Genomic DNA, 144,179 nt, shown 5'->3' with positions numbered 1-144,179 from the left:
ACATTTCTGCAGAGTAAGCTCAAGGAGTAAATAATGAGCACAACCCAAACCCGCTGCTTCCTTATCTGCACCCAACCCGGACCCAGTGCAGGGTCGGCCTCTATTTTTGGGACCTGAATGTAATGCAGTGACATCACACTGACAAAGGGGCAGAATACTGCATTGTTGATGCCAATAAAGGTCATGGATCTGGCCAGGGCTGCCATTAGAAATCACGGGGCCCCGCACAACAAATTTTTTGGGGCCCCCTGGGCCCGCCCACCCGAGCCCCACCCAAGATCCCGCCCACTCCACACCACAGTTAAAAGACCACACAGACATCAGCGCTAACAAAGGTAACCCCTCGGCCCCACACAAGTTATAAAAAGCTATTGATGGTCAGGGCCCCCTTATAATTTTAAAAAAAATAACTGTGGTCGCCAGGGCCCCCCATAAAAAATTTTTTTTTTAAAAAAATTGGTGGTCAGGGCCCCCCTACAAGTTAAAAAAAAACATTGACGCCAGGGCCCCCATAAAAAAATTTTTAAAAAAACATTGGTGCCAGGCCCCCCCCCTTACAAGTAAAAAAAAAAATGGGCCCCCAGAGAATATTTTTAAAAAAACATTGGTGGCAGGGGCCTATAGAGTATTAAAATAATACAGTGGTGGCCAGGGGATTAAAAAAAAAAAAGCACACACACATTGGTCAACTTCGCCTCCTTTCGTGACTTCGGGTCTTTTCACCGCTTAGGGACTTCGGCTTTGGCTATTTTCGTGGCTTCGGGTCTTTTCACCGCTTCGGAACTTCGGCTTTGGCTATTTTTGTGGCTTCAGGTATTTTTGCCTCTTCGGGACTTCGACTTTGGCTATTTTCGTGGCTTTGGGTCTTTTCACCGATTCCGGACTTTGGATTTGGCTATTTTTGTGGCTTCGGGTCTTTTTGCCGCTTCGGGACTTTGGCTTCAGCTATTTTTGTGGCTTTGTGTCTTTTTGACGATTCGGGATTTCGGCTATTCGGACTTTCGGGACTTCGGAAGAGCAGCACAGCTTTGGCACAGTCAAGGAGGACCCCCCTCCCCTTCAGAAACTGCAGCACAGCCGGGCCCCCCTTCAGGAGCGGGCCTTGTACCCCCTGTGCCTCCCTGATGGTGGCCCTGGATCTGGCCGACCTGAACCCACACCAGGGGTATTGGTTCCATAAATTTCATGGGGTTTTTGGCCAGTTCTCCACTTTAGGGTATCCCCCCAACTCAGGTTCTTCCCTGTCCAGCAGAGTATAGTATAATACTTAAGGGGTTGTCCACCTTTAAATTAACCATTAGTATGATGTAGAGAGGGATATTCTGAGCCACTTTGCAATTGGTTTTCATTTTTTATTCTTTGTGGTTTTTGAGTTATTTAGCTTTTTATTCAGCAGCTCTCCAGTTTGCAATTTGAGCAATGTGGTTGCTAGGGTCCAAATTACCATATCAACCATCAGTGGCGTAACCATACACCTAAGGGCCCCGGTACAAAAATTTGTAACTGGGCCCCCCCACACCCATGTTGTGGGCAGGTAACATCAATTACTGATCTAATGTCATACAACTGAATTTAACAAGTTATTTTTAATTACTGAAACTGGTATACCTTTTTATGGCAAAGTATAACACAACTAAAATTTAATTTTTATAACTCTGTAATAGTATGTGAAAATAATCTGGCGCAGACCACAGTGATAACAAATCATGGAAACAAGAGACATTTTGTGAACATCTTTAGTGGTGGGCCAGATAGTACTTCTCAGTTACTTTTATGATAAAATAGAACTAAACGTTTTTACAACTCGCCCAGTACTTACAATACGAAATAAACTGGGGGTGGGGGAATAAGGGTATGTAAAATTGAGGCTTCACTGTATATGGTGTTCTTGTATAGAGAGCAAATATTATTACACATATTAATTTCATGTATAATACCAAAAACAATAGGAGCAAAGCAGACTAGGGCACAGGGCCACAACTATGTATACAGACATACAAACGCATAGCAGGATGGCACAATTGCACTGTTACACATTAATGGCAAGGAAAGGGTTAAACACCACAAGGCAGTGCAATAAATGTGATTGAGGTCTCACATTCTTTCTACACTGATAGTATGGGGGGGGGGAATCTGCGGTGCACAGTACAGGAATCACCATCCAGGAAATCAGGGCTGTAGACCATGTTCCCTGTGCAACTTTGTTGAACATTGTAGAAATGTGTGCACAGCACCATGGAATGCATATAAAAATAAATATATTTCACTAATTACTCTATTTTTAATGTTTATGGACTTCAACTGGACAGACAGAACATGTACAAATTCATAGTATATGTAAACATAGAGTGGATTCTGTATGGTAAATACAGTAGCACAGGGGAATGCCAATGCTGGCATTCACTTATGGGATCTCTCTTTACAGACTATGAGCAAACTTAGGGACTGTTCCTGCTGAATTGTGCTTAGTACAGGGAATACCTATGCTGCCATAGTTTTATGGTATCTCTCTGTACAGACTATGAGCAAACTTAGGGACTGTTCCTGCTGAATTGTGCTTAGTACAGGGGATACCTATGCTGCCATAGTTTTATGGTATCTCTCTGTACAGACTATGAGCAAACTTAGGGACTGTTCCTGCTGAATTGTGCTTAGTACAGGGAATACCTATGCTGCCATAGTTTTATGGGATCTCTCTGTACAGACTATGAGCAAACTTAGGGACTGTTCCTGCTGAATTGTCCTTAGTACAGAGGAATACCTATGCTGCCATAGTTTTATGGTATCTCTCTGTACAGACTATGAGCAAACTTAGGGACTGTTCCTGCTGAATTGTGCTTAGTACAGAGGAATACCTATGCTGCCATAGTTTTATGGGATCTCTGTACAGACTATGAGCAAACTTAGGGACTGTTCCTGCTGAATTGTGCTTAGTACAGGGAATACCTATGCTGCCATAGTTTTATGGGATCTCTCTGACAGACTATGAGCAAACTTAGGAGACTGTTCCTGCTGAATTGTGCTTAGTACAGGGAATACCTATGCTGCCATAGTTTTATGGGATCTCTCCGTACAGACTATGAGCAAACTAGGGGGCAGTTTCTGTTGAATTGACTAATGACAGCAAGGAAAGAGTTAATGTTGTGACTATAGGGAACAGTGCAACTAGTCAGATCCCTACAACAGTCTTGATAAGGGTAGTGACAATGCTATCTAAATAAATAGTTCAAGCTAGTAAAAAAAACAAAAAAAACAAAGTCCTTACCAGGCAGTAAATTAGCTTTGCTGAGGCCTGAGACAGTGGGGGATGGGGGGGATCTGAAAAGTAGCCACTAGCCAGCCACCAAGCCACCGACTTGTCTTTAGCAAGTCCAGAGCCCATCTTCAAAAATAATTTTTTCCCTCCTTCATGAAAAGGAGTCTGTGAGGGCTGGAAATTCAGATCAGTCAGTGGCAGAAAGTCTGTCATTTGATTGATGCGGCACTCGGCTCTTCTGCTGTTCTTGCTCTCCCCCCTGCAGCCTGGACACCGGAAGAGCAGAAGCAGGAGAGATCGGAGCCAGACCAGCAAACTGCTGTGTGCGCTCAAAAAAGAACTTTGTGCGTGTCAGGTAACATTGGTGGGGGAAACGATTACAAACTAGCTGGTCCTGGCTGCTGCTGCTGACTGCTGTGGAGTACAGGAATCTGACCATCCACAATCCTGCCTGTCAGCCGAGTCCTGACCTGGACGCATCAACTTAAACTAGCGGCGCCTATTTCCCTGCCTACCATTGGATGTCGGGTAGTTGATGATACGCAGCGCACGTACTAGCTCCAACCCGCACCCCTTAGCTGCAAGGCAGTTCAGTCGATTTAAAAAAAAACAACAACTTATTTTGGCTGTTTATTTTCTTCCCAGGACACGGGCCCCTTCAGGGGTGCAGGGGCCAGGGGCCCCGGTGCGGTCGCACCGTTTGCACCCCTGATAGTTACGCCACTGTCAACCATGCAATGATTTGAATAAGAGACTGGAATATAAACTGGACGATAGATGAGAAATAAAAAGTAGCAATAGCGAAACATTTGTAGCCTTATAGAACATTTGTTTCTTAGATTGGGGTCAGCGACCCCCATTTGAAAGCCAGAAAGATTAAGAAAAAGAAGGCAAATAATTCAAAAATGAAGGCCAAATGAAAAGATGCTTAGCCTCAAAATTAGGGTCAAAATTCCCCTAGCAACCAGGCACTGGTTTGAATGAGAGACTGGAATATGAATAGGAAAGGGCCTGAATATAAAGATGAGTAATAACAATCCATTTGCCCTACAGAGCATTTGTTTTTAGACTGGGTAAGTGACCCCCCCCCCATTTGAAAGCTGGGAAAAGTCAGAAGAAAAAGGCAAAAAATGAAAAAAAACTATAAAAAAATAAATAATGAAGACCAATTGAAAAGTTGCTTGGAATTGGTCATTCTAAAACCAACTGAAAGTTAAAGTAAAGGTGAACCAGCCCATGTTTACTAACATTGGAGATAAGTATCTGGAGAGAATTCTGGAGATGTTGCCCAATAGCAAACAATCAGATTTTTCCTTTTCTTTTCTAATTTATAGGCGGCTGTTTAAATGTAATTTCTCCAGATATTTGTTTCTAATGATTGTAAACAGAGTGACTCCGGCTGAAAATTACTTTCGTTTTCTGAACAAGCCCCTCCTCGCCCGCGCCCTTTATACTCTCATAAATAAACCCCCAGCGATATCTATTTATGGCTGCGTCCTCCCCACTAGGAGTTTGTTTGCGCGAACTACATCTCCCCAGCATGCCGCGCGCCATTATCTGCCTCACTGCCGTACAAGTGCATGCTGGGGCTTGTAGTTTTCTTTGGACGGGCAGCGAATCCGCCATTCATTGCCCTTAACAGCTACACTGCGATTGGCTGAGCGGCTTGTGCTGCTGTTCCTGGAAGGGCAAGGACTAGGCAGGGGTAGTGCCAGGCTGTGGGCAGCGGGTAGGGGATGCAGTTAGTACAAGTCATATTCTGCTTATGCTGAGGTCACAGTGCAGGGCCAGAGGCTGGGATTAGGTATCAGCTGACTGCAGCTCTAAAAGGGGCAGTTACAGGCTTTATATAGTCCCAGTAGGGTGACACTTTCTGTTTCCTTAGGGTGCTCTGCTATGTAGTGTGACTTGCCAGGCTTCAGTTAGAGGCAGTGCCAGGTAGACTGTGAGTTTAGGGGGAATTCTTGCCATGTGGGTTTTCAGCATGAGGTTCTGTTGCACTTTGGCCAAAGTCGCTGGGAGATGTCAATCAAGACAATTGGCAGGGGGCGCAGGGCACAGGAGATTCACTGCTTCGTCCATACAGGTGAGTATTCACATCGGCTCACCTTTGCCGGTGGCTAAACCCGAACAATGTGGGCAGGGCAGATAGCATTGGGGGCGGAGCAGTAATCTTGATGACATCAGAGACAGGCACAATGATGTCATGGAGCTATGATGCTGGGTCAGGGTTATTACATCACTTATATGCAAATGACTGGATTTCTGTCCACTTTTCACAATGTTATAAACGGGACAGAAAGTTTGGAACGGACAGCCCTTTGACAAACGGATGAAACCCACACGGCTGGAAACCCTACCTCTATCTATTGTGCCCGACGAGTAAGACCAGATACTTTAACTACAGCTATGGGATCTCTTATACAGAAATCAGTTATCCAGAAAGCACTGAAATACAGCAATTTAGAAAAACAATTTCTTATTTTTGATTGATTTCCTTATTTCTGTTTCTTTAATAACAAGAAATTAACTGCACTTCATAATAACTACGGTGAGTGATCTTGGTATTTAATTGGTTTTCGTTTGGCCAGATTAATGTTCGGGCTTCACAAGGCTGAAAACCGAACAGTAAGTTGAGACCCGAATAGGCCTTAGAAAAACCGAACTGTTCGGGTCAAAACCGAACAGGTGGCAACCAGGGCTGGAACTAGGGGTAGGCAGAGTAGGCACGTGTCTAGGGCGCAAAGCTGGGGGGGCACCAGGCACGTACCTGCTCTCTCGCCTACCCCATGTCCGGCCCAGTATCTCCCCGGCTGCTGCCGGAAGTTCAGTGTGTAAATGCGCTTCTGCACAGTTTCCGTCTCTCCCCAGCCACTGCTGAAATTTCTGTGCGGAAATGCGCTTCTGCGCATGCACGCATGATCGCAGTTTTGCGCATGCGTGCTTCGAATGTAGTTTGCAATCGAGCATGTTATCAGCCGGCGCCGTGGCTGGCCAGGTTACTTAGGGAGCCTGGCCGGGTTGGCTCGGCTCTGGTGGCAACCCTAGCTCCATGTGACTGTAAGGTGTAACTGTATCACTAGGACAAATGCCAATTGTCTATGACAGGGGTCCACAACTGCCGGGCCAGAACTTGAGAACAGCACAGGCAAATCGGCCGGTGGTGCGCCAAATTGGACGACGGCGCGCCCAAATCGGACGCCGGTGCTCCTAAATCGGATGCCGACCCTCTCCAACCCCTCCACCCGGTCCATGGAAAAAAATTTGGCTCTTTTTTGGTCACCAGGCCAAAAAAGTTTGGGGACCCTTGGTCTAGGAGACAAAACTTTTGTATGTGTGTAGTTGCTTGGCAACCATACACTGCAGTCAGTTGAATGATAAACAGAGACTGCTTGGTTCTCTCTCCCCTCATCTATCTAGTTGGGTCACTGTGTAGTTCGGGGGGAAAGATTTCACATGAAATTTAGTGATTCTGCCCAATGCTAAGTGACTTTAGAATCAGATGGCCATTCACACAAGTGGGTATGGGAAGCTGTACTGTTGTACCCTTGTGTGTGTGTGTGATGGTCACAGGTACAGTTATGGGACCTGTTATCCAGAACGCTGGGGTATTGCGCATAACGTGTCTGTATTTTGGATCACCTTACACGAAGTCTACTAAAAAAAATGATTTAACCCAATAGGATTGTTTTGCCTCTAATAAGGCTTGATTATATGTTAGTACAAACTACTGTTTTATTATTACAGAGAAATAGGAAATATGTTTTAAAATTTTGATTTATTTGATTGCAATGGAGTCTATTGGAGATGACCTTCCCCTAATTGTGAGCTTTCTGGATAACGAGTTTCCTGATAATGGACCCCATACCTTTAGTACTGATTCCCCTGACACTGTCTTCCCTTACTATACACACATTTAAAACTCCCAACACAGTTGTGCCTTAATATTCACACTGAAACCCCCTTCACATGACCCTTACCCAGTCCCTAGGCCATAGGAACTAATCAGAGATTTAATTTACCTGCAAAAAAAACACGGAATGGTTGCTATGGGTTACTGCAGTGGTGCAGTCTTGCCCTGCCTTTGCTCAAAGGTAAGATTTGGGGTGAGTGCTTATTTGTGCCCTGGGTACCCCTGGAACTATAGCAGGGTGACTGTTACCCCAATGTTTCTATATATCTCTGTAACCTTGTTATGAGCTAAGGGGGCCCAGCCTGAAGGTCAGTTAGGGGGAGATTTGGGGTGAGTGCTTATTTGTGCCCTGGGTACCCCTGGAACTATAGCAGGGTGACTGTTACCCCAATGTTTCTATATATCTGTAACCTTGTTATGAGCTAAGGGGGCCCAGTCTGAAGGTCAGTTAGGGGGAGATTTGGGGTGAGTGTTTATTTGTACCCTGGGTACCCCTGGAACTATAGCAGGGTGACTGTTACCCCAATGTTTCTATATATCTGTAACCTTGTTATGAGCTAAGGGGGCCCAGTCTGAAGGTCAGTTAGGGGGAGATTTGGGGTGAGTGTTTATTTGTGCCCTGGGTACCCCTTGAACTATAGCAGGGTGACTGTTACCCCAATGTTTCTATGTAACCTGTTATGAGCTAAGGGGGCCCAGTCTGAAGGTCAGTTAGGGGGAGATTTGGGGTGAGTGTTTATTTGTACCCTGGGTACCCCTGGAACTATAGCAGGGTGACACCCCAATGTTTCTATATATCTTTAACCTTGTTATGAGCTAAGGGGGCTCAGTCTGAAGGTCAGTTAGGGGGAGATTTGGGGTGAGTGCTTATTTGTACCCTGGGTACCCCTGGAACTATAGCAGGATGACTGTTACCCCAATGTTTCTATATATCTGTAACCTTGTTATGAGCTAAGGGGGCCCAGTCTAAAGGCCAGTTAGAGGGAGATTCGGGGTGAGTGTTTATTTGTGTCCTGGGTACCCCTGGAACTATAGCAGGGTGACACCCCAATGTTTCTATATATCTGTAACCTTGTTATGAGCTAAGGGGGCCCAGCTTGAAGGTCAGTTAGAGGGAGATTCGGGGTGATTACAGTGATATTGTTCTTCTGTTTAACCCCCTCTCAGCCAACTCCAAGTTTTGGCCTCCTGTTTGATATCGATGGGGTCATTGTGAGGGGAAAAAACCCCATCCCAGGGGCGGCCGAGGCCTTCAAGAAGCTGGTGGGCAGAGACGGGCGAATGACGGTGCCTGTGGTTTTTGTGACTAATGCGGGGAATTGCGTGCGCCAAACCAGGGCGATGGAGCTGACCAAAGTGTTGGGTGTTGAGGTAAGTAAGGGGTTAAGCTGGGCATCCCTGACCAAAGACCCCAAACAACTTTGCTCCTAATTGTTCAGGACCTGTTGGCATGTACAAGTACTTTCTTGGTTCCCTATGAGATACGTTCCGGAACCCCCATGTGGTTCCACATGCACTTGCAAACTAGTGTGTGGGAACATACAACTTCTATGTTCTGTAGTGCACTTCCATCATCAACTCCTTGGAATGTGTTGGGTTGGGAATAAGGAAGGATGGGGCCCAATGGCCTGTACAGAATCCTGCATTGTAACCTTATGTCTCTCTCTTGCCAGGTGTTACCAGAGCAAGTCATTCTCTCTCATAGTCCCTTGCGCATGTTTCAGCAATTCCACGACAAATGCGTCCTGATGTCTGGCCAGGGGCCCGTGGATGAGATAGCCCGGGAGTATCCTTAACTTCAAGCCAACTGGCAACCTTTGATGCAGAACTGCAAAGCTCACAATTTCTGTTATTTGCATACAATTGCTGATAAAGTTTAATGAGATCTCTCTGTACAGACTATGAGCAAACTTAGGGGACTGTTCCTGCTGAATTGTGCTTAGTACAGGGAATACCTATGCTGCCATAGTTTTATGGGATCTCTCTGTACAGACTATGAGCAAACTTAGGGGACTGTTCCTGCTGAATTGTACTTAGTATAGGGGAATACCTATGCTGTCATAGTTTTATGGGATCTCTCTGTACAAACTATGAGCAAACTTAGGGACTGTTCCTGCTGAATTGTGCTTAGTACAGGGAATACCTATGCTGCCATAGTTTTATGGGATCTCTCTGTACAGACTATGAGCAAACTTAGGGGACTGTTCCTGCTGAATTGTGCTTAGTACAGGGAATACCTATGCTGCCAAAGTTTTATGGGATCTCTCTATACAGACTATGAGCAAACTTAGGGGACTGTTCCTGCTGAATTGTGCTTAGTATAGGGGAATACCTATGCTGCCATAGTTTTATGGGATCTCTCTGTACAGACTATGAGCAAACTTAGGGGACTGTTCCTGCTGAATTGTGCTTAGTAAAGGGAATACCTATGCTGCCAAAGTTTTATGGGATCTCTCTATACAGACTATGAGCAAACTTAGGGGACTGTTCCTGCTGAATTGTGCTTAGTACAGGGGAATACCTATGCTGCCATAGTTTTATGGGATCTCTCTGTACAGACTATGAGCAAACTTAGGGGACTGTTCCTGCTGAATTGTGCTTAGTACAGGGGAATACCTATGCTGCCATAGTTTTATGGGATCTCTCTGTACAGACTATGAGCAAACTTAGGGACTGTTCCTGCTGAATTGTGCTTAGTACAGGTGAATACCTATGCTGCCATAGTTTTATGGGATCTCTCTGTACAGGTTTTGCTTTTTCATGTTCTTACATTGAGTTGACCTTTACTCGCTTTGTGCAACCAGGGCTTCCAAAATGTTGTTACCATTAATGACCTGCGAATGGCGTACCCTTTGCTCGATATGGTGGATCACAATCGCAGACCTAAAAATCCAGTAAGTACAAGTAAAGGGGAACTGAGCAGACTGTGACCAATATTTCTGTAGAGGATAACCGAAATAATGGGGGGGGGGATTCCTGTTCAATAAAAGATGCCAACTTAACCCCTTCAGACCAAGTTGATACCTTATTGGCCCATGAGAGATCCTCAGAAGCACCTGCATAACTGATATCAGGCCATACCTGTCTTGGGTTCCTACGGTTTGGTCCATAAATCTTTGGACAAAACAACTTTTTTTTCTAATTTTAGTTCTGTACATTACCACAATGAATTTTAAATGAAACAATTCAGATGCAGTTGAACTGCAGACTTTCAGCTTTAATTCAGTGGGTTGAACACAAAGATTGCATAGAAAAGCCTTTTTTTTTTAACACAATCACTTCATTTTAGGGGCACAAAAGTAATTGGACAATTGACTCAAAGGCTATTTCATGGGCAGGTGGGGGCAATTCCTTTGTTATGTCATTATCAATGAAGCAGATAAAAGCCCTGGAGTTGATTTGAGGGGGGGGGTGTATGTGGAATAGACAACATGAGGACAAAGGAACTCTCCGTGCAGGTGAAACAAGCCATCCTTAAGCTGCAAAAAACAGAAAAAACCCACCCGAGAAATTGTTACATTAGGAGTGGCAAAATCTACAGTTTGGTAAATCCTGAGAAAGAAAGAAAGCACTGGTGAACTCAGCAACGCAAAAAGACCTGGACGTCCACAGTGGTGGATGATCTCAGAATCATTTCCACGGTGAAGAGAAACCCCTTGCCAAACAAGTGAACAACACTCTCCAGGAGGTAGAGTCTCCATATCCAAGTCTACCATAAAGAGAAGACTGCGTGAAAGTAAATACAGAGGGTGCAGTGCAAGGTGCAAGCCACTCATAAGCATCAAGAATACAAAGGCTACATTGGACTAAAAAAAACATCTAAAAAAGCCAGCACAGTTCTGGAAAAACATTCTTTGGACAGATGAAACCAAGATCAAGCTCTAGCAGAATGATGGCAAGAAAAAAGTCTGGAGAAGGTGTGGAACAGCTGATGATACAAAGCATAGCACATGATGTATAAAAGATTTGGGAGGCAGTGGGATGGCTTGGGCTGCATGGGACACTAGTGTTTATCCATCATGTGACACAGGACAGAAGCACAAGAATGAATTGTGAGCTCTTCATCCATCATGTGACACAGGACAGAAGCACAAGAATGAATTGTGAGCTCTTCAGAGACACTGTCTGCTCAAATCCAGCTAAATGCAGTCACATTGATTGGGAGACGTTTCATAATGACCCAAAACATACAGCCAATGAAACCCAGGAGTTTATTAAAGCAATGAAGTGGAATATTCTTGAATGGCCAAGTCACCTGATCTGAACCCAATTGAGCTGCATTTCACTTGTTGAAGACTAAACTTGGGACAGAAAGGCCCACAAACAATCAGCAAGTGAAAGCGGCTGCAGTAAAGGCCTGGCAGAGCATTAAACAGGAGCAAACCCAGAATCTGGTGATGTCCATGAGTTCAACACTTCAGGCTGTCATTGCCAGCAAAGGGTTTTCAACCAAGTATTAGACCCGAACATTTTATTTTCAGTTTTTTAATTTGTCCAATTACTTATGAGTCCCTGAAATGAAGTGATTGTGTTAAAAAAAAAAGGCTTTTCTATGCAATCTTTGTGTTCAACCCACTGAATTAAAGCTGAAAGTCTGCAGTTCAACTGCATCTGAGTTGTTTCATTTAAAATTCATTGTGGTAAAATGAGAAAAATGTTGTCTCTGTCCAAATTGTGGACTTAACTGTATAGCTGTGGGATAAGTGGGGTCCAGCCAGATGTAAGTGGGTACCACGACACATATATGTTCTAAATTCTCCTTTATCTATCCCAGCCTCCTGTGATCCAGAACTTTCCAGCAATAGAAGGTGAGTTCTACTGTTTGGTTCTGTTGGGTGCAGCACCGCCTGCTTACTCTGGCTTAGGTCAAGATGGGGGAAATCTGAGCATCTTAATCTCAGTTTTTATTGTAGAAGGTCCTAATTTGGGGTTATTTTAATTCAGTCTCATGACAAAGATCTGAGGTGCTGCTTGCAATGTTCAGCAGAGGATAACAGAAATATTGGGGGGGTGGTATTCCTATACAATAAAATCTGCCAACTCAACCCCTCCAGACCAAGTTACCATCTTATTGGCCCATGTATGGGGCCCTCAGATGCATCTGTATAACTACACATCTCAAGAGTTGTATTTCCACTATATGGCACATGTGTGTGATACATTAACCCTGGGTATTCAGTTACAGTAAGTACTATGCCTCATTAGGGTCGCCTTGTAAGGCTTTGGGCTTTAACATAGTATAATGTTAATGGGTCCCCAGTCAATTCCAGTTGCCTGTTGTTGTTTCTCAGCTGTGATCCTATTGGGTGAGCCTGTGCGGTGGGAGACCAGCCTGCAGCTAATCCTGGATATACTACTGAGCAACGGGCGCCCAACGGCATGGCTTCCCCAGGTCCCGTACCCACATATCCCTGTCCTTGCCTGTAACATGGACCTGCAATGCATGGCCGAAGCTAAGAACCCCAGGTGAGGAAAGCCAACTAGTCAGCCCTGTTACATAAAAAAGAATCCGCACCACTGGTGCATTATGGGTAGCATGGGAATCATAGTAATTGCTCAACACCAGGGAGGTGGACACTGCCAGCAAGAACCCCATTGTACTCAGTTTTGCCTCTTTTGGGGCCCCTACAGCTGTTTTACCCCCGACGGTGGCCCTATAGTTCTCCTTGCATACTATGTATCTCCCAGTACAACTCTACTTGTCCCATTCAGGTTTGGGCACGGCACGTTCCTGGTCTGCCTGGAGACTCTCTATCACAAACTTACTGGGCGGGAGCTGAGGTACGAGGCGCTCATTGGGAAACCCAGTATGGTGACGTATAGTTTTGCAGAGCACCTTATTCTGGAGCAAGCAAAGAAGAGGGGATGGGATGCACCAATCCGCACACTGTACGCTATTGGGTGAGTTTTTTTTACCAGGGGGAGTTGTGATAGGCCATTCTGCAGCCAGTCAGAATGTTACAGAGTTTGAAAGGTAACAGCTACCTGCAGCAAATCAGAGAAATAGAATGTTTAAAGGGTCACAGCTACCTGCAGCCAGTCAGAGAAATAGAATGTTTGAAGTCACAACTACCTGCAGCCAAAATAGAATGTTTGAAGTGTCACAGTTACCTGCAGCCAATCAGAGAATTAGAATGTTTGAAGTGTCACAGCTACCTGCAGCCAGTCAGAGAAATAGAATGTTTGAAGAGTCACAATTACCTACAGCCAATCAGAGAATGAGAATGTTTGAAGTTTCACAGCTACTGTACCTGCAGCCAATCAGAGAATTAGAATGTTTGAAGGGTCACAGCTACCTACAGCCAATCAGAGAAATAGAATGTTTGAAGGGTCACAGCTACCTGCAGCCAATCAGAGAAATAGAATGTTTGAAGTGTCACAGCTACCTGCAGCCAATCAGAGAATTATAATGTTTAAAGGGTCACAGCTACCTACAGCCAATCAGAGAAGTAGAATGTTTGAAGGGTCACAGTTACCTGCAGCCAATCAGAGAAATAGAATGTTTGAAGGGTCACAGCTACCTGCAGCCAATCAGAGAAATAGAATGTTTGAAGGGTCACAGTTACCTGCAGCCAATCAGAGAAATAGAATGTTGGAAGGGTCACAGTTACCTGCAGCCAATCAGAGAAATAGAATGTTTGAAGGGTCACAGTTACCTGCAGCCAATCAGAGAAATAGAATGTTGGAAGGGTCACAGTTACCTGCAGCCAATCAGAGAAATAGAATGTTTGAAGGGTCACAGTTACCTGCAGCCAATCAGAGAAATAGAATGTTGGAAGTGTAACAGCTACCTGCAGCCAATCAGAGAATTGGAATGTTGGAAGTGCACAGCTACCTGTAGACAATCAGAGAAATAGAATGTTTGAAGGGTAGGGTTGCCACCTTTTCTAGAAAAAAAAACCGGCCTTCCTATATATTTATCTTTTTTCCCTATTAATAACATTGAGATCAACCATAATTTTTACCGGCCAGCTACCTACAGCCAATAAGAGAATAAGAATGTTTAAAGGGTCACAGCTGCCTACAGCCAATCAGAGAATTAGAATGTTTGAAGGGTCACAGCTACCTACAGCCAATCAGAGAATTAAAATATTTGAAGGGTCACAGCTACCTACAGCCAATCAGAGAATTACAATGTATGAAAGGTTACCGCTACCTGCAGCAAATCAGAGAAATAGAATGCTTGAAGGGTTACAGCTACCTGTAGACAATCAGAGAAATACAATGTTTAAAGGGTCATAGTTACTGTACCTGCAGCCAATCAGAGAAATGGAATATTTGAAGGGTCACAGCTACCTGCAGCCAGTTGGAAATTAGAATGTTTGAAACAATAGAGCTATCTGCAGTCAATCAGAGTCATATAATTTTAAATATTTTCAATGGAACTCAGTGTTTTTCTTTACCTATTTCTTTCCCCTCTTAGGGACAATCCAATGGCAGACATCTACGGGGCCAATCTCTACAATCACTTCCTAACGAGCAACCGGGGGAAGTCCGAGGATGGGCTGCCCCACAGCTGCCGGTCTATCCTGGTGTGCACTGGGGTGTACGGCAATCAGGGGGAGGTGCCAACGGACACACGGGAGAGCGTGACCCAGACCGTCTTCCATGGGCACCGAGACTTCCGACTAGACCCCACCTTGGTGGAGGCATCGCACATTGTGAAAGACGTGGAACATGCTGTGAATTTGGTGCTGAGGGAAGAGGGTTGGGTCTCAGAGAGTGAAGGATTAGAGAGTGCGAGTGAATGAAGCAGGGGGGTCTGAAGGGAATGAAAGGGAACAGAAGGGAATGAACGGTATTAGAATGGGGGAGGGGAAATCCACAATATTTGTTTGGATGATATAAGAAGAGATCAATGGTAACAGAACAGGAGGAATAGTACTATTTTACTGGTTTTAGCATGAATAGAGGGACATTCTCCCTGGGGCCCTAAGAAGGGCCAATTTTACAGAAAATGTATGGGTTTAATAATATAATTCAGTATGGTTATTGTTAAATGTTTAAGCATTTAGTTCCCAGGGGTCCAGCTTGCAGCCTATCCACTGTCCTTGAACTAGAACTTCCTGCACCCTGGCAGTCGAAAGCGATCGAGGGTTCTGGGAGTTGTAGGTCACCAACAGCTGGAAGGCAAGTGAAAAGGGTGAAGTATAGGTACAAGATGGCTGTCTGGCAAAAGAAAAACTGAACAACACATGTTATTCTTCCTGTCTCAGGGGAACCACCGTCTGTAACTGGGTTACACCAGAAGCCCAAAGTGCCTTTGTTCTGGTGTGAAACAATAAAATACGCGTTGTCATCTCCATAACTGAGCAGATCCTGCTTTACTGAAGGGTAAAATACAACACAACAGTAAATACGCAACTTTAACTCCTAGGTGGAGGCTTAAAGGGGTTGTTCACCTTTGAGATAACTTTTAGTAGGATGCGGAGAATGATATTCTGAGACAAATTGCAATTGGTTTTCATTTTTTATTATTTAAGGTTTTTGAGTTATTTCGATTTTTATTCAGCAACTCTGCAATTAGCATTTTAAGCAATCTGGTTGCTAGTGTGCAAAGTCCCCCGGCAACCATGCATTGATTTGAATAAGAGACTGGAATATGAACAGGAGAAGCCTGAATAGAAAGATGAGTAATAAAAAGTAGCAAAAACAATACATTTGTTACCACAAATAATAAAAAAATGAAAATAAATTGCAAATTGTCTCAGAATATCCCTCTCTACATCATACTGAAAGTTAACGCAAAGGTTGTTCGCCTTTGAGTTAACTTTTAGTATGATGTAGAGAGGGATATTCTGAGACAATTTGCAATTTATTTTCAATTTTTATTATTTGTGGTTTTCGAGTTATTTAGCTTTGTATTCGGTAGTGCCAACCATCTGGTTGCTAGGGTCCAAATTACCCTAGCAACCATGCATTGGTTTGAATAAGAGACCTGAATATAAAGATGAGAAATAAAAAGTAGCAATAACAATACATTTGTGGCCTTACAGAGCCTTTGTTTTTAGATGGGGTCAGTGACCCCCATTTGAAAGCTGGGAAAAGTCAGAAGAAAAAGGCAAGTAATTAAAAAAAACTATAAAAAATAAATAATGAAGACTAATTGAAAAGTTGTTTAGAATATGTCATTCTATAACATACTAAAACTTAACATAAAGGTGAACCACCCTTTTAATTTGTTTTGTGGGTTTCGGTTTTCTTGAATGTCTTAGACTGACCCATCAGCCTTTTCTTATTTCCACCAGAGCTACTTGCATAAGTATAGTATGGGACCTGTTATCCAGAATGCTCAGGACCTGGGGTTTTCCAGATAACGGATCTTTCCATAATTTGGATCTTCATACCTTAAGTCGACTAGGAAATCATGTAAATATTAAATAAACCCAATAGGCTGATTTTGCCTCCAATAAGGATAATTATATCTAAGTTGGGATCAATAATACCGTTTTATTATTACTATGAGAGATGGCCTTTCCGTAATTCGGAGCTTTCTGGATAATGGGTCCTGTACTTACTGTGTCTAGTGATTGTGAGCATAGTGGGACCAATTAGATAATGAACTTGGAGTGGCCCTCAGTTTCCATGTGTTGCCACTGGAGCAAAGTTGCTACGAATCAGCCGGCCCCTCTCAACCAAACAGCAGCAGTGGAGCAAGAATTTTTAGGGGCAGATCAATCACCAAACATGTCATTGGTAAAGGGGAACTTCTCAACTTCCACACTCCACCTGCAAAAACAAATAAGGGTCCCCAGCCAACATAGTCCCTCAAAGGAAGAACAAAGAATGTTCTGTAATTAAAGGTGGCCATACACTATTAAATCTGCTAGTTTGGCGGATCTTGATCCGATATGCCCACTAATGGCTGGGCGATATTGGGTGAATCCGAAACGTTTCTGCCCTTGGATTACAATGCTACGAATGGGCAACGAAGGGCCGCATCAACTAGCTGATACGGTCCTGGATCGTGGAAAAAAATCAGACTTGACCGATCGATATCCGGCCTGATATTGATCAGGAGGACCTATAGGAAACCCCCACAGGGGCAGATAAGATGCCGAATTGGTCTAAAGAGCCGATATTGGCAGCTTTAATCTGCCCGTGTATGGCCACTTTAACAGTGTTCCAATAGTGATGTGCGGGTCGAGTTTTCCTCCCAACGTAAGCCTGGCCCACTCCGTCCCCTCTATTTAAAGACCTGCGTCCGCCCTGTAGTGATGTCACAGTCCTGTAGTGATGTCACAAAAGGGGGAAGGTGCAAGTCTATAAATTGACGTGCTGGAAGCCGGCAGTGTGATGTTGCAGGCGGGGAGATCAAAAGCGAGTGCTCAACCCACAACTGCCCGTAACCCGAAGATTTTTTGTGGGCAGCTGGCCCGAACCCGCCGGCCCTCACATCACTAGTTCCAACCGAAGGTACACTATCAGAGAGACATTTCTGAACCACCAATAGAAGGAGACTAAAGTGCTTAATATACCCTGATCCAAAGTCCCAATGCTCCATCACTACAGCAAAAAACTGTCTCCTATACAACTATGATGCTCCATGATATCATCTGCCTGATGCCCAGTCTCTGCCCCATCTTGCCAAGTACTACTTGTTTCCCAGAGCTTCTCAACTCTGACTCTCTAATGCTCAGTTCACCTTTTAATTCTATAATGCCATATAAACTGTAGGTCTTACCCTAATTCTCCCAGGTAACTCAGCCCATGCCTCCATGGGTGTCAACAAAGAATTTTCCAGGGAGGGAAGTCAATATGTTTTGTCACTGCTGCTGGGACCAGTCCCTCCCTCTGTCCCTTAGGCTGGCAGAGTCATCCTCCCTGGTTCTGTTGTTAAAGGGATACTGTCATGGGAAAAAAATTTTTTCAAAATGAATCAGTTAATAGTGCTGCACCAGCAGAATTCTGCACTGAAATCCATTTCTCAAAAGAGCAAACAGATTTTTTTATATTCAATTTTGAAATCTGACATTGGGCTAGACATTTTGTCAATTTCCCAGCTGCCCCAAGTCATGTGACTTGTGCTCTGATAAACTTCAATCACTCTTTACTGCTGTACTGCAAGTTGGAGTGATATAACCCCCCCTCCCTTTTTCCCCCCAGCAGCCAAACAAAAGAACAATGGGAAGGTAACCAGATAGCAGCTCCCTAACACAAGATAACGGCTGCCTGGTAGATCTAAAAACAACACTCAATAGTAAAAACCCATGTCCCACTGAGACACATTCAGTTACATTGAGAAGGAAAAACAGCAGCCTGCCAGAAAGCATTTCTCTCCTAAAGTGCAGGCACACGTCACATGACCAGGGGCAGCTGGGAAATTGACAATATGTCTAGCTCCATGTCAGATTTCAAAAATGAATATAAAAAAATCTGTTTGCTCTTTTGATAAATGGATTTCAGTGCAGAATTCTGCTGGAGCAGCACTATTAACTGATTCATTTTGAAAAAATGTTTTTTCCCATGACAGTATCCCTTTAAGTAATGGCTTGAAGTCCCTCAACTTTCCAGAGAATCTTTGCCCCACTCACTATGGAAAGCAGAGGGACATCAAGTTCCAGAATCCATCACTTCACAATGGACTAGGAGGAGGGGCTGTTTGCATTATAGTCACACTGTGAGCCTAAGGGCTGCTGGGAAACACGGCTTCCTTCCAATCAGTGGAACAAGATCCTTTTATATTTATTTCTGGAAAATGGAAGAAAAGTTGCAGAACCAGATTTTACCTGGCCCCACAGCATTATTTTTCAGGCCCCCAAAATTAGGGGATGCACCGAATCCACTATTTTGGATTCGGCCGAAGCCCCAAATCCTTTGTGAAAGATTCAACCGAACCAAATCCTAATTTGCATATGCGAATTAGGGATGGTAAAGGAACAAGAGCTTAGACGTCCTTGTTTTGTTACAAAAAGTCACGCCCTCCCCGTCCCTAATTTGCATATGCAAATTAGGATTTGGTTCGGCCAGGAAGAAGGATTCAGCCGAATCCTGCTGAAAAAGGCAGAATCCCGAACTGAATCCTGGATTCGGTGCATCCCTACCCAAAATGTTTAGCGGTTGACTTGTTTTACCAATATTTATTGAAAGTGTATATGAATTAGGTCCTCCTGGGCCCCCTGCAGCCGCAGGGTCTGCTTCCTCTATAGTTACGCCCCTGGTGCAGGTAAAAAGAATCGGCACATACAGAGAGCACCTTCTTCGATGTTTCAGCTCTGCCCGTGTCCTTCCTTAAGTAGCTCTCCTTTGCTCTCACAAGACAAATGCTAAACTTTTGGAGGATGGAGAATCTGGCGCTGAAACTCCACACTCAGCGCCCTGTTATTGGAAGAATTGCGAGAGTTGTGGATAATACAGTGGGAAAGATACTGGATTTTTTCCTTTATTGTTAACTTTACCTTGAACAAAACTTGCTTCCCCTTTAAAGGGGAGGTTCACCTTTAAGACACGTTTTAGCATGTTATAGAATGGCCAATTATAAGCAACTTTTTAATTGGTCTTCATGGTTTATTTTTTATAGTTATTTAATTTTTCTTCTGACCCTTTCCAGCTTTCAAATGGGGGTCATGGACCCCATCTAAAAAAAACCCAAAACAAATGCTCTGTAAGGCTACAAGTTTATTAGTATTGCTGCTATTTATTACTCATCTTTCTATTCAGGCCTCTCCTATTCCAGTCTCTTATTCAAATCAATGTATGGTTGCTATGGTCATTTAGGCCCTAGCAACCAGACTGCTGAAATTGTAAAACTGGGCAGCTGCTGAATAAAAAGCTAAATAACTCAAATAAAAACCAATTGTAAAATATTGTAGGGTTATTATAAGTTACAGAGGATTTGCAAAAGGGGGTACTTTATCTATTATAATACACAAGTTTCAGTGAGTCATGGGACAGAAATGACATCACTAAGATCGGAATAAAACCAATGACATCACTAAGCACCATTTATAAGTATATATATATATATATAATAAGGGATAATAATATCCTGTAAATTATATCTTTATAATTGGTGCTTAGTGATGTCATCTCTGTACCCCTGTTGTACATTATGAAGGCATTAGTCACTTCAGAGTTCAATGACCTGTATAAAAGCCTTTGGCCTTGTATATACTCATCAAGCTCCTGTGTGATTTATAATATCCCTATCTAATAGGGGGTACATTATTCATGATGTATAAACTGTGTGTAGAAATGCACCCCCAGTTGTAAAATATGAGGATATCAGAAGTCACCGTATAGTTCCAAGACCTGTATAAAATCACTTGACTGTTGACCATTATAGGATCATGAAACTCAGGGGTGAATTATAATTTTACAGTAGGGGGTGGATTATTGATTTTTGCTGAGCTACAACTCTCAGAATGAAGTGATTCCAGGAAACATGCGCTTTCTTTAAAATAAATACTGACGAAATACAGAGGGGCTCAGATTAGTATTTGGTGGGTTCCTTTGTCACACCCCCCACCCCCATGCTAAACAATAATGCACACGCACACAAACATGCAAGCAGTCTCTCACTCACACCTACACAAGCACACTCACCTTCTCTCTCGCACATACAAAAGGCACACTCACCCTCTCTCCCACATACACAAGCACCCCCCCCACCTTCCACTCCTCTCTCCCACATACACAAGCACACTCACCCTCTCTCCACCCTCTCTCCCACAACACAAGCACACTCACCCTCTCTCCACATACACAAGCACACTCACCCTCTCTCCCACATACACAAGCACACTCACCCTCTCTCCCACATACAACAAGCACACTCACCCTCTCTCCCACATACACAAGCACACTCACCCTCTCTCCCACATAACAAGCACACTCAACCCTCTCTCCCACATACACAAGCACACTCACCCTCTCTCCCACATACACAAGCACACTCACCCTCTCTCCCACATACACAAGCACACTCACCCTCTCTCCACATACACAAGCACACTCACCTCTCTCCCACATACACAAGCACACTCACCCTACTCTCCCACATACACAAGCACACTCACCCTCTCTCCCACATTACACAAGCCACTCACCCTCTCTCTCCACATACACAAGCACACTCACCCTCTCTCTCGCACATACACAAGCACACTCACCCCTCATCTCTCGCACATACACAAGCCACTCACCCCTCCTCTCTCCACCTACACAAGGCCCCACCCCTCACCCTCACCTCTCTCTCGCACATACACAAGCACCACTCACCCTCTCTCTCACCTACACAAGCACACTCACCTCTCTCTCGCACTACACAAGCACTCACCCTCACACGCACACTCACCCTCTCTCTCACCACACAAGCACACTCACCCTCTCTTCGCACACCTACACAAGCCTCACCCTCTGCTCTCGCACATACACAGTCACACTCACCTCTCTCGGCACATAACACAAGCACACTCACCCTCTCTCGGCCAACATACACAAGCACACTCACCATCAGTCTCTCTCGACATCAACAAGCTCACTCTCCCTAAGTCTCCTCATTTACCAGGAGTCACATAGCACCCTCAGTCTCAGAACATGCACCCTGGAGTCTTCTCACAGTGACGACAGAGGAGTTAGCCATTACCTCGCAGAGAAGGCAGCAGAGCCATTTCTCACTCAGTCCCTCACACACACACACAGCATCATGTGACCAACTGCTGCCAGATCGTGAGCTGATACGTTATGAGGAAGGAATCAGTAATTACTGGAGGTCATTAGACACCAATATGGGGACCAGGGGCAATGGTTCTTGCCTTAGGCTCCCCTTCCCATGAACACCTATGTCTCCTGCTTCCCCCCATGGCTCGCTCCATCCTCATCCCACTCCGCCCACCCCAAACCTCCCATTCCCGCCAGGCAGGAGGCGGTGCTGATGGCTCTGTAGCTGCTGGAGGAGATCGCTTCGTCGCTCGCTTCTGGCTAACCTTTATGCGGCATTGAGAAGCGAGCGCGGTCACTGGATTTGTTCGGCCAAAGCAGCCACCGCAGGGGGACGCCGCAGCCGGTTGTCAGGTGCCTCCATCTCGCATGGCTTCTTTAGTCGCTTCAGTGCAGATATATCCCAGGGAGTCCAGACCACAGCAGCCGATGTCTGGGGAGGCTGTCAGGCAGGGTCAATACATCACGCGACCCCTCCAAGTGCAAGTAGAACATCCATTATGGAGTCGATATCCTACCCACGGTCAGACCTACCTGCAAGTAAATTCAATTGCGCTGCCATTGGAACTCTCCCCTGGATGGATCCAATACCTAGTGGTCATAAAGTGACCCGGTTAATGCGCAAGTGCCATCCAGCGTCTCTTCCTCTGAGGAACATCTAAAAGCCTGCAGGACGCACCTAGCAGTCCGCTTTCCTTGGGCGGGGGGTCGACACCTTCCTTGGCTTGGACATCATGCTTCCAACCCTGGAAGTCCTCTTCTGCACCTACGGTTTTCAGAACCCTCCGGTCCTCAATTTTCACGTCCGTAACGGACGCTATCAACATTCCAAATGAGTCACATCTGCCCTGGCAGAACTCCAGTATCCGCTCATTTGCAAGACTGATGTTAGTGGGACCACAAAAATCCACCCATGTGAGGCAGGTCCAATCTAGCCTCGACTGCACCTCCCACATAAGCATCAATATCTAAAACTGAACTCAAAGGTGAAACAGACCCCTTTAAGGAAAAATTTTTTTGGTACGCACAGAAGGCCATCCAAGTGAGTCCACCAAACCCTAGCCTGGACTGCGCCTCCAAGGCCATGGCCTTTGAGTTAAGACTCTACCCCTACTCGATCTAACAAGCAACCATCTCTATATGGACCCTCATCAGCCTCAGTTGGAGCCACACTTTACTCTAAAATGGACTGTGAATGTGTGTGAGTCTCAACTAACTCTGATAGGAATCATGCAGACCGCTGTGGTAGAACCAGAAGCCATGGAATCTGCGGGTCATGGCCAAGTCTGACTGGACCCCCAGTTAACAGTCACATTCCCCAGCTACTCTTCAGCAACCATCCAAATAGCTAACATTCAAGCATATCCAGAGAGCCCACAGATGTCCTCCCATATAGGTCCCCTGGTCTGGCTACCCATTACCCATTACCTGATTGCTGGTACAGACTATACTGGTGCTCTTGGATGATGCCACTGACCTAGTAGTGGTAGCTGTGATGGGGTATATTTTACTTCCAAAAAAAGCAGAGGTCAAAGAAGCTAGATCAGGTTCACTTAAATGACCCGTCTGGATATGGGCAAGTGAAACCACACAGGAAGGGTCCAATTTTGCTTACAGCCACCTGGCTTGGTCTTAATTTACTCAATTTGCATTTACTCCAAAAGTGGCTGCTATACTTTGCAACTCCCCATACTAGAACCAGATTGAAGCTGGAGTTCCCACTTGGGTGCACTGGGTTCAGGACTCACTGTGTTCGTCTCTCTGTAGCCGATTACTATGGACAGCTAGTCCGTTCCTGTCAGTTGCTGATCCTCGAGGCTGGCCTGCACCCAAAAGAAGCACTGGATACTTTTGTGGCTGTTCCTGTTGGAACCTACTCGACAGCTATGCCCTGTTGGAGCTCATGTTGGAAGATAAAGCCCTTGGGCCACTACTTCTCCGTCTTTTTCCTCCCCCCCTGACTTTAAATGCGTTATCGCGCTACTTGTGGTATATTTTGTGGCTTTAGTCTCTCGCGAGTGCTTTGGGCTATTTTGAGCTGGACGCCTGTATGCCAGCCGACTCTAGGCTGCTGCCGGCTTTTTTTTGCGTTTTCTTTTTGGTACTCTTGTTGACGGCTTCCTCTTCTGCCCTAAAGCGGTGCTATTTTTCAGTGTTGGGTCCAAGCTGTCAAAGCCTATCTCAGTTTGGTCATGCTAAAAAACTAATGCTTCTTCTTGGGCTGCCCATTGGCTGAAGTGGTCGGAGCTGTGGCTGTCTTATAAAGATCCCCAGGGTCCTGATGCATTCCTGAACCGGCCTAAGCTATCCCACAGTCACACTCCCTTCCCAGGACTATTATACCACTGTTACTATAGACACCATCTCTCCCTACTATTACCGGCTATCCACAGTCAACTTTCCTTCCAGATTACTAATTATCTCACTGTACTATTCAGGCAACCATCTCTCCCTACTATACTGCTGATCCCACGTCACACTCCCTGCTCCAGAGGATATTATCCACTGTTAATTAGACACCATCCTCCTTATATACCCTGCTATCCCACAGTCACACTCCTTCCAGATGACTATTATCCACTGTACTTGGCACCATCTTCTCCCTACTATACTTGCTAAATCCCACAGTCACACTCCCTTCCCAGAGACTATTAATCCCACTGTTACTATAAGGCACCATTCTCTCCCTACTATTACCTGCTATCCCACACTCACACTTCCCTTCCCAGAGACTATTATCCCACTGTTACTGAGGCACCATCTCTTCCCTACTCTATTACCTGCTATCCACAGTACACTTCCTTCCCAGAGACTATTATCCACTGTACTATAAGGACCATCTCTCGGGCCTACTTACCTGCTATCCCACGTCCACCACTCCCTTCCCAGAGACTATTAGTACCACTTTTACTATAGGACACCATCTCTCCCTACTATACTGCTTCCCACAGTTCACACTCCCTCCCAGGGACTATTATCTCACTGTTACTTATAGGCATCATCCTCCCTTACTATACCTGCTATCCCCGTCACACTCCCTTCCAGGACTATTATCCACTGTTTTACTTATAGGCACAGTCTCTCTCTACTATTACCTGCTATCTCACAGTCACACTCCCTTTACCCAGAGACTATTATCCACTGTTACTATAGACACCATCTCTCCCTACTATTACCTTGCTATCCCACAGTCACACTCCCTTCCGAGACTATTATAACCACTGTTACTATAGACACCATCTCTCCTACTATACCTGCTATCCCACAGTCACACTTTGCCCTTCCAGAGACTATTATCCATCTGTTACTATTAGACACCATCTCTCCCTACTATACCTGCTATTCCCACAGTCACTCTCTCCCTTCCATGAGCTATTATCCCACTGTTACTATAGACAACCATCTCTCCCTACTATACTGCTATATCACAGTCACACTCCTTCCCAGAGATATTATCCACTTTACTATAGCCACCAACTCTCCCCCCCCATACTATTACCTCGCTATTCCCACAGTCACACTCCCTTCCCAGAGACTATTATCCCACTGTTACTGTAGCACTCATTCTTCCCTACTATACCTGCTATCCCACAGTCACACTTGCCTTCCAGAGACTATTATCCACTGTTACTATAGGCACCATCTTCTCCCTACTATACCTGCTATCCCCACAGTCACACTCCCTTCCCAGAGACTATTATCCTGTATACTATAGTACACCTTCTCCTCCCTACCTATACTGCGTTATCCCACAGTCACACTCCCTTCCCTGAGGAATGTCTGGGGTTTATAATGCGTTTAAAGAGGACTCACAAAAATTCTGTATGTTTCCATGATAGGTTACAGCGCTTTGTCGAAGGAGGGAAAAGAAACTACAGAAATATGGCAGAAGAAATGGGACAAGTTCATAAAAGAGTTTCTGGCCAATGAACTGGAAGAAAGGAGCTGTAGGGTTGGTGTGTGCGAGTGCTTTTTGCTTTCAGGGGTTAGGGCACTTAATCATCATTTGGGTTAATTGAGAGACCAGCGGGTCTGGAAACATTTTCATATAAAAAAGGGAAGCGGTATTATAAATTCCCAGCATTCCTCATATAAAGATAAGGACATTTTTACCCACACTGCCATCTGCATAGACCATCACAGCTATTCTGAGCCCTCCTATAAGCACCTAAATCCTTGTTTCCCTTCTGAATCCAGAGTTTAAGGGAAACTAAAGTCTCAAATAGAATAAGTGTTAGAATGCTGTATTTTGTATACTTAAACATAAACATGTGAACTTACTGCACCACAAGCCTAATAAACAAATGATTTATGCTTTCAAAGTTAGCCACAGGTGGTCACCGTCTTGTTAACTTTGTTATACATCTGCAAAGACCCAAATGACTTGTGCACTATGCTCAGTGTGGTCTGGGCTGGCTTAGGGATCGTCATGAAATGATCAAAACCGCACAAGTCAAATAATATCTCCCCAGAAGCCGATACACAAAGACTGATTAATAATCCAGATATACAGTACTGCACTGGGTCCCTGTGTTTGTCAGTTAATCTAATGGTGGATTTTATAGTTTTTGTCATTGTTTAATACAACTTCTCCAGCTCTGCAGGAAACCAGTGGCTGCAGCAAAATAATCCTCCAAATAGAATCCCAGTTTAATCTGTTTAAATCTGGCTCCATGATCTTTGTCCCTGCAGCTGGAGTTGGAAACAGTAAAGGGGATGTAAAGGCAAAAAGAAAATCCAATACTAAATCTCTACACAGTCGCCGAGTGCCTCTATAGGGGAAACAAAGCTGCTTGAGTTCTGCATGGCTGGGAAGTAAGGCGGGGGGGCTCCCCCTGCTGTTCATAAGTATGATTGTTTCCCTGCAGAGGCAGTTAGGGACCGTCTGACAATTCCTATCGCACAGCAGTAAACGAAGGGAGAATTTCTCACTGCATACAGTCAGGTTTCTTAATAAAAACAGTACAGATTTTTAATTAAAGTATATTGGAGATAGGTTTCTTTTTCATTTAAGAAAGTAAAAATGGGATTTTATTTTTTTTGCCTTTACATGCCCTTTAAGTGCATGTGCCATATAAGAATGAAAATGCCTTGAGTCAGATGCTAGAAAAGGAGAAATATAAGGACTCATTTCTGGTTATGGTGACATTACTACATACACTAGGAACTTGTGCCTATGCTGCATTTATATTATTTATATTTATATAAAAGGTGGTGGAGTTGGCATATTGCACTTTGCAATTCTTTAATAAATGAGCTCTCTACACTTGTACAGAGAAGAAGAAGCACTTAAAATAGTGGAATTAGGAATTAACATCCCCAAATGAGCCGTAGAGGATGAGAGACAAGGGAATATTGCCTTATTTTACCTTATGCAATGAGTCCATTTAGCCTTTATTTGATATAACCTTCCCCTATTTATGGGTAGGGTCCATCTGTGGTTCCTCACTAACACCAAGTATTTTAATGACCTAACACCATAAACAATTCCATACACCATTACAAATTAGACTTCGGGTTTGGTCCAGAATTCGGCAGAATCCTTCATGAAAGATTTGGGATTTGACCGCATCCCAAAATATTGGATTCTATTTCATGGTGGATCTGGTTTCCTGCACATGGGTATAACAGAGTCTAGATGTACTTGTAAGTTGGACTTGCTGATTTGGAAACATTTTCGTCCTCATCCGTGCCAGTTCCCTGGATAAAGGAAAGCCTTGATAGGCAGGGAGTGGTGTGTTTACTAATTCCGTGGCGGCTTATATGAAGATACAGATCAATGCTGATTTATTACACATTGGGTAGTGTATAAATAAATATTTACTGGCGCCATGTTCTGCCAACATAGGATTCAGCTGTTAGAATAATGCCCACAAACATTTGCACTATGTAAGTAGAAAGATAACATGCATAAACCTTGCACAGTGCTTGTGATCTCCTGCATACAGTCACCTGGGGGAGTTGTGCCAAGGCCGAACCCAGTAGCGATCCTAGAGGGGGGCGGGCCCTGGTGCGTGACGCGCAGCCGGGCCCCGCCCCCCTCCGTACAGCCGCATTTGGCCGCATTTGTTAGTGGAGCACGGACTGCCGGGGGGCCCTGGCCCGCTCGCACCCCCTGCTCCCCCGGTAGTTCCGCCACTGCCCGAGCCTTTCTCAAAACGCAGTTTTGTATTAGGGCGACTACTGAAATCCATTTTCTACACAGATTCCTTTATAGTTTCTCAGGGCCAAATCCATATATAATACCCCAGAGCATATACCAGGATAAATATGGTGGCAATTCCATGTTTCTAGGCTGTAAGCTCTTCTGTGCAGGGACCTCTTCACTTTTTGTATTGGTTACTTATTGCTATGTATGTAATTCTGTATGTTCTTTGTATAAACCCATATATTTTACAGCGTTGTAGAATATGTTCACGCTCTAACATACATGTTAATAATAATAATGTATAATACCCCAGAACACACATCAGGATAAATACTGGGCCAATTACATGTTTAATACCCCAGAACACATATCAGGATAAATACAGGACTAATTCCATGTATAATACCCCAGAACATACATCAGGATAAATACAGGACCAATTCCATGTATAATACCACAGAACAGACAGCAGGATAAATATAGGGCCAATTCCATGTATAATACCCCAGAACACACATCAGGATAAATACTGGGCCAATTACATGTTTAATACCCCAGAACACACATCAGGATAAATACAGGACTAATTCCATGTATAATACCCCAGAACATACATCAGGATAAATACAGGACCAATTCCATGTAAAATACCCCAGAACAGACAGCAGGATAAATATAGGGCCAATTCCATGTATAATACCCCAGAACACACAGCAGGATAAATACAGGACCAATTCCATGTATAATATCCCAGAACACACAGCAGGATAAATATAGGGCCAATTCCATGTATAATACCCCAGAACACACAGCAGGATAAATACAGCGCCAATTCCACGTATAATACCCCAGAACACACAGCAGGATAAATATAGGGCCAATTCCATGTATAATACCCCAGAACACACATCAGGATAAATACAGGACCAATTCCATGTATAATACCCCAGAACACACAGCAGGATAAATACAGGACCAATTCCATGTATAATACCCCAGAACACACAGCAGATAAATACAGTGGCAATTCCATGTATAATACCCCAGAACACACAACAGATAAATACAGTGCCAATTCCATGTATAATACCCCAGAACACACAGCAGGATAAATACAGGACCAATTCCATGTATAATACCCCAGAACACACAGCAGATAAATACAGGGCCAATTCCATGTATAATGGATCCTTTGTGAAAGATTTCAGCCGAATACTGAACCGAATTTTAATTTGCATATGCAAATTAGGGGCAGGAAAGGAAAAAGAGGAAAAATTCTTCTTTTGTGATGAGAAGTCATGTGATTTCCTACCCACCCCTAATTTACATATTCAAATTAGGATTCGGGTTCGGCCAGGCACAAGGATTCGGCTGAATCCGAATCCTGCTGAAAAAGGTTGAATCCTGGCCGAATCCCGAACCGAATCCTGGATTCGATGCATCCCTACAATAAATACTCAAGCCATACCTTGCGGTTTAAAGCGTTAGTTCACCTTTAAAATAACTTGTAGTATCATTTAGACAATGTCCCTCTAAGTATTCCTTTTTTAAATTATTATGTGAGTTTTCTCTATTATTTTCTCTTTAATAAAAAGGAAATATACGTATGAGCTCAAATCTAGGTTGAGATCCGTAAATGTGATGCATCTGGTACGATGACGGAAGCAGAGATTAATAAACTGCTGCAAATTGAACCCAAAGTGAATATATTGTACAGAAGCAAATGCAAATAGTTTAATTTATCTTGGGTTGGTGAGTTGGTGGGATTCCTGTCTTTTTTTTTTTAATGTTGTTTGCCTCAGATTTGTGTTTTTTTATATAGTAGAATAAAATGTGGTGTATGATCCTATTTCTCTCGCTTTTATTTACTTCAAAGGAAAATGTATAAAATGAATATGAATATATATGTGACCCTAGATACCTGAGAACATTTCTGCAGAGTAAGCTTAAGGAGTAAATAATGAGCACAAACCCGCGCTAACAAAGGTAACCCCTCCCCCCGACACAAGTTATAAAAAGCTATTGATGGTCAGGGCCCCGTTATAAGTTAAAAAGAAAAAGAATTGGTGACCAGGGCCCCCCTATAAGTTTAAAAAAAAAACCCATTGACACCAGGGCCCCCCCATAAAAGTTTTTTTTTAAAAAATATTGATGCCCCCAGAGAATATTTTTTAAAAAACATTGGTGGCAGAGGCCTATCGAATATTAAATAATACATTGGTGGCCAGAGGATTAAAAAAAACAAAAAAAAAAACACACATATTGGTGTTCAGAGGAATTGAACTCGTGGCTTCAGGACGTCAACTTCGTCTCCTTTCATGACTTCGGGTCTTTTCATCGCTTCGGGACTTCGGCTATTTAAGTGGCTTCGGGTCTCTTCACCGCTTCGGGACTTCGGCTATATTTGTGGCTTCAGGGCTACGGGACTTCGGCTATTTTTGTGGCTTCAGGTCTTTTCACCGCTTCGGGACTTTTTACGGCTTTGCGTCTTTTCGGGATTTCGGATGATCGGCACGGATTCGGGCTGTAAAGGAGGACCCCCTACCCTTCAGAAACTGCAGCACAGCCGGGCCCCTCTTCAGGAACGGGCCTTGTACCTTCTGATGGTGGCCTTGTATCTGACCCACCTGAACCCACACCAGGGGTATTGGTTCCATCATTTTCATGGGGTTTTTGGCCAGTTCTCCACTTTAGGGTATCCCCCCAACCAGTGTCGGACTGGCCCGGCGGGACACCGGGAAGAAACCTGGTGGGCTCCCAATCAGATTCGGGGGAAAAAAACGTTTTTTCAGCGCTGTCTGCGCATGCGCTCAGCACCTGTTGATTTAGGAGCGCCGTAGCGCCTGCATCCATGCGCGCTGGGCGTGCCGTATAGGGGGCGAGTGGTCAGAGGGGGCCCTGGAAATTAGTATAATTCTTAAAGGGGTTGTCCACCTTTAAATTAACTGTTAGTATGATGTAGAGAGTGATATTCTGAGACACTTTGCAATTGGTTTTCTGTTTTTATTATTTGTGATTTTTGAGTTATTTAGCTTTTTATTCAGCAGCGCTCCAGTTTGTAATTTCAGCAATATGGTTGCTAGGGTCCAAATTACCATATCAACCATGCACTGATTTGAATAAGAGACTGGAATATAAACTGGACGATAGATGAGAAATAAAAAGTAGCAATAGCGAAACATTTGTAGCCTTACAGAACATTTGTTTCTTAGATTGGGGTCAGCGACCCCCATTTGAAAGCCAGAAAGATTTAGAAAAAGAAGGCAAATAATTCAAAAATGAAGGCCAAATGAAAAGATGCTTAGCCTCAAAATCAGGCCCGGATTTGTGGCGAGGCCACATAGGCCCAGGCCTAGGGCGGCAAAAATGTAGGGGCGGCATGCCGCCCAACCGCAACCCTGCCCCCACAGTGTTCCCGTGATTTAAATTGCGATCGATGTCGCTTCACGCAGCCGGCGCTAGGACCCTGTAGTGCCGGCAGCGGCAGGGGGGCGTGCGCAACAGAAGAAGTCGGCGCTTGGACAATGCGGCCTTGGGGCGCCGCGATTTGAAATCCGTCCCTGCTCAAAATTAGGGTCAAAATTCCCCTAGCAACCAGGCACTGGTTTGAACGAGAGACTGGAATATGAATAGGAGAGGATTTGAATATAAAGATGAGTAATAACAATCCATTTGCCTTACAGAGCATTTGTTTTTAGACTGGGTCAGTGACCCCCCATTTGAAAGCTGGGAAAAGTCAGAAGAAAAAGGCAAAAAATGAAAAAAAACTATAAAAAAATAAATAATGAAGGACCAATTGAAAAGTTTCTTGGAATTGGTCATTCTAAAACCAACTGAAAGTTAAAGTAAAGGTGAACCAGCCCATGTTTACTAACATTGGAGATAAGCATCTGTAGAGAATTCTGGAGATGTTGCCCAATAGCAACCAATCAGATTTTTCCTTTTCTTTTCTAATTTATAGGCGGCTGTTTAAATCGAATGTCTCCAGATATTTGTTTCTAATGATGGTAAACATGCTCCAGAGTGACACCGGCTGAAAATTACTTTCGTTTTCTGAACAAGCCCCTCCTCGCCCCAGCCCTTATACTCTCATAAATAAACCCCCAGCGATATCTATTTATGGCTGCGTCCTCCCCACTAGGAGTTTGTTTGCGCGAACTACATCTCCCAGCATGCCGCGCGCCATTATCTGCCTCACTGCCGTACAAGTGCATGCTGGGGCTTGTAGTTTTTTTTGGACGGGCAGCGAATCCGCCATTCATTGCCCTTAACAGCTACACTGCGATTGGCTGAGCGGCTTGTGCTGCTGTTCCTGGAAGGGCAAGGACTAGGCAGGGGTTGTGCCAGGCTGTGGGAAGCGGGTAGGGGATGCAGTTAGTACAAGTCATATTCTGCTTATGCTGAGGACACAGTGCAGGGCCAGAGGCTGGGATTAGGTATCAGCTGACTGCAGCTCTAAAAGGGGCAGTGACAGGCTTTATATAGTCCCAGTAGGGGGACACTTTCTGTTTCCTTAGGGTGCTCTGCTATGTAGTGTGACTTGCCAGGCTTCAGTTAGAGGCAGTGCCAGGTAGACTGTGAGTTTAGGGGGAATTCTTGCCATGTGGGTTTTCAGCATGAGGTTCTGTTGCACTTTGGCCAAAGTCGCTGGGAGATGTCAATCAAGACAATTGGCAGGGGGCGCGGGGCACAGGAGATTCACTGCTTCATCCGTACAGGTGAGTATTCCCATCGGCTCACCTTTGCCGGTGGCTAAACCCGAACAATGTGGGCAGGGCAGATAGCATTGGGGGCGGAGCAGTAATCTTGGGGTGGGCATGATGACATCAGAGACAGGCACAATGATGTCATGGAGCTATGATGCTGGGTCAGGGTTATTACATCACTTATATGCAAATGGCTGGATTTCTGTCCACTTTTCACAATGTTATAAACGGGACAGAAAGTTTGGAACGGACAGCCCTTCCACAAACGGAGAAACCCACACGGCTGGAAACCCTACCTCTATCTATTCTGCCCGACGAGTAAGACCAGATACTTTAACTACAGCTATGGGATCTGTTATACAGAAATCAGTTATCCAGAAAGCACTGAAATACAGCAATTTAGAAAAACAATTTCTTATTTTTGATTGATTTCCTTATTTCTGTTTCTTTAATAACAAGAAATTAACTGCACTTCATAATAACTACGGTGAGTGATCTTGGTATTTAATTGGTTTTCGTTTGGCCAGATTAATGTTCGGGCTTCACAAGGCTGAAAACCGAACAGTAAGTTGAGACCCGAATAGGCCTTAGAAAAACCGAAATGTTCGGGTCAAAACCAAACAGGTGCAGGGTCGGACTGGGGGGCCCGGGGCCCACCGGGACTGCTGTCCAGGGGCCCTCCTCCGGCCCCCCTACTAAGACGCGTCGGCCCAGCAACAGTGGCGTTCGGCGCACATGCGCAACATCCACACCGCTCGGCACGCATGCGCAACAGCGCCGTTTGGCGTGCATGCGCAGGCGGCGCTGCGCATCACCAGAAAAAAAGTTTTTTTTACCGATTGGAAATATCTACAGAAGCGTTCTGGCCTGGCGGGGGCCCACGAGGGTCGGGGCCCACCGGGTTTTTTCCCGGTATCCCGCCGGGCCAGTCCGACACTGAACAGGTGGCAACCAGGGCCGGAATTAGGTGTAGGAAGAGTAGGCACGTGTCTAGGGCGCAAAGCTGGGGGGGCGCCAGGCACATACCTGCTCTCTCGCCTACCCCATGTCCGGACCCGTATCTCCCCGGCTGCTGCCGGAAGTTCAGTGTGTAAATTCGCTTCTGCGCAGTTTCCATCTCTCCCCAGCCGCTGCTGAAATTTCTGTGCGAAAATGCGCTTCTGCGCATGCACGCACGATTGCAGTTTTGCGCATGCGTGCTTCGAATGTAGTTCACAATCGAGCATGTTATCAGCCGGCGCCGTGGCTGGCCAGGTTACTTAGGGAGCCTGGCCGGGTTGGCTCGGCTCTGGTGGCAACCCTAGCTCCATGTGACTGTAAGGTTTAACTGTATCACTAGGACAAATGCCAATTGTCTATGACAGGGGTCCACAACCGCCGGGCCAGAACTTGAGAACAGCACAGGCAAATCGGCCGGTGGTGCGCCAAATTGGACGACGGCGCGCCCAAATCGGACGCCGGTGCTCCTAAATCGGATGCCGACCCCCTCCAACCCCTCCACCCGGTCCATGTAAAAAAATTTGGCTCTTTTTTGGTCACCAGGCCAAAAAAGTTTGGGGACCCTTGGTCTAGGAGACAAAACTTTTGTATGTGTGTAGTTGCTTGGCAACCATACACTGCAGTCAGTTGAATGATAAACAGAGACTGCTTGGTTCTCTCTCCCCTCATCTATCTAGTTGGGTCACTGTGTAGTTCGGGGGGAAAGATTTCACATGAAATTTAGTGATTCTGCCCAATGCTAAGTGACTTTAGAATCAGATGGGCATTCACACAAGTGGGTATGGGAAGCTGTTCTGTTGTACCCTTGTGTGTGTGTGTGTGATGGTCACAGGTACAGTTATGGGACCTGTTATCCAGAACGCTGGGGTATTCCGCATAACATGTGTCTGTATTTTGGATCACCTTACCCGAAGTCTACAAAAAAAATTTATTTAACCCAATAGGATTGTTTTGCCTCTAATAAGGCTTAATCATATCTTAGTACAAACTACTGTTTTATTATTACAGAGATATAGGAAATATGTTTTAAAATGTTGATTTATTTGATTGCAATGGAGTCTATTGGAGATGAACTTCCCCTAATTGTGAGCTTTCTGGATAACGAGTTTCCTGATAATGGACCCCATACCTGTAGTGCTGATTCCCCTGACACTGTCTTCCCTTACTATACACAGATTTAAAACTCCCAACACAGTTGTGCCTTAATATTCACACTGAAACCCCCTTCACATGACCCTTACCCATTCCCTAGGCCATAGGAACTAATCAGAGATTTAATTTACCTGCAAAAAAACCCAAAACACTGAATGGTTGCTATGGGTTACTGCAGTGGTGCAGTCTTGCCCTGCCTATGCTCAAAGGTAAGATTTGGGGTGAGTTCTTATTTGTGCCCTGGGTACCCCTGGAACTATAGCAGGGTGACTGTTACCCCAATATTTCTATATATCTGTAACCTTGTTATGAGCTAAGGGGGCCCAGTCTGAAGGTCAGTTAGGGGGAGATTTGGGGTGAGTGTTTATTTGTACCCTGGGTACCCCTGGAACTATAGCAGGGTGACTGTTACCCCAATGTTTCTATATATCTGTAACCTTGTTATGAGCTAAGGGGGCCCAGTCTGAAGGCCAGTTAGGGGGAGATTTTGGGTGATTAAAGTGATATTGTTCTTCTGTTTAACCCCCTCTCAGCCAACTCCAAGTTTTGGCCTCCTGTTTGATATCGATGGGGTCATTGTGAGGGGAAAAAACCCCATCCCAGGGGCAGCCAAGGCCTTCAAGAAGCTGGTGGGCAGAGACGGGCGAATGACGGTGCCTGTGGTTTTTGTGACTAATGCGGGGAATTGCGTGCGCCAAACCAGGGCGATGGAGCTGACCAAAGTGTTGGGTGTTGAGGTAAGTAAGGGGTTAAGCTGGGCATCCCTGACCAAAGACCCCAAACAATTTTGCTCCTAATTGTTCAGGACCTGTTGGCATGTACAAGTACTTTCTTGGTTCCCTATGAGATACATTCCGGATCCCCCATGTGGTTCCACATGCACTTGCAAACTAGTGTGTGGGAACATACAACTTCTATGTTCTGTAGTGCACTTCCATCATCAACTCCTTGGAATGTGTTGGGTTGGGAATAAGGAAGGATGGAGTCCAATAACCTGTACAGAATCCTGCATTGTAACCTTATGTCTCTCTCTTGCCAGGTGTTACCAGAGCAAGTCATTCTCTCTCATAGTCCCCTGCGCATGTTCCAGCAATTCCACGACAAATGCGTCCTGATGTCTGGCCAGGGGCCCGTGGACGAGATAGCCCGGGAGTATCCTTAACTTCAAGCCAACTGGCAACCTTTGATGCAGAATTGCAAAGCTCAAAAATTCTGTTATTTGCATACAATTGCTAATATAGTTTTATGGGATCTCTCTGTACAGACTATGAGCGAACTTAGGGGCTGTTCCTGCTGAATTGTGCTTAGTACAGGGAATACCTATGCTGCCATAGTTTTATGGGATCTCTCTGTACAGACTATGAGCAAACGTAGGGGACTGTTCCTGCTGAATTGTGCTTAGTACAGGGAATACCTATGCTGCCATAGTTTTATGGGATCGCTCTGTACAGACTATGAGAAAACTTAGGGGCTGTTCCTGCTGAATTGTGCTTAGTACAGGGGAATACCTATACTGCCATAGTTTATGGATCTCTCTGTACAGACTATGAGCAAACTTAGGGACTGTTCCTGCTGAATTGTGCTTAGTACAGGGAATACCTATGCTGCCATAGTTTTATGGGATCTCTCTATACAGACTATGAGTAAACTTAGGGACTGTTCCTGCTGAATTGTGCTTAGTACAGGGAATACCTATGCTGCCATAGTTTTATGGGATCTCTCTGTACAAACTATGAGCAAACTTAGAGGACTGTTCCTGCTGAATTGTACTTAGTACAGGGAATACCTATGCTGCTATAGTTTTATGGGATCTCTCTGTACAAACTATGAGCAAACTTAGAGGACTGTTCCTGCTGAATTGTGCTTAGTACAGGGAATACCTATGCTGCTATAGTTTTATGGGATCTCTCTGTACAGACTATGAGCAAACTTAGAGGACTGTTCCTGCTGAATTGTACTTAGTACAGAGGAATACCTATACTGCCATAGTTTTATGGGATCTCTCTGTACAAACTATGAGCAAACTTAGGGACTGTTCCTGCTGAATTGTGCTTAGTACAGGGAATACCTATGCTGCCATCGTTTTATGGGATCTCTCTGTACAGACTATGAGCAAACTTAGGGGACTGTTCCTGCTGAATTGTGCTTAGTACAGGGGAATACCTATGCTGCCATAGTTTTATGGGATCTCTCTGTACAGACTATGAGCAAACTTAGGGGACTGTTCCTGCTGAATTGTGCTTAGTACAGGGGAATACCTATGCTGCCATAGTTTTATGGGATCTCTCTGTACAGGTTTTGCTTTTTCATGTTCTTACATTGAGTTGACCTTTACTCGCTTTGTGCAGCCAGGGCTTCCAAAATGTTGTTACCATTAATGACCTGCGAATGGCGTACCCTTTGCTCGATATGGTGGATCACAATCGCAGACCTAAAAATCCAGTAAGTACAAGTAAAGGGGAACTGAGCAGACTGTGACCAATATTTCTGTAGAGGATAACCGAAATAATGGGGGGGGGGATTCCTGTCAATAAAAGATGCCACTTAACCCCTTCAGACCAAGTTTGATACCTTATTGGCCCATGAGAGATCCTCAGAAGCACCTGCATAACTGATATCAGGCCATACCTGTCTTGGGTTCCTACGGTTTGGTCCATAAATCTTTGGACAAAGACAACTTTTTTTTTCTAATTTTAGTTCTGTACATGACCACAATGAATTTTAAATGAAACAATTCAGATGCAGTTGAACTGCAGACTTTCAGCTTTAATTCAGTGGGTTGAACAAAAAGATTGCATAAAAATGTGAGGAACTAAAGCCTTTTTTAACACAATCACTTCATTTTAGGGGCACAAAAGTAATTGGACAATTGACTCAAAGGCTATTTCATGGGCAGGTGGGAGCACTTCCTTTGTTATGTCATTATCAATGAAGCAGATAAAAGCCCTGGAGTTGATTTGAGGGGGGGGGGGTGTATGTGGAACAGACAACATGAGGACAAAGGAGCTCTCCGTGCAGGTGAAACAAGCCATCCTTAAGCTGAAAAAACAGAAAAACAGAAATTGTTACATTAGGAGTGGCAAAATCTACAGTTTGGTAAATCCTGAGAAAGAAAGAAAGCACTGGTGAACTCAGCAACGCAAAAAAGACCTGGATGTCCACAGTGGTGGATGATCTCAGAATCATTTCCACGGTGAAAGAGAACCCCTTGAGAACCCCTTGCCAAACAAGTGAACAACACTCTCCAGGAGGTAGAGTATCCATATCCAAGTCTGCGTGAAAGTAAATACAGAGGGTGCAGTGCAAGGTGCAAGCCACTCATAAGCATCAAGAATACAAAGGCTACATTGGGCTAAAAAAAAACATCTAAAAAAGCCAGTACAGTTCTCGAAAAACATTCTTTGGACAGATGAAACCAAGATCAAGCTCTAGCAGAATGATGGCAAGAAAAAAGTCTGGAGAAGGCGTGGAACAGCTGATGATCCAAAGCATAGCACATGATGTATAAAAGATTTGGGAGGCAGTGAGATGGCTTGGGGGTGGCATGGCTGCCAAGCTGGCACTGGGACACTAGTGTTTAATGCCATCATGTGACACAGGACACGAAGCACAAGAATGAATTGTGAGCTCTTCAGAGACACTGTCTGCTCAAATCCAGCTAAATGCACTCACATTGATTGGGAGGCGTTTCATAATGACCCAAAACATAACAGCCAAAGCAACCCAGGAGTTTATTAAAGCAATGAAGTGGAATATTTCTTCGAATGGCCAAGTCACCTGAACCCAATTGAGCTGCATTTCACTTGTTGAAGACTAAACTTGGGACAGAAAAGGCCAACAAACAATCAGCAAGTGAAAGCGGCTGCAGTAAAGGCCTGGCAGAGCATTAAACAGGAGCAAACCCAGAATCTGGTGATGTCCATGAGTTCAACACTTCAGGCTGTCATTGCCAGCAAAGGGGTTTTCAACCAAGTATTAGACCCGAACATTTTATTTTCAGTTTTTTAATTTGTCCAATTACTTTTTGAGCCCCTGAAATGAAGTGATTGTGTTAAAAAAAAAAAGGCTTTTTTATGCAATCTTTTTGTTCAACCCACTGAATTAAGCTGAAAGTCTGCAGTTCAACTGCATCTGAGTTGTTCCATTTAAAATTCATTGTGGTAAAATGAGAAAAATGTTGTCTCTGTCAATTGTGGACTTAACTGTATAGCTGTGGGATAAGTGGGGTCCAGCCAGATGTAAGTGGGTACCACGACACCCATGTGAAACTCATATATGTTTCTAAAATTCTCCTTTATCTATCCCAGCCTCTGTGATCCAGAACTTTCCAGCAATAGAAGGTGAGTTCTACTGTTTTGGTTCTGTTGGGTGCAGCACCACCTGCTTACTCTGGCTTAGGTCAAGATGGGGGAAATCTGAGCATCTTAATCTCATGCTTTTATTGTAGTGGGGCCTAATTTGGGGTTATTTTAATTCAGTCTCATGACAAAGAGCTGAGGTGCTGCTTGCAATGTTCAGCAGAGGATAACAGAAATATTGGGGGGGGGGGTATTCCTATACAATAAAAGCTGCCAACTCAGCCCCTCCAGACCAAGTTACCATCTTATTGGCCCATGTATGGGGCCCTCAGATGCATCTGCATAACTACACATCTCAAGAGTTGTATTTCCACTATATGGCACATGTGCAATACATTAACCCTGGGTATTCAGTTACAGTAAGTACTATGCCTCATTAGGGTCGCCTTGTAAGGCTTTGGGCTTTAACATAGTATATATGTTAATGGGGTCCCCCCAGTTGCAATCCAGTTGCCTGTGTTGTTTCTGGCAGCTGTGATCCTATTGGGTGAGCCTGTGCGGTGGGAGACCAGCTGTTACAGCTAATCCGTGGATATATCTACTGAGCAATCGGGCGCCCACTCGGCATGTGCTCCCCAGGTCCCGTAACGCGACATCTCCTCGTGTTCTTTTGCTGAACATGGACCGCTCAATAGGATGGCCGAAGCTAAGAACCCAGGTGAGGAAAAGCCAACTATTCAGCCCTGTTTACATAAAAAGATCAGTCACACTGGTGGCATTATGGCGTAATGCATGGGAATCATAGTATATTGCTCATACACCAGGGAAACGTTGGACACTGCAGTAGAACCCGTTGTTTACTCCAGTTTTGCCTCTTTGGGGCCCCACGAGACTGTTTTACCCCCCTCGAATGGTGGCCCTATAGGTTCTCTTGCATACTATGTATCTCCTCAGTCAACTCTACTTGTCCCACTTCAGGTGTTGGGGCCGGGTCACGTTTCACTGGTCTGCCCTGGAGACCTTTAGCACAAACTTTACTGGGCGGTGAGCTGAGGTTCAGGCGCTCATTGGTGACCCAGTATGGTGACGTATAGTTTTGTGCAGAGCACCTTATTTCTGAGAGCAGGGCGAGGAAGAGGGTAATGGGATGCAACAATCCGCACATTCTGTACCGCTATTGGGTGAGTTTTTTTTTGTTTACCCAGGGGAGTTGTGATATGTGGCCATTCCTGTCAGCCTAGTTCAGAAGTTACAGAGTTTGAAAGGTAACAGCTACCTTGCAGCAAAATCAGGAAATAGAATGTTGAAGTGTCACATTACCTGCAGCCAAAATAGAATGTTTGAAGTGCACCGGCTTAAGACCTGTCAGCCAACAGCAGAATTAGATGTTTGAAGTGTCACAGCTACCTGCAGCCAATCAAGAATTAAGAATGTTTTGAAGTGTCAAGCTACCTGCTAGCCCAATCAGAGATTAGAATGTTTGAAGTGTCACAGCTACCTACAGCCAACTCAGAGAAATGAGAATGTTTGAAAGTTTACAGCTACGTAGCCTTGCAGTCCAATCAGAGAAATTAGATATGTTAGAAGGTCATCTGCCTACACCAATCAGGAAGAAAATAGAATTTTGAAGGGTCACAGCTACCTTACAGACCAATCGAGAAGTAGAACTATGTTTTGAAGTGTCATCAGGTTACATGCAGCCAATCAGAAGATTTAGAATGTTTGAAGTGTCGTAGCTACCTAGTCAGCCAATAAGAGAATTAGAAGTTAAGTGTCACAGGCTACCTTTACAGCCAATTCAGAGAATTAGAATGTTTGAAGGGTCACAGCTACCTAAACAGCAATCAGAGAAATAGAAATATTTGAAGGTCACAGCTAACTGGCAGCCCATCCAGAGAAACATAGAGTGTTTGAAGTTGTCAACAGGTTATCTCACTCAAACAGAGAATTAGAAATGTTTAAAGCGTCACATCTACCTACATGCCAATCATGATGAAATAGATTTGTTTGAAGGGTCACAGCTACTACAGCCAACTAGAGAAGTAAGACATGTTTTGAAGTGTCAACAGTTACCTGCAGCCAATCAGAGAATTAGAATGTTTGAATGGGGGGGTGGGTGCAGCTACCTACGCCATCAGAGAATAAAGAATGTTTGAAGGGTCACAGCTACCTACAGCCAATCAGAGAAGTAGAATGCTTTGAAGTGTCACAGTTACATGCAGCCAATAGCAAGAATAGAAATGTTTGGAGGGTCGTCAGCTACCTACAGCCAATCAGAGATTAAAGAAATGTTTGAAGGGGGTCACAATGCTACCTAGCAGCCAATGCAAGTAGAAAATAGATATTTGAAAGGGTCATCAGCTATCCTTGCAGCCAATCAGAGAATTTAGAATGTTTGGAAGTTGTTCACAGTTACCTGCAGCCAATTAAGAGAATTTTAAATATTTAAAGGGTCCACAGCTACTGTACCTGAGCCAATCAGAGAATTATTAATATTTTAAAGGTCACAGCTACCTAGCAGCCAATAACAGAAGCAATTATGAAGTTGAAGGGTCACAGTTACCTGCAGCCAATCAGAAGAAATAGAATGTATTTGAAGGGTAGTTACCTGCAGCCAATCAAGAAAAATAGAATGTTTGGGAAAGGTCATAACGCTACTGTACCTTGCAGCCAATCAGTAGAATAGAATGTTTGAAGGGTCACAGTTACTGCAGCCCAATCAGAGAAATAGAATGTTGGAAGTGTCACAGCTACCTGCAGCCAATCAGAGAAATTGAGATGTTTGAAGGGGTACAGCTTACCTGTAACAATCAGAGAAAATAGAATGTTTGAAGGGTAGCGTTGCCACCTTTTCTAGAAAAAAATACCGGCCTTCCCTATAGTATTTATCTTTTTCCCTATTAATAACATTGAGATAAACCATCAATTTTTACCAGCACAGCTACCTACAGCCAATCAGAGAATTACAATGTATGAAAGGGTCACAGCTTACCTGCAGCAAAATTTCAGAGAAATAGAAATGTCTGAAGGGTCTACAGCTCTGTAACAATCAGAGAAATAGAATGGTTGATGGGTCAACAGCTATGCCTGCCATCAAGAAATAGAATGTTTGATGGGTCCACAAGCTCCTCAGCAATCAGAGAAATGGATAGTTTATAGGGTCATAGTGCTGTACCTGCAGCCAATCAGAGAAATGGAATGTTTGAAGGGTCACAGCTACCTGCAGCCAGTTGGATGATTAGAATGTTTGAAACAATATGAGCTATCTGCAGCCAATCAGAAAAGCATATAATTATTAAATATTGTTCAGTGGAACTCAGTGTTTTTTTCTTTACTCTAATTTCTTTCGGCGCCTCTTAGGGGACAATCCCAATGGCAGACATCTACGGGGCCAATCTCTACAATTCACTTTCTTCTAACGACAACCAACGCATCTTATATTCAATTTTGGAAACTGACATGCGGCGGTACCATATTGTCAGTTTCCCAGCTGTAACGGTCATCGTGACTTTGCTGCGTCATGCACTTTAGTGAGAAAATGTCTTTCTGGCAGGCTGCTGTTTTTCCTTCTCAATGACTAATGTGTTCTCAGTGGGACATTTGGGTTACATTGAGTGTTGTTTCTTAGATCTACCAGGCAGCTGTTTATCTTGTGTAGTAGGGCAGCCTGCTATCTGGTACCTTCCTATTGCTTCTTTTCGTTTGGCTGCTGGGGGGAGGAGGGAGGGAGTGATATCACTCCAACTCTGCAGTACAAGCAGTAAAGACGTGATTATATGATTTTATCAGAGGCACAAGTCACATGAACTTCTGGGGCAGCTGGGAAATTGACCAATTATGTCTAGCCCCAGGGTCAGATTTCAAAATTGATATAAAAAAAACTCTGTTTGCTCTTTTGAGAAATGGATTTTCAGTGCAGATTCTGTGGAGCTGGCACTATTAACTGAATTACTTTGAAAAAAAAAATTTTTCCCCATGACAGTATCCCTTTTAATGGGTTGTCTTTCCTTTTGTCCCACTGAGCTCTTTGGCTGGTGCGAGAAGTGTCGCCAGCAGTTTGCAAAACTAAAATTCCCAGTATCCAGCCCAACACTGAAAGGGCTGCCATTGTTATATTTGAAATGAGAAGCCGGGATACAGAAACTTGACTCCTGATACTTTGTCAGGCAATAGCGAAGCTTTGACTGATTGGCTGCAAGTTAATTTCTAGCTAATAGGATAGGAACCCCAGCCCCCCCCCCCGCCCAGCTGACATTCCCATAAGGTTTATCAATAAGAAGAAGGATTATGCTCTTCCTGAGGGTCAGAAGTGTTTCTTGGCTCGTATGTATAGCGGGGTGCAAGCTGGTGGGAGTGTTTTAGGGCCGCGCTGAGGTGTCCAATGGGGAGAGGGGAGATAGCGAGAGGGGGAGGGACTGGGAGACAGATGGCAGTTTGTTTTGTTGGCATTTTCTGCTCTACTACAGATCTGTTACGGAGGGGAAAGGTTGCCTCTTGCTCAGCTGTTTGTGATCTACAGGCTGACCACTATAGTGGGAATGGCGATTTGACAGCAGTGAGATCAGCAGCCTGAACCAGGATTAGAGGAGAGAGAGGTTTGTTTTCCTGATCTTTTCTGCATGGTCTTGCTCCCCCTTCCCCTCTCACTAACACTTCACCCACCCCCTAAATCCCTTTCTACTCTTCCTTTCTAGAGGGGGGTCACAAGGAATCACTGCTCGGGTTCTATAAAGCTTCTCCTGGTTCCATAGATCTGAAAACATAAGAAAAGACAAAATTTTCCAGCACCGTGACACTGCCCCCCAAAACATGTGCCGACTCATTGAACATTACAGGCGAGCGACTCTTGATATCATGCATTCTGCTGATGCACTTTTGGGGAGAGTGAGGGTACTTGGCGTCTCATTTGCTGTCAAAGTGATGTGCAGTAAGAACTGTAGTAACTGTGCTGTAACTGTACCTTTAAATAAATAGGCAATGCACAGATTTTTTTATCTGTAGGGATGTAGAAATCCAGGGTGGAGGCTCGGGTGGCAGTCCCATGAGTGTTTTTCTATAAAGAAAAAGTAATGTCACCTGTTGGTTCTTTTTTTTGTAACCCCCAGAGGCCCCCTGGACACGACTGCAAAAATCAGCGAGGGGCAAGAGGGTACCCCCGTCATACATGTGGCAGTTTAGTTCTGGTGCCTGTATCAGGAGCCTATGTCCAGCGGGTGCCCTCGGAAACTATTAAGCCAGGGTGACTGGTTACCCCAAATATGTTTCTATATATCTGAACCCTGTTATGAGCTAAGGGGGCCCAGTCTGAAAGGGCCAGTTAGGGGGAGATTTGGTGAGTGTTATTTGTGCCCTGGTACCGCCTGGAACGATAGCAGCGGTGACTGTTACCCCAATGTTTCTATATATCTGTAACCTTGTTATGAGCTAAGGGCCAGTCTGAAGGCCAGTAGGCGTAGGGGGAGGATTTGGTGGTGAGTGCTTATTTGCCCTGGATACCCCTTGGAACTATAGCAGGCGTGGACTGTTACCCCAATGTTTCTATATATCTGCTAACACTTTTATGAGCTAAAGGGCCCAGCCTGAAGGCCAGTTAGGGGGAGATTTGGGGTGAGTGCTTATTTGTGCCCTGGGTACCCCTGGAACTATAGCAGGATGACTGTTACCCAATGTTTCTATATATCTGTAACGTTGTTATGAGCTAAGGGGGCCCAGTCTGAAGGTCAGTTAGGGGGAGATTTGGGGAGTGCTTATTTGTGCCCTGGGTACCCCTGGAACTATAGCAGGGTGACTGTTACCCCAATGTTTCTATATATCTGTAACCTTGTTATGAGCTAAGGCAGATATGAAACACGTCGGCAGATACAAAACGAGTCAGGTATTTGATGATTTTAACTTGTTTAAAATAAAGTTTGCTTTTTAACCTCATGGATGGACTACGTGACTGTTACCCCAGTGTTTCTATATATATCTGAAACCATGTTATGAGCTAAGGGTCTCAGGCCTTAATCTCTGTATATTGTTGCACTACAACTCCCAGTGTGTGTGTGTGGAAGTTCAATAATAGTTGTAGTATGGGTGACTTGCCCAAATAAACATTGTTTTCTGGATCGTTAATGATCTCACCCACTGTGCCCTCCAACAAGAGTGGGTTAGATAAGTGTTGAGTCTGCATTGATTTCAGCGTTTACAGAATTGAAGATTTATGATATACAAATACCTGCGTTGTTTGAGTGCTAACATATTTATTTTGCATTAGCTTTAAGGCCTCTCAATGGTGTCATGTAAGATTTTACAATATCCTACAAATATATATATTATATATTGGTGTGTGTCAGTAACCCATAGCAGACATGGGGAGAACAGAACCCCAGAACCAGGGTTGGACTGTCCTATCAGAGTAGCAGAGAATCTTGTCGGTGGGCTCCAGACAAGGACAATTCCCATCAAATCTGGGAAATATACAAATCTAACTACCAGTAAGGGAGCTGTAGTTGAACTACCTCTGGAGTGTTACCGTTGCCCTTCACTAATTTAAGGGTTCCAGTTGGGGCAGGGTAACATTGACAATGGGCCTTATGGGTAAATGCTGTGAATTTGTATCTACGTAGACAAAAAGCAGCCTCAGGGCAAGGAACAAGTTGATCAGTGAATGTAAACCTTCCATAAATTCAATCGAATGTTCCGCAACCAAATTCCATGAGCAGCAACTGCATAACCTTGATGTAACTTTCACACAGCTTGTTTATGCTGGGCAGCGAAAACCTGCCTCCGACCCTGGTGTACAACATCATTATTTTTGCAGGGGGCCCCCAAAGTTAAGCAACTGCCAGAATTAAACCAACCCGTAGCCAGTCAGGGCATTAGAATATTCCAAGGTTAGCTCTACCTGTAAACCAATCAGAACATCTACGAAATATTCCCAGGGTATAGATCTACCCTGTAACCAATTCAAGACAATTAGAATATTCCCAAGGTTAGGTCTACCTGTAGCCAATCAGAACATTAGAATATTTCCCAGGGTTAGATCTACCTGTTAGCCTATCATTACATTAAAAATATTCCCAGGGTTAGATCTACCTGTAGCTAATCAAAACATTTAGAATATTCCCAGGGTTAGATATACCTGTAACCAATCAGGGCATAGAATATTTCCAGGGTTAGATCTACCTGTAGCTAATCAGGGCATTAGAATATTCCATGGTTAGATCTACCTGTAGCCAATCAGAAATTTGAATATTCCAGGGTTAGATCTACCTGTAACCCATAGAGAACATTAGAATATTCCCAGGGTTAGATCTACCTGTAACCCATCAAAACATTAGAATATTCCCAGGGTTAAGATCTACCCGTAGCCAATCAGAAAATTAGATATTCCATGGTTAGATCTACCTGTAGCCAATTAGAATATTCCCAGGGTTAGATCTACCTGTAGCCAATTAGAAACATTAGAAATATTCCCAGGGTTAGATCTACCTGTAACCCATCAGAACATAGAATATCCCCCATGGTTAGATCTACCTGTAGCCAATTAGAACAATTAGAATATTCCCAGGGTTAGATCTACCTGTAGCCAATTAGAAACATTAGCATATTCCCAGGGTTAGATCTACCTTAACGAATCAGAACATTTAGAAATATTCCCAGGGTTAGATCTACTGTAGCCAATCAGAAAATTAGAATATTCCCAGGAGTAGATCTACCTGTAGCCAATTAGAACATTAGAATATTCCCAGGGTTAGATCTACCTTGTAAACCATCAGAAACATTAGAATATTCCCAGGGTTAGATCTACCTGTAGCCAATCAGAAAATTTAGAATATTCCCAGGGTTAGAATCTACCTATAGCCAATCAGAAAATTAGAATATCCCCATGGTTAGATCTACCTGTAGCCAATTAGAACATAGAATATCCCCAGGGTTAGATCTACCTGTAGCCAGGTCTGGACTGGGAATCAAAATAGGCCCTGGCTATTTAAGTACACAGAGGCCCCAAACAGCCTCCTATCAGCCCACTAAATAGTGACTGTTATGGCATCTTACAGCAGCCCCTTTGGCATTTGCCAGAACCCACAGATTGCCAGTCCGGGCCTGCCTGTAGCCAACCAGAGCACTAGAATATTCCCAGGACCAGAACAACCTGAGCTCTTTGGGCAGAAGAATGTCAACTACTCCCACATTGAGAGCCAATACATTTATCTTCTGCACACAGACACACAGAGCCATGGGATGTCATGTAATGGTGCTTAGTGATGTCATCGGTTATAAGTGGAGCTTAGTGATGTCATTTCTTTCACATGACTCACTGAAACTTGTGTACAGGTATGGGATCCATTATCTGGAAACTCGTTTATCCAGAAAGCTCCGAATTACAGAAAGGCTGTATCCCAAAAGGCTTCATTTTATTCAAATAATCAATTTTTTTAGAAATTGATCCAAACTAAAATCTAATTAATCCTATTGGTTGTATTTAATGTTTTCATGATTTTCTAGTAGACTTAGGGGCAGATTTACAAAGCTCGAGTGAAAGGATTCGAATTAAAAAAACTTTGAATTTCGAAGTGTTTTTTGGGCTACTTCGACCATCGAATGGGCTACTTTGACCTTCGACTACTACTTCGACTTCAAATCGAACGATTCGAACTAAAAATCATTCGACTATTCGAACCATTCGATAGTCGAAGTACTGTCTCTTTAAGAAAAACTTCGACCCCCTACTTCGGCAGCTAAAAGCTACCGAAGTCAATGTTAGCCTATGGGGAAGGTCCCCATAGGCTTGCCTGTGATTTTTTGATCGAAGATATTCCTTCGATCGTTGTATTAAAATCCTTCGAATCGTTCGATTCGAAGGATTTAATCGTTCGATCGGACGAATAATCCTTCGATAGTTCAGATCGCAGGATTTGCGCTAAATCGTTCGATATTCGAAGTCGAACGATTTTAGTTCCTGGTCGAATATCGAGGGTTAATTAACCCTCGATATTCGACCCTTCTTACATCTGCCCCTTAAAGTATGAAGATCCAAACTACAGACAGGTCCGGCAAACCCCAGGTCCCGAGCATTCTGGATAACAGGGTCCCATACCTGTATTATAATAAATAAAGTACCCTTGATGCAAAATATGAGGATATTAGTTGTCACTTCGGACTTGTATAAAAATACTCAACCCTCATGCTTTTATATGGTCATGGAATTCCTCGGTAACTTATAATATCCTTATACTTTACAATAGGGGGTACTTTATTCACTATATATTTGACTCCAGTTATAATAATAAGAATAGGGCAGAAAAGATCGACAGAAGAGAGAAGTGAACATTCCCACCCCCACAGTGAAACAACAAAAAAAGGAAATGGCAGAGATACTTTGAATACTGATGATAACAGCAGAATAAACTTTCATTTTGAGGTGCACTTCCCTTTAAAGTGTCAGGGTGCGGGGAGTGATACCGAGACGGCAGAGCCTGAAGTGTATGCAGAAACTGATGAATTAACCTGTGATTCTCCTGTGAGTATCTTAATTATTACGCTTTAAATAGCACCGACATATTCTGCAGCACTGTACAGAGTTTCTACACCTTTTCTATCAATCCTTGCCCCAGTGGAGCTTACAATCTAATCACAGTAACACATACTAGGATCAGCAGGTCTGGTATTCAAAATAGGTCCTGGCATTTTAAGTACAGAGAGGCCCAAACAGCCCCCCATCAGCCCACTAAATAGTTACTGTCTATAGCAACTTACAGCAGCCCCTCTGGCATTTGCCGGAACCCACAGATTGCCAGTCCGGGCCTGAGGATCAGGTACAGCTTTATTTACCAGAAGGTCTTTCCAGCTTTTCGGGCAGTAGAAAACGGGATAACTTCACCCCTCTTTACTTCATTTTCCTATATATCAATTCATGTTCAGTGAGCAGTTGATTTAAATAATTTACTCTAAATACTATTACCGGTTACCAATTCATTTTTATTTCAGATACTATGAATTGTGAATTGAATTAATGGATTAATTATTGCACTGCACTTTATATTAAGACAAGCTAAAAGCACACTTATCACAACAATTAATTATAGGATAAAAATCAATGAATTGATTATTGGGAATCACAGAGAGTCTGGGAATTCATTACTCTTTAATAAGCTTATTGTATGAATTTATTACACTGCACTTTGATTGTATAAATCCCGTGGACAAGTAGTTAACCAATTGGATGTTCAAAGATATTTATTAGTGAATTAATGACTTATCCTATACAGGGTATCTATGTAAATAATTGAGAGACATTTGTTGAACAATTAACCGGTTTCTAATTACAACTTGATATAATTAGGGTTCTTTCCTTCTAATTTGAATCCAATTAATTGTAGGGCTCTTACAGACGAGCGTTTTTACCTGCGCTCCCCTGTGTTCCGTTTTTCTGCGGGAGCGCAGGGATAGACGCATTACATTTTTTCCAATGGGGCTGTACTCACACAGGCGCGTGTAGGTGCCGAACGCGGGTTGAGATGCAACATGCTGCATTTTTCCTGCTTTCAGTGCCTACACGCGCCTGTGTGAGTACAGCCCCATTGGAAAAAATGTAATGCGTCTATCCCTGCGCTTCCCTGCAGCTGAACGCAGAAAAACGGAACGCAGGGGAGCGCAGGTAAAAACGCTCGTCTGTAAGAGCCCTTACACTTGCGTCTGCCAGACCCCAATTATAATCAAGGATATAGAATTTTAATTGGTTGGACCAGGAGTGTTGCATAAATCCGAATTTTTAGGGAGAATTTATTCGGCAGGTGCAATTCACTGCGAATTTCCGCGTCTCGCCGCCGCCAAATAAATTTGTGAAATTGCCGTGAAAATTCGCCCGCATCAAAGATTTTGAGGCCGGCGTCAATTTAGACACAGGCGACAATTAAATGGACGCCCATTGACTTTAATGTGCAGCAAATGACTGCGGCGTCGTATTTGTCGCAGGTGTCAATTTTGACGCCCGCGAATTGTCACCGGTGTCATAATTCTCGTTTCTCAAATTTTTCGCCCGTTAGTAGTGATGGGCGAATTTGTCCCGTTTCGCTTCGCCACCAATTTCGTGGCGAAGCGAAACAGGACAAATTTGTCCATCACTACTATGAAAGATAGCTCATAGTACAAGTTGATCCAGGTAATAGTCCCATTGCCATTTGGATCAGGAAGGAATTTTTTCCCAAATTGGAGAGGCTTTAAATGGGGTTTTTTTGCCTTCCCTCTGGATCAACTGGCAGCTAGGCAGATTAAAATAGAGTTAAAAGGTTGAACTTGTGTGAATGTGTGTCTTTTTTCAACCTAACTTACTATGTTACTATGTTTATCAGGAACCCATCAACCTGCCTGTATGGTTTTGGGGTGTGGGAGGAAACCCATACAGACATGAGTAAGGGGGGAACAATTTATCCTCCTTTCAGTACCCCAGCTAGAATGAAACCTAGGACCCAAGTGTTGCAAAGTTACCCGCTACCAGGGCTGGAACAAGGGATAGGCAGAAGGGGGCAATCTGCAGGGAAGGGATAGAGGGTGCAAAAGTCGAGGGGTGCCTACTGACCGGGAAGGGGTGGGTGGGGGTGTGGTGCAGACCAAGTGGTAAAGGTGGTTTGGGCGATGGGGTTGGAGACGAATCATTGCTTTGGGCCAAGTAGTATTTCCTTGGGCACAAATGCTACTTGGCCTGGCTCTGCCCTGCACCACCACACATTACTCCTAAATCCAATGGAACACAAGGGGTGCAGAAACAAGGGGATCCCTACAAAGCAAGATGGTGTCAAGGGAAGGGGCTGTCGCCATAGGACAGTGTGAGTAAGACTTTAGTAAAGCTGTAAAACAAGACTGACCAACAGAGCGACTCCATCTGCTCATTAGATGATACACTTGCACCTTAGGCTCATGCCTCTGCTCTCTTGTGCCTGGCTAACCAGGGAACCAGACATGGGCAAATATGGAAAAATGTCAGATGCTCCCCCCCTTTTCTCCTGCAATCAAGAGCAAATAGAGATAACGAGCTCTGTATAAACAAACCTCTTTCCCAGCCACAGCTTTTATTGACAGATAAGGAAGAGTTCATTTTACATTGGTTTAACCGGAAATGGTAACATAATTAATTGCCTTCTGCTCTTCCTTCTGACTGGTCTTAACACAAGAACCCCAATAAATGACTTTTTTTTCCATAGAATTAAGATGGCGTGCGTCTCCCATTGGTTGCTACTCCTCTCATTGGCCAGTGCTACCCTGAGTCGGCCACTATGGAGTGAACGCAATGGGCTCATAGAAATGGAGAACAGCATTCGGCTCGGGGGCAATATAATACTGACCCCCAGTGAGGCAACAGCCAATCAGAAGCTAATGACGGTAAAGGGAGCAGAGTTCAAAGAGGCTGAAAGTACAGGCTTATTTCCTCCCAGCATGCACTTCTTTAAGGCCCGCCCACTTATCCAGCAGAGCCATGTTTTTAGTATTCTGCGTCAGATGCCAAAAGGTAAGTGTTACTATAGGTCATTGGTTTCTTGGTCTTGGCCAAGCTCAATCCCTTGCCCTGATAATGGGAAAGAGAGCAGCCTATAGCCGGGGAGTACAAGTAGGAGCCATAGTTATGTACCTGAGTAAGCCCATAGTTATGTACCTGAGTAAGCCCATAGTTCTGTACCTGAGTAAGCCCATAGTTATGTACCTGAGTATGCCCATAGTTATGTACCTGAGTAAGCCCATAGTTCTGTACCTGAGTAAGCCCATAGTTATGTACCTGAGTATGCCCATAGTTATGTACCTGAGTAAGCCCATAGTTCTGTACCTGAGTAAGCCCATAGTTCTGTACCTGAGTAAGCCCATAGTTATGTACCTGAGTAAGCCCATAGTAATGTACCTGAGTAAGCCCATAGTTATGTACCTGAGTAAGTCCATAGTTCTGTACCTGAGTAAGCCCATAGTTCTGTACCTGAGTAAGTCCATAGTTCTGTACCTGAGTAAGCCCATAGTTCTGTACCTGAGTAAGCCCATAGTTATGTACCTGAGTAAGCCCATAGTTATGTACCTGAGTAAGCCCATAGTTATGTACCTGAGTAAGCCCTGAGTAAGCTTGGACTCTCTTACCCAAAGAGTAATAAATACCCTTTAGACAATTCCTTCAAAATGCCCTATGTTCTGTTGAGCCTATGTCACATTTTCTCCTGCAGGGGGCGCTTTGCATTTACATGACTTTGCCATTCTCAGTGTGGATTGGCTGGTGAAGAACGCCTCCTACATGGCAGACTGTTACATGTGCTTGACCAGGGATGGGGGAGTCAGGTTCTTGTTTGCAAAGCCTGCCCCTGTGGGAATGCTGCCCCCTGGCTGCTCGGAGTGGATCTTGCTGGAGACTTACCGGAAGAAGCTGGGAGATGTGACTGAGTTTGATAAAGGGTAAATAATAGGAATAAATTAACAATTCATTATTTTATGATTGTCAGTGGTTAATAATGTTACTCTTGGACTATCCCAAATTCAGTGACTGAACTTGGCTTTCATTTAAAAAGAAACATTATTTTAAGGGTAAAGTTAAACTTTACAGTATGTTTCAGATGTCCACAATCATAGTAACTGGTTGCCAGGGACAGTGATTTATTCTATTTGTAGCTGTTGAAGTACAATGTCTTGCACTTAAGGTGTCGTATTATATCTATCTTGCCCACCATTGCCCAACTTGTCAAGTCCTGTTCTCATCAGTCCCAAGTGCTGCAGTTTAATCCTACTATCTCCATCCCGTCCTCCTGTCTCCATCCTGTCCCCTCCTGTCCTCCTGTCCCCTCCTGTCCTCCTGTCTCCCTCCTGTCTCCATCCTGTCCTCCTGTCTCCCTCCTGTCTCCATCCTGTCCTCCTGTCTCCCTCCTGTCCTCCGTCTCCATCCTGTCTCCATCCTGTTTTCCTGCCTCCATCCTATCCTCCTGCCTCCATCCTGTTCTCCTGTCTCCATCCTGTCTCAATCCTGTCCTCCTGTCTCCATCCTGTCCTCCTGTCTCCATCCTGTCCTCCTGTCTCCATCCTGTCCTCCTGTCTCCCTCCTGTCCTCCGTCTCCATCCTGTCTCCATCCTGTTTTCCTGCCTCCATCCTATCCTCCTGCCTCCATCCTGTTCTCCTGTCTCCATCCTGTCTCAATCCTGTCCTCCTGTCTCCATCCTGTCCTCCTGTCTCCATCCTGTCCTCCTGTCTCCCTCCTGTCCTCCGTCTCCATCCTGTCTCCATCCTGTTTTCCTGCCTCCATCCTATCCTCCTGCCTCCATCCTGTTCTCCTGTCTCCATCCTGTCTCAATCCTGTCCTCCTGTCTCCATCCTGCCCCCATCCTGTCCTCCTGCCTCGATCCTGTTCCCGTCTCCCCCTGTCCTCCCGGCCTCCCTCCTGTCTACCTCCCGGCCTCCCTCCTGTCTCCATCCTGTCCTCCTGTCTCCATTCTGTCCTCCTGTTCCCTACTGTCAGGGGCGCTGCGCCAATTTGAGAGTTGAGAAACTTGCTTCAGGCAAGCTTACTAGGGGCAGCAAAAATGCTGCTCCTGGTAACTTTAAGAGCTGAATTTCTGGTTTTCAAACTTGAAATTCAGCTCTTCTAGCACAGAAAGTGCAATTGCGCTTCCTATGCTAGCAGCCGGGATGCCCCGGACCCGCCCTGATGCCAAAAAGGTGAGTGTGCGTGTGTGTGTGTGTGGGGGGGGGCAGCCGCAAGCCACCTCAGGCAGCAAAGGGGCTAGAATTGCCCCACCTGCTGTCTCCATTCCGTCCTTCGTCTCCATCTCTTCCTCCTCTCTCCATCCTGTCCCCATCCCATCCTCCTGTCTCCATCTTGCCCAACTGTCTCTATCTTGTCCTACTGTCTCCCTCCTGTCCTACTGTCTCCCTCTTGCTCTACTACCCAGAGCAGTTGGCACTATTTACCCATCTGTGAAAAAAACCAGCTTGTTTCCAGCATTACTAAAGCTTTATGGCATCCATGTGTAGAAGAGTTTGTGGGTGAAGATATGTCCAAGGTCTACATAAAGTAACTTGTCCTCAGCCTGGCTCCAGGGGGACTGGGCTTCCACCACCACCTGACCTCCTGTCCTATTCCTGCAGCCTGATAAGGAACCTGACACTGCTGACGGACTCACCTGAGCCGCATATCCCGTCACAGGATGAGATCTGGCGAAGGTTTGAGGGGGCTTTCATCACCGCCTCTGGACTCATCTGCTACGCCCCGGTCTTCAAGGAGTATTTCTACGAGTCTCTGCGAGAGCTGTATGAAGATAATATACAGTATTTAGAAATGAGAGCCATGCTCCCCCCGGTAAGGACACTGATCCTGGTTGGCAAAAAATAAACCAATCAGATGTCTGTATGCAAACTTCATTCTAGGAGCCCTGTTGTGTGTTCCACAGTAGGACAGTTCACGTAGCTTAAGTACATCTCCAATGATGGGAGTTCTAGTTTACCCCACATTACACCCCCATGGAATGTTCTTACTTTGTTTCGCCTTGTCTAAAACCAACTTAATCGTACAGGTGTATGAGCTTGATGGGACTGTCCATGATCAGTTCTGGTCCATGGCCATCTACAGGGACATGGCAAATAAGTTTGTTGGAGCCCACCCGGATTTCCTGGGCGCTAAAATCATCTACACCGTGCACAGGTAACTTGTTTTTTTATCCCCACAGAGAATTAACCCTATGTTGGGCTCCAAAGTGACATTGGCCTCTATCTTGTCAGGCATGAAGATTTAGCTCAGGTTACGGAGGCTGTGCACCTTGCGATGAAGCTGATGGAGGCGTTCCCCGAAATAATGGCCGGCTTCGATTTGGTAACAGCCCTCCTATGTTTGATAAAGATCATGCTATTGCTTGCCATAAAACAAGACTGCACTGCTGCTGTTTGGCAGTAAGGAAGTCATTGCAGTCACATGGGTAGCAGGAAGTACAGTCCTCCATGCAAGGAGAACTCATGACAACAGGGCAAAACTATAGAGTTCTGGGGATTAAGTTCTGTGCTCTTTCTCCACCTTGAGGTTCTTTAGAGTAAACCATTATTTTTTTCCCCTGCAGGTTGGCCAAGAGGATGCCGGCCATTCCCTTTATCAGCTGAGTGATGCCCTCAACATCCCCAGCAAGTTGGGAGTCAAGCTGCCATACTTCTTCCATGCAGGAGAGACCAGTAAGAAATATATATGGGGGCAAAGCTCTGGCAAAAAGGAGATAATGCTTGTACTTTTTATACTGCTGTCACTTTAAGAAAGTCCTGTGCCTCATAATCTTCTGTGCTCCCTTGCACCCATGCAGATTGGCAGGGAAAGGACGTGGATGAGAATGTTCTGGATGCATTGCTCCTAAACACCACCAGGATTGGTCATGGCTATGCCCTCCTCAAGCATCCGGTGGCCCGAAACTTGTCTCTCGAACTGAATGTCCCCCTTGAGATCTGCCCTATCTCCAATCAGGTAAAGGCCTTTCTCCAGGAACATTAATAACAAATAACTGCTCTGTACCAGACACTTCTCAATAGTCCCCAATCTTACAATTTTCTTCTCTGGGACTCAGGTTCTCCTGCTGGTGTCCGAACCCTCCGCAATCACCCTGCTGCAGTGCTAAATGGCTGAAGGGCACCCTCTGGTGGTCAGCTCCGATGACCCATCCATCTTCGGTGCTCAGGGAATTTCGTATGACTTTTACGAGATGTTTATGCGGAATTGGAGGTGCCAAGGCAGATCTGAGGACCCTCAAAAGCTCGGCTGAGAATTCTATCAAGTAAGGATCTCTCTGTGGCCTTGTCAGGGTCCTTTATAATTACACCCAGTTATGATGTTTTACAGGTTTATTGGGTTTAAGTAGCTCCTTGAGCACCTAGTCACACTCCCTTCCCAGGGGACTATTATCCACTGTTACTATAGACACCATCTCTCCCTACTAACCTGCAAACCCACAGCCACACTCCCTTCCCAGGGACTATTATCCACTGTTACTATAGACACCGATCTTCTCCCTACTATACCTGCTATCCCACAGTCACACTCCCTTCCCAGAGACCTATTATCCTACTGTTACTATAGACACCATCTCTCCCTACTATACCTGCTATCCCACAGTCACACTCCCTTCCCAGAGACTATTATCCACTTTTACTATAGGCACCATCTCTCCCTACTATACCTGCTATCCCACAGTCAACCTCCCTTCCCAGAGACTATTATCCCACTGTTACTATAGACACCATCTCTCACTACTATACCTGCTATCCCAGAGTCACACTCCCTTCCCAGAGACTATTATCCCACTGTTACTATAGACACCACTCTCACTACTATACCTGCTATCCCACAGTCACACTCCCTTCCCAGAGACTATTATCCACTGTTACTATCAGGCACCATCTCTCCCTACTATAACCTGCTATCCCACAGTCACACTCCCTTCCCAGAGACTATTATCAACTGTTACTATAGACACCATCTCTCACTACTATACCTGCTATCCCACAGTCACACTCCCTTCCCTGAGATTATTATCCACTGTTACTATAGGGCACCATCTCTCCCTACTATACCTGCTATCCTACAAGTCACACTCCCTTCCCAGAGTCTATTATCCACTGTTTACTATAGGCACCATCTCTCCCTACTATACCTGCTATCCACAGTCACACTCCCTTCCCAGAGACTATTATCCACTGTTACTATAGACACCATCTCTCCCTACTATACCTGCTATCCCACAGTCACACTCCCTTCCCAGAGACTATTATCGCACTGATACTTATAGGCACCATCTCTCCTTACTATACCTGCTATCCCACAGTCACACTCCCTTCCCAGAGACTATTATCCACTGTTACTATAGGCACCATCTCTCCCTACTATACCTGCTATCCACAGTCACACTCCCTTCCCAGAGACTATTATCCACTGTTACTATAGACACCATCTCTCCCTACTATACCTGCTATCCCACAGTCACACTCCCTTCCCAGAGACTATTATCCCACTGTTACTATAGACACCATCTCTCCCTACTATACCTGCTATCCCACAGTCACACTCCCTTCCAGAGACTATATCCACTGTTACTATCTCTCCCTACTATACCTGCTATCCCACAGTCACACTCCCTTCCCAGAGACTATTATCCCACTGTTACTATAGGCACCATCTCTCCCTACTATACCTGCTATCCCACAGTCACACTCCCTTCCAGAGACTATTATCCCTCTGTTACTATAGGCACCAACTCTCCCTACTATACCTGCTATCCCACAGTCACACTCCCTTCCCAGAGACTATTATCCCACTGTTACTATAGGCACCAACTCTCCCTACTATACCTGCTATCCCACAGTCACACTCCCTTCCCAGAGACTATTATCCACTGTTACTATAGACACCATCTCTCCCTACTATACCTGCTATCCCACAGTCACACTCCCTTCCCAGAGACTATTATCTCACTGTTACTATAGACAACATCTCTCCCTACTATACCTGCTATCCCACAGTCACTCTCCCTTCCCAGAGACTATTATCCACTGTTACTATAGACACCATCTCTCCCTACTATACCTGCTATCCCACAGTCACACTCCCTTCCAGAGACTATTATCCACTGTTACTATAGACACCATCTCTCCCTACTATACCTGCTATCCCACAGTCACACTCCCTTCCAGAGACTATTATCCACTGTTACTATAGGCACCATCTCTCCCTACTATACCTGTTATCTCACAGTCACACTCCCTTCCCAGAGACTATTATCCACTGTTACTATAGACACCATCTCTCCCTACTATACCTGCTATCCACAGTCACACTCCTTCCCCAGAGACTATTATCCCACTGTTACTATAGGCACCATCTTCTCCCTGCTATCGCCACAGTCACACTCCCTTCCCAGAGACTATTATCCCACTGTTACTATAGGCACCATCTCTCCCTATATACCTGCTATCCCACAGTCACACCTCCCTTCCAGAGGACTATTATCCCACTGTTACTATAGGCACCAACTCTCCCTACTATACCTGCTATCCCACAGTCACACTCCCTTCCCAGAGACTATTATCCCTCTGTTACTATAGGCACCAACTCTCCCTACTATAACTGCTATCCCACAGTCACACTCCCTTCCCAGAGACTATTATCCCACTGTTACTATAGACACATCTCTCCCTACTATACCTGCTATCCCACAGTCACACTCCCTTCCCAGAGACTATTATCCACTGTTACTATCAGACACCATTCTCTCCCTACTATACCTGCTATCCACAGTCACACTCCCTTCCCTGAGGAATGTTCTGGGGTTATAATGCGTAAAGAGACTCACAAAAATCTGTTATGTTCCCATGATAGGTACAGCGGCTTTGTCGAAGGAGGGAAAGAGAAACTTACAGAAAATATGCATGAAGAAATGGGACAAGTTCATAAAGATCGTGGCCATGAACTGGAAGAAGGAGCTGTAGGGTGTGTGTGAGTGCTTTTGCTTCAGGGTAGGGGGCACTTAATCAGCATTTAGTAATGGAGACCAGCGGGTCTGGAAACATTTTCATATAAAAAGCGGAAGCGAGTTTATAAATTCCCAGCATTCCTCATATAAAGATAAGGACATTTTTACCCACACTCCCATCTGCATAGACCATTCACAGCTATTCTGAGCCCTCCTATAAGCCACCTAAATCCTGTCCCTTCTGAATCCAGAGTTTAAAGTCTCAAATAGAAAAAGGTTAGAAATGCTGCGTATTTGTATGTTACTAAACATAAACATGAACTTACTGCACCACAAGCCCTAATCAAAACAAATGATTTATGCTTTCAAAAGTTGGCCACAGGGGGGTCGCCATCTTGTAACTTTGTTATACATCTTTGCAAGACCAAGATGTGCACATGCTCAGTGTGATCTGGGCTGCTTAGGGATCGTCATAAATGATCAAAACAGCACAAGTCAAATAATATCTGCCAGAAGCCGATACAGCAAGACTGATTAATAATCAGAATATACAGACTGCACTGGGTCCTGTGTTGTCATGTAATCTAATGTGGATTTTATAGTTTTTGTATTGTTTAATACAAACTTTCTCCAACTCTGCAGAATCAGTGGCTGCAGCAAAATAATCCTCCAAATAGAATCCCAGTTTATCTGTTTAAATCTGGCTCCATGATCTTTGTCCCTGCAGCTGGAGTTGGAAACAGTAAAGGGGATGTAAAAGGCAAAAATAAAATCCAACACAAATCTCTACACAGTCGCCGACTGCTCTACAGGGAAACAAAACAAAGCTGCTTGAGTTCTGCATGGCTGGGAAGTAAGGCGGGGGCTCCCCCTGCTGTTCATAAGTATGATTGTTTCCCTGCAGAGCAGTTAGGGACCGTCTGACAATTCCTATCCACAGCAGTAAACGAAGGGAGAATTTCACTGCATACTGTCAGGTTTCTTATAAAAACAGTATAGATTTTTTAATTAAACTATATTTGGAGATAGGTTTCTTTTTCATTAAAGAAAGTAAAAATGGGATTTTATTTTTTTGCCTTTACATGCCCTTTAAGTGCATGTGCCATATAAGAATGAAAATGCCTTGAGTCAGATGCTAGAAAAGGAGAAATATAAGGACTCATTTCTGGTTATGGTGACATTACTATATACACTAGGAACTTGTGCCTATGCTGCACTGCATATATACAAGTATATTTATATAAAAGGTGGTGGAGTTGGCATATTGCACTTTGCAATTCTTTAATAAATGAGCTCTCTACACTTGTACAGAGAAGAAGAATCACTTAAAATAGTGGAATTAGGCATTAACATCCCCAAATGAGCCTTAGAGGATGAGAGACAAGGGAATATTGCCTTATTTAACCTAAAGCAATGAGTCCATCTAGCCTTTTATTTGATATAACCTTCCCCTATTTATGGGTAGGGTCCATCTGTGGTTCCTCACTAACACAAAGTATTTTAATGACCTAACACCATAAACGATTCCATACACCATTACAAATTAGACTTCGGGTTTGGTCCAGAATTCGGCAGAATCCTTCATGAAAGATTTGGATTTGACCGCATCCCAAAATATGGATTCTATTTCATGGTGGATCTGGTTTCCTGCACATGGTATAAACAGAGTCTAGATGTACTTGTAAGTTGGACTTGCTGATTTTGGAAACATTTTCGTCCTCATCCGTGCCAGTTCCTGGATAAAGGAAAGCCTTGATAGGCAGGGAGTGGGTGTGTTTACTAATTCCCTAGTGGCTTACATGAAGATACAGATCAATGCTGATTTAATTACACATTGGGTAGTGTATAAATAAATATTACTGTCGCCATGTTCTGCCAACATGGATTCAGATGTTAGAATAATGCCACAAACATTTGCACTATGTAAGTTGAAAGATTACATGCATAAACTTGCACAGTGCTTGTGATCTCTCTGCATACAGTCACCTGGGGGAGTTGTGCCAAGGCCGAACCCAGTAGCGATCCTAGAGGGGGGCGGGCCCTGGTCGTGACGTGCAGCCGGGCCCCGCCCCCTCCATACTGGCCGCATTTGCCCGCATTTGTTAGTGGAGCACGGACTGCCGGGGGCGCCTGGCCCGCTCGCACCCCCTGCTTCCCCGGTAGTTCCGCCACTGCCCGAACCTTTCTCAAAACGCAGTTTTTGTATTAGGGGCAACTACTGAAATTCATTTTCTACACAGATTCCTTTATAGTTTCACAGGGCCAAATCCAAATATAATACCCAGAGCATAATAACCAGGATAAATATGGTGGCAATTCCATGTTTCTAGGCTGTAAGCTCTTCTGTGCAGGGACCTTCTTCACTTTTTGTATTGGATACTTATGCTATGTATGTAATTCTGTATGTTCTTTGTATAAACACATATATTTTACAGCGTTGTTAGAATATTGTTCACGCTCTAAAATACATGTTAATAATAATAATGTATAATACCCCAGAACACACTCAGGATAAATACTTGGGCAATTACATTGTTAAATACCCCAACACACATCAGGATAAATACAGGACTAATTCCATGTAAATACCCTAGAACAGACAGCAGGATAAATATAGGGCCCAATTCCATGTATAATACCCAGAACACACATCAGGATAAAACAGGACCAATTCCATGATAATACCCAGAACACACAGCAGCAGATAATACAGGACAATTCCATGTTATATACCCCAAACACACAGCAGATAATACAGTGCCAATTCCATGTATAATACCCCAGAACACACAGCAGGAATAAATACAGGGCCATTCCATGTATAATACCCAGAACACACACAGGATAAATACAGTGCCAATTCCATGTATAATACCCCAGAACACACAGCAGGATAAATACGTGCCAATTCCATGTATAATACCCCAGAACACACATCAGGATAAATACAGGACCAATTCCATGTATAATACCCCAGAAACACACAGCAGGATAAATACAGTGGGCAATTCCATGTATAATACGCCCAGAACACACAGCAGGATAAATACAGTGCCAATTCCATGTATAATACCCCAGAACACACAGCAGGATAAATACACGTGCCAATTCCATGTATAATACCCCAGAACACACAGCAGGATAAAAACAGCGCCCAATTCCACGTATAATACCCCAGAACACACATCAGGATAATACCAGGACCAATTCCCATGTTTAATACCCCAGAACACACATCAGGATAAATACAGGACCAATTCCATGTATAATACCCCAGAACACACAGCCAGGATAAATACAGGACCAATTCATGTATAATACCCAGAACACATGGCAGGATAAATACAGTGCCAATTCCATGTATAATACCCCAGAACACACATCAAGGATAAATACAGTGCCAATTCCATGTATAATACCCAGAACCCACAGCAGGAGAAATACAGGGCCAATCTCCATGTATAATACCAGAACACACAGCCAGGAAAATACAGGGGCAATTCCATATATATACCCAGAAAACAAAGCAGGATATATACAGTGCAATACAACAAATTAGGGATGCACCCGGAATCCACTATTTGGGATTCGGCCGAATCCTTTGTGAAAGATTCAGCCGAATACCGAACCGAATCCTAATTTGCATACGCAAATTAGGGGCAGGAAAGGAAAAGGAGGGAAAAATTCTTCTTTTGTGATGAGAAGTCATGTGATTTCCTACCCGCCCCTAATTTACATATGCAAATAGGATTTGGTTCGGCCAGGCACAAGGATTCGGCTGAATCCGAATCCTGCTGAAAAAGGACGAATCCTGGCCGAATCCCGAACCGAATCCTGGATTCGATGCATCCCTACATATAAATACTCAAGCCATACCTTGCGTTTAAAGCGTTAGTTCACCTTTATATAACTTGTAGTATCATTTAGACAATGGTTCCCTCTAAGTATTCCTTTTTTTAAATTATTATGTGAGTTTTCTCTATTATTTTCTCTTTAATAAAAAGGAAATATACGTATGAGCTCAAATCTAGGTTGAGATCCGTAAATGTGATGCATCTGGTACGATGACGGAAGCAGAGATTAATAAACTGCTGCAAATTGAACCCAAAGTGAATATATTGTACAGAAGCAAATGCAAATAGTTTAATTTATCTTGGTTGGTGAGTTGGTGGGATTCCTGTCTTTTTTTTTTTAATGTGTTTTGCCTCAGATTTGTGTTTTTTATATAGTAGAATAAAATGTGGTGTAATGATCCTATTTCTCTCGCTTTTATTTACTTCAAAGGGAAAGTTTATAAAATTAATACGAATATATATGTGACCCTAATACTTGGTACAATGCTGCTGTAATCCTCACTCTTGTTTCACACCTGAAACATCTTCTGCAGAATAAACTCAAGGAGTAAATACTGAGCACAAAACCTGCTGCTTCCTTACCTGCACCCAACCCGGACCCAGTGCAGGGCAGCCCTCTATTTTGGGGACCTGAATCTAATGCAGTGACATCACACTGACAAGGGGCAAGAATACTGGCAGTGTTGATGCCAATGAAGGTAATGGATCTGGCCAGGGCCGGTCATTAGAATCACGGTCCCGTACAACAAATTTTTTGGGGGCCCCGGGGACCACACAGACATCAGCGCTAACAAGATAACCCCCCCACACACACACAAGTTATAAAAAAGCTATGATGTCAGGGGCCCCCTTATAAGTAAAAAAAAAACTATCGTGCCAGGGCCCCCCATAAAGCTATTTTTTTTAAGAAAATTGGTGGTCAGGGCCCCCCTACAAGTTAAAAAAATAATAATTGGTGACCAGGGGCCGCCCTATAAGTTAAAAAAAAAAAAAAAAACATTTGACACCTGGGCCCCCCATAAAAGTTTTTTTTTAAAAAAAAAAAACATTATGCCAGGCCCCCTTACAAGTAAAAAAAAAAAATTGGGCCCCCAGGAATAGTTTTTTAACAAAACATTGGTGGCAGGGGCTCTCTTCAAGAACGGGCCTTGTACCACCTGATGTGGCCTTGGATCTGACCCACCTGAACCCACACCAGGGGTATTGGTTCCATCATTTCATGGGGTTTTTGGCCAGTTCAACCACTTTAGGGTACCCCCCCAACCAGTGTCGACTGGCCCGCGGGACACCGGGAAGCAGTGTCGGGCTAACCCAGCCCAGGCGCCCTAGGCAACTTGGCCGTCATGAAGCCCGGCTGCGTGGTGCTTGGGTGCCGGCATGCGCGAAAGTGCACTCGAGCGCGCAGCGCAAAAGTACGTATTGAGCGCGCATGCGGAAAGTACGTGCGCTCGATGCGCATGCGCACATGCGTGTGGCAGTCGGGGAGAGACGGATCCGGACAATGGGTAGGCCGTCAGAGCAGGTACGCCCTAGGCACGTGCCTACTCTGCCTACCCCTAATTGCGGCACTGCCGGGAAGAAACCTGGTGGGCCCTGACCCTTAATGGCCCCCGCCGGATCAGTCACCTCTCCTGATCAGATTCGGGGAAAAAACGTTTTTTCCAGCGCTGTCTGCGCATGCGCTCAGCACCTGTTGATTTAGGAGCGCCGTAGCGCCTGCATCCATGCGCGCTGGGCGTGCCGTATAGGGGGCGAGTGGTCAGAAGGGGCCCTGGAAATTAGTATAATTCTTAAAGGGGTTGTCCACCTTTAAAATTAACTGTTAGTATGATGTAGAGAGTGATATTCTGAGACACTTTGCAATTGGTTTTCTGTTTTTATTATTTGTGATTTTTGAGTTATTTAGCTTTTTATTCAGCAGCGCTCCAGTTTGTAATTTCAGCAATATGGTTGCTAGGGTCCAAATTACCATATCAACCATGCACTGATTTGAATAAGAGACTGGAATATAAACTGGACGATAGATGAGAAATAAAAAGTAGCAATAGCGAAACATTTGTAGCCTTACAGAACATTTGTTTCTTAGATTGGGGTCAGCGACCCCCATTTGAAAGCCAGAAAGATTTAGAAAAAGAAGGCAAATAATTCAAAAATGAAGGCCAAATGAAAAGATGCTTAGCCCTCAAAATCAGGCCCGGATTTGTGGCGAGGCCACATAGGCCCAGGCCTAGGGCGGCAAAAATGTAGGGGCGGCATGCGCCCAACCGCAACCCTGCCCCCACAGTGTTCCCGTGATTTAAATTGCGGATCGATGTCGCTTCACGCAGCCGGCGCTAGGACCCTGTAGTGCGCAGCGGCAGGGGGGCGTGCGCAACAGAAGAAGTCGGCGCTTGGACAATGCGGCCTTGGGGCGCCGCGATTTGAAATCCGTCCCTGCTCAAAATTAGGGTCAAAATTCCCTAGCAACCAGGCACTGGTTTGAACGAGAGACTGGAATATGAATAGGAGAGGATTTGAATATAAAGATGAGTAATAACAATCCATTTGCCTTACAGAGCATTTGTTTTTAGACTGGGTCAGTGACCCCCCATTTGAAAGCTGGGAAAAGTCAGAAGAAAAAGGCAAAAAATGAAAAAAAAACTATAAAAAAATAAATAATGAAGGACCAATTGAAAAGTTTCTTGGAATTGGTCATTCTAAAACCAACTGAAAGTTAAAGTAAAGGTGAACCAGCCCATGTTTACTAACATTGGAGATAAGTATCTGGAGAGAATTCTGGAGATGTTGCCCAATAGCAACCAATCAGATTTTTCCTTTTCTTTTCTAATTTATAGGCGGCTGTTTAAATCGAATGTCTCCAGATATTTGTTTCTAATGATGGTAAACATGCTCCAGAGTGACACCGGCTGAAAATTACTTTCGTTTTCTGAACAAGCCCCTCCTCGCCCAGCCCTTATACTCTCATAAATAAACCCCCAGCGATATCTATTTATGGCTGCGTCCTCCCCACTAGGAGTTTGTTTGCGCGAACTACATCTCCCAGCATGCCGCGCGCCATTATCTGCCTCACTGCCGTACAAGTGCATGCTGGGGCTTGTAGTTTTTTTGGACGGGCAGCGAATCCGCCATTCATTGCCCTTAACAGCTACACTGCGATTGGCTGAGCGGCTTGTGCTGCTGTTCCTGGAAGGGCAAGGACTAGGCAGGGGTTGTGCCAGGCTGTGGGAAGCGGGTAGGGGATGCAGTTAGTACAAGTCATATTCTGCTTATGCTGAGGACACAGTGCAGGGCCAGAGGCTGGGATTAGGTATCAGCTGACTGCAGCTCTAAAAGGGGCAGTGACAGGCTTTATATAGTCCCAGTAGGGGGACACTTTCTGTTTTCTTAGGGTGCTCTGCTATGTAGTGTGACTTGCCAGGCTTCAGTTAGAGGCAGTGCCAGGTAGACTGTGAGTTTAGGGGGAATTCTTGCCATGTGGGTTTTCAGCATGAGGTTCTGTTGCACTTTGGCCAAAGTCGCTGGGAGATGTCAATCAGACAATTGGCAGGGGGCGCGGGGCACAGGAGATTCACTGCTTCATCCGTACAGGTGAGTATTCCCATCGGCTCACCTTTGCCGGTGGCTAAACCCGAACAATGTGGGCAGGGCAAGATAGCATTGGGGGCGGAGCAGTAATCTTGGGGTGGGCATGATGACATCAGAGACAGGCACAATGATGTCATGGAGCTATGATGCTGGGTCAGGGTTATTACATCACTTATATGCAATGGCTGGATTTCTGTCCACTTTTCACAATGTTATAAACGGGACAGAAAGTTTGGAACGGACAGCCCTTCCACAAACGGAGAAACCCACACGGCTGGAAACCCTACCTCTATCTATTCTGCCCGACGAGTAAGAACCAGATAACTTTAACTACAGCTATGGGATCTGTTATACAGAAATCAGTTATCCAGAAAGCACTGAAATACAGCAATTTTAGAAAAACAATTTCTTATTTTTGATTGATTTCCTTATTTCTGTTTCTTTAATAACAAGAAATTAACTGCACCTTCATAATAACTACGGTGAGTGATCTTGGTATTTAATTGGTTTTCGTTGGCCAGATTAATGTTCGGGCTTCACAAGGCTGAAACCGAACAGTAAGTTGAGGACCCGAATAGGCCTTAGAAAACCGAAATGTTCGGGTCAAAACCAAAACAGGTGGCAAGGGTCGGACTGGGGGGCCCGGGGCCCACCGGGACTGCTGTCCAGGGGCCCCTCCTCCGGCCCCCCTACTAAGACGCGTCGGCCCAGCAAACAGTGGCGTTCGGCGCACATGCCGCAACATCCACACCGCTCGGCACGCATGCGCAACAGCGCCGTTTGGCGTGCATGCGCAGGCGGCGCTGCGCATCACCAGAAAAAAAGTTTTTTTTACCGGATTGAAATATCTACAGAAGCGTTCTGGCCTGGCGGGGGGCCCACGAGGGTCGGGGCCCACCGGGTTTTTTCCCGGTATCCCCGCCGGGCCAGTCCGACACTGAACAGGTGGCAACCAGGGCCGGAATTAGGTGTAGGAAGAGTAGGCACGTGTCTAGGGCGCAAAGCTGGGGGGGCGCCAGGCACATACCTGCTCTCCTCGCCTACCCATGTCCGGACCCGTATCTCCCCGGCTGCTGCCGGAAGTTCAGTGTGTAAATCGCTTCTGCGCAGTTTCCCATCTCTCCCCAGCCGCTGCTGAAATTTCTGTGCGAAAATGCGCTTCTGCGCATGCACGCACGATTGCAGTTTTGCGCATGCGTGCTTCGAATGTAGTTCACAATCGAGCATGTTATCAGCCGGCGCCGTGGCTGGCCAGGTTACTTAGGGAGCCTGGCCGGGTTGGCTTCGGCTCTGGTGGCAACCCTAGCTCCATGTGACTGTAAGGTTTAACTGTATCACTAGGACAAATGCCAATTGTCTATGACAGGGGTCCACAACCGCCGGGCCCAGAACTTGAGAACAGCACAGGCAAATCGGCCGGTGGTGCGCCAAATTGGACGACGGCGCGCCCAAATCGGACGCCGGTGCTCCTAAATCGGATGCCGACCCCCTCCAACCCCTCCACCCGGTCCATGGAAAAAAATTTGGCTCTTTTTTGGTCACCAGGCCAAAAAAGTTTGGGGACCCTTGGTCTAGGAGACAAAACTTTTGTATGTGTGTAGTTGCTTGGCAACCATACACTGCAGTCAGTTGAATGATAAACAGAGACTGCTTGGTTCTCTCTCCCCTCATCTATCTAGTTGGGTCACTGTGTAGTTCGGGGGGAAAGATTTCACATGAAATTTAGTGATTCTGCCCAATGCTAAGTGACTTTAGAATCAGATGGGCATTCACACAAGTGGGTATGGGAAGCTGTTCTGTTGTACCTTGTGTGTGTGTGTGATGGTCACAGGTACAGTTATGGGACCTGTTATCCAGAACGCTGGGGTATTCCGCATAACAGTGTCTGTATTTTGGATCACCTTACCCGAAGTCTACAAAAAAAATTTATTTAACCCAATAGGATTGTTTTGCCTCTAATAAGGCTTAATCATATCTTAGTACAAACTACTGTTTTATTATTACAGAGATATAGGAAATATGTTTTAAAATGTTGATTTATTTGATTGCAATGGAGTCTATGGGAGATGAACTCCCCTAATTGTGAGCTTTCTGGATAACGAGTTTCCTGATAATGGACCCCATACCTGTAGTGCTGATTCCCCTGACACTGTCTTCCCTTACTATACACAGATTTTAAACTCCCAACACAGTTGTGCCTTAATATTCACACTGAAACCCCCTTCACATGACCCTTACCCATTCCCTAGGCCATAGAACTAATCAGAGATTTAATTTACCTGCAAAAAAAACCAAAACACTGAATGGTTGCTATGGGTTACTGCAGTGGTGCAGTCTTGCCTGCCTATGCTCAAAGGTAGATTTGGGGTGAGTGTCTTATTTGTGCCCTGGGTACCCCTGGAACTATAGCAGGGTGACTGTTTACCCCAATATTTCTATATATCATATCTGTAACCTTGTTATGAGCTAAGGGGCCCAGTCTGAAGACCAGTTAGGGGGGAGATTTGGGGTGAGTGCTTATTTGTACCCTGGGTACCCTGGAACTATAGCAGGGTGACTGTTACCCCAATGTTTCTATATATCTGTAACCTTGTTATGAGCTAAGGGGGCCCAGTCTGAAGGTCAGTTAGGGGGAGCTTTGGGGTGAGTGTTTTATTTGTACCCTGGTACCCTGGAATATAGCAGGGTGACTGTTACCAATGTTTCTATATATCTGTAACCTTGTTATGAGCTAAGGGGCCCAGTCTGAAGGCCAGTTAGGGGGAGATTTTGGGTGAGTGTTTATTTGTACCCTGGGTACCCTGGAACTATAGCAGGGTGACTGTTACCCAATGTTTCTGTATATCTGTAACCTTGTTATGAGCTAAGGGGGCCCAGCCTGAAGGTCAGTTAGAGGGAGATTTGGGGTGATTAAAGTGATATTGTTCTTCTGTTTAACCCCCTCTCAGCCAACTCCAAGTTTTGGCCTCCTGTTTGATATCGATGGGGTCATTGTGAGGGGAAAAAACCCCATCCCAGGGGCGGCCAAGGCCTTCAAGAAGCTGGTGGGCAGAGACGGGCGAATGACGGTGCCTGTGGTTTTTGTGACTAATGCGGGGAATTGCGTGCGCCAAACCAGGGCGATGGAGCTGACCAAAGTGTTGGGTGTTGAGGTAAGTAAGGGGTTAAGCTGGGCATCCCTGACCAAAGACCCCAAACAATTTTGCTCCTAATTGTTCAGGACCTGTTGGCATGTACAAGTACTTTCTTGGTTCCCTATGAGATACATTCCGGATCCCCCATGTGGTTCCACATGCACTTGCAAACTAGTGTGTGGGAACATACAACTTCTATGTTCTGTAGTGCACTTCCATCATCAACTCCTTGGAATGTGTTGGGTTGGGAATAAGGAAGGATGGAGTCCAATACCTGTACAGAATCCTGCATTGTAACCTTATGTCTCTCTCTTGCCAGGTGTTACCAGAGCAAGTCATTCTCTCTCATAGTCCCCTGCGCATCGTTTCCAGCAATTCCACGACAAATGCGTCCTGATGTCCTGGCCAGGGGCCCGTGGACGAGATAGCCCGGGAGTATCCTTAACTTCAAGCCAACTGGCAACCTTTGATGCAGAATTGCAAAGCTCAAAATTCTGTTATTTGCATACAATTGCTAATATAGTTTATGGGATCTCTCTGTACAGACTATGAGCGAACTTAGGGGCTGTTCCTGCTGAATTGTGCTTAGTACAGGGAATACCTATGCTGCCATAGTTTTATGGGATCTCTCTGTACAGACTATGAGCAAACGTAGGGGACTGTTCCTGCTGAATTGTGCTTAGTACAGGGAATACCTATGCTGCCATAGTTTTATGGGATCGCTCTGTACAGACTATGAGAAAACTTAGGGGCTGTTCCTGCTGAATTGTGCTTAGTACAGGGGAATACCTATACTGCCATAGTTTTATGGGATCTCTCTGTACAGACTATGAGCAAACTTAGGGACTGTTCCTGCTGAATTGTGCTTAGTACAGGGAATACCTATGCTGCCATAGTTTTATGGGATCTCTCTGTACAGACTATGAGCAAACTTAGGGACTGTTCCTGCTGAATTGTGCTTAGTACAGGGAATACCTGCCATAGTTTATGGGATTCTCTGTACAGAGCAACTTATGATTGTACTTAGTACAGGGATACTATGCTGCATAGTTTATGGGATCTCTCTGTACAGACTATGAGCAAACTTAGGGGACTGTTCCTGCTGAATTGTGCTTAGTACAGGGAATACCTATGCTGCTATAGTTTTATGGGATCTCTCTGTACAGACTATGAGCAAACTTAGAGGACTGTTCCTGCCTGAATTGTGCCTTAGTCAAGGGGAATACCTATGTGCGCATAAGTTTTATGGGATCTCTCTGTATCAGACTAATGAGCAAACTTAGGGAGAGCTGTTCCTGCTGGAGATTTGTGCTTAGTACAGGGGAATACCTATGCTGCCATAGTTTTATGGGATCTCTCTGTACAGGTTTTAGCTTTTTCATGTCTTACATTGAGTTGACCTTTACTCGCTTTGTGCAAGCCAGGGCTTCCAAAATGTTTGTTACCATTAATGACCTGCGAATGGCGTTACCCTTTGCTCGATATGGTGGATCACAATCGCAGACCTAAAATCCAGTAAGTACAAGTAAAGGGGAACTGAGCAGACTGTGACAAATATTTCTGTAGACGGATAACAGAAATAATGAGGGGGGGATTCCTGTTCAATAAAAGATGCCAACTTAACCCCTTCAGACCAAGTTGATACCTTATTGGCCCATGAGAGATCCTCAGAAGCACCTGCATAACTGATATCAGGCCATACCTGTCTTGGGTTCCTACGGTTTGGTCCATAAATCTTTGGACAAAGACAACTTTTTTTTCTAATTTTAGTTCTGTACATTACCACAATGAATTTTAAATGAAACAATTCAGATGCAGTTGAACTGCAGACTTTCAGCTTTAATTCAGTGGGTTGAACAAAAGATTGCATAAAAATGTGAGGAACTAAAGCCTTTTTTAACACAATCACTTCATTTTAGGGGCACAAAAGTAATTGGACAATTGACTCAAAGGCTATTTCATGGGCAGGTGGGAGCACTTCCTTTGTTATGTCATTATCAATGAAGCAGATAAAAGCCCTGGAGTTGATTTGAGGGGGGGGGGTGTATGTGGAACAGACAACATGAGGACAAAGGAGCTCTCCGTGCAGGTGAAACAAGCCATCCTTAAGCTGAAAAACAGAAAAACAGAAATTGTTACATTAGGAGTGGCAAAATCTACAGTTTGGTAAATCCTGAGAAAGAAAGAAAGCACTGGTGAACTCAGCAACGCAAAAAGACCTGGATGTCCACAGTGGTGGATGATCTCAGAATCATTTCCACGGTGAAGAGAAACCCCTTGAGAAACCCCTTGCCAAACAAGTGAACAACACTCTCCAGGAGGTAGAGTATCCATATCCAAGTCTGCGTGAAAGTAAATACAGAGGGTGCAGTGCAAGGTGCAAGCCACTCATAAGCATCAAGAATACAAAGGCTACATTGGGCTAAAAAAAACATCTAAAAAAGCCAGTACAGTTCTCGAAAAACATTCTTTGGACAGATGAAACCAAGATCAAGCTCTAGCAGAATGATGGCAAGAAAAAAGTCTGGAGAAGGCGTGGAACAGCTGATGATCCAAAGCATAGCACATGATGTATAAAAGATTTGGGAGGCAGTGAGATGGCTTGGGGGTGCATGGCTGCCAGTGGCACTGGGACACTAGTGTTTATCCATCATGTGACACAGGACAGAAGCACAAGAATGAATTGTGAGCTCTTCAGAGACACTGTCTGCTCAAATCCAGCTAAATGCACTCACATTGATTGGGAGGCGTTTCATAATGACCCAAAACATACAGCCAAAGCAACCCAGGAGTTTATTAAAGCAATGAAGTGGAATATTCTTGAATGGCCAAGTCACCTGAACCCAATTGAGCTGCATTTCACTTGTTGAAGACTAAACTTGGGACAGAAAGGCCACAAACAATCAGCAAGTGAAAGCGGCTGCAGTAAAGGCCTGGCAGAGCATTAAACAGGAGCAAACCCAGAATCTGGTGATGTCCATGAGTTCAACACTTCAGGCTGTCATTGCCAGCAAAGGGTTTTCAACCAAGTATTAGACCCGAACATTTTATTTTCAGTTTTTTAATTTGTCCAATTACTTTTGAGCCCCTGAAATGAAGTGATTGTGTTAAAAAAAAAAGGCTTTTTTATGCAATCTTTTTGTTCAACCCACTGAATTAAAGCTGAAAGTCTGCAGTTCAACTGCATCTGAGTTGTTCCATTTAAAATTCATTGTGGTAAAATGAGAAAAATGTTGTCTCTGTCCAAATTGTGGACTTAACTGTATAGCTGTGGGATAAGTGGGGTCCAGCCAGATGTAAGTGGGTACCACGACACCATGTGAAACTCATATATGTTCTAAATTCTCCTTTATCTATCCCAGCCTCCTGTGATCCAGAACTTTCCAGCAATAGAAGGTGAGTTCTACTGTTTGGTTCTGTTGGGTGCAGCACCACCTGCTTACTCTGGCTTAGGTCAAGATGGGGGAAATCTGAGCATCTTAATCTCATGCTTTTATTGTAGTGGGGCCTAATTTGGGGTTATTTTAATTCAGTCTCATGACAAAGAGCTGAGGTGCTGCTTGCAATGTTCAGCAGAGGATAACAGAAATATTGGGGGGGGGGGTATTCCTATACAATAAAAGCTGCCAACTCAGCCCCTCCAGACCAAGTTACCATCTTATTGGCCCATGTATGGGGCCCTCAGATGCATCTGCATAACTACACATCTCAAGAGTTGTATTTCCACTATATGGCACATGTGCAATACATTAACCCTGGGTATTCAGTTACAGTAAGTACTATGCCTCATTAGGGTCGCCTTGTAAGGCTTTGGGCTTTAACATAGTATAATGTTAATGGGTCCCCAGTCAATTCCAGTTGCCTGTTGTTGTTTCTCAGCTGTGATCCTATTGGGTGAGCCTGTGCGGTGGGAGACCAGCCTACAGCTAATCCTGGATATACTACTGAGCAACGGGCGCCCAACGGCATGGCTTCCCCAGGTCCCGTACCCACATATCCCTGTCCTTGCCTGTAACATGGACCTGCAATGGATGGCCGAAGCTAAGAACCCCAGGTGAGGAAAGCCAACTAGTCAGCCCTGTTACATAAAAAAGAATCAGCACCACTGGTGCATTATGGGTAGCATGGGAATCATAGTAATTGCTCAACACCAGGGAGTTGGACACTGCCAGTAAGAACCCCGTTGTACTCAGTTTTGCCTCTTTTGGGGCCCCTACAGCTGTTTTACCCCCCTCGATGGTGGCCCTATAGTTCTCCTTGCATACTATGTATCTCCCAGTACAACTCTACTTGTCCCATTCAGGTTTGGGCACGGCACGTTCCTGGTCTGCCTGGAGACTCTTTATCACAAACTTACTGGGCGGGAGCTGAGGTACGAGGCGCTCATTGGGAAACCCAGTATGGTGACGTATAGTTTTGCAGAGCACCTTATTCTGGAGCAGGCGAGGAAGAGGGGATGGGATGCACCAATCCGCACACTGTACGCTATTGGGTGAGTTTTTTTTACCAGGGGGAGTTGTGATAGGCCATTCTGCAGCCAGTCAGAATGTTACAGAGTTTGAAAGGTAACAGCTACCTGCAGCAAATCAGGGAAATAGAATGTTTGAAGTGTCACAACTACCTGCAGCCAAAATAGAATGTTTGAAGTGTCACAGCTACCTGCAGCCAATCAGAGAATTAGAATGTTTGAAGTGTCACAGCTACCTGCAGCCAATCAGAGAATTAGAATGTTTGAAGTGTCACAGCTACCTGCAGCCAATCAGAGAATTAGAATGTTTGAAGTGTCACAGCTACCTACAGCCAATCAGAGAATGAGAATGTTTGAAGTTTCACAGCTACTGTACCTGCAGCCAATCAGAGAATTAGAATGTTTAAAGGGTCCCATCTGCCTACATCCAATCAGAGAAATAGAATTTTTGAAGGGTCACAGCTACCTACAGCCAATCAGAGAAGTAGAATGTTTGAAGTGTCACAGTTACCTGCAGCCAATCAGAGAATTAGAATGTTTGAAGGGTCGTAGCTACCTACAGCCAATCAGAGAATTAGAATGTTTGAAGTGTCACAGCTACCTACAGCCAATCAGAGAATTAGAATGTTTGAAGGGTCACAGCTACCTACAGGCAATCAGAGAAATAGAATATTTGAAGGGTCACAGCTAACTGCAGCCAATCAGAGAAATAGAGTGTTTGAAGTGTCACAGTTACCTGCAGTCAAACAGAGAATTAGAATGTTTAAAGGGTCACATCTACCTACAGCCAATCAGAGAAATAGAATTTTTGAAGGGTCACAGCTACCTACAGCCAATCAGAGAAGTAGAATGTTTGAAGTGTCACAGTTACCTGCAGCCAATCAGAGAATTAGAATGTTTGAAGGGTCGCAGCTACCTACAGCCAATCAGAGAATTAGAATGTTTGAAGGGTCACAGCTACCTACAGCCAATCAGAGAAGTAGAATGTTTGAAGTGTCACAGTTACCTGCAGCCAATCAGAGAATTAGAATGTTTGAAGGGTCGCAGCTACCTACAGCCAATCAGAGAATTAGAATGTTTGAAGGGTCACAGCTACCTACAGCCAATCAGAGAAATAGAATGTTTGAAGGGTCACAGCTATCTGCAGCCAATCAGAGAATTAGAATGTTTGAAGTGTCACAGTTACCTGCAGCCAATTAGAGAATTAGAATATTTAAAGGGTCACAGCTACTGTACCTGCAGCCAATCAGAGAATTATAATATTTAAAGGGTCACAGCTACCTACAGCCAATCAGAGAAATAGAATGTTTGAAGGGTCACAGTTACCTGCAGCCAATCAGAGAAATAGAATGTTTGAAGGGTCACAGTTACCTGCAGCCAATCAGAAAAATAGAATGTTTGAAGGGTCATAGCTACTGTACCTGCAGCCAATCAGAGAAATAGAATGTTTGAAGGGTCACAGTTACCTGCAGCCAATCAGAGAAATAGAATGTTGGAAGTGTCACAGCTACCTGCAGCCAATCAGAGAATTGGAATGTTTGAAGGGTAACAGCTACCTGTAGACAATCAGAGAAATAGAATGTTTGAAGGGTAGCGTTGCCACCTTTTCTAGAAAAAAATACCGGCCTTCCTATATATTTATCTTTTTCCCTATTAATAACATTGAGATCAACCATCATTTTTACCAGCCAGCTACCTACAGCCAATCAGAGAATTACAATGTATGAAAGGTCACAGCTACCTGCAGCAAATCAGAGAAATAGAATGCTTGAAGGGTCACAGCTACCTGTAGACAATCAGAGAAATAGAATGGTTGATGGGTCACAGCTACCTGCAGCCAATCAGAGAAATAGAATGTTTGATGGGTCACAGCTCCTGCAGCCAATCAGAGAAATAGAATGTTTATAGGGTCATAGTTGCTGTACCTGCAGCCAATCAGAGAAATGGAATGTTTGAAGGGTCACAGCTACCTGCAGCCAGTTGGATATTAGAATGTTTGAAACAATAGAGCTATCTGCAGCCAATCAGAATCATATAATTTTAAATATTTTCAGTGGAACTCAGTGTTTTTCTTTACCTATTTCTTTCCCCTCTTAGGGACAATCCAATGGCAGACATCTACGGGGCCAATCTCTACAATCACTTCCTAACGAGCAACCGGGGGAAGTCCGAGGATGGGCTGCCCCACAGCTGCCGGTCTATCCTGGTGTGCACTGGGGTGTACGGCAATCAGGGGGAGGTGCCAACGGACACACGGGAGAGCGTGACCCAGACCGTCTTCCATGGGCACCGAGACTTCCGACTAGACCCCACCTTGGTGGAGGCATCGCACATTGTGAAAGACGTGGAACATGCTGTGAATTTGGTGCTGAGGGAAGAGGGTTGGGTCTCAGAGAGTGAAGGATTAGAGAGTGCGAGTGAATGAAGCAGGGAGGTCTGAAGGGAATGAAAGGTAACAGAAGGGAATGAACGGTATTGTAATGGGGGAGGGGAAATCCACAATATTTGTTTGGATGATATAAGAAGAGATCAATGGTAACAGAACAGGAGGAATAGTACTATTTTACTGGTTTTAGCATGAATAGAGGGACATTCTCCCTGGGGCCCTAAGAAGGGCCAATTTGACAGAAAATGTATGGGTTTAATAATATAATTCAGTATGGTTATTGTTAAATGTTCAAGCATTTAGTTCACAGAGGTCCAGCTTGCAGCTTGTCCACTGTCCTTGAACTAGAACTTCCTGCACCCTGGCAGTCGAAAGCGATCGAGGGTTCTGGGAGTTGTAGGTCACTAACATCTGGAAGGCAAGTGAAAAGGGTGAAGTATAGGTACAAGATGGCTGTCTGGCAAAAGAAAAACTGAACAACACATGTTATTCTTCCTGTCTCAGGGGAACCACCGTCTGTAACTGGGTTACACCAGAAGCCCAAAGTGCCTTTGTTCTGGTGTGAAACAATAAAATACGCGTTGTCATCTCCATAACTGAGCAGATCCTGCTTTACTGAAGGGTAAAATACAACACAACAGTAAATACGCAACTTTAACTCCTAGGTGGAGGCTTAAAGGGGTTGTTCACCTTTGAGATAACTTTTAGTAGGATGCGGAGAATGATATTCTGAGACAAATTGCAATTGGTTTTCATTTTTTATTATTTAAGGTTTTTGAGTTATTTCGATTTTTATTCAGCAACTCTGCAATTAGCATTTTAAGCAATCTGGTTGCTAGTGTGCAAAGTCCCCCGGCAACCATGCATTGATTTGAATAAGAGACTGGAATATGAACAGGAGAAGCCTGAATAGAAAGATGAGTAATAAAAAGTAGCAAAAACAATTCATTTGTAACCACAAATAATAAAAAATTTAAATAAATTGCAAATTGTCTCAGAATATCCCTCTCTACATCATACTAAAAGTTAACGCAAAGGTTGTTCGCCTTTGCGTTAACTTTTAGTATGATGTAGAGAGGGATATTCTGAGACAATTTGCAATTTATTTTCAATTTTTATTATTTGTGGTTTTCGAGTTATTTAGCTTTGTATTCGGTAGTGCCAACCATCTGGTTGCTAGGGTCCAAATTACCCTAGCAACCATGCATTGGTTTGAATAAGAGACCTGAATATAAAGATGAGAAATAAAAAGTAGCAATAACAATACATTTGTGGCCTTACAGAGCATTTGTTTTTAGATGGGGTCAGTGACCCCCATTTGAAAGCTGGGAAAAGTCAGAAGAAAAAGGCAAATAATTAAACAAAACTATAAAAAATAAATAATGAAGACTAATTGAAAAGTTGTTTAGAATATGTCATTCTATAACATAACACACTAAAACTAAACATAAAGGTGAACCGCCCCTTTAATTTGTTTTGTGGGTTTCCGTTTTCTTGAATGTCTCTGAGATGTTTATAGACTAATCCATCAGCCTTTTCTTATTTCCACCAGAGTTACTTGCATAAGTATAGTATGGGACCTGTTATCCAGAATGCTCAGGACCTGGGGTTTTCCAGATAACGGATCTTTCCATAATTTGGATCTTTATACCTTAAGTCTACTAGGAAATCATGTAAATATTAAATAAACCCAATAGGCTGATTTTGCTTCCAATAAGGATAATTATATCTAAGTTGGGATCAATAATACCGTTTTATTATTACTATGAGAGATGGCCTTTCCGTAATTCGGAGCTTTCTGGATAATGGGTCCTGTACTTACTGTGTCTAGTGATTGTGAGCATAGTGGGACCAATTAGATAATGAACTTGGAGTGGCCCTCAGTTTCCATGCGTTGCCACTGGAGCAAAGTTACTACGAATCAGCCGGCCCCTCTCAACCAAACAGCAGCAGTGGAGCAAGAATTTTTAGGGGCAGATCAATCACCAAACATGTCATTGGTAAAGGGGAACTTCTCAACTTCCACACTCCACCTGTAGAGCAAAAACAAATAAGGGTCCCCAGCCAACATAGTCCATCAAAGGAAGAACAAAGAATGTTCTGTAATTAAAGGTGGCCATACACTGTTAAATCTGCTAGTTTGGCGGATCTTGACCCGATATGCCCACTAATGGCTGGGCGATATTGGGTGAATCCGAAACATTTCTTTCTACCCTTGGATTACAATGCTACGAATGGGCACCGACGGGTCGAAGGGCCGCATCAACTAGCTGATACGGTCCTGGATCGTGGAAAAAAATCAGACTTGACCCATCGATATCTGGCCTGATATCGATCAGGAGGACCTATAGGAAACCCCCACACGGGCAGATAAGCTGCCGAATCGGTCTAAAGGGCCAATATCGGCAGCTTTAATCTGCCCGTGTATGGCCACTTTAACAATGTTCCAATAGTGATGTGCGGGTCGAGTTTTCCTCCCAACGTAAGCCTGGCCCACTCTGTCCCCTCTATTTAAAGACCTGCGTCCGCCCTGTAGTGATGTCACAGTCCTGTAGTGATGTCACAAAAGGGGGAAGGTGCAAGTCAGTGTGATGTTGCAGGCGGGGAGATCAAAAGCGAGTGCTCAACCCACAACTGCCAGTAACCCGAAGATTTTTTGTGGGCAGCTGGCCCGAACCCGCCGGCCCTCACATCACTAGTTCCAACCGAAGGTACACTATCAGAGAGACATTTCTGAACCCCCAATAGAAGGAGACAAAAACTAAAGTGCTTAATATACCCTGATCCAAAGTCCCAATGCTCCATCACTACAGCAAAAAACTGTCTCCTATACAGAAACAACTATGATGCTCCATGATATCATCTGCCTGATGCCCAGTCTCTGCCCCATCTTGCCATGTACTACTTGTTTCTCAGAGCTTCTCAACTCTGACTCTCACCTTTTAATTCTATAATGCCATATAAACTGTAGGTCTTACCCTCATTCTCCCAGGTAACTCAGCCTCCATGGGTGTCAACAAAGAATTTTCCAGGGAGGGAAGTCAATATGTTTTGTCTGTCACTGCTGCTGGGACCAGTCCCCCATCCCTTAGGCTGGCAGAGTCATCCTCCCTGGTTCTGTTGTGAAGTAATGGCTTGAAGTCCCTCAACTTTCCAGATAATCTTTGCCCACTCACTAATGAAAGCAGAGGGACATCAAGTTCCAGAATCCATCACTTCACAATGAACTAGGAGGAGGGGCTGTTTGCATTATAGTTACACTGTGAGCCTAAGGGCTGCTGGGAAACACGGTTTCCTTCCAATCAGTGGAACAAGATCCTTTTATATTTATTTCTGGAAAATGGAAGAAAAGTTGCAGAAGCAATTATTACTGGGCCCCACAGCATTATTTTCCAGGCCCCCAAAATAAGGGATGCACCGAATCCACTATTTTGGATTCGGCCAAAGCCCCAAATCCTTTGTGAAAGATTCGACCGAATACCGAACCGAATCCTAATTTGCATATGCAAATTAGGGATGGGAAAGGAACAAGAGCTTAGACGTCCTTGTTTTGTTACAAAAAGTCACGCCCTCCCCGTCCCTAATTTGCATATGCAAATTAGGATTTGGTTCGGCCAGGAAGAAGGATTCAGCCGAATCCTGCTGAAAAAGGCCGAATCCCGAACTGAATCCTGGATTCGGTGCATCCCTACCCAAAATGTTTAGCGGTTGACTTGTTTTACCAATATTTATTGAAAGTGTATATGAATTAGGTCCTCCTGGGCCCCCTGCAGCCGCAGGGTCTGCTTCCTCTATAGTTACGCCCCTGGTGCAGGTAAAAAGTTCCATTTACAGTAGGAAACAGAGTGTCAAAAGCAATGATATAATCTTAGTCACTTACAGAATCGGCACATACAGAGAGCACCTTCTTCGATGTTTCGGCTCTGCCCGTGTCCTTCCTTAAAGGGATACTGTCATGGGAAAAAAATTTTTTTTCAAAATGAATCGGTTAATAGTGCTGCTCCAGCAGAATTTTGCGCTGAAATCCATTTCTCAAAAGAGCAAACAGATTTTGTTATATTCAGTTTTGAAATCTGACATGGGGCTAGACATTTTGTCAATTTCCCAACTGCCCCAAGTCATGTGACTTGTGCCTGCACTTTAGGAGAGAAATGCTTTCTGGCAGGCTGCTGTTTTTCCTTCTCAATGTAACTGAATATGTCTCAGTGGGACATGGGTTTTTACTATTGAGTGTTGTTCTTAAATCTACCAGGCAGCTGTTATCTTGTGTTAGGCAGCTGTTATCTGGTTACCTTCCCATTGTTCTTTTGTTTGGCTGCTGGGGGGGAAAAGAGAGGGGGGTGATATCACTCCAACTTGCAGTACAGCAGTAAAGAGTGATTGAAGTTTATCAGAGCACAAGTCACATGACTTGGGGCAGATGGGAAATTGACAATATGTCTAGCCCCATGTCAGATTTCAAAATTGAATATAAAAAAATCTGTTGCTCTTTTGAGAAATGGATTTCAGCGCAAAATTCTGCAGGAGCAGCACTATTAACTGATTCATTTTGAAAAAAAATGTTTTCCCATGACGGTATCCCTTTAAGTAGCTCTCCTTTGCTCTCACAAGACAAATGCTAAACTTTTGGAGGATGGAGAATCTGGCGCTGAAACTCCACACTCAACGCCCTGTTATTGGAAGAATTGCGAGAGTTGTGGATAATACAGTGGGAAAGATACTGGATTTTTTCCTTTATTGTTAACTTTACCTTGAAAAAAACTTGCTACCCCTTTAAAGGGGAGGTTCACCTTTAAGACACGTTTTAGCATGTTATAGAATGGCCAATTATAAGCAACTTTTTAATTGGTCTTCATGGTTTATTTTTTATAGTTATTTAATTTTTCTTCTGACCCTTTCCAGCTTTCAAATGGGGGTCACTGACCCCATCTAAAAAAAAACCCAAAACAAATGCTCTGTAAGGCTACAAGTTTATTAGTATTGCTGCTATTTATCTTTCTATTCAGGCCTCTCCTATTCCAGTCTCTTATTCAAATCAATGTATGGTTGCTATGGTCATTTAGGCCCTAGCAACCAGACTGCTGAAATTGTAAAACTGGACAGCTGCTGAATAAAAAGCTAAATAACTCAAATAATAAAAACCAATTGTAAAATATTGTAGGGTTATTATAAGTTACAGAGGATTTGCAAAAGGGGGTACTTTATCTATTAGAATACACAAGTTTCAGTGAGTCATGGGACAGAAATGACATCACTAAGCTCGGAATAAAACCAATGACATCACTAAGCACCATTTATAAGTATATATATATATATAATACGGGATAATAATATCCTGTAAATGATATCTTTATAATTGGTGCTTAGTGATGTCATCTCTGTACCCCTGTTGTACATTATGAAGGCATTAGTCACTTCAGAGTTCAATGACCTGTATAAAAGCCTTTGGCCTTGTATATACTCATCAAGCTCCTGTGTGATTTATAATATCCCTATCTAATAGGGGGTACATTATTCATGATGTATAAACTGTGTGTAGAAATGCACCCCCAGTTGTAAAATATGAGGATATCAGAAGTCCCCTTATAGTTCCAAGACCTGTATAAAATCACTTGACTGTTGACCGTTATAGGATCATGAAACTCCTGGGTGAATTATAATATTGTTATATTTTACAGTAGGGGGTGGATTATTGATTTTTGCTGAGCTACAACTCTCAGAATGAAGTGAATTCCAGGAAACATGCGCTTTCTTTAAAATAAATACTGACGAAATACAGAAGGGCTCAGATTAGCATTTGGTGGGTTCCTTTGTCACACCCCCCACCCCCATGCTAAACAATAATGCACACGCACACAAACATGCAAGCAGTCTCTCACTCACACCTACACAAGCACACTCACCCTCTCTCTCGCACCTACACAAGCACACTCACCCTCTCTCTCGCACCTACACAAGCACACTCACCCTCTCTCCCACCTACACAAGCACACTCACCCTCTCTCTCGCACCTACACAAGCACACTCACCCTCTCTCTCGCACCTACACAAGCACACTCACCCTCTCTCTCGCACCTACACAAGCACACTCACCCTCTCTCTCGCACCTACACAAGCACACTCACCCTCTCTCTCGCACCTACACAAGCACACTCACCCTCTCTCTCGCACCTACACAAGCACACTCACCCTCTCTCTCGCACCTACACAAGCACACTCACCCTCTCTCTCGCACCTACACAAGCACACTCACCCTCTCTCTCGCACCTACACAAGCACACTCACCCTCTCTCTAACATACACAAGCACACTCACCCTCTCTCTAACATACACAAGCACACTCACCCTCTCTCTAACATACACAAGCACACTCACCCTCTCTCGCACATACACAAGCACACTCACCCTCTCTCTCGCACATACACAAGCACACTCACTCTCTCTCTCGCACATACAAAAGGCACACTCACCCTCTCTCTCGCACATACACAAGCACACTCACCCTCTCTCTCGCACATACACAAGCACACTCACCCTCTCTCTCGCACATACACAAGCACACTCACCCTCTCTCGCACATACACAAGCACACTCACCCTCTCTCTCGCACATACACAAGCACACTCACCCTCTCTCTCGCACATACACAAGCACACTCACCCTCTCTCTCGCACATACACAAGCACACTCACCCTCTCTCTAACATACACAAGCACACTCACCCTCTCTCTAACATACACAAGCACACTCACCCTCTCTCTAACATACACAAGCACACTCACCCTCTCTCTCGCACATACACAAGCACACTCACCCGCTCTCTAACATACACAAGAACACTCACCCTCTCTCACACATACACAAGCACACTCACCCTCAGTCTCTCTCGCACATACACAAGCACACTCATCCTCAGTCTCTCTCTCACATACACAAGCTCACTCTCCCTTAGTCTCCCATTCACCAGCAGTCACAAGCACCCTCAGTCTCACATGCACCCTGAGTCTCCTCACAGTGACACAAGCAGAGTTAGCCATTACCCACAGAGAAGCAGCAGAGCCATTTCCTCACTCAGTCCCTCACACACACACACAGCATCATGTGACCAACTGCTGCCAGATCGTGAGCTGATACGTTATGAGGAAGGAATCAGTAATTACTGAGGTCATTAGACACCAATATGGGGACCAGGGGCAATGGTTCTTGCCTTAGGCTCCCCTTCCCATGAACACCTATGTCTCCTGCTTCCCCTCATGGCTCGCTCCATCCTCATCCCACTCCGCCCACCCAAACCTCCCATTCCCCAGGCAGGAGGCGGTGCTGATGGCTCTGTAGATGCTGAGAGATGCTTGCTCGCCGGCTCTGCTACTTATCGGCATTGGAGAACGACCGGCACTGGGATTCCCAAGCAGCCACCCCAGGGGACCCCAGCCGGTGTCAGTGCCTCCATCTCGCATGCTCTTAGTCGCTTCCAGTGCAGATATACCAGGGAGTCACACCCACAGCAGCCGATTCTGGGGAGCTGTCAGGCAGGAGTCATACACCGACCCCTCCAGTGCAAGTAGAACATCCATACTGGAGTCATACCTACCACAGTCAGACCTACCTGCATAAATTCATTGCTGCCATTGAAATCTCCCCTGGATGGATCCATACCTAAGTGTCATATGTACCTAATCCAGTGCCTCCAGCATCTCTTCCTCTGAGGAACATCTAAAGCTGCAGGACCACCAGCATCCTTTCCTTGGGGGGGGGGTCACACCTTCCTTGGCTGGACATCAGCTTCCAACCCTGGAAGTCCCTTCTGCACCTACTCAGACCTCCGGTCTCAATTTCACTCCTAACTGGAGCTTCAACATCCAAATGAGTCACATCTAGCCCTGGCAGAACCTCCAGTATCCCTCACTTGGCAAACTGATGTTAGTGGGACCACCAAAATCCACCCATGTGAGTCACATCTAGCCTGACTGCATCTCCACCATACATCATACTAAAACTGAACTCAAAGGTGAACAACCCCTTTAGGAACAATTTTTTTGTGGTACCACCAGAAGCCATCCAAGTGAGTCACACCTAGCCTGACTGCGCCTCCAGCATGCCTTTGAGTTAAACCTACCCCTACTCTATCTACAAGCAACCATCTCTAATGGACCTCCAGCCGCAGTTTGGGAGCCACACTTACTCTAAATGGACTGGAATGTGTGTCTCACCTAACTCTATAGGATCCATCAGACCCTGTGGTATAACCAGAAGCCATCTCTGCGGGTCATGCCGAGTCTGACTGGACCCCCAGTTTACAGTCAAAATTCCCACTACTCTACCAGCAACCATCCATAGCTAACATTCACATTCCAGAGAGACATACAAATGTCCTCCATATAGGTCCCCTGGTCCTGCTACCCATTACCCAGGTTAGTGGATTCATCATAGGTGTTTGTGCCCTTATTTATTACCCCCTCCTGTACTTATTTAATTTACCCAAGTTGGCGCCTTATGACCTCCAGCACTTTTGTAGCAGTTCCCACTATTTATCCCTCTAAATTCAGTGCCCAATTGTATTTCCACAATCTGCCAAATCCCTTAATGCATGCCCCATAGTCTTTCCTTCCTACCCTTGGATCTTTCATCCGGCACGCTGCTTCCCCCACTCTCCCCCCTTCCTGTAACCCCCTCCTTGGCCTCTTCGTCCACCTCAACTCTGGGGATGACGGCTGGGGAATTCCCTCATGGGAGCCCAGGGAGGGTGCCACAAGGGGGGCGAAGTTGTGCCCTACGTGGCTGCTATAAGATGCTCTCTGTAATTCTACTGCTGGCACAAGGGGCTTTACTTGACCTCTACCTGATTGCTGGTACAGACCTATACTGGTGCTCTTGGATAGCCACTGACCTAGTAGTGGTAGCTGGATGGGGTATATTTTACTCCAAAAACAGGCCAAAGAGCTAGACAGGGTTCACTTAAACCCTCTGGATATGGGCAAGTGAAACCACACAGGAAGGGTCAATTTGCTTACAGCCACCTGGCTTGGCTAATTTACTCAATTGCATTTACTCCAAAAGTGGCTCTGATACTTGCACTCCCATACTAGACCAGATTGAAGCTGGAGTTCCCCTTGGGTGCACTGGGTTTAGACTCACAGTTTCTCTCTCTGTACCATTACTATGGACACTAGTCCGTTCCCTCAGTGCTGATCCTCGAGGCTGGCTGCACCAAAGAGCAACTGGATACTTTGTGGCTTCCTGTCTGGACCTACTCGACAGCTATGCCCTGTTGGAGCTCATGTTGGAAGAAAAGCTGCCCTACTCCCCTTTTATGCGTTATCCCCTACTTGTGGTGTATTTTGTGGCTTTAGTCTCTCCAGTGCTTTGGCTATTTGAGCTGGACGCTGTAGCCCCACCAGGCTGCTGTCGTCTTTTCTTGCGTTTTCTTTTTGGTACTCTTGTTGACGCTCCTCTTCTTGCCCTACGGTGCTTTTTCATGTTGGGTCCAGCTGGTCAACCTATCTCAGTTTTCATGCTAAAAAACATCTTCTTCTTGGGCTGCCATTGGCTAGAAGTGCTGGAGCTGTGCTGTCTTATAAGATCCCCAGGTCCTGAGCATTCTGACCGGCCTCCTGGACAGTTCAGTCATTGTGTGTCCGAAAATGATATGGGACCTCATGCCTATGTCAACACACTGGCTGTTGCCTCACAGACCTGAGGATCATCACAGCTCCATCTGTAGAAGACCATGGTATTCCAACATGGGTCACAACCAGATTTCAACCTGAAACTCACCCTATATTAGTGGTTGCTAAACCTTTTAATTTCAAGCCCCACCCTTGAAGGTCAAACCTTTGGTCAGGCCCCTTGTAGTTCCAGCCATTGATCAGGGTATTCCTTGAAAGTCCAAGGTTCACTCAGGGTCCCTCTTGAAATTCCAGCAGGTCCAAACTTTGGTTACGGCCCCCATTAAAGGTTCGGCCTTTTGTCAGGGTCACCCTTAGATGGTCCAACTTTTAGTCAGGACTCCACTTGAAGATCCAACTTTTGCTCAAGTTTAACATTCAGTCAAGGTCTTCCTTGAAGGACCAACTTTTTTTTAGGGCCCCTCTTAAAGGACCGATGTTCAGTCAGGGTCCTCCTGGAAGGTTGAACCATTGGTTAAAGTCTCATTTAGCCAGTGAAATGGGTACAGATATAGAAAAATATCACTGTATCAGTCATGCAGCCATATTTCCAAAAATATCTTGGGCACCAAATACATATTCACCATTAATCTCACCCTAACTTACCTTCCAGGTGGGATTTTTTGTGTAAATTGGAAAGCAAATGGCAATATTCTACAGTTCGTACCCTAAATGTTCATACTTTCCCCCTCACCACTATTTCCAGCCCTCACCGTGGGGGACAACCCCAGAGTTTGGAAACTACTGCCTTAGAGGCACAAAGCTCAGCAGGACTTCAGTGTGTATGTGCCGATATTTACAGGGAAGTTATCCAAAAAGACCTGAAATGGACCATGGGTAGAAAATGGTCAAGTTCAAAGAGTTTCCCCAAGCTGGAAACAGGTTGTTTTAAGAAATGGAGTTCAGCTTCCAAATGGTGTTGGTTCTGACTTCCTAAAATCTATTTTGATATTTTTTAAAAATACTATTGAAAGTGTGGTGACTAGCCCTTTAAATAATTCTGTATAGTATAGAATCATTCTTACAGGGATCCGGTCATCATCATAAAAAGCAATTGCCAATGTGAACTATGACATCAATGTCGCTGTTTGTGCTTGCGTGAGGAAGTGTATTGTCTGGTACTAAAGTATTTGTCTCTAGCAGCAGTCCCACCTTCCTTTATGGCGGAGATTCTAGATACAGGTGCAATACTGGTGGCCTCGTGTCACAAGGTTGGATCAATTGCACATGATAGGTTCCACATATTTAGTCATGGGAGTGAAAGAGCTAACAATAATCAATAACTATTTAACCCTTTATGCACCAGGCACTTTGAGGTCTCCATGCTATGTGTGGCTTATGGTGGGCCCCCATGATCCTCTTTGATACAGCTGCATTCCTTTCTCGACTAGACAATAGTAATTGGGTTTATTCTGTACCAACTCTTGGGTCCTGAGGGTAAATCCTTAGATTTAATCTGGGTTTGGTTCAAAAAAGGTCAAGTAACACCATCTAAAAAAGAAACAATGCTACACCAAGACAATAATGTTCTGAACTGCCAAATTCCCTTAAAATGGTACTAGTGCACCCACCCAAAAGGGCACTGAAGTTATTTAGTTTGTGTGGGAGTTGCCACCTCATAACCTTTATAATCTGATCTTTACATTCATGCATGGCTCAACTGCGCTTTATTTAGACGCATGCTGCACACATAGTATTTAGACGCATGCTGCAAACAGTTTTGATATGGATAATGAATTTGAAACAACAGCACCACCTGTTGGTCATTTTACCGACTGCCTACCATCGGCTGAAAATTTATTTAGTGAGAAATTGCTGTCACCTTCCATAAAGATCTACCCAGCCCTGGTATGTAGTTTAAGGCAATGATGAAGAATTATGGGATTACCCAGCATCCCTCTGTCTGGGTGTCATAGCTTTAGGTCAGTTGCTGGAAACTGCAATTCTCTAAAAGCTGGAATCCCACTCAGAAGGTTGCTGTGCAAAGCTATGTGCTAACATAAATATTCCCAGCTTTCAGCAACCCAGAGGCAATCAATAGGAAATCCAATTTCCAAGTATTCGCAAATTCCCATGTATCTCGGCTTTGCTTATCCATTGGTGGAGAATGCCCAGCATTCAAAAAGGATACAAATGAATTAAGGTGGGAAAATAAGCTATACCCTCATACTGTACTGTCTAACGGAATCAATATGGCACCTCCCTCCTCCCATATGTATAAATACAAATATACAGAGAAGGAATGTTCTGGGCACACAATAAGCTATACTCCCATACTGTACTGTCTAAGGGAATCAATATGGCACCTCCCTCCTCCCATATGTATAAATACAAATATACAGAGAAGGAATGTTCTGGGCACACAATAAGCTATACTCTCATACTGTACTGTCTAAGGGAATCAATATGGCACCTCCCTCCTCCCATATGTATAAATACAAATATACAGAGAAGGAATGTTCTGGGCACACAATAAGCTATACCCTCATACTGTACTGTCTAAGGGAATCAATATGGCACCTCCTCCCATATGTATAAATACAAATATACACAGAAGGAATGTTCTGGGCACACAATAAGCTATACCCTCATACTGTACTGTCTAAGGGAATCAATATGGCACCTCCTCCTCCCATATGTATAAATACAAATATACAGAGAAGGAATGTTCTGGGCACACAATAAGCTATACCCTCATACTGTACTGTCTAAGGGAATCAATATGGCACCTCCTCTCATATGTATAAATACAAATATACAGAGAAGGGATGTTCTGGGGGCACATTTCTATACATCTCTAGAATAAAATCCTACATATACAGGCACACAACCATTTGAACAAATAACAACTGACAGTTTTGGTTTCCTCCTCATCTTGTATCTGGGCCAGATGGGGGCAGGGAATAGACTCTATACTGACAAGTAAGGCACAAATATAATTGTATTTAAATGGGTGAGTAAGAAATGTATGTGGGTGGCAGGGAAAAAAATCTGCGTTCAGCAGATGCAACAATTTATCAAGTGACTGCATCTATGTGGGTGCTGGCATTGTAACTTTGCTCTAATTATGAGCAAGATGCTGGATGAGTGATTTTTGTGTAGGTTACATGTACTCTGCATTTACATAGAATTGTAGTCTTTGGAAAGGGAGTGTGACTGTGGGATAGCAGGTATAGTAGGGAGAGATGGTGTCTATAGTAACAGTGGATAATAGTCTCTGGGAAGGGAGAGTGACTGTGGGATAGCAGGTATAGTAGGGAGAGATGGTGCCTATAGTAACAGTGGATAATAGTCTCTGGGAAGGGAGTGTGACTGTGGGATAGCAGGTATAGTAGGGAGAGATGGTGCCTATAGTAACAGTGGATAATAGTCTCTGGGAAGGTAGTGTGACTGTGGGATAGCAGGTATAGTAGGGAGAGATGGTGTCTATAGTAACAGTGGATAATAGTCTCTGGGAAGGGAGTGTGACTGTGGGATAGTAAGTATAGTAAGGAGAGATGGTGTCTATAGTAACAGTGGATAATAGTCTCTGGGAAGGGAGTGTGACTGTGGGATAGCAGGTATAGTAGGGAGAGATGGTGTCTATAGTAACAGTGGATAATAGTCTCTGGGAAGGGGTGTGTGACTGTGGGATAGCAGGTATAGTAGGGAGAGATGGTGCCCTAAGTAACAGTGGACAATAGTCTCTGGGAAGGGAGTGTGACTGTGGGATAGCAGGTATAGTAGGGAGAGATGGTGCCTATAGTAACAGTGGATAATAGTCTCTGGGAAGGTAGTGTGACTGTGGGATAGCAGGTATAGTAGGGAGAGATGGTGTCTATAGTAACAGTGGATAATAGTCTCTGGGAAGGGAGTGTGACTGTGGGATAGCAGGTATAGTAGGGAGAGATGGTGTCTATAGTAACAGTGGGATAATAGTCTCTGGGAAGGGAGTGTGACTGTGGGATAGCAGGTATAGTAGGGAGAGATGGTGCCTATAGTAACAGTGGATAATAGTCTCTGGGAAGGGAGTGTGACTGTGGGATAGCAGATATAGTAGGGAGAGATGGTGCCTATAGTAACAGTGGATAATAGTCTCTGGGAAGGGAGTGTGACTGTGGGATAGCAGGTATAGTAGGGAGAGATGGTGTCTATAGTAACAGTGGATAATAGTCTCTGGGAAGGGAGTGTGACTGTGGGATAGCAGGTATAGTAGGGAGAGATGGTGCCTATAGTAACAGTGGATAATAGTCTCTGGGAAGGGAGTGTGACTGTGGGATAGCAGGTATAGTAGGGAGAGATGGTGCCTATAGTAACAGTGGATAATAGTCTCTGGGAAGGGAGTGTGACTGTGGGATAGCAGGTATAGTAGGGAGAGATGGTGCCTATAGTAACAGTGGGATAATAGTCTCTGGGAAGGGAGTGTGACTGTGGGATAGAAGGTATAGTAGGATAGATGGTGCCTATAGTAGCATTAGGATAATAGTTTGTGACTATGGCAGGTATAGAAAGGTCAGATGGAGCCTAAAGGGAAGTGCAATAGATCTGCTGTGAGATTCCAATGGAAGGTTTATGTTCCCTATAAACGGTGCCATATTGGTTCAACTGACTAAAGCTTTCTTCATTGACTGAAAGATCAATAGACGGACCTCCAGTTGGCCTTAGATAGTTGGTTCATTATGGACAATGGAGAACACCTATGGCCATTGGTGAATGAGTTGTGCTTGGTCCTGGGGTTCAGAAACTGACCCTTGCAGTTGGGTTTGATAAAGACTTGCTGTTTATCAGTGTGTGGCACAATCACTCTATATACCACAATAGAACCCAGTGCTGCCCTGCATTAGGGGGCTCTTTTGGAAGCAGAGCTGCAGGGGTCAGTTTTCTGACTTATCAGCGCTCGGCTTTATTCATTTTCAGTTTGAAACACTTTCTTAACTGCCTATATTGTGTGAGCTTACCTAAAAAACAACTACTTTCATCTGGGATATTTAAGGTGAACTTTTTCCTGACCATTTCGTGTGCACTGGACTGGTGTCACCTGCACACTGTTTACCCGGGGGGGTTATCACCATAAAATCTACAAGCTGATGTCCCATAAAGTCACCAAAGCTACGGATCTTCTACTGCACCAGGACAAAGCCTCTCCCCATCCCTTTGAGATGGTCATGGGAACAGTACTACAGTCTACCTCGTCCCCTCAAGCATGGTTCAAGCGCTATCTCACTGGCTCCTGCTTGCCCAATGGACTTTATGGACTGGTTCCTTGTCTGTGGTGCTTCATACAATCCTCCATTACTCTTCTGTACAAGGGCTGTCCCTTCTGGACCTTTCCCAGTCCCAATATCCACAATCTTGCCAAGTTATAAACCAGGTAAAGCCACCCAAGGGCTGCCCTTCAGGTTTCCTGATTGCATTTGTTACACCTGAACTCTACCGTACATCAGGGAGATACGATAACCTACCTACCGGGACGTCCTACTGCAGATAACCTGCGTCCGGTTAAACAAACCCTGTATAGTGCATGTATGTTTATGTCATGTGACATGTAATACAGAAAAGGTAATTGTGTGTGGTTCTTAGCACTGGCTGTTTCTTACTAAACAGAGTGGCCTTCTGCTTATAGGGTATGCTGGGACCTATAGTTCAAGAGCTGCAGGTTTCCCATGCCTCTCCTGTGTGCATAAAGCAATTCTTATTTTTATACTAAATAAATATACTATAAAACTGAGGGTAGCACGTTATATACTCATGTCTACACACTGATTCCCGATTTCAGGGGTACAACATTCTTCTGCAGTGAATTTGCTAAAACCTGTTACCCCTATAGGTGCTAGTTTAAAAGCAAAACTGCCAGATTAATAACTGCTTAATAAATACAGGGCTGCCTGTTTGCACAGGAGGCAAAAAGATTGTCAAGCCCTTTTACTGTTAAAGGGGGAGAAAAACGATTTATTCTGGGCTTTAAACAACCTCTGCTGGCCAAACTTCTAACCGCAGCTATGAAACAACTTTGCGGGGTAAGTTATGGGCTCCCGCAGTTTTGTCGCAGCTCTAAATGTGACGTAAAGATATTCGTTTCTAGTGATAAATGAGTAAGGAAATTCATATTCCTGTGTATCTGCGAGATTTGAAGTTTATTTTAAGGATGAGCAGTTTGGAGCGGGTGGCAGAAAGTATTTTTATTTACACTGTACAGCTCTGAAGTCGCTAAGAAAATGTATTTACAGTTATAATATATATATATTTACCTCCTATTAAGTGATTGTAATCTATTGTCATTGATTAAAGTGGCGTTAAATTTTGGAACAGGACTCGTGTGTTTCTCATGGAAGCCCTACAGCCGCTTTGAGGAGAGGCTCGGCTGGTTTGAGGACAAGTTACCTAGGGCATAATAAAGGGAGTGGAAGGGGCAGCAGGCTGAGGATATCCATGATTTATGTAACAGGGGTGGACAAGGTTGGAAAGATTTAATTGAGCAATATCGTTTTAAGAATACAACCGTATTCTTAAAAAGCGGTTGTATTCTTAAAAGCATTTTTGGGATTTGTGGTCTAGCAACAGTTGCTTAAAGTGTGGCAAATCTTTTACCAATCCCGTCCCTGCTGCATCTGGAAGGCAACTTTCATCATACGTTTACGCTTAATAAAATGTTAGGAGTATATAATATACACACATACAAGTGCACATGTAAGAAGTAATCACAAACAGTGCGTGGCCTCACTTGACTGCATCATTCCAAGACTCCACTCTGCTGCAGCAGTTTAACTTGGGCTGCCATCAAAGATTCCCTGTCCAGACTACTCATTGAGTCCCAGGTGATGTATCCCTGGTCTGGCTGCTCAGAATGCTTCACTTGCTCCAGCCTCAAGTAGTCTTCCTCCTCTGGAATCTCTAGGAGGTCATTCTGGGGCAGCTGCATTAAAAGTTTCATATGCTCCTCTCTCAGCAGATCCAATGAGAGGTAACCCTGGTCTGAGAGCGGAGAAGAGTAATGTTCTCCAACAGATACGCTGTCATCTTGCGGAGGGTTCAAGTGGAGATCCTGTCTACAGATTTGTCCATCCATTAGGATAGGCTGCCATGTTTGCACACTTGAGCCCCCTTCATGTACGTGAGGCTGAACCAGGAGGCTTGAAGGCCCTTCTGCAATAATAGGGTCGGTTACCATGGTAGAGAGTGGCTTAGCAATGACAGGGTTCATCATAGAGATTGAACAATTGGGAATGTGCACAAGTGGTTTAAGCTGCTGCGTAAGACCTTCGCTAATATCTTCATCTTCATGGTCAGATTCCACTCCATCATTGGGCAAACACTGTTTCTGGAACCAATCGGGATGCTCGTCCTGCCAGACCTTGCACTTGTTCAAGGCTTGCATCAAGAAGCCATAACTTTTGGTTTGCTGCTGTGGAGCGGTGACCTTAACTCCAGGACGGCACTGTTCTATCCTATGAATCCTAAAGAACACATCTTGTAGGTCTTGCGGGATGCAGTACTGGGGGCACATTTTAAATAGAGAGGGGATGTTGTCAATGCTGCTCAAATCGCTGAAATAAGCCACCACATAACGCTCTTGTATATTCATTTCAAAGTCCGGGATGATAAAGTTGAGGGTGAGGGAGAAGAGGTCACCCTGGTCAAGGGAAAATAAATGCCTGTTTTCTCTCAGCGCCACTTTGTTCCCTTCATAATTTTGCCTGGCTAGCCATTTTTCTTGTGTCCCCCGAGAACACAGAAGCAAAATAGTCCCGTTCACTTTCTCGATCTCAGCCTTCTGATGGTTCAGCCATGTTGCGGCACCGGCCAGTCCGATGTTATTAACTTGACAACGGTCCAGCACGACCTCCATTCCCCAAGCGTCCCGCAGGAAATCCGCAAACTTGATTACCACGTCCAAGTACCGGCGACTGTCTGCAGAATACACCAGCCAAACCTTCTTTACTCTGACATCCGGATGTGTTAGGTCCAGAGCTGGAAGAGCAGAGAGATAATAAATCAAAAGGGATTGTTCATAGCAATAAAAATGCATAAAACGGAGACTATAGAATATTATCTTATGACGTTATCATGTTATACAACACTGCTGCTCCATCAGAGTTCGTTTCTTGTTACAAACAGGTGATTCATGCTGCTGTACTGTGACAGCTCAACTCCTTTGCTTTCAGCAGGTAATTAAATATTGTTAGGTTAGGTAGCATAGTAATTAACCATAAACCATCAACACAGCAAAAAAATGCCCTGGACTTACCTGGCTTAGAATCTTCTGCTGTAAAAAGAAAAAAGAATACAGTATTAGTAAATATTTAATTTCCCTGTCTTGGTAGCAAATACTACATGCCCGCTAACCCGCTGCCTTAGGCTGTATTTAAAGGAGAACTAAAGATCCTTGGTTCAGATATGTCACACCCTAGGGGTCATTCACGTCTGCAAGTGCAGTGACTATAACTATTGTTTTTTTCCCCCTAAGAAAGACCTAAGAAAGACCCAATTTAAACTCAGTTCAAATATTTCTCATTAAAAATTAGATTTATAAAGAGAGAATTAGTGCAAAGAATCACAAGCTCTCTAAAGAATCATTTGCTCTCCCTAGCTGCCCCCCCATAGCGATATCAGAGAGTGAAAGAGAGAGAACAACCCATGGAACTTACTCTTTGAATCATCTAGGCAAATGATTAAGATGGGCGCAAGGAGGATGATAAAAGCTGCCGGTATGAAGAACAAGCGCAACCGCTTGTTGGACACCGGGGCTGTTGAGACACATTAATAAACAAGATTAGTCTAACCCCAAAATGGCTGTAACAACATCTCCAATTCACTGTTAAGTATTAGTAACCTTGATATGAAAGAGAAAAGGTCCTGTGGCAGGTTTTACATATAGGGGACATAAATCCTCCACTTATATCTGCCATTCTTGTGACCATATTTGTTACTGTGACTGTCTCCGGAGATTGCAAACAGCACTCTAGTTTTGCTTTATGGCACAGAATTCCGCGCCGTTTAACAGAGCATGGCTGCAGGTAAGAAGTCTATATGCAGATAACTGGGGTTTCTCACTTACGGGGTGAGGTTGTGCTACACTGCGGCATGTGATTATAACGGATACAGTCAGTCTTACAGGTTGGCAGAACAGCCCATACCTAAAACGAGAAAGAGTTACTGTTAGAAAGCATGAAAGCCATGGTAGATGCAATGTAAGCTCACACATTTAGTGCAAATAGTGCCTACTGAACACCTCTATTGATGGCTTGTGGGCTGAGCACTGCCCCCTGGCCATACCAAAGAGTAGGGCATATCAAACCACTAGGAACAGTTATGAAACTTGCATTATACACACTTCCAGACAACTGGATACTTCACCTGGATAAAATACCAGCAGAGGGGGTCAGCTGCCAGGCCCGTGAAGGTATGATTCATACGCTCGGAGCAATTATCCTGTAAAAACAAACCAGAATCAGAACTGTTAACCACGGCATTTACAATGTGGAGTGCAGGGTGCCTTCCATTATGGAGCACAAGAGACCTGTAGCCGCCCCCATGAATAAAGCACTGCATGCGTTCAGGGTGCTTGACCGATTTTCTATTTTCCCAGCAAGACCCCAGGCACACATGCTCTTTTCTTGAGCACTGAGGAGCGCGATCTTGCAAGAGTACTTCTTTTGGGGGTCTTCCTAAATGACTCCTAATGAAAAAGACTACGCAATAAAGAAATACAAGTGGACACAAAACTTCTATAAAACCCTCCCACTGCATTAAGTAAGCAGCTCAATGCAAAAGGATGCTCCAATGAGAAGCCTGCCTACCAACACTAAGAGGCACATTTATCAAGGGTCGAATTTCGAATTCATGTGAGTTTTTTTAAAACACCCATAAACTCCCATGAACTCAACCAAACTAAATTTATTAATAAAATCAAATTTTTAAAACTCGGGTGAATAGAATCGACCCGAAAACTCAAATCGAATTTGAATGGAATTGAAAAAACTCGAATGTCAGGAAGGCTGCAAACAACTGCAGAATTGATCCCTCTCCCATTGACTTAAACAGCAATTCGGTAGGTTTTAGGTGGCGAACAGTCAAATTCGAGTTCTTAAAGGTCCAGGGTATGATAAATCTCGAAAATCGAATTCGGATTTTTTAAAAAAAACTCGAATCGAATTTGAATAATTCCCTGGTTGAATTTGAAAGTTTTGACCATAAAAAACGCGAAAATTTTAATTTTCAATTCGACCCTTGATAAATCTTCCCCCAAATCAGCCTATAATCTAGACATAGGGAGATTACTGGGCAATTTTGTCTGCTGATATTACACTGTAATCACACAGGCGGCATCGGGTAGGCTCCCATCCTATCAGCAAAGAACAGAGCAAACCTTACACTAAGTGGGCCACAGAAAGCCGTGAACTGCACATAAGTAAGGGCCTGGCACAACATAAATTCAATCTCCTTTTTAATCCCATGGTGAGAGCCATCATTTCTACTCAGCAAGGAGCAACGCTTATGCTAAATGTTAACTGCTGAGTGGTGTGTTCGTACCTTTGCACTTACCGGATGTAAAGTTATAGGATATTGTGGACTTCTAAGTGAAACTATGAAAGTGTTCTTGACTAGAATCCTGTAGTCGCAACTGTCACTCCTGGTGTCGAAACTCACAACGAGGTCGTCGCCGTCGCTCTCCGCACTAATGTTGGGATCCCAGCAGTCTCCTGGGGAAAGGAAAATATAATATTCTGTGTATATATACAAAATAGGAATATCGGCACTCTCAAAAAATAAGTGATTCAGATGCCTGGGTGCAGTTTTCAAAGGGTTCCAAAAATATATGATCAAAAAAAAACCACACACCTCAGGTCTTATTAAGAATTTGTATATTTTTATTTGGCACATACTGATGTTTCGGCTGCTCCTTCAGCCTTTTTTTTTTAAAATAAAAAAAAATTACACACACATGCATTATATATATATATATATATATATATATATATATATATATATATATATATATATATATATGAAAATGTGATGGTAGCTAGGTGCAGGGGGAAAGGAACTATGGCAACGCAGGAGAGTGCTACAGTAAGACCCCCAGACAAGATACTGAAGGTACATTATGCTTTCCAATATTCCACACATCCCATCCCATATCCGTCCCCCGCAGCTTCAAAAAAAAACAAAAAAAAAAATTTGGTTTTCATTTTTTATTATTTGTGGTTTTTAAGTTATTTAGCTTTTTATTCAGCATCTGGTTGCTAGAGTCCATATTACCATAGCAACCTACATTGATTTGAATAAGAGACTGGAATATGAATTGGAGAGGGTCTGAATAGAAACGAACAATGAACATTAGTTGATAGTAGTAAAATATATATATAGAAAATTCTCTGGTCTCGGTAGAACTCACCAGTTGTGAGAAGAGGTCCAGGTCCAGGTGCACCGCACTGAACCTTCAACTAAGGGACCGGACCACCATGTAGAAAAAAAGAGCAGGCACTTCTAAAGACCAATCCTCCAGGCAAACTTTTTCGATGCACAGGGATACAGCCTTACGCGTTTCATATAATTCAGATACTTACGCTAAGTACTCACACTTCCCACAGCATATTTAAAACAAGATAGAGCCAATCAATGTTAAGTATACTTCAGTGTCATAAATGAGGCAAAATGGAACACCACAATCTCTTAATATGACATCATTGAGCAATAGGCAGGTTAGACGCCATCTTGGTACTCTATATTGAATAGGGATGCACCGAATCCACTTTGTTGGATTCGGCCGAACCCCCGAATCCTTCACGAAGGATTCGGCCGAATACCGAACCAAATCCGAACCCTAATTTGCATATGCAATTAGGGGTGGGAAGGGGAAAACATTTTTTACTTCCTTGTTTTCTGACAAAAGGTCACGCAATTTCCCTCCCCGCCCCTAATTTGCATATGCAAATTAGGATTCGGATTCGGTTCGGCCGGACAGAAGGATTCGGCCGAATCCGAATCCTGCTGAAAAAGGCCGAATCCCGAACCGAATCCTGGATTCGGTGCATCCCTAATATTGAAGTTAATTCAAGAATCGAACAAATTAGGAGAAAACTCTTTTCTAATTCTAAATCCAACTCTGTATCATGTATTTTGACATACAGTATAGTCCCCAATACTTGGGAGATTTTGAACATTGTAAAAAAAGAACCTAACTATACTGAAAACTGACCCTACATTAGACACTATTTTACGAGACGGTTGCCAATTTGTCTCAAGAAAATTGAGGACTTTGAGAAACGTTTTATCCCCATACACGTAAGAAACCCACATGGCCTACACACAGGTTCCTTTAAATGTGGCACATCTAGATGTATCACCTGTCAATATGTTATGGTGGGAGACAGATTCACTTCATAAACTACAAAAGAAATGTACAAAATAAAACAATACATAAACTGTAATACAAGGTCTTTGGAAGTGCCTGCTCTTTTTTGAGTTGAGTAAGAAAGAATAGCAATAACAATAAATGTGTAGCCTTACAGAGCATGTTTTTTAGATGGGGTCAGTGACCCCCATCTTTAGTAAAGATTTAAGCTGTGCTCAGCTGGGGAATAAGAGGGAGCGGATGATGATTTTTAATAGCCATGCAATTTAATTCCCTGTAGTTTATACAGGGTCTCAAGGACCCGTCTCTTTTCTTAAAATTTTTTTAGAGCACCTGCAGGAGAAGATGATGGGCAAATTAAGCCTTTTGCAAAATCCTCTTGAAGTTATGCCTTTAATTCTTTGTATATAGGTGTGGAAATATTAAATATTCTTCCATAAGGGATTTTAGTTCCTGGAAGTGATCCCATGAGCTTTATGGAGAGGCATATGATGAACGGTTCTACCAAAACAAACTGGGATTTGTCGTTTCGCACTTGGAGGTGCCAAAGGTTAGGTACCCCCAAGTGAATGTATTTACTTACCTGAAACCCCAGGCCGGTGCTCCTATCAGCAGAAAACTGCACCCGGCCCGGGGTTATTTCAGCAAGCACCACGGAGCAATTCTCTTCTTTCTTCGTGCGGCTGCGCATGCGCATTAGAGTGAAAAGACTATAAAGTCGGCTTTTTCATTCTACTGTGCTTGCATCTTCCCCAGGAAACTTGAATAAAGAAGAAGCCCGAGGAGAAGTGCTCAGTGATGCTCACTAGAAAAACCCCAGGCTGATGCAGTTTTCTGCTAATAGGAGCACCGGTCTGGGGTTTCAGGTAAGTAAATACATTCACTTGGGGGTGCCTAACATTTGGTAGAGTTGGGAGGACATCAAAGCTTACTTTTTCTGAATGTTCTTTATTTAAAACATAAATAACATCCCCGGCTTCAGAGAAAACAGGACCAGAATGCAATGGGGTGCTATCCACCCCTTCTATCGAAATAGGATAGGGTTTGGTGGTTAGAGACAGTCCTGCTTGAGATGGAGTGTATTAATGCTTGCGTCCCTTAGGGTAAGAGCACACTGGGCGATAAGTCGACTGCGACTTTTAAAAGCGAGTTCTGGCAACAAGTCGTTCATTTTGTCAGAACACGCAGGCAGATGCAAATCTCCAGCTATTATGCACACAGCATGATTTGAGATCGCAAGTAGCTGTAAAACGCAGAGAGACCCTTTTTGAAGTGATTTGTTAGAAATAGCTTGTTCATAGAGAAGCACAGAAATCCCCTAGAAGCACACACAACGATTAGTCGCCGCGATAACATGGAAATACGCTGTCGTCATGACGCCACGTTACCCTACGGAATAACGATGCGTCATATCGGTACAAAAGGTCGCACCCATAGTGTCAAACAAAAAACGTCGAGAGAACAGGCCGAGAAAACACGCTAGAAAAAATGCCTTTTTTAAAGAATAGTTTTGATACAGACAGGCTGATTGATCTGTTAGAGGAACGGCCAGCTCTATATATGACCAACATGATGGCATATCACAATAGGCAGACCACGAAGCATCTCTGGGACAAGGTGGCAGTCCAAATAATAGGAGGCTGGGAATCGCTTTCAGAGGATGAAAATAATAAGAAAGGTAACTGTTTGCCACCATTTTGGTCTTTTGCGTGTTTTCTGTTTGTGGTGGGTACACATACCAGGTGTGTAAATCCCAATATTGAGCCATAATATTAATCTGCTGACTTTAAAATGTCTTGCTCTGTCCCAGCAGAATCCACAGTGGCCTGAGCAATGCTAAGGCTCAGACCAAATCCATTTATCACCTCCCTATCTCCACATACAGATGGAGTGATACAGATGGATCATCCAGCCAAATAATCCAGCCAAATAATAATGTAAAGTACCAGAACGGGCTGACAGTTCACTGAAGCTGTGATCTACTTACCAGTTTGTAGTCTACTGGTAGATCAAAATCTACATAGACACGCACACATCGTCTTTACTACTAACAGGCTTGACCCCCCCCCCCCACTGAGCTAATGTTTAAGTAACTGGCCCCACTGGATTTTTTACATTTATCTTCACTTTCAAGGTAGACAGAGAACTGAAGAACATACCGTGCTGGCAACAAGTCTTCGTTTTACTCATCCTTTTGTCTCTGCACCCTGCAAAACACAAGACATTAGATCAATATAAGGCAGATCTTAATGAACTTCAGGTCCATGCAGTCTATTCTCAGGGGGTGCTGGTATCTGAATTTATTTTCTAGGGTTGCCTAGCGAACATCTCCAAAAGACTATGGGAAAGGAGGCTTTACGATAAGCAACGGCAGGGACTTGTCACTATAAGAACCTATAAAATAAGTCCAAGGCTTTTTTTTAGTAAGGAAACAGGTAGTAACGAGAACTAACCAGTGTGGCCAGGGAGACTGAAACACGACTTACCTGGTACAATGATAGACATCTCTTTACTGTTCCTAAGGTCGGAGTTAACCAGCCTGGGCAGGTGCTGGACAGTCACATCATACATTTGCTCGGGATCAACCTTAAAGTTGCTGAAGACAAACTGCCACTGAAATATGAGAGAAGAGAGGACCCTGTAACTGGTACAGACATTTAATGAACCTGATCTAGACTTTCTAACCCTGCCCTGCAACCCCGTCATTTCTCTAACATACCCCCCTAATCATACCTCCCACCATCTGAATATTAAAATAAGAACATCTTACTGGCTTATTGTCAGACATCAGCTGCTGAGGGAACTGGTTTTCGAACTTAAGTTGGACACACAGATGCTCATTAGTGCTGCGCTGCATCACCGACACTTCTGCCCCCAACAGGCCCAGGATACTGGCTGTGAAACAGAACCAGTCAGCCCAAACGAGAGCACAACAATAAATGGCCAAGTCATTGTAAAGCCATGTGATATGAAATACAGGCAGGCAGAGCACAATTAAAATGACCTGGAACAAGGTTACAGATATATAGAAACATTGGGGTAACAGTCACCCTGCTGGCCTTCAGACTGGGCCCCCTTAGCTCATAACAAGGTTACAGATATATAGAAACATTGGGGTAACAGTCACCCTGCTACAGTTCCAGGGGTACCCAGGGCACAAATAATCACTCACCCCAAATCTCCCCCTAACTGACCTTCAGACTGGGTCCCCTTAGCTCATAACAAGGTTACAGATATATAGAAACATTGGGGTAACGGTCAACCTGCTATAGTTCTAGGGGTACCCAGGGAACAAATCAGCACTATGACTGGGCCTTTATCGTCCCCTCCACCTGATCCAGTTTAAGCTCAACACCCACGGACAGCAGTTTGCTAGCGGTTGCACAGGTTGGATTTTACATTCTAACGTTTCCCCTTTGTGTGACACTCACCATCAGGGGCCACTGTCCAGCTGATTCTGAGCACTGGCACGGGGTCCCCCGACTCATTCGCTTCTATCACAAGAACAACTTCTAAGTTGGAGGGAGCAGATGGAGTCCATTGACGGGGGTGGATCCAACTACTGTCGATGCAATTGCCTGGCAAAGAAGAGGTTAATCAGTACAGATCCCAGTCACAGGGCGAGTTGCTCACAGCAAGTGCTGTCATCTTAGTAGAGAGTTAAAGGGACACTGATTTAAAAAAAAAAATAAAAACACCAAAAGCACAAACAAGAAAAAGTTAAATCACTTACTGTTCAGAACTGAGCACGTGACACCCTGAAAAATAGAGATGAAATAGTCAGAACAGGAAATCCCCCAGTGGTTAAAGCAGAATATCAACGTCTTACAAAAAGTATAGAGCTGTAGTTCCCCTTTATTTCCTGCAAACCAAACAGGGATCATTGTGCACGGTCCATTCGGATTGTCAGATTCCCATCAGATCAGAAATGGAAGGAATATTTTCACTATACTCTGGCTACTGGAAACTGTAGCCAGACAGTCTTTTGAAAGGGGAAGTTAACCTTTAAATAAACTTTAATAGATTGTGAATGCACATATTCTAAGCACTTTGTCAACTGGTCTATACTTCATGATTTTTCTGCAATTGTTAATCCTATAATGCCTATTTTAAGACTTTAACTGAAAATTTCTCCTGGTTGTCAGGGTCACTGACCCAGGGGAACATCAACTTCCATGCTAACTTCCAAACGGTACATGAATGTTAGAACTGACCAGAGAAATGTCAAATTTACTACTAATCCTAAGTAGAGCGACGTCACATGACTTTCCATTATACCGAGGCCCCAGCCGGAGTTGCCCTGGGGTGCAGTCTCACGGAACATTCACTCAAGGAAGATTCCGTATTCAGTTGTTTATATTCTCTGCACTGCTGGCTCCGACTCTTGAAACAACATAGCAGACGCCATCCGATTGTCCGAGCTGAGGAAGAACAGACTTCTGCTAAACTGCTTCATGAGTCAGAACCAGGCAACAGAAAGAAAGAGATACTGCGTTTGTGAGTCTTGTTCACTTCATGTTGTGTGGCACATTTTTAAATGTTTTGGTGCGGAGTTAAAAAAAAACAAATAAAATTTTTTAAATACAGTTCATTCCAGTAATCATTACTCGAGGATAGAAAATGTGTTGATTAAAGTTTAACCCAAAATAAAAGAGCAGCAGTGATCTTCAGCCTAACTGGCACCCACTGTATGTCCAAATTTGTCCTTGGCATTACCCGCTCCTGTGTTCCTGTAATCACCATCCCCTGAGTTCCCTCCATCACTTGCCCCTGTACCTCCATCACTTGCCCCTGTCCCTCTATCACTTGCCCCTGTCCCTCCATCACTTGCCCCTGTCCCTCCATCACTTGCCCCTGTCCCTCCATCACTTGCCCCTGTGCCTTCAGTATCACCCACCCCTCATGGGAAAATAATGCTGATTAAAGCACACAGGGCATTTTATGTTATGTAGGAGAGATGGGATGTCCAACCATCTGTTGCTAAAACTGCAACTCCCAGCATCCCATGCCGATTGCTACTGGGGGTTCTACATCAAATAGCAGTTGGGGGGCCACAGGTCAGGCATGTCTGCTTTATGTAGGGTTGCCATCTGGCCAGTAAAATTGACCCCAGTGTTATCAACAGGGAAAATATCTAAATATATTGGAAGGCCGGTATTTTTTTTCCAAAAAAGGTGGCAACCATAGCTTTATGCCACTTCCCTCCCACACGTCTGTCAGGAATATCCCACCTGTAACTAGTGCCCCTGCGCGTGGTCCTCCAGCTGCTGACTCCCGGCCAGACTGAACACCTGCTGTGGGCAGGGTTGCCAGGTTGGCGGTTTTCCAGCCAAATTGGGCTACTAATTGAAAGGCCAGGCTGGTTTGAATGTACAAACTAGCCAAGGTAAACCAGCTAATGTTTTTCTTGCCATAATGTGGCCAAGCCTGCGCCTCCCGGTGCATGTTGGGTAATGAAGTTTTTGTTTAGCAATTTGCTAACTGCCAAGTTTAATGTAAGACTACAATACCCAGCATGCAATGGGAGATGTGTAGAAGTCAGGAATTACCAGATTTTGGGCTCTGTGCGGGTCGGGACTGGAACAATGGGGACTGGTGCACGGGAAATTGAAAAACTATCGTATCATATGCTCATCTCCAGTGCTTCTGAACTAATGTGGGTGTGTTTAGGCATCATGCCGCCCCCTTAAGTCCGGCCACCCTAGGCCCGTGCCTTGGTGGCCTCTCCACAAATCCGGGCCTGCCCACCCACAAATGGGGGTGCAAGGTTGGCCCCAACCTACCCGATCCGCAGATATCGGGCCGGCCCGCACATCGCTTCTCGGTACCCCAGTCTCGCGTCACTCTTAAAGGGAAATAAAGTCTAAAATAGACTAATGCTAGAAATGCTGTATTTTGTATACTAAACATAAACATGAACTTACTGCACCACAAGCCTAATCAAACAAATGATTTATGCTTTCAAAGTTGGCCACAGGGGGTCACCATCTTGTAACTTTGTTATACATCTTTGCAAGACCAAGACTGTGCACATGCTCAGTGTGGTCTGGGCTGCTTAGGGATCGTCATAAATGATCAAAACAGCACAAGTCAAATAATATCTGCCAGAAGCCGATACAGCAAGACTGATTAATAATCAGAATATACAGACTGCACTGGGTCCTGTGTTGTCATGTAATCTAATGTGGATTTTATAGTTTTTGTATTGTTTAATACAAACTTTCTCCAACTCTGCAGAACCAGTGGCTGCAGCAAAATAATCCTCCAAATAGAATCCCAGTTTATCTGTTTAAATCTGGCTCCATGATCTTTGTCCCTGCAGCTGGAAACAGTAAAGGGGATGTAAAGGCAAAAATCCAATACAAATCTCTACACAGTCGCCGACTGCTTTACAGGGAAACAAACAAAGCTGCTTGAGTTCTGCATGGCTGGTAAGTAAGGCGGGGGCTCCCCCTGCTGTTCATAAGTATGATTGTTTCCCTGCAGAGCAGTTAGGGACCATCTGACAATTCCTATCCACAGCAGTAAATGAAGGCAGAATTTCACTGCATACAGTCAAGTTTCTTATAAAACAGTACAGATTTTTGAATTAAAGTATATTGGAGATAGGTTTCTTTTTCATTAAAGAAAGTAAAAATGGGATTTTATTTGTTTGCTTTTACATGCCCTTTAAGTATTCTCGCATTTTCCTCAATTTCAAACAATTTTGCAGTTAAAAATCAAAACGTCTAGAGGTTGACCTGTTTTCTGAATATTAATAGAAATTGTATAAGAATTAGGGCCTTACATTAACTCCTGGGCCTCCCCCTGTAGTTCCGTCCCTGATAACGGACAAATACGTCCCATTTCACTTCCCGGAGAAATTTGCGAGGCAGTGAAAATTTGAGGCTTATTTTCACATATTCAAAAAGTTCTCCAAGGCATGCTAATAGGTAAAAAAATATACTTTATTTACATCAATAGTTAAAAGACATGGAAAGTATCCCCTCTAACGCCTAACGCATTTCATGCTTACCCAGCACTTATTCTGCCTATGACTAAGTGCTGGGTAAGCATGAAACGCGTTAGGCGTTAGAGGGGATACTTTCCATGTCTTTTAACTATTGATGTTAATAAAGTATATTTTTTTACCTATTAGCATGCCTTGGAGAAATTTTTGAGTTTATGGTTTTACCTCTGTTTGGTCACTAGAGGTCTCCGGCATGCATACCAGTAGCATTTACTGATTCTGCTCCCAATTTGACTCTAATAGCTTATTTTCACATATATTAATTTATTTTTTAGGCTTTTCACATATTGAGCTATTTTTGGGCTACTTTTGAAGCGCCTCTTGGCTGGTTTTGGGCTGGTTTTAGATCTGGCTGCGGGTTTTACTCGGCTTTGGGTCACAGAACAGACATTTGTGCCCCATTCCTTCCCTTCTCTCTGGTACTTACCGGCAGGGAGCAGTTGTAGTCCGAAGTGACAATCCGAAATCCCTGGGCGGGACAGGTAAGAAGCCCCAGCCAAAGAGTGAGCGCCAGTAGCTGCCCAGCAGTGCCCCCCGGTGCCATGATGGAAGCTGGCAAGAGCCAGTACAACAGAACAACACTCAGCCCCGCCCCCTCAGCGCAGCAATTTCACCTCAGCACTTCCTCATTCTCAGGTTGGGCACGGAACACGCCCATACACACCTGCCGGCCAATCACGCTTCACTAAATTGAAGCTGAAAGTAGTCGGGCGTAGGCGGGGCAACATATGCAAATAGGAAGTTCTGGAAAGCAGCGTCCAGGCTGGAAAGTCCCCTGAGAAGAATATGCAAATGAGGGGAGCGATGATTGGCCGGGACTTCCTGGCTGGGAGGGAACTGAGCGGAAGCACAACGCGCTTCAGCAGAACCACAACACAAGCCGGGGATTTACAGTTCTACAAAGAAATTTCAAATGAAGGGTGAAACTTTAGGCAGGAGTTACTTTCGAGGCGTTACTAAGGGGAGTGGCCCTAGCAACAAAATAAAGGCTGAGCCTCCCCAAACATAAGTCATCTGTGAATTTACCCTGCAGCATTTTATGCAGCGTTCCATGTGTGTGTTAAGTTGAGAAAGGATTCATTTAGAAGACTAAAGTAATCCATCCACATTAAACTTCCATCCACCTTCCTGGCAGAGGAGTGAAATCTTCAGAATCCGACTCGGCTGCTCTTGCCTGCCCTGTTTCCCAGTGTAAGTTTAGACCCACCCAACAGGGGGGAGGGGCTACACCAAGAACTCACTGACTGGGAAACTCCAGTTCAGAGCTGGAGGGATTATTGCTTGGGGCTGAAGCTGACAATGCTGGGCTTGCTGGGATCTGATAGAAAAAGCAAATGAAGTGCGGGGATAGGAGAAATGACATATTGGGAGCTGAGTGTAAGGTCGTTGTTTGTATGAAATGCATCTAACATTAGCTGCTTATAGAAGGAGCTATAGGACTGAATGGAGTTGGAAAAACCAAACTTTAAAGCAGTGGTTCAACATTTTGTTAACTTTTAATATGTTATAGAAAGGTAAATTCTATGCCTTCATTTTTTCTTTTTATAGTCTTTGAATTACTTGCCGTCTTCTGACTCTTTCCAGCTTTCAGATGGGACAGGGGGTCACTGACCCCATCTAAAAATAAATGCAATCTAAGGATACAAATGTATTGGAATTACTACTTTTTATTAGTCATCTTTCTATTCCAGCCTCTCATTCATATTCTTAGTCTTTTATTCATTTCAATTAATAGTTGCTATGTAATTTAGATCTTAGCAACCAGATTGCTATAATTGCAAACTGGAGAGCTGCTGAATAACAAGCTAAATAAGTCAAAAACCACAAATGCTAACATGCCCTATTCAGGGCTGTTCAACTGGTGGTCTATGGGCTGCCCCCCTTGTGTGCCCCACCCACCTGAAAGTCTGCCTGCTGTGTAATATTTAAAAGGTATCACTACAGAGATTAACTGGCCCCTGCATTGTTTCACTTTAAATTAGTCTATAAACTCCTGCATTGTTCACACATGTGATCCCCCTGTATTGTTCACACCTGTAACACCTCTATTGTTCACATCATAAACCCTGTACTGTTCACACCTGAGACCCAGACGGAAACTGACCACATTGTTCACCTGTTCACACTCATACAAACTGCTGGAAGGACACCAGCCTTGTGTCACTGTATGTAGTACATCATAGAGTGGTCCTGATAGGTTTCCCCTGTCTCCTGCTCTGTTCTGTCTTCCCTATGCTCCCTGTGTGTGTCCTGCTCTTCCTGTGTGTGCCCTGCTCTGTCTTCCCTATGCTCCCTGTGTGTCTCCTGCTCTTCCTGTGTGTGCCCTGCTCTGTCTTCCCTATGCTCCCTGTGTGTGCCCTGCTCTGTCTTCCCTATGCTCCCTGTGTGTGTCCTGCTCTTCCTGTGTGTGCCCTGCTTTGTCTTCCCTATGCTCCCTGTGTGTGTCCTGCTCTTCCTGTGTGTGCCCTGCTCTGTCTTCCCTATGCTCCCTGTGTGTCCTGCTCTTCCTGTGTGTGCCCTGCTCTGTCTTCCCTATGCTCCCTGTGTGTGTCCTGCTCTTCCTGTGTGTATACTGCTCTTCCTGTGTGTGCCCTGCTTTGTCTTCCCTATGCTCCCTGTGTGTGCCCTGCTCTGTCTTCCCTATGCTCCCTATGTGTGTGTCCTGCTCTTCCTGTGTGTGCCCTGCTCTGTCTTCCCTATGCTCCCTGTGTGTCCTGCTCTTCCTGTGTGTGCCCTGCTCTGTCTTCCCTATGCTCCCTGTGTGTGTCCTGCTCTTCCTGTGTGTATACTGCTCTTCCTGTGTGTGCCCTGCTTAGTCTTCCCTATGCTCCCTGTGTGTGTCCTGCTCTTCCTGTGTGTGCCCTGCTCTGTCTTCCCTATGCTCCCTATGTGTGTGTCCTGCTCTTCCTGTGTGTGCCCTGCTCTGTCTTCCCTATGCTCCCTGTGTGTCTCCTGCTCTTCCTGTGTGTGCCCTGCTCTGTCTTCCCTATGCTCCCTGTGTGTCTCCTGCTCTTCCTGTGTGTGCCCTGCTCTGTCGTCCCTATGCTCCCTGTGTGTGTCCTGCTCTTCCTGTGTGTAAACGTATTGAGCTTTGGTTTAAATTTTGTCCCGGATCATGATATGCGAACATTTAATGTTATATTGGAGGTTAACCAGTTTATACGTAGGCTTACTCTAATGCGTCATTATAATACTGGTCGTATTAATGAGGTTTCCTCTGATGATGATTTTGATGGAGATGCTTTGGATATTTCTCATACATTACATGATACAGAGGTTGGGGATAATCTTATGGCTTACGATGCTTTGGACACCCCACATAGAGGTTACCAGTCCAATACTTTTTCCTTTGGAGAACTGTGCACTGTCAATACTATGCAAGATCTTTTGCTCGAATCATATAGGGGTGATCACCCAGATCATATTGTGACACATACCCAACTGGGTGAGAGGTCTACCTTCTACCCTGTACAAAGTAGAGGAATTTATATTGATTTGTTTCAAAAATTGGTCACAAATGATCTGGCTAAACATACTAGATCCCCCAATAGGAGTCACCATAATTTAAGTAAGAGTGAATTCAATGCTATCACTAGTCTACAATCCAACAAATCCATTATTATTAAGAACGCGGATAAAGGGGGTTCGTGGTTGTATTAGACACTAAGTACTATAAATCTGAAGCCCTCAGACAATTACGAGACTCAGATACCTATCAGCTGCTGGATTTTGATCCAACTAGGAGGTTTCAGGACATAATGTTGAACTTATTAAATTGGGCTAAGTTTGAATCCATTTTGACTGATCGGGAATTTGAATATATCTACTGTAAGAATCCGCGTATTCCAATCTTTCATTGGTTACCAAAAGTTCATAAAAGCCTTATTAATGTTCAGGGTCGCCCAATAGTTTCTGGAATTGGGTCCCTGAATAAACACTTATCCGAATATGCGGTTAGCCAATTTCTGAGGCTACGTAGACTATGTACCACCTGGGATTCTTTTAATACCCAGGCCATGTCATTATGGGACCGTTTCGTTGAACGGGGGTATTCCGTCACTGATGTTAAATTGGCCTACGAAAGGGCAGTGGGGACAAGTCGTGAGGAATTGTTAAAACCCAAGATTAAACACACAGGGTGTAGACGTTTTAGGACTCAGAGGAGATCCTCTGTTAGAGAATTCCCCCGTGTGTGTGATTACTTGTGTATGCGGACTTCAATATGTAGGCAAGACCAATAGACCAGCTAGAAAGCGCATATCTGAACATCTGAACTGCGTCTCTAGAAGAGATAACAGCTCAGCCGTAGCCAATCATCTACTTGACAAACATGCAGGCAATCTATGTATACATTTTCAAAAGTAACCCATGTTGCACTCTCTTCCCCTCCAGCGGTGGGACGGTTTGATGGAGACTGTGATGTCATCAATCCCTCAACACTAAACATATGACTTCAAAGTGCCAATAGTGTTTGGTGCTTTTTGTTACCGGCAGATGTGCCAGCCAATCGGCGCACTTTGGATCAGGCCCGGGTCACGTACGCAGGCCTCAAGCCCAAAGTGCGAATTTTACAGTTGGCAAACTTTACACTTGGCGAAATACGTTTTTGGTTTTTATTGTGATCACTCTCAGCAGCTCTCGCGCACGGATCTGAAGTCTCTCCATCGCTTCGCTTCGCTTCCTAACGCCTCTTTGCTTTGCCTTTACCAGGACGCGGACACCTATAAACTGAATATGTGCCTGACCAGAAAGTGAGGGACAATGGCATCCGCCTTCTGCTCTCCAAAGGGAGGATTATCCGGTGAGGGCACCATATCAATTGTTCTTCTCTACGTACATGTTAAACCAGTGAACAGGGCAGAGATTTAGAGGCCCATTTATCAAAGGTCGAATTTCGATTTTAGGTGAATTTTTTTTAATTCAAATATACTCACGATTCAACTGGGAGGTTATTTAAGAAAAATTTGGATGTCTAATATTCAGACTGAAAATTTTAATCGTATTGGATGCGTATTTGATTTGTACGAATCAAGTTTTTCTACCGAATAAAAACCTTGAACGTCAGAAAGGCTATTAACATCTCCAAATGGCTCAACAAATCTCGGCCATTGACTTGTAAATGAACTCGGCAGGTTATATTCTAATATTTGAATTAGGACTGTTTCCATGGTCGAGGTGTGATACATCTCACATTCAAATTTACATTAGAATGGGGGATTTAAGGGGCCTGCGGGCAGATGGGGGGCACAGAGGTCTACGGGGAGATGGGGGGCACAGAGGTCTGCAGGGAAGCAGCTGGAATTATTAAAAGGATATCGGCACATTCCTGATAATGTGGAACAGTGTCACTGTCCCTTTAAATGATAAAAAAAATGCAGTTTTCCTTTTATTTAACATTGGTGTTTTTTAAGCAGAGATGAGCAGACGTTTACTGACCGGAGCCTCTACACGGCGGACAGCGAAGATGAGGACGACCGGATGAGGTGGAGGAAGGATATTAAGCAGGAGAAGCCGTGCTCCACGTCGGGGATGGAGGATAAAGCGGAAACACAGAAACCACTTAACAGTAAGTAAAACCCTCCAGGGGTCGAGGTGTTGTTTATTCTCTTTGCTTTATTTACTGATCTTTTCCATCTTTCCCTCCCCAGTGTTCTTTGAAAGTGTCAAGTCGGAGCTCAGGAACGGATCCTCCGAATATTCCGATATTACTGATTCCGAGGGATCCGAAGACAATTGCACTAACCAGGTATGGGGGGGGGGTTATTGGGAAAAGGAAATGGGATATTGGGGTTACCCCTAAGTTCCCAACATGTCCGTTTAGGGCAGAGACACGCTCAGATTCGGGGAGATTAGTCGCCCGGCGACAAATCGCCTCCTCTTCGTGCGACTAATCTCCTGAACTGCCTCCCGCCGGCTAGAATCTAAATCGTTTTTCCGAAGTCGCCTCATGAGGAAACTTCGGACGACTTCAGAAAACGAAGCACTCCGAGTGCCATCCCGTCAGCGATTGAGATTCTAGCCGGTGGGAGGCAGTTCGGGGAGATTAGCAGCTGGGCGACTAATCTCCCCGAATCTGAGCGTGCGTCTGTGCCCTTAGTAGGGGGGTCCCTGTCCCCTCATAGACATCTCTGTGATAATGACTTATTGCTTGTTGCACAGATCAGTCCGCTAATTAATCTCATTAATTGATTACAGGGGAGTGGGGGAAGCTGTTTGATGCTCCGGTGCCTCGGATAATCAATAGTTTATCATGAATAATAAATGGTCATTCAATCTTAGCACTTGTTTCCCCTCTGTGTGTCCCCTGATGTTGCTTTTCCCGACATTTCTATCCTCTGTTCTGGGAAGCAAGGCCAACTGTGAATGTAAAACTGCTCCCCATGCGGCAAGTGGGGATACACTGCAGATATATAACATAGTACCAGTACAAGTTTTGGGAACCCTTCAGATGCTATAATTTACTCCCATATTCAACACAACAAAATATCAGTGGTAATCGTCAGGTTTCATTTCCACGAACATGCTGCAGTACTTGAGTTTTCTGAAAAAGATTTTTAGTGAACACGTATTCAGTATCGAAATTAATCAAATTGAAAAAGGAGCTGTCAAAAATGGTGGGGTACCTCTTGTAATTTGCTCATTTGAATGCATGTAACTGCTCAATACTGGATTACTGGCAACAACCAAATTGGTTGGATTAGCTCGTTAAGCTTGAATATTTCATAGGCAGGTGTGTCCAATCATGAGAAACGGATTTAAGGTGAACCAACTGCAAGTTGTGCTTCTGTTTGTCTCTTATCTGAAGAGTGACAAGCATGGGATCCTCAAAGCAACTCTCTGAAACAAAGATTGTTTCAGTATCATCGGTTTAGGGAAGGTATACAAAAGTATTCAGAGCGTTTTTCAACTACTTACTAGCAACCTGACATGGGTGAGTATAGGAAAGATCAGCCTTTGCAGGAAGTTTTTTATTTATAAATAATGAACACCCAGCCTCAAAATCTGGTTTCTGGGGTTGCAGATCTGAGCAAGCAGTTAACATTGTTACGCTTCGCTTTGCAAAGACATTGCTCTAAAAAAGTGACCAATTGCAGCCTTGCTTAACTATCTGCAATGTATTTAGAATAATTTTTTGACACTTACCCTTAAGGGCAGAGACACATACTTAGATTTGGGGAGATTTAGGACAGAGATACGCGGTCAAATTCGGGGAGATTAGTTGCCCTTCGACAAATCTCCTCTTCTTCGGATCAACTAATCTCCCCGAACTGTGGCTGCACCGAATCCAGTATTCGGTTCGGGATGCAGCCAGGCTTCGGCCTTTTTCAGCAGGATTCGGCCGAATCCTTGTGTCTGGCTGAACCGAATCAGAATCCTAATTTGCATATGTAAATTAGGGACGGGGAGGGAAATCACGTGACTTTTCATCACAAAACAAGGAAGTGATAAAGATGTTCACGCTTTTTTCTTTCCGGCATATACAATTAGGTTTCGGTTCGGTATTCAGCCAAATCTTTCACAAAGGATTTGGGGATTCGACCAAATCCCAAATAGTGAATTCGGTGCATCCTTACCCCGAACTGCCTTCTCGCTGTCTAGAATGAAAATCGCCGGCATGATGACACTCAGAGCACTTCGTTTTCTGAAGTTCCCTTAGTTCAGGGAGATTCGGCACCTGAAGAAGAAGAGGTTTGTCGCCAGGCGACTAATCTCCCCGAATCTGACCGTGTGTCTCTGCCCTTAGTTGCCCGGAGATAAATCGACCTCTTCTTCTCCCCAAACTGCCTCCCGCCAGCTAGAATCTAAATCGCCGGTGGGACGCCACTTGGAGCGCTTCGTTTTATGAAGTCGCCCGAAGTTTCCTTGTAAGGCACTTTGGGCGACTTTGGAAAACAAAGCCATCCCGCCGACAATTTCGATTCTAGGTGGCTGGAGGCAGTTCTGGGAGATTAGTCACCCTGAAGAAGAGTAGATTTATCGCCGGGCAACTAAGGGCAGAGACACACGGGCAGATTCGGGGAGATTAGTCGCTCGGCGGCAAATCTCTTCTTCTTCGGGGCAACTACTCTCCCCGAATCTGAGCGTTTGTCTCTGCCCTAACATTGCCAGTGTTTACCTTGCTCTGAAAGTAACTGCGCCTTATTATTATTATTATGATTAAGAAGATGTGATTTCAAAGACAAAAATCCCCCCCATCCCTATTGTTGTGTATAGTGATCCAGCAGGGTCAGGTTGCAGCTTTCTGGTGAGGAAGGGGTTAAGTGGAGCTGAGTTTCTCTGCCTATTCGGATGCAATGTTCTGGATGTAATAGAAAAGTTTTGTTCTGCGGTGGTGGGGGAGAAGGAGCAAAGGGTTTGTGGGGCAGGGAGGGGGAGTCGGGGGGGGTGAACCCCTCTGTTTGTTTTGTTCTGAGGCTTGCCCAGGCAGCATGGCATCTCACATGGGACAATGTGACTGGGGGGGGTGGAGAGCAGAGCTGGAGGAGGTGGGCTTCACTTAACTGTTCCTTGGCCTGCAGTCACATAAGCCATGTACTGGCCCTGCAGGGTTTCCAGCCACAGACTGTGTAGTGCTGCATTGTTCTCCAAACTACAACTCCCAGCAGCCCCCACAGTTGTAAACCAGCAAAGTCTGGGGAGATACATGTTGCCCAGCCCTGATCATGTGTATCTTGCTGGGGAAATAAATACGTGGTTTTAAAGCCCTTTGTAAATGGGGATCAGATAGGATCTGTGCAGCCACTGGGACAGAATGTTCTGTTATACATATAGCTAGAATCTCAGCTGCCATAAAGCAGGGCAGGACTGCTGCTTACAATGGGGATCAGATAGGATCTGTGCAGCCACTGGGACATAATGTTCTGTTATACAGATAGAATCTCAGCTGCCATAAAGCAGGACAGGACTGCTGCTTACAATGGGGATCAGATAGGATCTGTGCAGCCACTGGGAAAGAATGTTCTGTTATACAGATAGCTAGAATCTCAGCTGCCATAAAGCAGGGCAGGACTGCTGCTTACAATGGGGATCAGATAGGATCTGTACAGCCACTGGGACAGAATGTTCTGTTATACAGATAGCTAGAATCTCAGCTGCCATAAAGCAGGACAGGACTGCTGCTTACAATGGGGATCAGATAGGATCTGTGCAGCCACTGGGACAGAATGTTCTGTTATACAGATAGCTAGAATCTCAGCTGCCATAAAGCAGGACAGGACTGCTGCTTACAATGGGGATCAGATAGAATCTGTGCAGCCACAAGCCTTTCAGTGATACAGTGGTGGAAACAAGAAATACAGAGTCGGACATTTAAACTGGTTTTCTAGAGCAGACTACACCTGGCTTGTGTAATTCGTTGTGGACCCTGTGTGTGATGGGCCTTGTATCTTTATATGGACACAGAACCCCTCAGTGACTTCTATCCTTATTATTTACAGTAGGGGGTACATTATTCTTATAATACATGAGTGATACTCAGAGTTCCCTGTATAACTCAGCCTGCAGCCTTGTGTCTTTATATGGTCACAGAACAACCCCTCAGTGACTTCTAATATCCTTATCATTTACAGTAGGGGGTACATTATCCCTTATAATACATGAGTGATACTCCGAGTTCCCGGTATAACTCAGCCTGCAGCCTTGTGTCTTTATATGGTCACAGAACAACCCCTCAGTGACTTCTAATATCCTTATCATTTACAGTAGGGGGTACATTATCCCTTATAATACATGAGTGATACTCAGAGTTCCCTGTATAACTCAGCCTGCAGCCTTGTGCCTTTATATGGTCACAGAACAACCCCTCAGTGACTTCTAATATCTTATCATTTACAGTAGGGGGTACATTATCCCTTATAATACATGAGTGATACTCAGAGTTCCCTGTATAACTCAGCCTGCAGCCTTGTGCCTTTATATGGTCACAGAACAACCCCTCAGTGACTTCTAATATCCTTATCATTTACAGTAGGGGGTACTGTATATTAGCAGAGATAAAAGCACCAGTGCTTGTAGCCGGTGTTATTTTGCACACTCAGAAAAAAAGAGACGGAAAGAAAGAGGCAAATATTGATTTGGAATTTCCATTCCGCACTCGGGAGAATTGCTATTTATTCTTTGGGTGGTGTGATTTCGGGTCAAGAGTAACAAGGGAAAGAAAATCAAACTGGTTCCATGTGATTGGCTGGATTTTGTGCAATTTCACCCGACACAAGTATTTTGAGAGAAAAAGTTCAGCCTTATTTGTACATTGGACTAACCCCACCCCAAGGGGCCACTTTGATGCTGGGGCCCAGGGCTTCCTCTTCCCAACCCAAGAGTAGGTGATGGGGCTGTGACTCCCCCTGCACTGCTGGAGCCGACTCTGGATAGGAGCAGAAGCACGTGGCTTTTTTGTTATGATAAAAATGGGGAGGATATTTCCCTCCCTGCTGTGGTTCTACCCATTTGCACTAAAGTCCCAGCCCCTCCCCTGAGTGATGTCAGTGAGTGCATGGGAGGGGCTAGTACAGGGGCCAGCACTCTTCATACAGAGGCTCTGAATGTTCATTTTCCTTGCGCTGGGGGTTAGACCGTAAATTGTGTTTATTTAAAGGGAAAATAAGCCTAGAAATATATCCTGTGATGTTTCCTTTCATAAAAACTTTCTTGTGAAACTTTGTAACAGCAGCTTGTGAATCTGCCCTCTAGTTCCTGGGGCTACATTGTATCTGCTGTGCCCTGCCGGCTGTGGGTCACCTCTGCTCATCCATCACTCACTGGAACCCCTGCAGGAGGCTGAAAGTCACCAACTGCTACACCCACTACCTTTCAGCTCCCCTCAATTCAATTTGAGATACATCACACTGAGCTTATTGTGTGCCCAGAACATTCCTTCTCTGTATATTTGTATTTATACATATGGGAGGAGGTGCCATATTGATTCCCATAGACAGTACAGTATGAGGGTATAGCTTATTGTGTGCCCAGAACATTCCTTCTCTGTATATTTGTATTTATACATATGGGAGGAGGAGGTGCCATATTGATTCCCTTAGACAATACAGTATGAGGTTATAGCTTATTGTGTGCCCAGAACATTCCTTCTCTGTATATTTGTATTTATACATATGGAAGGAGGAGGTGCCATATTGATTCCCTTAGACAGTACAGTATGAGGGTATAGCTTATTTTATGCCCAGGACATTCCTTCTCTGTATATTTGTATTTTTACATATGGGAGGAGGAGGTGCCATATTGATTCCCTTAGACAGTACAGTACGAGGGTATAGCTTATTGTGTGCCCAGAACATTCCTTCTCTGTATATTTGTATTTATACATATGGGAGGAGGTGCCATATTGATTCCCTTAGACAGTACAGTATGAGGGTATAGCTTATTGTGTGCCCAGAACATTCCTTCTCTGTATATTTGTATTTATACATATGGGAGGAGGTGCCATATTGATTCCCTTAGACAGTACAGTACGAGGGTATAGCTTATTGTGTGCCCAGAACATTCCTTCTCTGTATATTTGTATTTATACATATGGGAGGAGGTGCCATATTGATTCCCTTAGACAGTACAGTATGAGAGTATAGCTTATTGTGTGCCCAGAACATTCCTTCTCTGTATATTTGTATTTATACATATGGGAGGAGGGAGGTGCCATATTGATTCCCTTACAGTTTTGGATCATTCTTTATAGCTTTTCTCCTCCTGATGAAGAACCAGAAAGCTAATAACAATACATCACACTGCTGCCTGAGTGGTTACTTTACTGCAATTCAATGCTTTTAGAGACTTGTATTGTACAGAAGTTGGGGGACTTGCACAACAGTGTTCAAGATAATACAAATGTTGCAGATGGTCTCTCTGATTTTTATAGTGGTGTAAAATCCACATAATCTGTTGGAGTCTGAAGGGGTTGTTCACCTTCCAAACACTGATTTTCAGTTCAGTTGTTTTCAGATTGTTCCCTAGAAATAAAGATTACTGTACTTTCCATTATTTATTTTGTACTGTTTTTCCAAAATCTAAGTGTAAAGTTGAATGTTGGTGTCTCTGGTGTTTGAGTCTGACAGCTCAGTAATTCAGGTGCAGATTCTGAACTGTTACAATTTTACAACATTTAGTTGATACATTTCTCAGCAGCATCTCTGGCGTATTAGCAACTATTGTATCAGTTCTTACCACTGCCTGTAATGAAACCCAGGGATTCTGCTCAGCAGGGACAAACATAAGAAATGTGTGTAACTAAATGTTTCAATTTTAAAACAGTTTACAGGGTCGGCGACCCCCGCCCCTCCCAGAGCTGCTTTAGGGCAAGGCAAGATATGGCGTTTTTACGTTGCGTTTTTAAATAAGCTCAGTCGGGCGTAAATACGCCTCTGACACACCCGACCGTCAACATGCGTTTTTCAGCACATAGTTTTCTTTTCCCGACATGCACTTCTCATTGTTCTCATTCCCCATAATTCCCCTGGCTGGAAATAGAAAATAGAAAAGCTATTTAGAAATAGAAAAACTATTTACATGAAAAATGGAGCAGGAATGATCGTCAATATAAACAGAGGGGATAAACAGAGGGGAGATTAGTCGTGGCGACTAATCTCCCCGATCTGCCTTCCGGCTTAATGCAAATCGACTGGGGGGAAAACTTTGGGCGACTTCGGAAAAAGAAGTGGCGCGTGTGCTTTATCACAGGCGACTTTTCATTATAGCAGATGGGAAGACACGCAAATGCAGTTCGGGGAGATTGTCGCCCAGAAGAAGAGGCGATTAGTCGTGAGGCGACTAAATCTCCCCTGAATCTCCTCATGTGGACTAACCCGTAAAGTGGTTGTTCACCTTTAAATACACTTTTAGTATGATGTAGAGAGTGATATTCTGAGACCATTTGTAATTGGTTTTTATTTTTTATTATTTGTGTTTTTTGAGTTATTTGGCTTTTTATTCAGCAGCTCTTCAATTTGCATTTTAAGCAATCTGGTAACTAGGGTCCAGATTAGCCTAGCAACCATGCATTGATTTGAAGCGACTGGAATATGAATAGGAGAGGGCTTAAATAGAAGGATCAGTAATGTAAAGTAACAATAATACATTTGTAGCCTTACAGAGCATTTGGTTTTTAGAAGGGAGTCTGCGACGCCCATTTGAAAGCTGCAAAGTGTCAGAAGAAAGGCAAATAATTATAAAACTATATATATATATAAAAAAAAATAATGAAAACAATGAAAACCAATTAACACAATAACACAATAAAAGTTACCTTAAAGGTGAACCACCCCTTTAAGGGCAAAGACACCCGTGGATATTGGGGAAGATTAGTCAAATCGCCTCTTCTTCGGGCGACTAATCTCCCCGAACTGCCTTCCCGCCTGCTATAATCTAAATTGTTGGAACTCTAAGCACTCACGAGGAAACTTCGGCGACTTCGGAAAACGAATCGCTCTGAGTGACATCCCATCCCGCTGGCTATTTCGATTCTAGCCAATGGGAAGGCAGTTCGGGGAGATTAGTCATTCGAAGAAGAGGCGATTTGGCGACTAAATCTCCCCAAATCTCAACGTGTGTCTCTGTCCTTACACTTGAATATTAGAAATCCGGTCGCGCATAGAAGATAGAAAGTAATTGGGAAAAGTCGTTATTTCTGGTGATCTATCCGAAAACAACTAGGTGTTTGAAGGTGAAGCACCCCTTTAACCCCCCTCGTCTCCTCGTTGGAGTGGGCTCATTTGAGCAGTTGTGGCAGTGCAGCTGCGAGGAGTTAATGTGGTTACGGAGATGTAATGAAGTGTTTGTTCCCCGTTTCTCTTGGGTCTGTGTGACAGGACTGCTGATGAGCGGATTCGCAGGCTCTATAGGTCCCATCTCACTCCTATAATCAGCCCTCCAGCTGCTGCGCTGCGGTGCGACTACAGAGCTCTGCACCTGGTACCTCCCAGTTGGCTGTGGGTAATGAGCAGAGCATGCGAGACAGGAGGGAAGCTGCACATTGGCAGGCCAAGGGCACGGAGTGAGACTGCATTTAACTACTTGTGTGCCGGAGAGCTGGCTTTAAATACACAGGCCTGCAAGGGTTAAAAAAAAAAAAGGATTGGAACATACACAATGATCTGTTTCATCTTTGATTATGCAATAAACAGCTTTTGGCTAAGACCCCCCTAAAAAATAATCTTTGCCTACATATTCTAAACGACTTTCCAATATACAATCATTACAAATATTCGATGATTTTTAAGTTATTTCCATATGTATTGCTATTGAAAGCAGTGTTTGTCTGTCCCTTCGTATTGTCTGCCCTGATGGCTCAGACTGTTGATACGATGTAACAAATCCGCTGTTTATCGGACTTGGGGAACCAAGACTTTTGCAACATCGTTTAAAAAGCAACAACCCGGAGTTAAGCCAATGTTGCTTTCAATAGTAAATGTTTTTACAAATAACTTTAAAGGGATTGCTCACCTTTGAATTAACCTTTAGTATGATGTAGAGAGGGATATTCTGAGACTATTTGCCATTGGTTTTCATTTTTTATTATTTGTGCTTTTTAAGTTATTTTTTTCAGCAGCTTTCCAGCAATCTGGTTGCTAGGGTGCAAATTACCCTAGCAACCACGCATGGATTTAAGTGAGACACAGAAATATGAATAGGAGAGGCCTGAATAGAAAGACGAGTAATACAAGGTAGCAATTGGGATGCACTGAATCCAGGATTCGGCTTCTTTCAGCAGGATTCGGATACAGCAGGATTCGGATTCAGCCGAATTTTTGTGTCAGTCCGAATCCTAATCTGCATATGTAAATTAGGGGCAGGTAGGGAAATCACGTCACAAAAGAAGAATTTTTCCTTTCCTACCCCTAATTTGCATATGCAAATTAGGGTTCTGGTTCGGTATTCGGCCGAATCTTTCACAAAGGATTTAGGGATAAATAGTGGATTCGGTGCATCCTTAGTAGCAATAACAATACATTTGCAGCCTTACAGGGGATTTGTTTTTAGATGGGGTCACTGACCCCCATTTGACAGCTTACAGGGAGAAGAAGGCAAATGATTCAAAAACTATAAAAAACAAAAAAAAACAAAACACACATTATGAAGACCAATCGAAAAATGGTTTAGAATTAGCCATTCTATAGCATACTAAAAGTAAACTTAAAGGTGAAACACCCCTTTAAAAGTACTGAAAATTTTAATACATTTACATTGGAAATTGTGTTTTCTTTTATTAGGCAAATGTTTATTTTGGGGTTTACTGGCCCTTTAAAGCAGCAGCACATGTAGCAATATCAGGCATTTAATAGCTATGCCAGCGGGCAACAAAATGATCCTTGCCCAGAAGACAAGATGTCAGGAATCCCATTCATGTGTCTCAAGTTAGTAATAGGCAAGGGGGTTGGTCTTTGTATAGGGGTGGTTGTCATATTGTGAACTGATATAAGAGTTTCATACTAATTGCTCTTATACAGATTTACCATCAGTAATAGTAAAGGAGGAGGGTCGGGTATGTCTTCTGTGTCCTTTATAGTGCTGCCCTAGATTTGAGTTGTTCTCTCTATCATATAATAATAGCATTTGTATATGTAGAATCTCAGCTGCCATAAAGCAGGACAGGACTGCTGCTTACAATGGGGATCAGATAGGATCTGTGCAGCCACTGGGACAGAATGTTCTGTTATACATATAGCTAGAATCTCAGCTGCCATAAAGCAGGACAGGACTGCTGCTTACAATGGGGATCAGATAGGATCTGTGCAGCCACTGGGACAGAATGTTCTGTTATACAGATAGCTAGAATCTCAGCTGCCATAAAGCTTAGGGGACTGTTCCTGCTGAATTGTGCTTAGTACAGGGAATACCTATGCTGCCATAGTTTTATGGGATCTCTCTGTACAGACTATGAGCAAACTAGGGACTGTTCCTGCTGAATTGTGCTTAGTACAGGGAATACCTATGCTGTCATAGTTTTATGGGATCTCGCTGTACAGACTATGAGGAAACTTAGGGGCTGTTCCTGCTGAATTGTGCTTAGTACAGGGAATACCTATGCTGCCATAGTTTTATGGGATCTCTCTGTACAGACTATGAGCAAACTTAGGGGACTGTTCCTGCTAATGGTAGTACTGCAGGCCACGGGAAGAGATAAGGAAAGATATGGATACAAAATGATAGGACAGTTGAAGCATAAGCAGAGCCACAGCCTGCCACCATGGATTGAGTAGTCTGGAAGGTAGAACATAATATTGAAATGCTGTTTGTATCATGCGGGACACAATTGTATGTTGTTTGGCAGTGTGTGGGTGTGTGTGTAAATGCTGATTTGACACTGCAGAACGTGACTGCTGATACTTCATAGAGTAACAGTTACAACCGACTGCTGTACAATCTCCCTCCCCATCAGCATGTCCCCATACATACAGTAGCCGTGGGCTCTCTGGAATGTTCCAAGAGGTTAAAAGAGCAGGGGCCGCAGGATGGTTGGTGTAGGCCGGGTTAAAAGTTCATCAGGGCTTAAGTGTGGGCTGGTGAGTAAGACCCCCGGGGGGCATGCTGGGGGTGGGAGAGATAATATCTGAGTTGGGGGGGGGGTAGATTCCAGGAGTTACAGCAAAGTCTTTTGTTGTCAAAGTTAAGCCGTAGACCTAAAGATTTTTCTTTACTTAACGACCAATTTCAGGTCGATCCGACAAAATCACCGGATTCCCTTAGGTCTGTGTGCGCGGAACAATTGTACATTAGGAATTACATGTGTATTACATGTTGCAGTACCTCCTCTCACCACTTCATCCCCCAGTCCGTTTTCTCATAGGGCTGTAGCTGAACAGCGCCACTGACATCCATGTTTTATTTCTGATTCATTTCTTATTTCTGGGCCCTAGAATTTACCGGGTGGTGCACCTATTGGACCGCCCCCCACCCTGTCGCCTGCATCAACAGCGAAGTCACCTACTCGCCGCGATTTGCACCTTAATCCTCTCTTTGAAAAGCAATGAATGTATCCCACAGTCCCTTAAACTGGCTGACAGTTTGGAATTGCTGCTGCTACTTGGTTGCTAGGGTCCCTAGCAACCAGTGGTTGGAAAGAGAGATTGGAAGATTGATTGATGCCTGGCAATGGTTCCGCTCCACGGTGGCCCATACACGAGCCGATTTTAAGATGCAGACAGACCGAGTCGGCAGCTTATTGGAATGTGTCTGGAGCCATCCGACGGGCTTCCTAATCGATACCTGGCGGAAAGTCGGCCGGATCTCAATAGGGGCAGGTTAAGAAATCACTTCGGATCGTGGCCGCATCTGTGCTTCTATGCGTTCCCGCAATCCGACCACCCGTATCGGATTCATTATGATCCGATCGTTGGCCCCTAGGACCCACGATTGGATCAGTCCGATATCGCCCACTTCAATGTGGCGGAGAAATCCGCTCATTTGGCGACATTGCCAAATGAGCAGTTCTCATTGGTCTATGGCCACCTTAAAGGGGTGGTTCACCTTTAAATTAACTTTTAGTATGTTATAGCATGGCCAATTCTAAGCAACTTTTCAGTTGGTCTTCATTGTTTTTTTGTTTTTTTTTAAAGTTTTTTAGTTATTTGCCTTTATCTTTTGGATTCTTCTCAGCTTTCAAATGGGGGTCACTGACCCCATCTAAAAACAAATGCTCTCTAAAGCTACAAATGTATTGTTATGGCTACTTTTTATTGCTCATCTTTCTATTCAGGCCTCTCCTATTCATATTCCAGTCTCGTATTCAAATCAGTGCACGGTTGCTAGGCTAATTAGGACCCTAGCAACCCGATTGCTGAAATTGCAAAGAGAGAGAGAGCTGCTGAATAAAAATCTAAATAACTCAAAAAGCCGAAAATAATAAAAAATGAAAACCAATTGCAAATTGTCTCAGAATATCACTCTCTCCATCATACTAAAAGTTAATTTGAAGGTGAACAACCCCTTTCATACACTCGGGACATTTTACAGTTTTTGCGTCATTCTGATTAATAATCATCATCTTGTTCGTTTCAATCATGGGCTCTAATTACCTTCGGAAACTATTTCTAGAGTGGAATAAAACCCTCTCAAGCTGATGCGGATTGCCGAATGGTTTTCCAGGAAAATCCCCGTGACCGCTTTCCTAGGTGATTAATGTGCAGCCGGAGCAGCGAGAGGCAAAGCCATTGGATTTGGAGGCAGATGGATAAGCGCTTGTGACTTATGTTCGGAACTGTCTGGGGGGTGGATGAGGTTTAGGAGCCGGAGCGCTGGGAGTGTGGATTCCCTGCACCTCTCCCTAGTCCTGGGTCCTTGCTTGTGGCTGGGCTGATAATTCTTGGCTTTTCCAAGTTATTCGGCAGAATGGGGGGGGTGCCTTTGCCTCTGTTCTCTTTGTGCTTCTCCCCAGGAGAACTGAAGGCGACTCCAGTCCATGTTAAAGGGCTCCCTTTTATCAGGCGCCTTTCAATGCTTGTTTGTTTAATTCAATTACGTATGGGGGGGGGTGCAGCCTGTGCATGCATAATGTGTATGGAGCCCCCCTGCTGCCACTCTGTCTGTGCAAAGTCACCACTCCACCAGTAGAACAGTGGCAGTTGGGATGGATCAGCTGTTAGACTTGATGGCAGTCGGCACTGTAATGTAACAAAGGGTTTAGTGAAGCCGTATGAGCAGTGCCAGCGATCTGTGCCAAAGAGCTTTCTACTCAAAATAGCCGCTCACCTGTACTATTCCCAGAATGTTGGGCTGCCCACTGCTACGGGACAAAAGCCAGTTAGGGGGAGATTTGGGGTGAATGCTTATTTGAACCCTGGGTACCCCTGGAACTATAGCAGGGTGACTGTTACCCCAATGTTTCTGTATATCTGTAACCTTGTTATGAGCTAAGGGGACCCAGTCTGAAGGTCAGTTAGGGGGAGATTTGGGGTGAGTGTTTATTTGTACCCTGAGTACCCCTGGAACTATAGCAGGGTGACTGTTACCCCAATGTTTCTATATATCTGTAACCTTGTTATGAGCTAAGGGGCCCAGTCTGAAGACCAGTTAGGGGGAGATTTGGGGTGAGTGTTTATTTGTGCCCTGGGTACCCCTGGAACTATAGCAGGGTGACTGTTACCCCAATGTTTCTATATATCTGTAACCTTGTTATGAGCTAAGGGGGCCCAGTCTGAAGGTCAGTTAGGGGGAGATTTGGGGTGAGTGTTTATTTGTGCCCTGGGTACCCCTGGAACTATAGCAGGGTGACTGTTACCCCAATGTTTCTATATATCTGTAACCTTGTTATGAGCTAAGGGGGCCCAGTCTGAAGGCCAGTTAGGGGGAGATTTGGGGTGAGTGCTTATTTGTACCCTGGGTACCCCTGGAACTATAGCAGGGTGACTCTTACCCCAATGTTTCTATGTATTTGTAACTTTGTTTTTTTATATTAGTGTACAGAATATAGGGGCTGAGGGTTAGTTCTGGTGTCATTACTGCGAGGCTGAAATGGGGCATTTTGTTATAGATGTGCATCACATTCCCTTGGTACCCAGCTGTCAGGTGTGAGCAAGATACAAACCCCCCAACCCAAAATGAGGGCAGGAATGATTTCCCTACCTAGCGTGAGAGCGGCGTGTGCTCCAATAACATTTCTGATTGGCTGGGGGGAAACTGGGACACACGTGTCCGACACAATGATCCTTATAGATGTGTGTAATATGTGAGTTAATCATATGTCACACTAGCCTGAAATACACATTTTTGGGCTGAAATCCGCCATTGTATGCGTAGTGAAATGGGGCGGATTTGGGCTCTTATTAATTTTTTTTTATGTGAAATGCCACTTGAGATAATGCCCTAAAGCTGAAGAACAACTATAGGAGATATGGTTGGTCATGGTTAAAAAAAAAAAACGAGTGTGGGTGTATATATTTATATGTATATATATATGTGTATATATATATATATATGTATATATGTATATATGTAATATGTATATATGTATATATGTATGTGTGTATGCTAACTGTCCCTAGCAACCAGGCATTTGTTAGAATGTCAAAACAAAGTTTTAACAGAAGAGTTTCTAAATTGAGCATGGCAGTCTGCCCCCTCATCTTTGCTTTGTGACCGACTCTGAGTCTGTTGTTTCTCCCCTGGTGTAGGAACTGGAGGAGGCTTTGCATAGGAATGATGTGGAATTTCTCAGTGAGCTGGTGGCCTGTCTTCTGCAGGGCTGTTACCAACGGCGGGATATCACGTGAGTACTTCCTTACCCTGTGTCTGGGCTTGGCCTGGAAGACTAGTGCCCAACTTGGACCCATTGACCTAACACTTTCTACTACCCAACCTGCAGGATATTTTATAAGAGCTGACCAGGTACTCGGTAACATGGCAGTGACGTCACAATAACCCAGAAGTGATGTCACTATGCGGGTCAGAAAACATATTTTTTTTACTCTATGTACAGATAACCCTCCCAACACTGACTGCACACCTACTAAACCAGTACAAGTTATATTGGGGGGTGTATTTTTGTGGCTACTCTTTTGGGGATGCCAGCACCGGCACTAGGGATCCATCTGTCATTAGCTGGCACAACCTTGTGCTCATGCCCTTTTTGGGATCTTTTGTCCTGTGCCGGGAAGGGAATGGCCTTGAATTCCATTGCTGTGAGTCAAAGTAAGTGCTTTGCCTGTGAATACCCCGAGCCCCCCACTCTTTAAACTAAACTCACCCACATATAAGCACCCCCCCCCCCAGTAACGACTCCTTTATGTTTTATGCTGACTCTTTAACTGCAACTGGCTCATTTCAGGAGAGTCATCCCTTAAAGGTTATTAAGTAAGTGGCGAGACGCAGTTAGTATGTGGGTGACACATTCTGTGCAACTTTTCAATTGTTCTTCATTATTCATTTTCTATAGTTTGAAATGAAAATCCTTCCATTTCTCCTTATTTTCAGCCTGCAATTGGAAATGCTAACTGGTTGTCAGGGTCGAGGACCCTGGCAACAAAAAACTCCAGGTCAATTCTTATTTTCAATTGCTTGTCTGGCTGCTAGGGTAATTCAGCCCTAGCAACCAGATGGCAGTAGAAGTTCCAAGGATTAGGGAGTTAAGTGACACATTCTGGTTCTATTCTAAGAAGCTTTTCAATTGGTCTTCATTATTTATTTTGTATAGTTTGGGCTGAAAAGCCTTTTATTTCTCCTTCTTACAGCCTGTAACTGGAAATGCTAACTGGTTGTCAGGGTCGCTGACCCTGGCAGCAAAAAACTCCATGTCAATTCTTATTTTCAATTGCTTGTCTTCCTTTCTGTCCTTCTTCTATTAATCTCTCATCCTGATTTCCAATTGGCTGCCTGGCTGCTAGGGTAATTCAGCCCTAGCAACCAGATGGCAGCCGAAGTTTGAAGGATTAGGTAGTTGAGTCACATTCTGGGTCTATTCTAAGCAACTTTTCAATTGGTCTTCATTATTTATTTTGTATAGTTTGAAACGAAAAGTCTTCCATTTCTCCTTATTTTCAGCCTGCAATTGGAAATGCTAACTGGTTGTCAGGGTCGATGACCCTGGCAGCAAAAAACTCCAGGTCAATAGTTTTGTTATTCTTATTTTTAATTGCTTGTCTTTCTCTCTGACTGTCTCCTATTAATCTCTTATCCTGATTTCCAGTTGGCTGCCTGGCTGCTAGGGTAATTCAGCCCTAGCGACCAGATGGCAGTTGAAGAGTGTTAGGGCTTCAAAACAAAAAACAAATGCTATCTGGTTGTTAGGGTTGTATTAATCTAGCAACCAGGCAGCAGTATAAAACATTAGAAGGAAAGATCAATAGAATTCAACCTTCAATAGTCGATATCCATTTCAGATTTCCAGAGTCAGCGACCCCAGCAACCAGGTAGCAGGCTGACAAAAAAAGGCAAAGTAGGAATGCTAGTAATTAAAAAGAGAAAAAAAAAGACCTGCAAAATAAATCATGAAGACTAATTAGCAAGGTCCCATCAGCACCAGACCTTTAAAGGGGTGGTTCACCTTCAGGTTAACTTTTAATATGTTATAGAATTGCCTGTTCTAAGCAACTTTTCAATTGGTCTTCATTTTTTTTTTTTTTTTATAGTTTTCAAATTATTTGCCTTCTTCTTCTGACTCTTTCAAATGGGGGTCACTGACCCCATCTAAAACAACTGCTCTTTATAGCTACAAATGTGTTGTTACTGCTACTTTTTATTCCTCCTCTTTCTATTCAGGCCTCTCCTATTCATATTCCAGTCTCTTATTCAAATCAGTGCATGGTTGCTAGGGAAATTTGGACCCTAGCAACCAGATAGCCAACATTGCAAACTGCTGAATAAAAACAAAATAACTCAAACACCATACATAATAAAAAATGAAAATCAATTGCAAATTATCTCAGAATATCCTTCTCTACGCCAAAAACATTAAAAAATTAACAAAAAGTGAACCCCTTTAAGGTAAATCGCCCCTTTAGTGACCCTTCTGGTTCCTTTGCCCAGTTCGCAGACGTTCCATGTGTACCTGGAGGACATTATCAACTACCGATGGGAGATGGAAGAAGGGAAACCCAACCCCCTTAGGGGAACAACTTTTCACCAATTGGAACTGCGCCCCAGGCTGGAGATCCTCCACCGGCTCTGCGACTACAGACTGGACGCCGACGATGTGTTTGACCTGCTCAAGGTGAGCAACATATAATGATTATATTCCCTGTTCTTGCCTCTTATATTAACATATCTTATATGCTTAATTCTAAGCAGCTTTTCAATTGGTCTTCAAATGCGGGTCACTGACCCCATCCACAAACAAAGCTCTGTAAGGCTACAAATGTATTGTTATTGCTACTTTTTATTACTCTTTCTATTCAGGTCTCTCTCCTATTCATATCCCAGTCTCTTATTCAAATCAATGCATGGTTGCTAGGGTAATTTGGATCCTAGCAACCAGATTGCTGACAACTGCAAATTGAAGGGCTGCTGAATAAAAAGCTAAAAACCACAAATAATAAAAAATGAAATCCAATTGCAAATTGTCTCCGAATTTCACTCTACATCATACTAAAAATGTATTTAAAGGTGAACAACCCCTTTAAGGCAAGCTGTTAATAGTTAGAGCCGACTCAGCCTTCAGATAGTTCCATTTATCCCTAAGCAGCTCGGAGACCCCCAGGGGAGTCAGCCCTCAGTCTGGGAACCACTGCCTTAATTGCCCTATATAATGGCAGGTATATTGTTGGTAGTCTATAACTAATAGGTATAGCTGAGCATCATGGGAGTAGGCACCAGTTGTATAAGCAGTGAGTAGAGTAGTGTCTGTGCTCTGTATATAAATAAACTCTTTGCCTCTAAGGGTTTGGACGGAGACAGCCTGCGCGTGGATCCTCTTGGGGAAGATTCTTCTGGGAATTTATACTGGTATTTCTATGGAACCCGACTGTATAAGGAGGAGCCTTCCGGGGAAAAGAGACAGCGACTTCTGGAGCAGTAAGATTTCTACTGGGCTGAATCCACTCGAGCTGGGATATGTTGGGTTAATTTGCCTTTGTACAGTATGAGGGTATAGCTTATTGTGTGCCCAGAACATTCCTTCTCTGTATATTTGTATTTATACATATGGGAGGAGGTGCCATATTGATTCCCTTAGACAGTACAGTATGAGGGTATAGCTTATTATGTGCCCAGAACATTCCTTCTCTGTATATTTGTATTTATACATATGGGAGGAGGTGCCATATTGATTCCCTTAGACAGTACAGTATGAGGCTATAGCTTATTGTGTGCCCAGAACATTCCTTCTCTGTATATTTGTATTTATACATATGGGAGGAGGTGCCATATTGATTGCCTTAGACAGTACAGTATGAGGGTATAGCTTATTGTGTGCCCAGAACATTCCTTCTCTGTATATTTGTATTTATACATATGGGAGGAGGAGGTGCCATATTGATTCCCTTAGACAGTACAGTATGAGGGTATAGCTTATTGTGTGCCCAGAACATTCCTTCTCTGTATATTTGTATTTATACATATGAAGGAGGTGCCATATTGATTCCCTTAGACAGTACAGTATAAGGGTATAGCTTATTGTGTGCCCAGAACATTCCTTCAATGTATATTTGTATTTATACATATGGGAGGAGGAGGTGCCATATTGATTCCCTTAGACAGTACAGTATGAGGGTATAGCTTATTGTGTGCCCAGAACATTCCTTCTCTGTATATTTGTATTTATACATATGGGTGAATGTAGGGCGTTATAGTTCAATTAACATGATAGACTGTTATAAAAGGTCCCTCCCTCATATCCAATTCTTCATTCGTTCAGGGCAGCCAAGATCCAAGACAAGCCAGTAAGGAAGAGGGGTCGCCCACCTAAAAAGAAGAAGCCGTCGGAAGAGCCTTTGGTCAGGTACAATTGTCCCATGTCTGTTACAGGAGCACGAGAGCCGATTTATCAAACCTGTTTTAACCTGAAAATTGCTCGGTCTCTTACAGTGAGAAAACAGACACAAAGCCCCGAGTTCTGGCAGAAATATCAGAAGAGAAGAAAGGTACTGGGACCATATACATCTGTAATCATGTCAGTCCAAATGGGGGGCTCTTCACTTATTGCCTGTGATTAAATATGTATTTTGTCTCCTGTGCAGACTGTGCCCCCGGCGAGGGCTCCTGGTCTCTCCTGTGTCAGACGGAGCAGGAATGGAGGGAAGTCACTGACAGCTTCAGGGATAAGGTGTCCCACAATGAGTGTCAGCTCTACAAGCTCCTGAGCGAGGAATTTCTTCCAGAAATCTGTGACATGATCTCCCAGAAGGTCAGTTCTCTGTTAACTGGGGGGGATAGATTGTTGTCCCAGATACTGCAGCTTTAACTCTTAGGGCTAGTCCACACGGGGAGATAGCGACGCGTTTGCGTTCGCGGCAACAAAGCGCCGCGACCGGCGCAGGCGACAGTTTTGTATGGGCGCCTATGTAAAAACGCCTGTGCTAACCACACGAGGCGATGCGCTTTTCAACAGTCGCCTGAAAAAGCCTGGCGAGGCATTTTCAGGCGACTGTTGAAAAGCGCATCGCCTCGTGTGGTTAGCACAGGCGTTTTTACATAGGAGCCCATACAAAACTGTCGCCTGCGCCGGTCGCGGCGACTGTCGCGGCGCTTTGTCGCCGCGACCGCAAACGCGTCGCTATCTCCCCGTGTGGACTAGCCCTTAGTCTGGCGAATACAGAGAGATCCCATAAAACTATGACAGCATAGGTATTCCTCTGTACTAAGCACAATTCAGCAGGAACAGTCCCCTAAGTTTGCTCATAGTCTGTACAGAGAGATCCCATAAAACTATGGCAGCATAGGTATTCCCCTGTACTAAGCACAATTCAGCAGGAACAGTCCCCTAAGTTTGCTCATAGTCTGTACAGAGATACCATAAAACTATGGCAGCATAGGTATTCCCTGTACTAAGCACAATTCAGCAGGAACAGTCCCCTAAGTTTGCTCATAGTCTGTACAGAGAGATCCCATAAAACTATGGCAGCATAGGTATTCCTCTGTACTAAGCACAATTCAGCAGGAACAGTCCCCTAAGTTTGCTCATAGTCTGTACAGAGAGATCCCATAAAACTATGGCAGCATAGGTATTCCCTGTACTAAGCACAATTCAGCAGGAACAGTCCCCTAAGTTTGCTCATAGTCTGTACAGAGAGATCCCATAAAACTATGGCAGCATAGGTATTCCTCTGTACTAAGCACAATTCAGCAGGAACAGTCCCCTAAGTTTGCTCATAGTCTGTACAGAGATACCATAAAACTATGGCAGCATAGGTATTCCCTGTACTAAGCACAATTCAGCAGGAACAGTCCCCTAAGTTTGCTCATAGTCTGTACAGAGAGATCCCATAAAACTATGGCAGCATAGGTATTCCTCTGTACTAAGCACAATTCAGCAGGAACAGTCCCCTAAGTTTGCTCATAGTCTGTACAGAGATACCATAAAACTATGGCAGCATAGGTATTCCCTGTACTAAGCACAATTCAGCAGGAACAGTCCCCTAAGTTTGCTCATAGTCTGTACAGAGAGATCCCATAAAACTATGGCAGCATAGGTATTCCCTGTACTAAGCACAATTCAGCAGGAACAGTCCCTAAGTTTGCTCATAGTCTGTACAGAGAGAGCCCATAAAACTATGGCAGCATAGGTATTCCCTGTACTAAGCACAATTCAGCAGGAACAGCCCCTAAGTTTGCTCATAGTCTGTACAGAGAGATCCCATAAAACTATGGCAGCATAGGTATTCCCTGTACTAAGCACAATTCAGCAGGAACTAAGTTTGCTCATAGTCTGTACAGATTCCATAAAACTATTTTCTTGTAGGAAACAAAGATCCAAAAGGAACAAGCTGAGATTGCATCCAAGCAGTTATCTGAACAAGCTGGGCTCCGGGATCCAGAGCAGGTGAGACTTTGGGAAGGTAAAGGAGGGGGGATTTAAAAAGTGCATGAAATGCTGAAGTGCTCTCTGCTGGTTGAATCTGTGAACTGCAGTGTTCAATGCTAAGGGTCCGCCGATTCCTCTACATATTGTTTGTACATTCGAAAATATTATGTATAAGAGGGAGGAGCTAACTATACAATATCCCTGATTGCACTGGAAGGTCAAAAGGGACAAAATTGTTCCACTTTCCTCCTACAGTTTCCACAAAGCAACAAGGATCTGAGGTTAATATGCATTGTTTAAAACCCGTAATTCTAGTAACATTAATACTGATCTGCTTAGGGCTAATGGGACTTGGCAATACTGTTTCATAAAGGACAACTAAACCCTAATAATCAATATGGCTAAAAGTGCCATGTTTTATATAGTGAACTTATTGCACGAGGCTAAAGTTTGAGCTTGTCAATAGCAGCAATGATCCAGGACTTCAAACTTGTCACAGGGGGTCACCATCTTGGAAAGTGTCTGTGACACTCACATGCTCAGTGGGCTCTGATTGGCTGTTGAGAAGCTAAGCTTAGGGCTCGTCACTAATTATCCAGCAGAAAATGAGCTTCCCTGGCTGTAATATAAGCTGATGCTACAGGTGTGCTGATTATTAAATTCTGATGCTAATTGCACTGGTTTCTGTGCTGCCATGTAGTAATTATCAGTATTAATTACTAATCAGCCTTATATTGTGACATTTCTATTCTATGTGTACTGTATATTGTGAGTGGCTCCCTAAGCTCAGTAAGTGACAGCAGCACAGAGCATGTGCAGTGAATCAGCAGAAAAGAAGATGTGGAGCTACTGGGGCATCTTTGGAGACACAGATCTTTACTGCTAAAGGGCTCTGGTTGCCTTGGGCTGGTACAGAAGCACAAAACATAATGTACAACATTTCTACCTACTTCTATAACGTCAACTTTCGTTGTCCTTTAAGGAGCACAATTGTGTGGGAGGTCCTGAGGTAGATGAGGAAAGGCGCCTCCTGCTGGCTGTGCAGAGGAAGGAACAAGAGCTTCTGCTGAAGGAAGAGAGGAAGAGAACTTTGGCCGAGAGAGTGAAGTCTGTGGAAGGTGAGAATGTGGCCCGATTGGAACCATAACCAATAAGATGTTGCTTTATTAATCCAGCTGCACAAGAACAGTTAAAGCAAATTGCTCATTGGTTGCTATGGGTTACAGGGCTAATGTTTTGCCCAAACCCCCATTTTCGGTGTCAATTTTTCCCTTTAACTGAATATAGAAATGTAGGGATTCATCAGATTTTTTTTCACCCGTACAGAACGCGCCCAGAGGCGGAAACTGAGGGAGGAACGAGCTTGGCTTCTGTCCCAGGGCAAACAGCTCCCCCGGGAACTCCGACACCTGGAACCCAGGTCCCCTCTGGGAACGGACTATGGAACTGGAGACCTGTGAGTATTGGGAAAGGCTGTGGAAGGGGGGGGGGGTGATAATTTAATTCTAATTCTAAAAGCCTTGTGAAAAAAAATATTTTTGGGGTGTTTATTCCCTTTAGTGCAGATTTCATTATATTGGCATTTTCTAATTTGTTCAGATTCTCTCTCTCTCCTTCCAATTGATCATTTTCCCATCTGCTGACTTTGTTTTCCCCCTTTCAGATTTGGCTTTGAGTTGGATGATCATTACACAGCAATGTATAAAGGTGAGGCTCCCCTATCATTCCATGTGCTGTTGCTTACTGTTCCTTTATGGCTAAAACAGCAGTCCAGCTGTGCTTTATGGCAGGGATCTTGGACTAGATACAATGCAGAATCACTAAACCTCTTATCTAAAAACCACATTTACAACACTGCTGCCTGGAGAGACCTGTGATAAGATGTAGCCTAGGATCAGCCAATGAAATCGCTTCTCTTTTCACTCATTTTATACCCTTTAAATCTAAAACCACCCTAAATATTCCGTCTGACTTTGTAGCGCCCCCTGTTGTCTGCTCTGTTCTGTTTCTGAATATTACTTGTTCCTTCCTACAGTTCTGTACGCAGTCAAAGCTCACAAGGATTCGTGGCCATTCTTGGAACCAGTCGATGAATCCTATGCCCCAAATTACTACAACATCATTACGGTAATGTCTATTAGAATTAGATTGTAATAATAGTACTTTGCAGTATGGTATCTCCCCAGTGTCTGGGTTGCCAATTGCCAAGCTGCAACCTTTTTTCTAAAGCAAAGCAACCAACATCCAATTCTATATTTAATGACTAAAGGTGGCCATACACGGATAGATCCGCTCGTTTGGCGATGTCGCCAAACGAGCGGATCTCCCTCCGATATGCCCACCTTGAGGTGGGCAATATCGGGCTGATCCGATCGTGGGCCCTAGGGCCCAACGATCGGATCCTAGCGTTCGCCAAACGGGCGGTCGGATCGCGGGACCGCATCAACGAACAGATGCGGCCGCGATCCGACGGGATTTTTAATCCCATCCGATCGAGATCTGGCCGACTTTCGGCCAGATCTCGATCGGGGAAGCCCGTCGGGGGCCCCCATACACGGGCCAATAAGCTGCCGACTCGGTCTGTCGGCAGCTTTTATTGGCCCGTGTATTGCCACCTTAACCTTTGCTTTTCCTCCCAATGCAGTGCCCAATGGATCTGTCCAGGGTGGAGCAGAGGCTCTGTTCCGGGTATTATCTCACCAAGGAGCAGTTTGTCAATGACATGAAAACCATATTCCGGAACTGTGCCAAGTACAACGGCCAGGACAGTGGTAAGTATTGCTAGGAATAGCTTATTGTGTGCCCAGAACATTCCTTCTCTGTATATTTATACATATGAAGGAGGTGCCATATTGATTCCCTTAGACAGTACAGTATGAGGGTATAGCTTATTGTGTGCCCAGAACATTCCTTCTCTGTATATTTATACATATGAAGGAGATGCCATATTGATTCCCTTAGACAGTACAGTATGAGGGTATAGCTTATTGTGTGCCCAGAACATTCCTTCTCTGTATATTTGTATTTATACATATGGGAGGAGGTGCCATATTGATTCCCTTAGACAGTACAGTATGAGGGTATAGCTTATTGTGTGCCCAGAACATTCCTTCTCTGTATATTTTTATTTATACATATGGGAGGAGGAGGTGCCATATTGATTCCCTTAGACAGTACAGTATGAGGGTATAGCTTATTGTGTGCCCAGAACATTCCTTCTCTGTATATTTGTATTTATACATATGGGAGGAGGGAGGTGCCATATTGATTCCCTTAGACAGTACAGTATGAGGGTATAGCTTATTGTGTGCCCAGAACATTCCTTCTCTGTATATTTGTATTTATACATATGGGAGGAGGGAGGTGCCATATTGATTCCCTTAGACAGTACAGTATGAGGGTATAGCTTATTGTGTGCCCAGAACATTCCTTCTCTGTATATTTGTATTTATACATATGGGAGGAGGTGCCATATTGATTCCCTTAGACAGAACAGTATGAGGGTATAGCTTGTGTGCCCAGAACATTCCTTCTCTGTATATTTGTATGTGTAAGTATTGGAAGGAGCTGCCATAATGTTCTCCTTAGACAGTACACATTGAGGTTCCCTATACACTTCTCATTACAGAATACACAGAGATGGCGGAAAACCTGGAGCGCTGCTTTAAGAAGGCCATGCTCAAGCACCTTCCCGAGGATGAGGGGGAATCTGACGGAGAAACCTGGATTCACATGGAAGAGGAGAGGCCTGCGAAGAGGAAGAGTCTGGGGAGGCGCTCGAAGGCGGGGGGCTGGCAGAAAAGCAGAGAGGCTAGTGGGAGGAATAGGCAATCGAGTGAAAGCAGCAGGGCCAGTCCTTCCACACCGAGACCAGAGGAGAGTGAGAGTCATTATGATCCTCCTGCTATAGCATCATCATACCCTCACCAGCTGCACTATGGGGGCATGCCCCGGCAATCCCTACATCCAAGGGACATGGTAAGCAAACTGCCAACTCCTGGTGCCATTTAAAGTGGACCTGTCACCCAGACACACAAATCTGTATAATAAAAGTCCTTTTCAAATTAAACATGAAATCCAATTTCTATTTTTTGTTTAAGCATTCATAGCTGCTGTAAGCTCATTTAAAAATCTCAGCTGTCAATCAAATATTGTCTGCCCCTCCTCTATGCCAGTGGCATAGAGGCGGGGCAAACAATTACTTTCACTTTCAATTCAGCACTTCCTAGATGTCACTGCTCTCCCTACATTCCCCCCGTTCTTTTTACCATTTAATTGTGTAGCCAGGACATGGGGATGGACATCAGGTCCCCCATTCTGGTGCACAAACAAGATTCTGAGATGATGCAAGACTTGTCTTAATAACAGTGTCCACAAAATGGCTGCTGCCTGCTGGCTATAATTTTGAAATCCCAGACTGAAGGAAACAAGATTCAAATAATTTATATAGTGTAATTAAAATTCATTTTGCTTGACTAATCTGATAAAATAGGATTTTGAATAATTTTTTTGGGTGACGGGTCCCCTTTAAGGGCTACCATCTTAACTCATGGTATAGGTTTAGGGACAGTCCATTTACTAGAAAATAAAAAGCGTTAAATAACAGCATATCAGTGTTCTAATCCTGTCTGCATATCTGGTCAGGCTCACTTAGGGTCAGTTCTCTTACTGCACATGGTGGGGTTGGTTGGTCACATTAGAGAGCTGTGCCCCCCCCCCCAATTCTAGCAACTGTGTAGCCTCAAGCGACTGATTAGTCCAACCTACTATGGCAGTGACTAAAAGGGAGGCTGCCCAGCTTGCTAGATAGGCTAATGTGAGCCTTTTACAGTATGCACTGCTTTTAGTACTTAAAGGGCATGTAAAGGCAAAAAAATTAAATCCCATTTTTACTTTCTTTAATGAAAAATAAATCTATCTCCAATATACTTTAATTAAAAATGTGTACCGTTTTTATAAGAAACCTGACTGTATCCAGTGAAATTCTCCCTTCATTTACTGCTGTGGATAGGAATTGTCAGACGGTCCCTAACTGCTCTGCAGGGAAACAATCATACTTATGAACAGCAGGGGGAGCCCCCACCTTACTTCCCAGCCATGCAGAACTCAAGCAGCTTTGTTTGTTTCCCTGTAGAGCAGTCGGCGACTGTGTAGAGATTTATATTGGATTTTATTTTTGCCTTTACATTCCCTTTACTGTTTCCAACTCCAGCTGCAGGAGCAAAGATCATGGAGCCAAATTTAAACAGATAAACTGGGATTCTATTTGGAGGATTATTTTGCTGCAGCCACTGGTTCTGCAGAGTTGGAGAAAGTTTGTATTAAACAATACAAAACTATAAAATCCACATTAGATTACATGACAACACAGGACCCAGTGCAGTCTGTATATTCTGATTATTAATCAGTCTTGCTGTATCGGCTTCTGGCAGATATTATTTGACTTGTGCTGTTTAGATAATTTATGACGATCCCTAAGCAGCTCAGACCACACTGAGCATGTGCACAGTCTTGGTCTTGCAAAGATGTATAACAAAGTTACAAGATGGTGACCCCCTGTGGCCAACTTTGAAAGCATAAATTATTTGTTTGATTAGGCTTGTGGTGCAGTAAGTTCATGTTTATGTTTAGTATACAAAATACAGCATTTCTAGCCTTCTTCTATTTTAGACTTTACTTGCCTTTTAACTGACATCAATAAAAAAAACAAAAAACCCTCATTTCTATTTCTCTATATGAACAGTCGTCGGCCCCAGGGATGCATGCGCCTCTGAGGAGTTCGGAGCCTGGTCTCAGTCACGGAGCACTTAGATTTCCAGAACCGCAACTTGGAGATCCTGTACAGCAAACCCAAAGCTACAGAACTCAGGTAAAGCATGAGCCTCCCCTTCACTATACAGGCTTGTTTTTATATGGTTGGAGAGCTCAGGTAAAGACACCCCCCTTACCATCCCTGGTGTTGTCTCATTGCAGGCCTCCCCTGATGTTCCTGAAGCATCGGACAGTAACCCAGCCAATTTCAGACATTCCCGGCGTACCCACATCCCACCCAACTCTGCCAGAATGAGTACCCCCTCACAGGAAGGCGGGCGCCTGTACCCCCAAGCACAATACCCCATGGGGTACATGCCTCAGATGAGACCTGGTCTCCCAGAGGGTAGGGTCACCCCTCAAGGAACTGTCTCTGTCCCATTTAAAATTGGGCAGCTGCCTGCTGCTTGGAATGGAAATTGCCCTCCAAGGCCCCAACACTTTGCGCCTCCTATGGACCCTTGCATGGTGAGACCACCGGACTCCATGTACAATGGGAGCAATACATTTGGATCAGCTGGAAACTCCATGATGGACAGTCCGGAGATGGTAGCCATGCAGAAACTTTCATCCCTTGCTGGCCCTCCAAGCTCTGCCTACCCCTCACCTCTAGGGCCCTCACCCTATCCTCCCCCTGGGGCACCTGGAACAATGAATGGGGCATTCTATCCTGCCGTGGATAGAACACATACAGCCGCTTCTGGAGATAAAGGTAGGTATTGCCTGTGCCTGACCCGTTCTCTATTCATGTCTACTTCCAATTAGAGCAATAGAGCTAACTCATCTTGCAGCCAATCAGAGTCCAGTATTCTAATTCTGGCAAAGCTTATATAACCTATTAGAGTTGTTAATCATTTTATTTATGTTTCATCTGCAGCTTTGTCACCGGGGGATCCCAAACCTGAGGCTCCTCCCACGCAGACCCTGCAGATGAATGGGGATGTTGATCAATCGCCTGTGCCCCAAGTCCCCCCTCCAAACCAAGGAAATCCAGCCAGTGGCACCTTGAGAGACCAGGAAAAGCCATGGGGTCCCACGGATGTCACCCAGGATGTTCCTACTGCGCCCAACCCAGCACCCCACCAGGGCCCAAATGATGCTGTGGATAACAGGAATGTGGTGGAAGGGACAGCAGACGTAGGGCAGTCTAAGGAAACGGTAGAGAAGACCCCAAAGACTGAGCCTTTAACAGGCCCTCGGAAGGATGTGTTTCACCCCCAACCAGGGGCAGAGACTGGCAGTAATTTGGCCTCGTTGTTATCCAGTGGGGGCATTAAACAAAGTTATGGCCCTCCCCGCAATCCTGGGGCTGTTAGGCCTCCAGGCTCATATCCTCCACATTTTCCATCTCAGAGATTTGGTAATGGAAATCCTCAAATTGCACCAGGGTCGTATCCCAGATACCCCCATCAGGACCCATTGTATCCTTACCAACGGCACCCACATCCTCCCTATCAGCTGAATCAGCGCCCTCCTTATTACCCTCAGGAATATCCACGCTGGCCCCAGCCTCCTCCGCAGAGAGGAACCTATCCCCACCCAGGTGCCCCCCAAAATATGCAGGGAATGGGGGAACTGAGGAGCTTGCTAATGTCCCCTCTCCTGGAGGGTGGGCCCAAGTCAATGCCAGGGGAAGCCAAAGTGCAGGAAGGACAAACGAGTGAAGGAGGACAGACAGACAGGCCCGAGAGCCCCAAACAATTCCTGGACTTGGACAGTCACAAGAGACAGTGTGGGAATTTTGGGTATGGAGGGCCGCAGCCTTGGGGGAATGGTAACTTCCGCCCCCACCCTAACATGATGCCGCAGCCTCCGTATGCATCTCAGCACCATTACCCACCTCAAGCGTCCCCCCAGCTACCTGTGCATGCCACGCGGCCCCCAGCTCAAGGTCACACTAATGGCCACGCTGCTCTGCGGCCCGGCTTCCCAAATCTGGATCCCAACAGAGGACACTTTCAGGCTGTCATGATGGAGCAAAGTGGCAACCTGCCCCCTTTCCAGAATATGTACCGGCCCCAGCGGTGAGTATGGTGGCAAATGTATTGCGGAGCCGTCATCTCCAGATCCTACTGAACTACAACTCCCAGTTTTCACTGTTCTTCTGGTATTTAATCCGTAGGCCAACAGTTCATGTTTTAATCTCTCTCCATCTCCCTTTACAGAATGCCGTTCCAAATGCAGCCTCCAGCCTTCCCCAGAGCAACTGCACAGGTGGACATGGTACCGAAACCCCCATCCATGCAGAATGACCAGGTAAGGGGGGGGGGGGTTAGTTTGGGGGTCACACAACTCCTCAGTGACTTCTAATATCCTTATCATTTACAGTAGGGGGTTCATTATCCCTTATAATACATGAGTGATACTCAGAGTTCCCTGTATAACTCAGCCTGCAGCCTTGTGTCTTTATATGGTCACAGAACAACCCCTCAGTGACTTCTAATATCCTTATCATTTACAGTAGGGGGTACATTATTCCTTATAATACATGAGTGATACTCAGAGTTCCCTGTATAACTCAGCCTTGTGCCTTGTGCCTTTATATGGTCAAAGAACAACCCTTCAGTGACTTCTAATATCCTTATCATTTACAGTAGGGGGTACATTATCCCTTATAATACATGAGTGATACTCAGAGTTCCCTGTATAACTCAGCCTGCAGCCTTGTGCCTTTATATGGTCACAGAACAACCCCTCAGTGACTTCTAATATCCTTATCATTTACAGTAGGGGGTACATTATCCCTTATAATAGACAATCCCCAACTGATCCTCTGCTTTATTCCATTCTGTGCAGCAGGCAACTTGTGAGTGAATCTCGGAAACATCGGGGGCTCATTCCAGTAGAAGCGTTGGCTCATGATCCCATAGCCTTGGCCTGTGCCTTCAGGTAGCCTCTTCCAAGTACCCTCCACCCCACTCGGCCACTGCAGGACCTTGCTGATATCTTACACTGTAACTCGGAACAAGCCTGTCCTTCCCAAGCGGCACAGAGGACAGGGCATCTCAGGAAATTCAAGGGCCATTGTTCTTGCACCTACTCGCTTCTGTTTACACCCTCCGTTCTGCTGCTTTTTTGTGTTTTTTCTCTGTTTCAATTATTTTTATTTTCTGGTTTTGATGAGTGTTTTGTACATAATTTGCCCCCCATTCCCTAATGTGTCTGATTTGAGTTCTTCTGTGGGTGAAGTAAATCATTAAGGCTGTGCGTCCAGTTAGTTCCCCTTTAAGACACGCTGCTATTTCGGGAGATTAGTCGTCCAGCGACAAATCGATGTTTGTTCGTGCGACTAATCTCCCCGAACTGCCTTCCCGCTGGCTAGAATGTAGATCACCGGCGGGATGGCAGTTCGGGGAGATTAGTCGCCCAAAGTAGAAGCAATTTGTCACCGCAACGTGTCTGCTCTAAAGGAGATCAATCTGGATAAAATATCATAATCATAGTTTTCTTCTTTTTGGGTCGCTTTCCCCTTTAAAATCGGTTTGCTTTGGAGAGTTTTTAGAATATGGTGCTTATCCCTTTAATGAGTCTGATCAGTGGCCATTGCTGTGATGAGTTACAGGCACTAATGATATTAGCTGTGTTTGCTTGCTGAGGATGATGGGAACTGTATGCCAGGAAGACGCTGGTATTGGCATTTTATGGTTGTAGAATCCCCTGTATTGGAGTTGTACAAGTACAGCTGTTTTCTATCAGGAAGGAGGCTGGGAGTTGCAGTTCGAAGATTCCCGCAGCACCAATGTGACCAGTTGCATCGTGCTGCATTTGTATGAAATATGTCATGTGACCAGGGTGATGCACTGTCCCTCCTCTCTGACTCCTGAGCAGTCTAACAACGACCAACCTGAAAGAGAACGGGACTGTCTGCTACATTTGCTCAAGAGTCGGAACCAGAAAGCAGATGGATATCAATATACTGCTTTTAAACTCAATGGCATTGACAGATACATTTAAAGCCACTGGGAAAGTGAAATCGCAATCCATGTACTGGACTCGTTTATTAAAAAAAAAAAAAAAAAGACAATTCTATGAATTTTTTTAACTTTTGAAAATATTAAATATCAGACTGACTAAGCTCATCATCATGAATTATTCATAATAGCGCCAGCTGATACGCTCCTGGCGATTTCCAGCGCAGAGAAACGCCGCAGGCTCCTCCCAGAAAATGTGAAATTTTCTTTTTTTTTAATTTATTGCTTTTTACAAATGTGTATATTTTGGAATTTTTTTTTTTGTTTTTTCAATGAACTCGTTCCACACAACCACTCATTACCTCAGCAGTCGGCGTGAAGTGTGATAAATAATTGTGGGGGGGGGGGGGGTTTGGATCTGTTTTGACTGACATTTGAATTAATTTTTTTTTTTTTTTTAATGTATAATGAAGAAGATGAATGCGCCAGGGAATAGTGGATTTTCCACACGGATTTGTTCATTTTGTATAAAGATGAGTTGTTAGAATAAACCGTGCTAAACAATTTGGTTTTTATTTGTGGTTTTTGAGTTTAGTTTTTTATTCAGCAGCTCTCCAGTTTGCAATTTCAGCCATCTGGTTGCTAGTGTCCAAATTCCCCTAGCAACCATGCATTGATTTGAATAAGAGACTGGAATATGAATAGGAGAGGCCTGCATAGAAAGATGAGGTATAAAAAGTAACGATAACAATACATTTGTAAACTTATGGGGCATTTCTTTTTTATATGGGGTCAGTGACCCCAATTGGAAAGCTGGAAAGAGAATATTTCAAAAGAAAATAATGTAAACCAATTGAAAAGTTGGCTTAGAAATGGCCATTCTATAACCTACTTAAAAGTGACCCACAGGCCCAGACTGGCCGTCTGTGAATTCGGTCAAATGCCTGTTGGGCCGCTGTCTGTTCAATGTAAATGGGCCGCACGGCCTCTCTGCCCAGCCTGCTGTCCCGATACTTCAAATCAGGGGTGCCCAGGACGTCTATCATGCTCTACCAGTAGATCCCGGCAATGTTCCTGGTAGACCGCGATTTGGAGCCCGGTGTCAGTGAGTGAGTGAGGCATGGCGGGCAGGATGGGCTGAAGAGGAGGGAGGCCATGAGGGTGGGGAGAAGAGCAGCACACAGCACAAGTCATCAGTGGCTGGGGGGAGTCGATGAGCAGCAAAAATATAGGGACAGAGAAGAGACGAGTGGGAGGGAGAGGAGACGAGCAGCAGGGAGAAGAGACGAGCAGAAGGGAGGGTAGAGAGAGGAGAAGAGCAGCACAAAGGGAGGGCAGGGAGAGGAGAAGCGCAGCACAGAGGGAGGGAGATCAGAAGAGCAGCACAAAGGGAGGGAAAGGAGAAGAGCAGAACGAAGGGAGGGTAGGGAGAGAAGAGCAGAATGAAGGGAGGGCAGGGAGAGGAGAAGAGCCGACGGGGGGGCCGTCGGGCTGAGCACTGAGAGGGCTACTCTGCAGATTTCCCCCCCCCCGCCATCAAGGTAGATCTCCTGATGAGGGCGGGTGTCAAGAATAGATCCCAGGGTAACAAAGTCTGGGCACCCCTGCTGTAGACTTAATGAGGCTGCTGTTGCTGACAAACACCACTAGATGTCGCTTATTTCTCTAGTGGCTGCAGCTCCTCTGCAGTTCTTCAAAGTAACCACTAGGTGTCAGCACTTCTGGAACCTGTAACTGCCAAATTTTAAAAGTTTCCACTGTATACCAATGATCTTTTTTTTTTTTTTCTTTGAAGCCCTAACCACCAGTTTTGTTTTTTTTGGGGGGGGGGGGGGTCCCGGTCCCACCACCAATGGTCCCACCACCAATTTTTTTTTTTACTTGTGGAGGGCTGGCTATCAATGTTTAAAAACTTGGAGGGAGTGGGGCACCGATGTTTTTTACTGGGGGGTCGCTACTACCGAGGCTGGTCACCACATTTTTTTTTTACTTTCTATCCGAGGCCCTGACAACCTTTATTCCCCTTATTTTATTGGGGGGGGCCTGACCCCCAATGTTTTCATTTTAGCTTGTGTGGGTGGGGGAGCTTGGTCGCCAATGTATACAGTATACAGTTATGGGACCTGTTATTCAGAAGGGGTTTTCCGTATATCGGATCTTTGTTTAATTTAGATCTTCACACCTTAAGGGCAGAGACACAAGCTCTGATTTGGGGAGATTAGTCGCCCAGCGACAAATCTCCTCTTCTTTGGGGGCGACTTATCTCCCCAAACTGCCTCAAGCCGGCTAGAATGTAAATTGCCGGTGGGATGGCACTCGGATTGCTTCGCTTTCTGAAGTCGCCCGAAGTTTCCTCATGAATGCACCTATTGCCACCCTGCTGGCGACTTAAATTCTAGCCGGCGGGAGGCAGTTCGGGGAGATTAGTCGCCCCAAAGAAGAAGAGATTTGTTGCTGGGCGACATCTCCCCGAATCTGAGGGTGTGTCTTCTTGTTGTTTAACAAACACTCCAGATGGGTCTCTGTCTCCCCAACTTGTGATAAAGAGACAAAGAGAATCACTCACATGGGCACCATGGCCACTCCCAGAATTCATTGCTCATTAAAAACAAACTTATCTCAAAGGCTAACTCTCTGGGTGCCTTGGCACCATATTTTGGTTCATCTAATAAAAGTCTGTAGCAATAGCAGCAATAACTATAATCAGTCGGATATCTATTGGGTATATGCGAAACATCAGAGAGGAAAGCATTGGTGCAGCACATTGACCTACATTTAGATCTAACGTTTCTTAAACTTAATTCAAAATAATAGGCTTTTTGGAAGAGAGCCCAGAACAGCCAGCAGCCGCACTTCAATACTTTTGTAACAATTAAAGATAAGCGAAGAAACATTTGTAACTATTTAAGATAAGCAGGTCTCTTGGGAGAACAAAGACTAGTAGCTTAAAGGGCAATTTACTTTCATTAGCAAAACTGTTATAACATAAAACGTTGAACTAAAACCCCCAGAGATGTGTTCAAACTTTCATAAATTGCCACAGTTTGTATAATA

At 44.3% G+C, this 144,179-nt stretch overlaps 5 protein-coding genes, 1 long non-coding RNA gene and 1 pseudogene across 13 annotated transcripts; 6 read left to right on the top strand and 1 right to left on the bottom strand.

Moving 5' to 3' along the window:
- The first annotated feature begins 3,015 nt into the window (after nucleotides 1-3,015).
- Nucleotides 3,016-15,474, top strand: LOC121393041 (haloacid dehalogenase-like hydrolase domain-containing 5). Of its 2 annotated transcripts, none has more exons than XM_041585293.1 (8): nucleotides 3,016-3,611; nucleotides 8,337-8,540; nucleotides 8,843-8,955; nucleotides 9,970-10,063; nucleotides 11,944-11,977; nucleotides 12,461-12,635; nucleotides 12,882-13,070; nucleotides 14,593-15,474. In XM_041585293.1, the coding sequence occupies exons 1-8, from the start codon at nucleotides 3,477-3,479 to the stop codon at nucleotides 14,918-14,920; spliced, it is 1,272 nt and encodes a 423-aa protein (XP_041441227.1). In that variant the 5' UTR covers nucleotides 3,016-3,476; the 3' UTR covers nucleotides 14,921-15,474. The 2 variants fall into 2 exon arrangements, with proteins under 2 accessions (XP_041441227.1, XP_041441228.1); XM_041585294.1 differs by lacking the exon at nucleotides 3,016-3,611 and adding an exon at nucleotides 4,527-5,342.
- A 16,483-nt stretch (nucleotides 15,475-31,957) lies between these two features.
- Nucleotides 31,958-76,596, top strand: LOC121400950 (haloacid dehalogenase-like hydrolase domain-containing 5). Its single transcript, XM_041585295.1, has 8 exons — nucleotides 31,958-32,696; nucleotides 35,369-35,572; nucleotides 35,875-35,987; nucleotides 37,184-37,277; nucleotides 72,512-72,545; nucleotides 73,029-73,203; nucleotides 73,453-73,641; nucleotides 75,715-76,596. The coding sequence occupies exons 1-8, from the start codon at nucleotides 32,580-32,582 to the stop codon at nucleotides 76,040-76,042; spliced, it is 1,254 nt and encodes a 417-aa protein (XP_041441229.1). The 5' UTR covers nucleotides 31,958-32,579; the 3' UTR covers nucleotides 76,043-76,596.
- On the top strand, nucleotides 50,401-55,889 carry LOC121400949 (annotated as a pseudogene).
- Nucleotides 76,597-84,962: 8,366 nt separating the features above from the next.
- Nucleotides 84,963-86,118, top strand: LOC121401134 (transmembrane protein 121B-like; the record flags this gene model as incomplete). Its single annotated transcript, XM_041585483.1, has 1 exon — nucleotides 84,963-86,118. A coding segment is annotated over one exon (738 nt), but the record flags the coding sequence as incomplete, so codon positions are not given.
- Nucleotides 86,119-91,762: 5,644 nt separating this feature from the next.
- il17ra.S (interleukin 17 receptor A S homeolog) lies at nucleotides 91,763-105,690 on the bottom strand. 6 transcript variants are annotated; one of them, XM_041584800.1, is made up of 12 exons: nucleotides 105,439-105,690; nucleotides 101,736-101,760; nucleotides 101,434-101,580; nucleotides 100,773-100,897; nucleotides 100,489-100,615; nucleotides 100,162-100,209; nucleotides 96,178-96,347; nucleotides 95,002-95,076; nucleotides 94,703-94,781; nucleotides 94,293-94,391; nucleotides 93,893-93,910; nucleotides 91,763-93,615 (listed from the first exon to the last, which is right to left on the bottom strand). In XM_041584800.1, exons 1-12 carry the CDS (start codon nucleotides 105,553-105,555, stop codon nucleotides 92,378-92,380), a joined length of 2,268 nt encoding a protein of 755 aa, XP_041440734.1. In that variant the 5' UTR covers nucleotides 105,556-105,690; the 3' UTR covers nucleotides 91,763-92,377.
- Nucleotides 105,691-106,232: 542 nt separating this feature from the next.
- Nucleotides 106,233-110,882, top strand: LOC121400948. The gene is made up of 4 exons (XR_005966006.1): nucleotides 106,233-106,388; nucleotides 109,722-109,812; nucleotides 110,426-110,577; nucleotides 110,660-110,882. It is a non-coding gene; the product is annotated as an uncharacterized LOC121400948 (long non-coding RNA).
- Nucleotides 110,883-125,085: 14,203 nt separating this feature from the next.
- LOC108704345 (cat eye syndrome critical region protein 2) lies at nucleotides 125,086-141,689 on the top strand. 2 transcript variants are annotated; one of them, XM_041585920.1, is made up of 18 exons: nucleotides 125,086-125,217; nucleotides 127,473-127,656; nucleotides 128,323-128,456; nucleotides 129,298-129,381; nucleotides 129,468-129,523; nucleotides 129,620-129,786; nucleotides 131,341-131,421; nucleotides 132,386-132,521; nucleotides 132,730-132,859; nucleotides 133,067-133,110; nucleotides 133,439-133,530; nucleotides 134,048-134,174; nucleotides 135,032-135,381; nucleotides 137,147-137,272; nucleotides 137,377-137,926; nucleotides 138,092-139,238; nucleotides 139,380-139,470; nucleotides 140,014-141,689. In XM_041585920.1, the coding sequence occupies exons 2-18, from the start codon at nucleotides 127,525-127,527 to the stop codon at nucleotides 140,026-140,028; spliced, it is 3,462 nt and encodes a 1,153-aa protein (XP_041441854.1). In that variant the 5' UTR covers nucleotides 125,086-125,217; nucleotides 127,473-127,524; the 3' UTR covers nucleotides 140,029-141,689. The 2 variants fall into 2 exon arrangements, with proteins under 2 accessions (XP_041441854.1, XP_041441853.1); XM_041585919.1 differs by having other exon boundaries at nucleotides 140,011-141,689.
- Nucleotides 141,690-144,179: the final 2,490 nt, after the last annotated feature.

This window comes from Xenopus laevis, chromosome 3L, assembly GCF_017654675.1.
Source record: "Xenopus laevis strain J_2021 chromosome 3L, Xenopus_laevis_v10.1, whole genome shotgun sequence".
Lineage (NCBI taxonomy): Eukaryota > Metazoa > Chordata > Amphibia > Anura > Pipidae > Xenopus > Xenopus laevis.
This window is presented reverse-complemented; position numbering and strand designations above follow the sequence as displayed.

Excerpts from the sequence above, each read along its gene's own strand:
- LOC108704345 (XM_041585919.1), top strand. The coding sequence starts at position 127,525 with ATGGAAGAAGGGAAACCCAACCCCCTTAGGGGAACAACTTTTCACCAA. Across the intron at positions 129,382-129,467 it reads TCGGAAGAGCCTTTGGTCAG|TGAGAAAACAGACACAAAGC; the intron begins GTACAATTGTCC and ends GGTCTCTTACAG. Across the intron at positions 132,522-132,729 it reads GAGAGTGAAGTCTGTGGAAG|AACGCGCCCAGAGGCGGAAA; the intron begins GTGAGAATGTGG and ends TCACCCGTACAG.
- LOC121393041 (XM_041585293.1), top strand. The coding sequence starts at position 3,477 with ATGCGGCACTCGGCTCTTCTGCTGTTCTTGCTCTCCCCCCTGCAGCCT. Across the intron at positions 10,064-11,943 it reads ATCGCAGACCTAAAAATCCA|CCTCCTGTGATCCAGAACTT; the intron begins GTAAGTACAAGT and ends TATCTATCCCAG. Across the intron at positions 11,978-12,460 it reads GAACTTTCCAGCAATAGAAG|CTGTGATCCTATTGGGTGAG; the intron begins GTGAGTTCTACT and ends GTTGTTTCTCAG.
- il17ra.S (XM_041584800.1), bottom strand. The coding sequence starts at position 105,555 with ATGGCACCGGGGGGCACTGCTGGGCAGCTACTGGCGCTCACTCTTTGG. Across the intron at positions 100,898-101,433 it reads CTGGACAGTGGCCCCTGATG|CCAGTATCCTGGGCCTGTTG; the intron begins GTGAGTGTCACA and ends TCTGTTTCACAG. Across the intron at positions 94,782-95,001 it reads TCTGCTGGTATTTTATCCAG|GTATGGGCTGTTCTGCCAAC; the intron begins GTGAAGTATCCA and ends TTCTCGTTTTAG.
- LOC121400950 (XM_041585295.1), top strand. The coding sequence starts at position 32,580 with ATGTGGGTTTTCAGCATGAGGTTCTGTTGCACTTTGGCCAAAGTCGCT. Across the intron at positions 37,278-72,511 it reads ATCGCAGACCTAAAAATCCA|CCTCCTGTGATCCAGAACTT; the intron begins GTAAGTACAAGT and ends TATCTATCCCAG. Across the intron at positions 73,204-73,452 it reads GCCGAAGCTAAGAACCCCAG|GTTTGGGCACGGCACGTTCC; the intron begins GTGAGGAAAGCC and ends TGTCCCATTCAG.